The sequence below is a fragment of the Salvelinus fontinalis genome, chromosome 36 (assembly GCF_029448725.1).
Source record: "Salvelinus fontinalis isolate EN_2023a chromosome 36, ASM2944872v1, whole genome shotgun sequence".
Lineage (NCBI taxonomy): Eukaryota > Metazoa > Chordata > Actinopteri > Salmoniformes > Salmonidae > Salvelinus > Salvelinus fontinalis.
This window is the reverse complement of record NC_074700.1, coordinates 8,648,688-8,791,482: the sequence shown is the minus strand read 5'-3', so window position 1 is coordinate 8,791,482 and position 142,795 is coordinate 8,648,688. Positions and strand designations below refer to the sequence as shown.

Sequence of the window (142,795 nt, the reverse complement as noted above, 5' to 3'; positions counted from 1 at the left end):
GCCACCAAATTATTTATACTTGTGAGGAAACATTGCATAACGGCAGGTGGCAGTAAACCGCCAACCTTGGCTTTATACCCGCCCTAACAACACACTCTAGGTGGCAGTGTGCAGTCTTTCAGTTAGTTTGCCAAATAGAAGTAGAAGAAAATGTACTACTTTAAAAATGGAGATGGCCTCAATGGCACTGTCCGTGCTCTCACAGGCGCAATAATGGGACACATCAAATTAATAAAATTATATTTTTATTTAACTAGGCAAGTCAGTTAAGAACAAATTCTTCTTTACAACGACGACCTACCCCGGCCAACAATGATGTGATATCTAAGTCGATGGTTCCAATGAATGAGTTGCAGGGGGCGTTCATTTGAAGGCAGAGCAGCCTAACCACAAGACTAATAGACCTATCATAGCACGCTGGCATGTGAGTCGCCGTGGAAACCATTGTGCTATTGGCTGTTTTAATCCAAATACTTTAACCAAAACCTTGAGTTTTAGCAAATTGTCACGAACTGGATTCCACTTGAATGCAACCACGGAGAATCAGAATGAATGGAATAACTTGTCTCCGTCTGAGGTATGGTAACCACAATTTACTGTAATTGATTGGAGACCATTAATTTAAACAGGTTATACACAATCTTAATATTAATTATCGTTGTGATAAAGCCATTCATAAAATATTTCTTCATCCAGGCGAAAAGGCAGCATAAAACATTTAATATTAATTCTAAAAGTTATGTTCATCAAATTGAAGGAGAATATATATCAGTGAATGTACAGTGAGCCTGGGCTTCTAAGGGTAGGTTGTGTCTCATTCCTATTGCAGTGCTGTTTAATCCTTTACACTCGAGGGAACTGCTCTAAATGGATTGGGCTACATTGAAACGTTTCCTACAGAAGAAAAGTTAAAATATGTTAAGCTTTCACAAGGACATTCGTAGAAACAGATCGTAATTTCTGCGTGTTCCGCTGTGAATTTAATTCAAAATAGACAAACTTCAGAACAACCCAGGGTATGACGCCATGTCATCTTGTAACTATATCAAACGGTGATCATAAATGTTGACACTGTATATGACCGGAGTTTTATGACACGTAAATGTGAAGTGCACATTTGGACTCGCAGGTGTTTTACTTGCTTGTATGACATCAAAGGGTCATTTATAATAATCCTCAACGTCTCAGCTTTCAAAATACATCGAGTCCTCTTAATTTACAAAATCTCCCGCAGACAAAAAAAATGTGCTAGTTGACCAATTAGTGGGAGGGATGGGGGCAACGTCTTGTCGCATGCGGTGCTCAAGTTCAGAACATCTGTCAGTCAAAACCCATACAGCGCCGTTACTGTACAGCCACAGCACTCCATTTTAGGTGTTTATTAGTGCCAGAATTTTCCATCGATATATGGGTACTAGTGTAAAGGGTTAAGACTCAGCTGTAACAGGAAACAGGTCCTGTTCATCTTGAGGGTCAAATGAAAATTACATTGAAAACACATTCTCTTATGCTTTAGGTGGGTTACAGGAGATCAACAGCAACATAGAAAACAAACAAAAAGAAAAGTAATTCTAAAAAAGCATGACTTGGGGGGGAAGTGAAATGTGGCTCCAATACCTCAGTAAGGCCTACCAGTAGTCACTTGACAGCTCAAGACTTTGCTTACAAGTAACCTACTTGTAGCATACAATATTAGTGCTTTTAACGCCTGTGTATTTAGGCATGTGCAGTAAGCCATATGCATGACACTCACGGTGGAGGTGACAGACTTGGCGGTGCCAGACTTGTGGAAGCGCAGCTGGAAGCCGTGCTCCCCCGGGTAGTCGATGGTGGAAGGTACGGTGGCGGCGGGGGGAGGCACGATGTCCAGGGGCGACATCGAGGGCTCCACGGCCAGAGGCTCAGGCAGCTCAAACAGCCCCTCGTCAAAGTCCTCGTGGAAGGTGGCCTCGGGAAGTACGGGAGCGAGCTGTAAGGGATGTATACGCATGCCATTTATGAAGTTAGCAGTTGCTTTTTGGATTTCTGCCTGAATAGTTAAAAAGATTAGTGTCCAGGCTAACCATGTATGGATATCAAATTGTCTGACAAAAGCACAACCAAAAAGATCTAGTCAAAGCCAAACAATCACTGCACTACTAAGGGGGAGAAAGCATCGAGTCCATTCTAAAAGGTGTGGTATCATAAAAATATTTCCTTTACATCAGGATGTAGACAAACTTACCGAGACATCCATGTCAGACCAGTTTCCAGTCCCAAACGGTGGAATATTGGACCCCTGAGTAATCATGCTAAAGAAAGGAGATACAAATCACAGTACAAGTAAGTATTAGCTAAAAGTAGAAGAGGTACTGTAATACATTAATGAAGTCTCTGGGCTTCCACTCACACGCAACCATCTCTGTCCAGTCTTAAGTCTAGAAGTAGCTACATTGGTAGTCCTAAACATAATGATATGTCTGTGGGTTCTAAAGTTTGTTCAAAACTTACTTGGTCTCCCAAAGCTGCTGGAAGGACCCCTGGCTCATGGGGAAGCTCAACTCCTGCTCTTCCATCCTGTATCCGTTCATTCTCTCGACTGCTCACTGGACCGATGGGAGGAGAGGACTGGACACAGGGACTCTATGCAGGAGATGAAGAAAGGCGATCCGATCTAGGAGAGAGAACACCCATGTGATTAAACCAAATAATACTAATTGTTGTAGCTATGTGTCTTCAAAACAATTAGTCAATGGGATGACAAAAGGGGGACCAGTGGGAAAGTGTGGTGAAAGGGGGACCAGTGGCTTTGAAAGGAAAGCAGACATGTGCAGCTGGAATGCAGCCCAGAAGATGTGGAGAAGAAATCAGAACATAGAATGCAGCGGGAGGGTCTGGTTCACATAGACAAGAATTGGGTCAGACTGCTCTGGTAATGACTTTGACAAGGTTGGCAATTATATAAGATACAGTATTTAATTAAGAGTTGTGTAGGCTAGTAGTTAGCTAGGTGAGAAATGGTGTCACGGTATTAGGCTAATCTTTGTTTATCAAGTGCCTAGATAACTATCCTATGTTTCATCAATAAATAATTCCTCTAAAATCTAACTCAAAGTTAATCGACATTTTGGCATATTTAACAAGCTAACCCTACCCTCCTCGACTAGTACTGGCTTTACAAAATGTTGACTAGTTGGGGTTTCAAAAAAAAATGTGACGTTGTATAGTTAACGTTAGCTAGCTAACCTTATATTGCAACATTGCATCACCTAGATAGCAAGTTGGTTGCTGAACGAATAACATTCAATTCTGAATTAAAAGTTGCATAAGTGAATCAACAGCCTGCTACCTAGTCGTCTTAAATATTTTACGAGGGACTAACAAGTTAAATAAATTATTGTACAAGTCAAGTGCCGGTCTAGCATGTTGCCCTAAATTAGCTAACGTTAGTTAGGTAAGTTAAACGTTAGCGTTACAGTAGCCACTCAAAACAGTCGAAAAAGTAAGCGACTCGTGAACATCTAAATCCCATGTCATAACTACCTACAATATGTAGTAGTTACATATTTATACACCAATACAAGATGCAAACTTTAGCCACCAACTTGCTACATTTAACGTTACCTAGCTAGCTCAACAGTGAGCTTGGCTGGCTTCGTCGGAATCCCGGAGGCGATTGACGACGTGCAAACTTTTATTCACTAAAAAATATTATCCTACGCTGTCTTATATAATGTAATTGTATACCTCGCCTCCTGGTGATGAATATTTTCTTACCGCACCTCGGTTCTCTGTCAATGCAAAGATGTCAAAGAAACAGCAACTCTGTAGCAGCTAGAAAGCAATATGTTTTCCAGTGAAAAGCGTGCGTTTCGGGGATTTCCAGAAAACCAGACTGGAGGAAGGGAGGGCCACGCAGAGTTCACAGGCCTCCAATCAGAGGTGCGCCCATCGAGGTGTGTTTTTTTTTGTATGAAATAGCGCGAAATGTTCCAAATAAAATCATAACTGGATATATTTACATCATGACAGCGCAAAGTTTCTAAACCATACTGTACTATCTTTGAGGATCGTGCGGAAATTATACTGACTGAAATGCAGGAAGGAGGGAAACAGTGTCACTAGCCAGGTTTCCATCCAATTGGACAGATTTTCATGCGAATATTCTAAAATCTGCATTAAAACCAATATGCGCATTTTCTCACCAGGATGTTTCCATCAAATTGACTTGTCTCAGATTAAAGGCTGTGTGTGATGACAAAGTGCACATAAAAATACCTTTTGCGGTTATTATTTTTCCCATGTACTGAATAAAAAAGACAAGTTTATTGAGTTTCCATCGCATTTTCTATTCAATCTAAAAAATTAAAAGATTCCTAGAGGATCCTTTAAGGCAGGGGTATTCAACTCTTACACCATGAGGTCCCGGAGCCTGCTGGTTTTCTGTTCTACCGAATAGTTAATTGCACCTACCTGGTGTTCCAGGTCTAAATCAGTCCGTGATTAGAGGGGAACAATGAAAAAATGCAGTGGTACTGGCTTCAAGGTCCAAAGTTGAGTTTGAGGGCTTTAGGGGTTCTTCTAATTGAAACTGTGGGGGGAACACTTATAAATTCTCCAGGGGCGCAACTTTGGTTTTAGAAGTGTGTGTGTGTGGGGGGGGGGGGGGGGGGGGGGGGGGGGGGGGGGGGGGTATATATAATCTATATACAGTACCAGTCAAAAGTAGAATAATAGTGAAGACATCGAACCTATGAAATAACACATATGGAGTCATGTAGTAACCAAAAGAAGTGTTAAAGTAGCCACCCTTTGTATTGATGTATCACGGACGTGTGGAGAGACGGACCAAGGCGCAGGGTGATTAAAGTTCCACATCTTTTAATAAAGCAAAAAAACAAGAAACAAACAACGAACCGTGACATCAGTGGTGCTACACGCACTAACTCAAAACAATATCCCACAAAGCAGGTAGGAAAAGGGAACCCTTAAGTATGATCCCCAGTTAGAGACAATGAACATCAGCTGCCTCTAATTGGGAACCATACCAAGAGCATCAACATAGAAACATATAACCTAGAACACCCCCTAGTCACGCCCTGACCTACTACACCACAGAGAACCAAGGGCTCTCTATGGTCAGGGCGTGACAGCCCCCCCCCCCAAAGATGCGGACTTCAGCCGCAAAACCTGAACCCAAATGGGGAGGGTAGGGGGGGGTGACTAGTGTCGGTGGCGGCTCCGGTGCATGTCTTAACCCCCGCCCAGACCCCGGATCTGGCCATGGCGCCGGGCTGAACGCTGTGCCTGGACTGGAAACCGGCGCTGAAGAAGGCTCCGGCCATGGAGCTGGGTTGGAGCCGTACCTGGACTGGGCACCAGTGCAGAGGAAGGCTCCTGCCCTGGAGCTTGACTGGACGCCGTGCCTGGACTGGGCATCGGCGCAGAGGAAGGCTCCTGCCCTGGAGCTAGACTGGACGCCTTGCCTGGAAGCTCCGGACTGTTGACCCTCGCTGGAGGTTCCAGACCATTGACCATCGCAGGAGGTTCCGGACTGTGGACCGTTGCAGGAGGTTCCGGACTGTGGACCGTCGCAGGAGGTTCCGAACTGTGAACCCTCGCTGGAGGTTCTGGACCTTTGACCGTCGCAGGAGGTTCCGGACTGTAGACCGTCGCAGGAGGTTCCGGACTGTGGACCGTCGCAGGAGGTTCCCAACTGTGAACCGTCGCAGGAGTTTCCGGACTGTGGACCGTCGCAGGAGGTTCCGGACTGTGGACCGTCGCAGGAGGTTCCGGACTGTGGACCGTCGCAGGAGGTTCCGGACTGTGGACCGCCGCCGGAAGCTCTGGACTGGGGACCGTCGCCGGAGCTCCGGACAGGGGACCGTCGCCGGAAGCTCTGGACTGTGAATGCGCACTGGAGGCCTAGTGTGTGGAGCCGGTACAGGGGGCACCGGACTGGTGACTCGCACTTCAGGACGAGTGTGGGGAGCAGGCACAGGACATAACGGACTGGGGAGGCGCACTGGAGGCATGATGCGTGCAACCGGCACAGGTTGCACCGGACTGGTGACACGCTCTTCAGGGCGAGTGCCAGGAACAGGCACAGGACGTACAGGACTGGGGAGGCGCACTGGAGGCCTGATGCGTGGGGCCGGCACAGGTTGCACCGGACTGGTGACACGCTCTTCAGGGCGAGTGCGAGGAACAGGCACAGGACGTACCGGACTGGGAACACGCACTTCAGGCCGAGTGCGAGGAAGAGACACAGGACGTACCGGACTGGGGAGGCGCACTGGAGGCCTGATGCGTCGGGCCGGCACAGGTTGCCCCGGACTGGTGACACGCTCTTCAGGGCGAGTGCGTGGAGGAGACACATACGTACCGTACTGGGGAGGTGCACTGGAGGCCAGATGCGTGGAGCCAGCCCAGATTTCACCGGACTGATGACACGCTCCTCCAAACGCCTGCGTTGCCGCATACTCCTAGCCAACTCCATTCTCCAGTATCCCTCCTCGCACTGTTCCATCGAACCCCAGGTGGGCTCTGGTACTCTCCTTGAGTTGACCGACCACCTCTCTATCTCCGCCCAGGTTGTCTCTGGCTCTTCCCTCTGCTCAGTTGTCAGCTCCATGTCCCCACCCCCCTCCCCCCCAAAAAAATCTTGGGGTTTCTGTGGCCGCGGTCCCTGGAGTCGTCGCCGTCCTTCTTGCGTCCTCTGCGACTCCTGCCAAGGAAGGGTCTCCTGTCCTTCCATGATTTTTTCCCAGGTCCAACTTATTTTTCCCATTGTAGCACACTGCTTGGTCCTTGGTTGGTGGGATATTCTGTCAGACGTGTGGATGAATGACCAAGGCGCAGCGTGATTAAAGTTCCACATCTTTTAATAAAGCGAAACAAGAAACAAGAAACAAACAATGAACCGTGACATCAGTGGTGCTATATGCACTAACTCAAAACAATATCCCACAAAGCAGGTAGGAAAAGTGAACCCTTAAGTATGATCCCCAATTAGAGACAACGAACATCAGCTGCCTCTAATTGGGAACCATGCCAAGAGCACCAACATAGAAACACATGACATGATGACAGCTTTGCACACTCTTGGCATTCTCTCAACCAGCTTCATGAGGTAGTCACCGGAATGCATTTCAATGAACAAGTGTGCCTTGTTAAAAGTTAATTTGTGGAATTTCTTTCCTTCTTAATGCATTTGAGCCAATCAGTTGTGTTGTGACAAGGTAGGGGTGGTATACAAAAGGTAGCCCTATTTGGTAAAAGACCAAGTCCAAGCAGGGTTGGTCCTGGTCAGTCCCTGGATGGGAGACCAGATGCTGCTGGAAGTGGTGTTGGAGGGCCAGTAGGAGGCACTCTTTCCTCTGGTTAAAAAATATCCCAATGCCCCAGGGCAGTGATTGGGGACACTGCCCTGTGTAGGGTGCCGTCTTTCGGATGGGACGTTAAACGGGTGTCCTGACTCTCTGAGGTCATTAAAGATCCCATGGCACTTATCGTAAGAGTAGGGGTGTTAACCCCGGTGTCCTGGCTAAATTCCCAATCTGGCCCTCAAACCATCATGGTCACCTAATAATCCCCAGTTTACAATTGGCTCATTCATCCCCCTCCTCTCCCCTGTAACTATTCCCCAGGTCGTTGCTGCAAATGAGAACGTGTTCTCAGTCAACTTACCTGGTAAAATAACGGTAAAATAAATTTAAAAAAATACCATGGCAAGAACCGCTCAAATAAGCAAAGAGAAAAAACAGTCCATCATTACTTTAAGACATGAAGTTCAGTCAATCCGGTAAATATCAAGAACTTTCAAAGTTTCTTCATGTGCAGTCACAAAAAGCATAAAGCGCTATGATGAAACTGGCTCTCATGAGGACCGCCACAGGAAAGGAAGATTTAGAGTTACCTCTGCTGCAGAGGATAAATTCATTGGAGTTACCATCCTCAGAAATTGCAGCCCAAATAAATGCTTTACAGAGATCAACTAACATACACATCTCAACATCAACTGTTCAGAAGAGACTGCGTGGTGTGGGGGTGCTTTGCTGGTGACACTGTTGGTGATATATTTAGAATTCAAGGGACACTTAACCAGCAAGCCTACCACAGCATTCTGCAGCGAAACACCATCCCATCTGGTTTGCGCTTAATGGGACTATCATTTGTTTTTCAACAGGACAATGACCGAACACACCTCCAGGCTGTGTAGTGCTATTTGACCAAGAAGGAGAGTGATGGAGTGCTGCATCAGATGACCTGGCTTCCACAATCACCCGACCTCAACCCAATTGGGATGGTTTGGGATGAGTTGGACCGCAGAGTGAAGGAAAAGCAGCCAACAAGTGCTCAGCACATGTGGGAACTCCTTCAAGACTGTTGGAAAAGCATTCCAGGTGAAGCTGGTTGAGAGAATGCCAAGAGTGTGCAAAGCTGTCATCAAGGCAAAGGGTAACTACTTTAAAGAATATAAAAAAATATATAAAAAAATATAGTTTAATTTGTTTAACACTTCTTTGGTTACTACATGATTACACATGTTATTTCATAGTGTTGATGTCTTCACTATTATTCTACAATGTAGAAAATAGTACAAATAAAGAAAAAGCCTTGAATGAGTAGGTGTGTCCAAACTTTTGGTACTGGTACTGTATATATATATATTTTTTTTTAAGGGAATAGATTGTGGCTTTCATCAGTGTAATTGTCTGCGTCATTTCTAACCACCCCCCTGATATATTCTTTTGTAAATTTACATATTTTAAAATATATTTTCCTTTATTATTTCCCCCTAATCCTACCATCCCTCCCCTAATTGGAGTAAGCTAATGGACAGCACATAGTAGAAGCTGGAAGTAGAAGCCTATATACATTTTACGGACAGAGTATATGTTAGAATAGTTATCTTTGTTTGTTTTTAGTCCCATCCTTCAGCTCTACTCAACCCCTCCATCTCTGAACACCATCCACTTTTGCCATATACAGTGCCTTCGGAAAGTATTCAGACCCCTTGACTTTTTCCACATTTTTTTACGTTACAGCCTTATTCTACAATGGAGGAAATAAAACATTTTCCTCATCAATCTACACACAATACTCCATAATTACAAAGTGAAAACAGGTTTTTCAAAGGTTTTGCACATTTAATAAAAAACAAAAACAGAAATGTATTTACATAAGTATTCAGACCCGTTGCTATGAGACTCGAAATTCAGCTCAGGTGCATCCTGTTTCCATTGATCATCCTTGAGATGTTTCTACAACTTGATTGGAGGCCACCTGTGGAAAATTCAATTGATTGGACATGATTTGGAAAGGCACACACCTGTCTATATAAGGTCCCACAGTTGACAGTGCATGAAAGATCAAAAACCAAGCCATGAGGTCGAAGGAATAGTCTGTAGCTCTCCGAGACAGGATTGTGTCGAGGCACAGATCTGGGGAAGGGTACCAAAACATTTCTGCAGCATTGAAGGTCCCCAAGAACACAGTGGCCTCCATCATTCTTAAATGGAAGAAGTTTGTCACCAAGACTCTTCCTAGAGTTGGCCGCACGGCCAAACTGAGCAATCTGTGGAAAAGGTCCATGGTCAGGGAGGTGACCAAGAACCCAATGGTCACTCTGAAAAAGTTTGAGAGTTCCTCTGTGGAGATGGGAGAACCTTCCAAAAGGACAACCATCTCTGCAGCACTCCACTAATTGGGCCTTTATGGTAGATTGGCCAGACAGAAGCCACTCCTCAGTAAAAGGCACATGACAGCCTGCTTGGAGTTTGCCAAAAGGCACCTAAAGACTCTCACACCATGAGAAACAAGATTCACTGGTCTGATAAAACCAAGACTGAACTCTTTGGCCTGAATGCCAAGCGTAACGTTTTGAGGAAAACTGGCACCATCCCTACAATGAGCCATGGTGGTGGCAGCATCATACTGTGGGGATGTTTTTCAGCAGCAGGGACTGGGAGACTAGTCAGAATCAATGAAAAGATGAATGGAGCAAAGAAAAGAGTGATCCTTGATGAAAACCTGCTCCAGAGCGCTCAGGACCTCAGACTGGGGTAAAGGGTCACCTTCCAACAGGACAGCGACCCTAAGCACACATCTAAGACAACGCAGGAATGGCTTCGGAACAAGTCTCTGAATGTCCTTGAGTGGACAAGCCTGAGCCCGGACTTGAACCCAATCTAACAACTCTGGAGAGACCTGAAAATAGCTGCGAAGCAGAGGTGGGACCAAGTCATTGTTTTACAAGTACAAGTAAGTCTCAAGTCTTATACTCAAATACTCAAGTCCCAAGTCAATTCCCAAGTCAAGACAGGCAAGTCAGAGTCAAGACTCAAGTCAAGACCGTCAAGTGTCAAGTCCTAAACTTTGAGTTTCGAGTCCTAAACAAGTCATAATGTGCTCCTCACCAAATGTAATAGCATTTTATATTTTTAACAAGAGTAATAGTTAGTATATTACATTTACGCAAATCATGAACACTTTAAAAAATATCTATATTTATTACTTTCCAAATAAACGTTATATTTCCATGGAAATACATGGGTAGCCATGAGAAAGACCCCCCCCCCCCCCTTCTCAATTCAATTAAATTCAAGGGGCTTTATTGGCATGGGAAACATGTGTTAACATTGCCAAAGCAAATGAGGTAGACAATACACAAAAGTGAAACAAACAAAACAAATTAACAGTAAACATTACACATACAGAAGTTTCAAAACAATAAAGACATTATGAGTGTCATATTAAATATATACAGTGTTGTAACAATGTACAAATGGTTAAAGCACACAAGTTAAAATAAGTAAGCATAAATATGGGTTGTATTTACAATGGTGTTTGTTCTTCACTGGTTGCCCTTTTCTTGTGGCAACAGGTCACAAATCTTGCTGCTGTGATGGCACACTGTGGAATTTCACCCAGTAGATATGGGAGTTTATCAAAATTGGATTTGTTTTCGAATTCTTTGTGGATCTGTGTGATCTGAGGGAAATATGTGTCTCTAATATGGTCATACATTGGGCAGGAGGTTAGGAAGTGCAGCTCGGTTTCCACCTCATTTTGTGGGCAATGTGCACATAGCCTGTCTTCTCTTGAGAGCCATGTCTGCCTACGGCGGCCTTTCTCAATAGCAAGGCTATGCTCACTGAGTCTGTACATAGTCAAAGCTTTCCTTAAGTTTGGGTCAGTCACAGTGGTCAGGTATTCTGCCACTGTGTACTCTCTGTTTAGGGCCAAATAGCATTCTAGTTTGCTCTGTTTTTTTGTTAATTCTTTCCAATGTGTCAAGTAATTATCTTTTTGTTTTCTCATGATTTGGTTGGGTCTAATTGTGCTGTTGTCTCTCTCTGTGACAGCGGGAGAGGCGTGTTAGGCTGGGTCGAGTCGTGTGGGGTGGTTGCATAGAAATACATCACCTACAACAGCCTTTGCCGTGTAGAATAGAGAATCGAGTTCAGATCTATATATTGCATTTCTATCTGAAACTGTATCTGAATGAGTTGCCTCAGATGAAATAAGCCGCAGTTCTTCATTCATTATCAATGTAGAAAGCTCAAATCTGCGGAGGACAGCAGAGAGGGGGATGGTGGGATTTGTGTGACGCATAAACACAATCAGAGGTTCAAGCACTCGCCGTAATCAGCAGGTTAGGAAGAGTACACAACCATTCTAGGAGGCACTCTGCCACAAATGTGCTCATTTGATCTTTTCCAGCTCCAAACAGCGTGGTGGCGAGTCAATCTGCAAGTCTAATCTAGGCAAGCAGTGAGGAGCGCACATAACAATACAGGCTCCAGACATCACAAGCCAGCAAAAATAAACTCTCACTCATAAACACACTGTCAGGACCCGGTGTGAGAAACAGTCACTAATAGTCGGCAGAACCCAGAAGATGAGGCAGACACAGCAGTACTAGAGATGGTGGTTTAATAAAAGGAAAACATCTTCAGGCAAAGAATCTAAATCCACAACGACAAAAATAAAGCCAAGAGGAAAAAAGGGATATCCTCCAAAATACAAAGAAAATCCACAAAGTGGTAAGAACAGCAGGGAAAAAAACAAACCTCAAAAGACTAATCAAAAATAAACAAGAACAAAACCAGAGAACCTCTGGAAAATCCAACAAGAGAAATATATGTTCACAACAAGGCTGGGGCTGGGTGCTAACATACAAACACTGAGCAAGGAACTGAGGAACATACAGGGTTTAAATACCAACAAGAAAACGACACACAGGTGCAAACAATAATTAGAGCAAGGAAAAAACAAAAGGTTCAAAAGGTGCAATGGGGACATCTAGTGACCAAAACCTGAACAATCCTGGCCAAATCCTGACACACACAACCTCGTGTGATGGATAGCTGTCGGCTATATTAGCCACGACTTACCGTTCTTTGTGCAGCTTCAAATGTCGAATAAAGTTGGAAATTGTTGCGCCTCCATCTGTAATTTTCTTCCCGCATGTTTTGCAAGTTACAATCCGTTTTTTTGTTGATACAGCGTCGTCTTTATATCCGAAAATAATAATTTGGGGTATCATCTTTCCAAGGGCTCCATCTCAATTCACCCGCCGACAATCCTCTGCACTGTCATGCACATTTTGATTGGCTGCTGTCCGATTCAAACTGTAATCCGTTAAACGAAGAGTTGATGCGCTGCACACTTTTTTTAATAGCATCATTTTTTATATTTGGGCTTGGGGAGGGTATCAAGTCAGGTCGAGTCATAAGGCTCAAGTTCAAGTCAAGTCACTGATGTTAAAGTCAAAGTCGAGTTGCAAGTCATCATATTTGTGACTCGAGTCCAAGTCATGTGACTCGAGTCCACACCTCTGCTGTGAAGCAACGCTCCCCATCCAACCTGACAGAGCTTGAGAGGATCTGCAGAGAAGAATGGGAGAAACTCCCCAAATACAGGCGTGCCAAGCTTGTAGCATCATACCCAAGAAGAATCGAGGCTGTAATCGCTGCCAAAGTCGCTTCAACAAAGTATTCTAGAAAAAGTACTATAGTAAGAGTTTTATATTATTGATCGATTGACTTTTAAAATCCCCAAGCAGTGCTATTTGCAGAGGGGGTGTCACGATCGTCTTTAGGAGAGAATGAGGACCAAGGCGCAGCGCGTGGAAAGTACATCTTCTTTTTTTATTTAAAGAAGGAAAAAACTAAACAACAAACAAAACAGACGACCGTGAAGCTATCAAACATAAGTGCTGACACAAAACACTTCAACATAGACAATTCCCCACAAACAGCTAAAGCCTATGGTTGCCTTAAATATGGCTCCCAATCAGAGACAACAATAACCAGCTGTCTCTAATTGAGACCCAATTCAGGCAACCATAGACTTTCCTAGATACCTACACTCAACCATAGACACAGCTAGACTTCTATACTAAACATAAACCTAACTACTCTAATAAACCCCCTAAACTTTACAACCACCCTAGACACTACAAAAACACATACATTCCCCATGTCACACCCTGACCTAACTAAAATAATTAAGAAAACAAAGAATACTAAGGCCAGGGCGTGACAGGGGGACATAACTTGGCAGGGGGTCTGGGGGCCCTCCAAAGCACATTTCCTGCATTTATAAACAATCTAATATGGCCCTTCTAGCCATATTTATTTAGAACAACAAAAAGTAAGCAAAAATGCCCACAGTCAAGCAAGGTAAGAAATGATTAAATAAGTTTAAGTGATTGATAAAACTGAAATAGGTCCATGATAATTCAATAATCAATATTGTGTTGCACCTTTAACCAATAGCCTAACAAATTAACAACTCTTACAAATAAAGTACAAAGACTTTTGATTGTCTTTAAGACATCCTCTATATCAAATTTCAGCCAGACCGCCCAGCCAACCCGAGCCGCCTACACGCCTGGTCCCCACCAGTCTAGTCTAACTCAACTCCCTCCACAACACAAATTAAGTCCCATCTTTTTTATTTTATGTCTCAAGGGAAACGTTTGAAAAAAAAAAGTTGATTGCAAACACACACCTAAACATTAACACACAGAAAAATTGGGTTTGATCCCAGGCTGTGTCACAGCCGGCCGTGACCAGGAGACCCGAGAAGGGATGCACAATTTGTCCAGGTTAGGGAAGGGTTTGGCCAGCTGGGATTTTCTTGTCCCATTGCGCTCTAGTGACTCCCTCTGGTGGGCCGGGTGCCTGCAAGCTGACCAAGGTCGCCAGCTGGATGGTGTTTCCTCCAACATATTGGTGTGGCTTGTTTCTGGGCTAAGAGAGCAGTGTGTCAAGAAGCAATGCGGCTTGGCAGTGTCGTGTTTCGGAGGACACATGACTCTAGACCTTCGCCTCTCCCGTGTCAGTAGGGGAGTTGCAGCGATGGGACAAGACTAACTACCAATTGGATATCACGAAATTGGGGAGAAAAAGGGGTAAATGTACAACAAAAAGGGACAGTACACCCTCCATATAATTCATATCATGGGCCTAATAGTACTGTAGAGCTCTTTTTACTTGCACCCAATATAGCTCGGTCAACCCGTACTGCCCCTAGGGGTCTACGACACTGTAGCGCCCCAACACAACACACCCCACTCAGATTTAGGATCTTAGTGAAACATTCATTATTGGTTTCAGGCGTGTTAGGCCAAGGCCAGAGTGACAACAGTACAGCAGACCCCCATTTGTAAGCTATGGCGGTCGACATTAAAATGGTTCAGTTTGCGTAAAAAAAAACATTCTCTGTTGCAATTTCTTTATCTTTGCAAAGGCACAGTCATTGTTTGTCTATTTCTATTCCCAGGTACTTATTTGTTGTCACTCTATTGACTGATTCCCCATTGATCTTCGTTGGGTGTAGTGGAGTTTTGTTCCTTCTGAAATAAGTAGCCTACCTCTCCGAGCTGGGCGTGAGAGTTCAAGTGTGCCTAGTATGTGTGGTCTCATTGGATGCGGTCCAAACACTTAAAGGAGACGTTAGGTCAACATACAAGTGTAAGTAAAAATTAATGCAAATAAGTTAGAAATTGTGCTACTAATTCACATGACAGCACAAACACCTCTCATAAATATGTTTTTGTTTGGTTATCTTTTTTGGAAATTGTAGTAATAAAACATTTTCCTTCTTCAGAAGTTCCAGCCAGGCAGGCTAACGTTAGCTAGCTATCATACAGTAGGTGTCACGCCCTGACCTTAGAGATCCTTTTTATGTCTCTATTTTGGTTGGTCAGGGTGTGAGTTTGGGTGGGCATTCTATGTCTGGTGTTCTATGTTGTTCTATGTTTTGTATTTCTATGTGTTTGGCCTGGTATGGTTCCCAATCAGAGGCAGCTGTCTATCGTTGTCTCTGATTGAGAACCATACTTAGGTAGCCTGTTCCCACCTGTGTTTGTGGGTAGTTGTTTTCTGTTTTGTGTGTATACCTTGCAGAACTGTTCGTTTGTCATTTTGTTGGTTTTTGTTCAAGTGTTTCGTATTTATTAAAAGTAATATGGACACTTACCACGCTGCACCTTGGTCATCTTCTCCTTCTCCCGACGACGTTCGTTACAGAACTACCCACCACCAAAGGACCAAGCAGTGTGGAAGGATGGACTCCTGGACATGGGAGGAAATATTGGACGGCAAGGGACCCTGGGCACAGCCGGGAGAGTATCGCCGTCGGAAAGAGGAGCTGGAGGCAGCTAGAGTGGAGCGGCGACACTACGAGGAATACGAGGAATTGGCTTGATGTAACGTGCACGAGAGGCAGCCCCAGACATTTTCTTGGGGGGGGAGGCACACGGGGAGACTGGCGGAGTCAGGTAGAAGACCTGAGCCAACTCCCCGTGCTTACCGTGGCGAGAGAGTGACCGGGCAGGCACCGTGTTATGCGGTGAACAGCGAGGTGTCCCCAGTGCGCAGGCATAGCCCGGTGCGCTACATCGTAGCTCCTCGACTCGGCCGTGCTAGAGTGGGCATCGAGCCAGGAGGGATGATGCCGGCTCAGCGCATCTGGCCTCCAGTGCGTCTCCTCGGCCCGGGTTATACGGCACCAGCCCTACGCACGGTGTCCCCGGTTCGCCAGCACAGCCCAGTGCGGCCTGTTCCAACTCTCCGCACTTGCCGGGCTACAGGGGGTATCCAGCCAGGACAGGTTGTGCAGGCTCGTTGCTCGAGACCTCCAGTGCGCCGCCACGGCCCAGTGCATCCGGTGCCTCGGCCAAGGCCTCCTGCATGTCTCCCCAGCCTGGTGAGTTCTGTGCCTGTGTTAAGCCCTAACCCTCCTGCATGTCTCCCCAGCCTGGTGAGTCCTGTGCCTTCTCCCAGAGCCAGGCCTCCTGTGTGTCTCTCCACTCCAGTGATGATCCAGGGCAAGAAGCCTCCAGTGATGATCCATGGCAGGAAGCCTCCAGTGATGATCCATGGCAGGAAGCCTCCAGTGATGATCCATGGCACGAAGCCTCCAGTGATGATCCATGGCACGAAGCCTCCTGTGATGATCCATGGCACGAAGCCTCCAGTGATGATCCATGGCACAAAGCCTCCAGTGATGATCCATGGCACGAAGCCTCCAGTGATGATCCATGGCAAGAAGCCTCCAGTGATGATCCATGGCAAGAAGCCTCCTGTGATGATCCATGGCACGAAGCCTCCAGTGATGATCCCTGGCAAGAAGCCTCCAGTGGTGAGACATGGCATGAAGCCTCCAGTGAGGAGTTATGGCACGAGGCCTCCAGCGACACCCGTCAGTACGGAGCCTCCAGCAAAGCCCTCTAGTCCGGAGCCTCCAGCGATGCCCTTTAGTCCGGAGCTTCCAGCGACGGGCTTCAGTTCGGAGCTGCCGGAGTCTCCCTCCTGTCCGAAGCTGCCGGAGTCTCCCTCCTGTCCGGGGCCCGCTGTGAGGGTCCCCAGTCCGGGGTCGGCGGCGAGGGTCCCGCCACATAAGTGGGCCAAGCTTAAGATGCCCACCCAGACCCTCCCCTATAGGTTTAGGTTTTGCCGCCGGAGTCCGCACCTTTGGGGGGGGGGGGGGGGGGCATTCTATGTTATGTGTTCTATGTTTTCTATTTCTGTGTGTTTGGCCGGGTGTGGTTCTCAATCAGAGGCAGCTGTCTATCGTTGTCTCTGATTGAGAACCATACCTAGGTAGCCTTTCCCCACCTGTGTTTTGTGGGTAGTTGTTTTCTGTTTTTGTGTCTGCACCAGACAGAACTGTTTCGCTTTCGTTCTCCTGTTTGTTGTTTTTGTTCAATTTGGTTTTTGGATAAAATTATGAACACTTTAAACGCTGCACCTTGGTCCACTCTTCCTTCAGCCCCCGAGAATCGTTACATGTTGTTGAATCTTGTTATGTTCATACAAATATTTACACATGTTAAGTTTGTTGAAAAGAAACACAGTTGACAGTGAGAGGACGTTTCTTTTTTTGCTGAGGTTTCATGATCTTAAAACAATTCCATATTTTAGCTTAGTAGAACATATAATGGAGTTATTATAAAGTGCTACCAAATATTCCATTGCTGTAACTGATTTAGCGATTCAGGTTGGTCTTCACACTAGTATTTTCTCCCCAATTGTCAGCTTTAACCTACCATGTCTCTGCAAAAGGGTCTAGGCCTTTATGGCACAATAGAGGAAAAGGTGTGTTTGCTCAATGCCTTCTCTAACTTCTACAGGTCTGAAGGTAGTTGCATACGCAAGTCTAACTAGCTACAACCAGAGTCGTCTATTTAGACACCATTGCTTTCTAAGTCTTGAGACTTGTTGAATGCATGAGAGGCTATAATGCAACACCTGTTTTCTGTCACTCACATTACTGTACCGTGATTATGAACTAGCACTTTGGCAGCCCCCCTTTGCTAATACACACACACACACACACACACACACACACACACAGTGGGAGAGAGTCATTAAAGGAATGGTATTTGCGTCGCCTGACTCACAGCAGATCACCTGTTTGACTGACGGTGGGTCAGGCACATGGTTTGTGAGCGTCGGTGTGGCAGTGTGACTTAACCTCAGATAACGCTCTCTGATTGGTGGCACTTCCAATTTTGGGACAACACAACTGATATGTGCAGTGGCAACCCAAACATTGTATATGTGTCAGTGCTTAATTTGTTACGGATCCTGCCGTAACAGGATCCGTCACTTCAGTTCTGGACTGTTTCGTTCCGGAACCTATTTGCCAGGATCCGGTACCTCTCGTGACATGAAACATGATTTTCACTGTTTGCAATGTAAAAATTTGAATGAACGTGTTCAGAGTTCATTCGATTTGTCTCTGTAATTCTTCTTCCCCCTAAAGAAATGTGGCCTAATGTGAAAACATAGATTTTCAGCCCGTGCCTGATATTCTAAGAATTGATTCGGCTTGGGCCAGCCCGGGTTTATGATTTGCGCAACATTATAGCCTAGAGACCAACTCGTGTCAGGTGCTGTGGTTTGTGAGAAAAGCGTGCGTATCTCTCTTAGAACCAGAATCCCTTTCTATGATCTCTCTCCCTCTCTGCTCTGCTAGACATGAGCCTGCAACTCTCATCTCTCCAGAGTCATACTTCATCATTTATTTCCGTATAGAATCATAGCCATGGGAAGGATGCTGGGGGTGCTGCAGCACCCCTGATACATTGGAATACATTTGCCAAAGTTCTAGAATTACTGCTGTCTGTTCAGAAAGAAATTAACTCATTCAGAAGACTACACCAGGAATAGCCACTGAGGATCAATATACTTTTTTTATATATATATATTTTTTAATAGCCTTGCTAGGATTGTGTGTAGCCCAATCACAAGGCATTGCCTACAGTTGGGAACGTGTGGCAAATATGTCAGTGAACTGCATGCAGCCAAAACAGGCCTTTTGCAATACTTCAAATACAATCATGGGATAGCACAGTTTGGAAAGCAAATGGCTCCTGCTGAAACAAAAATACTTCTCTCTCTGGAGGCTACTTCCAAATAGGCCTATTGAGTGAACAGCATTGTTTTTGTAAACTAAACCGAGAGAGAGGCTTTTGGCACGAGCACATCGACCATCTCTGATGAGTGAGCTGTGTGCAATTGGGTGAGTCATTGAAACTGGAAAGCTTTTTAGGACTATAAATTCCTCCTCATATTGTACAATATGTATGTTTCCTTCACACACCTAGGCTATTGATGGATTCAAGACAAGGTCGTTTTTTAATGATCTCACATTCTCAGTTTGTCCGTGTCAAAATAGCCTACATTTAAATAATTTGTGCGCTATTAAAATAAGATTCTGCTAAAGTCTCCAGTCATGTATAATTACATAGAATTGCATGAAATGCATTTATAAAAAGGCCCAATTTTTCCGGGCCCTAGGCTACAAAAAAAATTCTGCAAGCGAGTCTACTCTACTGTCATGACTGTCCTGTAAGGATCCAAATAGGTCAGATCAGCTTGGCAATAAATTACTTCAACCAGACCCTCTCCCACCCACAGAGGGGGGAGGAGGGAACTGGCGGGGGGTTGACAGCTCAAACCCTGTTGCAAATCAAGGACATGAACATTCAGCCATCTCCCTATCCAAATTCACACAGGAATGTGCCTTTGTTTCACAGACATTTTCCCGCCCAAACTCTTAACACGTTCTAAAGCAAATACTGGAAAGATATTTCTAACAGACAATGTGGGAAATGGTCAGAGGAGACCCAAAGACCACTAATGTTGTTTGGTTGTTATTTTGTGATGTCATAAAAAGGGTTATAAATGGAAATACTGTTACTTGAAAAGTACACACACTGTATGTGTGAAGTGTCCATCCGATGCGAAATTGTTTCTATAACTTTGTTGTAAAGGTGTTCCTCCTCCTCTTCATCCGAAGAGGAGGAGCATGGATTGAACCAAGGCGCAGCGTTTTGAAATTACATAATTTTAATTAAACAAGACGGGAAAAACACAAAACGAAACCACTTGAAATAATTAACAAAATAACAAAACGAATGTAGACAAACCTGAACATACGAACTTACATAAAACACGAAGAACGCACAACAGGAAAAATGACTACATAAAACGAAGAACGCACGAAACAGTCCCGTATGGTGCAACAAACACTAACACAGGAGACAACCACCCACAACGAACACTGTGAAACAACCTACCTAAATATGACTCTCAATTAGAGGAAACGCCAAACACCTGCCTCTAATTGAGAGCCATACCAGGCAACCCTAAACCAACATAGAAACAGAAAACATAGAATGCCCACCCAAACTCACGTCCTGACCAACTAACACATACAACAAACTAACAGAAATAGGTCAGGAACGTGACATTTGTACAAGTAAGTAGTCACCGCCCCCTTGAGTGAGGTCAGAGAGCGTGTCAGCCTCACGAACCGCTCCTTTTGAACAAACTGTATAAAATGATGGGTTAAGAATTAACATATCAGACCAGAGAGGTGTCGAGCTGCAGCTAACGTCCAAAGTGGTTTGAAGTCCAAAATCTCAACACAAGGTAGAAATGAGTCACATCCCAGACAATCACTGGTATGGCTGATTTATCTAGAAAAAGGGAATTTAAGTGGGACCATTCTACTACTCTTCTCAAATCACCGTAATGCGCTACTCTCATCACCCCACTGAGAACGATCAACACTGCTGGCTAGCCTATCTTCAAAGAATCATCTTCCAGAGCGAGTGGAAGCAGAGTGAGCTCTGTAGTTCTTTTCGGGACTACATAGCGGGTCACCGGATGCCGGGCAACTGCAGAGGAGAGCAACAGTATGAGATGGGTGGGGACCCCTTTTGGACAATCAGAGCCTTAAAAGCGTATCGCGAAAAGGTCCAACACCCTTTCCAAGAAGGACTGGTTCCGACAGAAATACACAAAGAACCAAGACATTAATTCATGATTTCTTACTCCACACGGGTGGCGGTTCATGTGCAAGTATATGATTACTATGAGTGGATTCTAAAGTACCAATATTAAGTGTCTCTGTCTCTCGCCATATCCATGTCTTTTGTAACAAGCCACCATATTGTGTCAGTCCGCTAGGGACCTGTTTCTAATGTATTAATTATTCCTGTGTTACCATTTAGTTAGATAGTAAATAAATAATGAAACCAATGTGCGTGAAACTGAATCAAATGCAAGGCTGGGGTTTTTGCAGATGCAGGAGGTTACGACTGTTCAGAATGATGATATGATACGAGGTTATGATTAATAAGTGTTTATGGATATGATTGGTAAAGACCTTTTAGAGTTTAATTTGGGAGATGATAACTCTTTAAAGAACCACTCGTGGTGCCCCAGATCCTAATGAGTTAATTGTTACATGATTAATTTAATCGGGTAACAATTAAACATAGCTAGTTGATTAGATAAATAACAGTCATGAGATTAATGAAACTAAAGTCACGACACTAGTCTAGACCACTACACAAATGTGATGAAATGCAATGCATGCAATGCTTTATAATGAAGGTGATTTACCAGTACCTCAGAGAGCCCCAGGTCACCCTCCTCTCCTGCACACTTTTTGTTCCGGCACCACCTGATTTACAAATTAAGCACTGATGTGTACATGTGTGTGCATCATCCCCCTATATATTTTTGACACTCACAACTAGAGTTTCTCTTTGTTTGGGCTAGTTCAGTTGGTTTTAACAGGTATTATACATCAGCGTGTCTGTCCATGGATGCCTAATACCCTCATGCTATGTGGTCTAGTGGTTTGGAGTCCTTGGGCCACTGTTCTCCTGGTATAGAGTTTCTTCCTCATTTAGTGTGGGCCATACACATGACTCACTGGCCTGGGGCCCTGGCTTTGGAAGGTGGTGTCAGGTTCAGCCCCTCTTTCTCAATCTGTGCCTTAGATCAGAGTAGATAAAGGGAGAGAGGGAGGGATGAATGGAGGGAGGGGAGGGGTGAGGAGGAAGAGAGAGTGGTGTGAGTTGGGGGTGTGTTCACAGGGGGTGAGGGAGAGCGCAAGTTGGATTGTGTCTAGACCAGACATTTTTCCATTGTGTTTTTGGCAGGTCTTACCTTGCCCCTCACCACCCCTTCTGAGGCACACCTCCTAATCCACACCTGCTTGCTGTCCCCAAGTGGTATGTCCCCAAGTGGTATGTTCCCAATTTAGGGCCCACCTGTTGCCTTGGGAATTCATATTTTGGGGGGGGGGGGGGGGTTGTAGTGGATGGGGTGAGCTCGCTGCAGTGTACTGGTGGGGAGCATGACCCCTTTGGCATGTGTTCTAAAACAGCAAAAGAATTTAGGACTGCAGAAAAGACAGACAATGGGAGCCAGTCCAATGCAGACAAGCCCCAGGCTGTCCGGAAGAAGTGTTGAGTCATAAGTCCAGATTGGTGGTGATGGACATTGGCTTGAGTTCCATATCATCTCCAACAGTCCAGGCGTTCAACCTTTGCAGGTAATTCCCTGCAGCGCAGTGGCCAACAAATCTGGGCAGTCCCTTTTTCATAGATTTACATTTTTTCTGCCAGGTATCAATCTAATCAATAAAATGAAATATCCTCTTCAATTGCATTTCATCCAATTGTAACCACTCTTCTTGGTGGTGCAAAACGTCACATAAGGTTTAATAAGAGTGAGGGAATACTTAAAAATTAGACCAACTAGCCTACTGCACTTTTTATAGTGCTTTTAACAACTGCTTGATTCATCACATGATTGGTCCTTTTTCACATACTTACATATGTCCAATATTTAAAAGGCGACTTATGGAATTTGAAAGGGCCACGGTGCAAACCTAGTAGGAATCACAGTGGCCGTTCTGTGTACAGATAACACTCCTCTTGACTTCAGCCAATGGTGAATAAGGTCAATACAGCTCCTGCTTTCATCTTGCCGCAAAAGACGACCTCTGTGACGGCTGAAACTCCCTCCAGTCACCCCTCCCTCTCTCATTTAGAACATACCAAGAGAGGTGTGCGCCAATGTCATTCTATCCAAGGTAGACCCGGACTCGCCACAAACTTCAAAGCGAGGAGACGCAGAGTTAAAACTTTTGAACTATTGCAACTTTGTCGCTTTTCACTTGTGTTTCAATACTTGTCTTGGATTTGACTTTACCGGTCAACATTTAATACAACTGCCAGGCTTATTATCCATATTCCAAGTGAGGTTTTTCACGTCGTGTCCAGTTGGGAGTGCGCGTGGGGGAGCGGGACAACTGTCACGGACTGTAATTGGTGTCTCGCGCGGTCAAAGCCATGCCTCCTGGGTTTCAGCAACTTGGAGTGGAGGTATTGTCAACATTACTCGTTTTTATATGAAAATATGAAATGTTTTCATGCTCACTAACAACGAGTAGCCTCTGATGCATGAAGTAGAATTTACGCATAGGTTATAGCCTATTGAGACCGATTTTCAGCAGCCTAACCCATGTCTTTGCATGTGTGAATGAAAATGTATATTTTATTTATAAAAAGTCTATTAAAGTATACATATCCATTAAATACATACATTGTTTACATTATTAATCCATATTTTAAAGATCCATTAAGAACTTTTACAATAGGCTAATTCATATCTCCACCCAGCTAAAAGTTGCCTCTTTATCTCTTCATTCTCATCCCCTTTCACTTTCTTATCTCAGGCGAGGGATGACTCTTCCACACCTGACGAAGTGACTGGTTCATATGAACGCCTTTGACAAATTTATGTAATCTGAGAAAATGGTGACTAACTTTAGCCTAATACCACTTTGCAGCTGTGAAATGTTGAGATGTGAAATCAGAATACAGACAACTGTCAGTGAGATATGGAATATTAAAAATCTAAACTAATTTTCGCGAATGAAACGTGCTATTAGAATAATTATAGCAATTGCTATTCATCCATCAGAATCGGCATTGTGAGCATTTACATTTAGAACCCCAATAACGTTACATGGGGAATATTTAAATAATGCTATGTAACTGAATGTCTAAAATTAGACTTTCACATTCTAAAAGTAGGCCAGACCCTCTAAATATATGGCTCTAACAAACGTTCTACTTTCAGGAAGATTGTCAAAATATGTGAGCCCTTATTTGTCCTATAGTGACCTTGACCAGGAGATACCGCTTACAGGTCAGGGCTGAGATGAATATGGGTTGGTAGGTGACCCAGTTCCACCGGTTTGTGTTACATACCACAGCTCATACTAAAAACACTATTAAACTAGTACATATATTCAAGAATATAATCAGAATTGCAGCATCTTTGTATTTTTCTTCCTGCTCATAGTTTGTGGCAAAATAGAAAAGAACATCAAGAAAATGCACTTCAGAGAATTGGAGACAATGAAAACAATGTCTTAACATCAGCCCATTTCTTTCCCAATATGTATTTCCCAATATGTTCTACATATGCAGGCTACAGTTGAAATGTTGTAAAGCCCATTCTATGACGTGAAATGGAACACGACCCTTAGGTTCTTTTTTTTGTACAACGTGGGTCTCTCGGGCACACAAAAAACAGGACGTGTCTGGACAACCTCTACTAAACACTAGATTCGGGGATGTCTGAAGGACCACAGGGACGTCGGGCAACAGAGCCAAAGGCTGTCAGGACAGATTGTTTTGTCACCACAAGGCACTCCATTTCACTTTGGGTATTTATTCAACAGGGTGTGTGGTTTCTAGGAGGAAAGAGAAATGGAAATCTAAATGAAACATGAAAAGTTAGGCTTACATGTATACTCATTACTGTATCACAAGTTAAACTAAATAATGTTCTCAATTGCACACTATAAAGATAAAACATGCATAATATTGCAGTGCCTGAATCACAAACATTATGGTTAAATAGTAAACAGACCCAGGTAGGGTCTGAAGCGAGCATTAGCCAGGTATGCTATAGGACTCAGATCAAGCACTGGGCCTGGAAATAACCAACATGTGGGAAAGGCACCATCATTGTAGCATACAATTATACCAGTTAATTATGCACTATATCTGCACAATAAGAGCCAAAGTGTGAGACAATGGCATCAGACTGAACAGCCCCCATGTAGTCATCACTATGATTCGCAGTGGGCTACAAACATGTAGCAGGCTAGGCAGGTCATGTTACCAAATTATTAGCCTAGCACACAAACAAGTACAAACACCATATCCCCCACTTTATCAGATTAGCCACGCACAGTAGGCGGGCCCCAGCAAGGTAATTAGAGGACACACAGGAGCAGGGATTGGTTCGTTGGCAGGTCAATCATGGTCTATAAGGGCCTTTTTAACACAAACACTAACACACACACACAGTGGCTGAAAAAGTACCCAATTGTCATACTTGAGTAAAAGTAAACTACATAGAAAATGACTCAAGTAGAGTGCAAAGTCACCCAGTAAAATACTACTTGAGTAAAAGTCAAAAATTATTTGGTTTTAAATGTACTTAAGTATCAAAAGCAAATGGAATTGTTAAAATATACTTAAGTATCAAAAGTGAAAGTAAATACTATAAATCAATTCATTATATTAAGCAAACCAGACTGCACAATTTACTTTTTTATTTACGAATAGCCAGAGCCACACTCAGAAATCATTTACAAACTAAGCATTTGTGTTAAGTTAGTCCGCCAGATCAGAGGCAGTAGGGATGACCACATGTTCTCTCTTGATAAGTGTGTAAATTGTACCATTTTCCTGTCCTGCTAAGCATTCAAAATGTAACAAGTACTTTTTGGTGTCAGGGAAACTATATGGGAGTAAAAAGTACATATTTTCTTTAGGAATGTAGTGGAGTAAAAGTACAAGTTGTCAAAAATATAAGAAGTAAAGTACAGATACTCCAAAAAACAACTTAAGTACTTCAAAGTATTTTTACTTTGTTGCTTTACGCCACTGCTTAGACAAACACATGCACACACTTTACCTTTGTTTTGCTTTTATGTTGACAAAACACACCCTGTCTGGGTACTCAACACTGCAAGGTCATCATGTCACAGCAACACAGACAGACACACCTCCTACACAAACTCAACCAGGTGTAGGATTCTAATGTAATATGCACACACATTGGGACATTTATTAATGGACCGTTCTACAATTTTTCAGAATAGAATGATGTCCTCAGAGGGGAAATGCTTTGCAGAGTCTTGTATAGTTTAGATAAAACAAAACAGTGAACACCATGTATATGTTTTCATTAATAACATAACATATCGATAACATTTTTGGAGAAGGAAACTGTTAACCCTATCTAGTTAATATCGGATAAGAACTAAGTAACTGTGCATTACAGCCCATGTTTAACTATTGTGAATTCAGTGGTATGTTGGGATGACTGCTGGAGCCAGTCAGCTTGCTGTGTTGAAGGTAAACAGATGTAAGCACTAGGAAAGCCTGGTCAGTCTCTCCCAGAGCCCCAAGCTGTCAGTCACCATGGCAACAGGTGCCTGTGGGCTTTATATACTGTATATATATTGTCATCTTCAACCTAGACGGGAACTAGGATGGAACTCAGCGTTCAGTCACCCAATCACATGATACACAGTTAAGTCCTGGACACAGCTAGAAGGATCCTTTCTCATTGGTATCACAGTTATAAATAGTGGATATTAGAGAGGCTGTTGCGTGTGTGTCTGGGGGGGTTAGGTTGTTTTTGCAACAAACCATGCCTTTCTAGGTTATCCATCCGCTCTATATCCCTCTCCAATGGGCACAATCCCACAGTCCTCGTTTCCCTTTATGAACAACCAGAAACACATATTTAAATCTAAATATATGGCTCTGCAAGCAACCACACAATTTCACCATAATAACAGAAGTGTTGTCTTCCTCTTGTGTGTGTCCACTACAGACAGTGACTGGAACCCTTGCTCTCTCAGTGTTCACTGCTGTATTGGGCTCCTTTCAGTTTGGATACAATATCGGCGTCATCAATGCACCTCAGAAGGTAAGACCAACTTGCAATTTCATTAAAGGGAAATTCCACCACTTTTTAACCTTATATTTATTATCTCCAGAACCATACTAGTTTTCCCTTTAACCAGTGCCATAGATATACAGATTCTGGCAAAATCAGGCCCACTTTGGCACCAAAAGTTACAGTACATTCAAGACCGTTAAATTCTAATAGAATCCCAATTAGAATGTTGTCAGGGGGCATGTTTGGTATCAAATCAAATGTTATTGGTGACATACACATGCGAAATGCTTGTGTTCCTAGCTCCAACAGTGCAGTAGTATCTAACAATCACAACAATACACAGACATCTAAAAGTTAAAGAATGGAATTAAGAAATATATAAATATTAGATCAAGCAATGTTGGAGTGGCATTGACTAAAATACAGTAGAATACAATACAGTATATACATTTGAGATGAGTAAAGCAGTATGTAAACATTATTTAAACATTATTAAAATGACTAGTGTTCCATTATAAAAGTGGCCAGTGATTCCATGTAATTTATATAGGGCAGCAGCCTCTAAGGTGAAGGGTGCGTAACCGGGAGGAAGCCGACTAGTGATGTCGATTTAACAGTCTGATAGCCTTGAGATAGAAGCTGTTTTTCAGTCTCTCGGTCCCAGCTTTGATGCACATGTACTGACCTCGACTTCTAGATGATAGCGGGGTGAACAGGCCGTGGCCCAGGTGGTTGATGTCCTTGATGATCTTCCTGTGACATCGGGTGCTGTAGGTGTCCTGGAGAGCAGGTAGTTTGCCCCCGGTGATGCGTTGGGCACACCGCACCACCCTCTGGAGAGCCCTGTGGTTGTGGGCGGTGCAGTTGCCGTACCAGGCGGTGATACAGCCCGAAAGGATGCTCTCAATTGTGCAACTGTAAAAGTTTGTTAGGGATTTAGGGGCCAAGGCAAATTTTCTTCAGTCTCCTGAGGTTGAAGAGACGCTGTTGCGCCTTCACCACACTGTCTGTGTGGGTTAGCCATTTCAGATTGTCAGTGATGTTTATGCCGAGGAACTTGAAGCTTTCCACCTTCTCCACTGTGGTCCCGTCGATGTGGATAGTGGCGTGCTCCCTTTGCTGTTTCCTGAAGTCCACGATCAGCTGCTTTGTTTTGTTTACATTGAGTGAGAGGTTATTTTCCTGGCACCACACTCCCAGGGCCCTCACCTCCTCCTTGTAGGCTGTCTCGTCATTGTTGGTAACCAGGCCTACTACTGTTGTGCCGTCTGCAAACTTGATGATTGAGGTGGAGGCATGCGTGGCGAACATGGAGTACAGGAGGGGGCTGAGCACACACCCTTGTGGGGCCCCTGTGTTGAGAATCAGTGAAGTGGAGGTGTTCTTTCCTACCTTCACCACCTGGGGGCGGCCCATCACAGGGTGAGGTTCAGACCCAGGACCCCGAGCTTAATGATGAGTTTGGAGGATACTATGGTGTTGAATGCTAAGCTATAGTCAATGAACAGCATTCTTACATAGGTATTCCTCTTGTCCAGATGGAATAGCGCAGTGTGCAGCCCGATGGCGATCATCGTCTGTGGATCTATTAGGGCGGTAAGCAAATTGAAGTGGGTCTAGGATGTCAGGTAAGGTAGAGGTGATATGATCCTTAACCAGCCTCTCACAGCACTTCATGATGACAGAAGTGAGTGTTACGGTGCAATAGTAATTTAGTTCAGTTACCTTTGCTTTCTTGGGTACAGGAACAATGGTGGACATCTTGAAGCAAGTGGGGACAGCAGATTGGGATAGGGAAATATTGAATATGTCCATAAACACTCCAGCCAGCTGGTCTGCGCATTGTCTGAGGACGCGGCTAGGGATGCCGTCTGGGCTAGCAGCTTTGGGAGGGTTAACAAGCTTTAACGTCTTACTCAAGACGGCTACCGAGAAGGAGAACACACAGTCCTTGGTAGTGGGCCACGTCGGTGGCACTATGTTATCCTCAAAGTGGGCAAAGAAGGTGTTTAGCTTGTCCGGAAGCAAAACGTTGGTATCCGCGATGTAGCTGGTTTTCTCTCTGTAGTCCGTGATTGTCTGTAGACCCTGCCACATACGTCTTGTGTCTGAGCCTTTGAATTGTGACTACACTTTGTCTCTGTACTGACATTTTGTCTGTTTGATTGCCTTATGGAGGGAATAACTACTCTGTTTGTATTCTGCCATATTCCCAGTCACCTTGCCATGGTTAAATGCTGTGGTTCACACTTTCAGTTTTGCGTGAATGTTGCCATCTATCCACGGTTTCTGGTTTGGGTAGGTTTTAATAGTTACAGTGGGTACAACATCTCCTATACACTTCCTGATTAACTCAGTCACCGTGTCTGTGTATTTGTCAATGTTATTCGAGTACTACCATCAATGTGTTGATAGATCTTTGGTAGCATTTTCCTCAAATTAGCTTTGTTAAAATCCCCAGCTACAATAAATGCGTCCTCAGGATATGTGGTTTCCAGTTTGCATAAAGTCCAGTGTAGTTCTTTGAGGGCCGTTGTGGTATCGGCTTGAGGGGGTATATACAAGCTGTGACTATAAGAGAATTATCTTGGGAGGTAAAAATATGGTCGGCATTTGATTGTGAGGTATTCTAGGTCGGGTGAACAAAAGGACTTGAGTTTCTGTATGTTATCACAATCACACCATGAGTAGTTAATTATGAAACATACACCCCCGCCTTTCTTCTTCCCGGAGAGTTCTTTATTCATATCTGTGCGATGTACTGAGAACCCAGCTGGCAGTATGAACTGGGACATTATATACAGAGAGAACAATGTTTCCGTGAAACAGAGTATGTTACAATCCCTGATGTCTCTCTGGAAGGAGATCCTAGCCCTGAGCTCGTCTACTTTATTATCCAGAGACTGAACATTAGCGAGTAATATACTCGGAAGCGGTGGATGGTGTGCCCGCCTACCGAGTCGGACTAGAAGTCTACTCTGAATACCTCTTCTCCGCCGGCTGTGTTTTGGAGCAGCCTCTGGAATAAGTTGAATTGCCCTGGGGGGTACGAACAAATGATCCAATTTGGAAAAGTTGTATTCCTGGTCATAATGCTGGTGAGTTACTGCCGCTCTGATATACCAAAGTTCTTTCCGGCTGTATGTAATAACACAAAAACTATTCTGGGCTAATAATGTAAGAAATAACTAAATACTGCAAAGTTGCTTAGGAACTAGAAGCAGAGCTGCCATATCTGTTAGCTCCATCTTGCCTTTTCATCATGGAAGACAGTTGGCTAAGCTCTTTCTACTGGAGTCTGTAGCTCCTGCATGAACAACCCAGCTAGCACATAATGTTCTGAGAAGCATATATTTCTTAGAACTTTGTGAGAGTGTGGTTGTCCTTTGGTGTTTTTTTAAATTATTATTATTTTTAAATTATTATTATTTTTTTATCCCATTTTCTCCCCAATTTTCGTGGTATCCAATCGCTAGTAATTACTATCTTGTCTCATCGCTACAACTCCCGTACGGGCTCGGGAGAGACGAAGGTCGAAAGCCATGCGTCCTCTGAAGCACAACCCAACCAAGCCGCACTGCCTCCAACCCGGAAGCCAGCCGCACCAATGTGTCGGAGGAAACACTGTGTACCTGGCCCCCTTGGTTAGCGCGCACTGCGCCCAGCCCGCCACAGGAGTCGCTGGAGCGCGATGAGACAAGGATATCCCTACCGGCCAAACCCTCCCTGACCCGGACGACGCTATGCCAATTGTGCGTCACCCCACGGACCTCCCGGTCGCGGCCGGCTGCGACAGAGCCTGGGCGCGAACCCAGAGACTCTGGTGGCGCAGTTAGCACTGCGATGCAGTCCCCTAGACCACTGCGCCACCCGGGAGGCCCGTCCTATGGTGGTTTTGAATAAAACGTTCCCTCAACTTTCTGGGAATGGTGCATGATAGTCGCTTGGCTTTGGAACATTCTCAGCACATTTAAGGAACTAAAAAGTTATCACATACGAGCTGATCTGGGAATTTAAGAGCTGATCTGGGAATTAATACCTTTAGGATGACTAAAACATGCATACTGTTGCCATGGCACCATGAGGTTGAAAATTTGAAATATTGATCATTTATTTGACCGAGACCCGCGCCGATAGAAAGCAGCATCAATCTCAGATAAAGCATCCGAGCGAGCGAAACAGCGCTCCTCTGCCTCAGTATGTGTAGACCATGTAATTGATGCTGTCTGGACAAAAAGGAGTATGGCATATCATACTTTTTTTGGGACAGACATCATCAGATACATGGGCTACGAACAGTGCATTCGGAAAGTATTCAGATCCCTTAACTTTTTCCACATTTTGTTAAATTACGGCCTTATTCTAAAATGGATTAAAAAATAATAATAATCTCATCAATCTACACACAATAACCCATAATGAGGAATCAAAAACAGGTTTTTAGAAATTTGTGCAAATGTATTATAAATAAAAAACAGAAATACCTTATTTACATAAGTCTTCAGATCCTTTGCTATGAGACTCGAAATTGAGCTCAGGCGCATCCTGTTTCCATTGACCATCCTTGACATGTTTCTGCAACTTCATTGGAGGGAAGTGACCAAGAACCCAATGGTCACTCTGACGGAGCTCTAGAGTTCCTCTGTGGAGATGGGAGAGCATCTCTGCAGCACTCCACCAATCACGCCTTTATGGTAGAGTGGCCAGATGGAAGTCACCCCTCAGTAAAAGGCACATGACAGCCCGCTTGGATTTTGCCAAAAGGCAACTAAAGGACTCATACCATGAGAAACAAGATTCTTTGGTCTGATGAAACTAAGATTTCCCTTTTTGACCTGAATGCTAAGCGTCATGTCTGGAGGAAACCTGGCACCATCACTAAGGTGAAGCATGGTGGTGCTGTGGGGATGTTTTTCAGCTGCAGTTACTGGGAGACTAGTCAGGATCGAGGGAAAGATGAATGGAGCAAAGTACGGAGAGATCCTTGATGAAAACCTGGTCCAGAGCCCTCAGGACCTCAGACTAGGGCGAAGGTTCACCTTCCAACAGGACAGTGACCCTAAGCACACAGCCAAGTCAATTTCTAATTTTAAAGAAGTCTCGAGGTATTGCTCGCCTGAGGTAGAGTACCTCATGATAAGCTGTAGACCACACTATCTACCAAGAGAGTTGTCATCTATATTATTCAAAACTGTCTATTTACCACCATAAACCAAAGCTGGCACTAAGACCACACTCAACGAGCTGTATAAGGCCATAAGCAAACAAGAAAATGCACATCTAGTAGTGGCACTCCTAGTGGCCGGGGACTTTAATGCAAGAAAACTTAAATCCATTTTACCAAATTTTGACCAGCATGTCACCATGTGCAACTAAAGGGGGAAAAAAACTCTAGACCACCTTTACTGCACACACAGAGACACATACAAAGCTCTCCCTCGTCATCCATTTGGCAAATCTGACCATAATTCTATCCTCCTGATTACTGCGTACAAGCAAAAACAAAATCAGGAAGTACCAGTGACTCGCTCAATACGGAATGATACGGAATGACGCGCACTACAGGACTGTTTTGCTAGCACAGACTGGAATTTGTTCCGGGATTTATCCAATGGCATTGAGAAGTATACCACCTCAGTTGCCGGCTTTATCAATAAGTGTATCGACGACGTTGTCCTCACAGTGACCATACATACATATCCCAAACAGAAGCCATGGATTACAGTGAACCGCACCGAGCTAAAGGCTAGAGCTGCCTCTTTCAAGGAGCGGAACACTAATCTGGACTCTTATAAGAAACACCATCATCCCGGAAACCCTAGACCCACTCCAATTTGCAAACCGCCCCAACAGATCCACAGATGACGCATTCTCAATCGCATTCAACTCTGCCCTTTCCCACCTGGACAAAAGGAACACCTATGTGAGAATGGTGTTCATTGACTTCAGCTCAGCATTCAACACCATAGTGCCCACAAAGCTCATCACTAAGCTAAGGACCCTGGGACTAAACACATCTCTCTGCAATTGGATCCTGGACTTCCTGACGGGCCTCCCCCAGGTGGTAAGGCTAGGCAACAACACATCTGCCACACTGATCCGCAACACTGGCGCCCCTCAGGGGTGCGTGCTTAGTCCCCTCCTGTACTTCCTGTTCACCCACGACTGCGTGGTCAAACACGACTCCAACATTAAGTTTGCTGACAACACAGTGGTAGGCCTGATCAGCGACAACAATGAGACAGCCTATAGGGAGGAGGTCATAGACCTGGCAGTGTGGTGCCAGGACAACAACCTCTACCTGAATGTGAGCAAGACAAAGGTCTACACCTGTTGTATTCGGAGCATGTGATAAATAACATTTGCGGTTTTTATTTTCAATTAAAAAAATATTTTAAAAAAACTGTTTTAATCAATGAATCAATTTAATCAATTTTAGAATAAGGCTGTAACGTAACAAAATGTGGAAAAAGTCAAGGGGTCTGAATACTTTCCGAATGCACTGTGTGCTCGTCGTCCTCACCAGGGTCTTGACCTGACTGTAGTTCAGCGTTGTAACTGACTTCAGTGGGCAAATACTCACTTTCAATGCCCAGTGGCACGCTGGAAAAGTGAATCCCGGTTTCAACTGTGCCGGGCAGATCAGATGGCAGACAGCGTGTCCGGTGTCTTGTGGGCGAGCGGTTTGCTGCAACAGGAGGTCCCGTGAGAAAAAAACTTGCCGCTTATAGAAATCAAATGCCCATCCAACTGATTAATTAAAGTTATGTTAGGATATATCAGTTATCCTATTAGAGCTTTTGTGCTGAATCCACTGTGTTGTTTAAGGTGCCATGTTTATGGTCATGTCAGTGTGTAGGAAGGAGATTCCAAGATGCGGGAAGTGTGCAGGAAGGCAAGGGACAGAAGATTGTGTAGTTTCAGTGGATAAGGTTGTGTGGGTTAACTGTAGGGGTGACCATGCCGCTGGGGATCGGAAGTGTCCGGTGCGAGAGAGGCAGGTTGAAGTGGCCAGAGTCAGAGTAGTGCAGAAGGTGTCGTTTGCTGAGGCTGTGAAGAAAGTAGAGGGGGATGGGTCAAGGGTGAGGGAAGAGTAAACTGAGTAGAATTGCATGAAATTTTTATTTTTTATTGTTCATCTCATTTGACCACCTCCCTCCAATGGTCACTCAAGCCATGAACTTTCCAACCCTCTCATGATCTACCATCTCATGAATGACGTTGTTGATTTCTAAATTGCTTGTCTTTTTTTGTGTTGCTTTAAAGCGCTTTGATATTCTTTATGTAGTGAATAGCGCTTGAATAAATTTCCCTCCCAAGAGAGGGAAAGAGCAGAAGAGAGAGTGGCCAGGGGAGCATCTGAGTAATGTCAACACGAGCCGCATGAGGAAACACACAGCGTTGCCAAAAAATACCCCCAAACCTCACCCCTCACCCTGCCTCCTCGCCCTCCTCACCCATCCGCAAGCCTGCACAGTTCACACATCTATCTACCCCCATTCCTGCACTTCACCCCCCCACATCTCAGATATCCTTTAACAGTCACGGGTGAAATCGGAGGCAGAGGTGTTTAAGGCAACGATTCTGGTGCCATGGGAAAGAGGGTCTATTTTGGGCTTTTTTTAGGGCGACACTCACAAGGTTTGTTGAGGCTTCACGCTGTGACACAGACAAGGGCGGGCGGTGTCGCGTTCGGAGAGAAACACACCATAGTGCACGTACAGCCTCCCTGAACATTATATAGTTAGATGCTCCCGCTGCAATCTAGACAATCTCTTAGATTCACTGTCGTAAAGCCCCTCCCTCATAAGGGGGCTTTACTTGTGGTTTGGTGGTCATGGGGTTCTGATGTGGCAGTGGCATATATCAGAACATATATCAGCTAATTACTAATACATCAAATATAGCAGATCATATCTTAGCTAACATACACCAAATATATTAGAACATATATCAGCTAACATAGCTAATATATGTTATAATATATTTGATGTAACAGAAATAAAAGATATTAGAATATATCAGCTAACATGCATCAAATATAATGGAACATACATCAGCAATCATAAACTCAGAAGAAAGAAATGTCCCTTTTTCAGGACTGTCTTTCAAAGATAATTCGTAAAAATCCAAATAACTTCACAGATCTTCATTGTAAAGGGTTTAAACACTGTTTCTCATGCATGTTCAACGAACCATAAACAATTAATGAACATGCACCTGTGGAACGGTCGTTAAGACACTAACAGCTTACAGACGGTAGGCAATTATGGTCACAGTTATGAAAACGTAGGACACTAAAGAGGCCTTTCTACTGACTCTGAAAAACACCAAAATAAAGAAGCCCATGGTCTGTGCTCATCTGCGTGAACGTGCCTTAGGCATGCTGCAAGGAGGCATGAGGATTGCAGATGTGGCTAGGGCAATAAATTGCAATGTCCGCACTGTGAGACACCTAAAACAGGGCTACAGGGAGACAGGACGGACAGCTGATCGTCCTCGCAGTGGCAGACCACGTGTAACAACACCTGCACAGGATCGGTACATCCGAACATCACACCTGCGGGACAGGTACAGGATGGCAACAACAACTGCCCGAGTTACACCAGGAACGTACAATCCCTCCATCAGTGCTTAGATTGTCCGAAATAGGCTGAGAGAGGCTGGACTGAGGGCTTGTAGGCCTGTTGTAACTGAGGGCTGGACTGAGGGCTTGTAGGCCTGTCACCAGACATCACCGGCAACAACGTCGCCTACGGGCAAAAACCCACCGTTGATGGACCAGACAGGACTGGCAAAAAGTGTTCTTCACTGACGAGTCGCGGTTTTGTCTCACCAGGGGTGATGGTCGGATTCGCGTTTATCATCAAAGGAATGAACGTTACACCGAGGCCTGTACTCTGGAGCGGGATCGATTTGGAAGTGGATGGTCCGTCATGGTCTGGGGCGATGTGTCACAGAATCATCAGACTGAGCTTGTTATCATTGCAGGCAATCTCAAAGCTGTGCATTACAGGGAAGACATCCTCCTCCCTCATGTGGTACCCTTCCTGCAGGTTCATCCTGACATGACCCTCCAGCATGACAATGCCACCAGCCGTACTGCTCGTTTTGTGCGTGATTTCCTGCAAGACAGGAATGTCAGTGTTCTGCCATGGCCAGCGAAGAGCCCGGCTCTCAATCCCATTGAGCACGCCTGGGACCTGTTGGATCGGAGGGTGAGGGCTATTGCCATTCCCCCCAGAAATGTCTGGGAACTTGCAGGTGCCTTTGTGGAAGAGTGGGGTAACATCTCACAGAAAGAACTGGGAAATCTGGTGCAGTCCATGAGGAGGAGATGCACTGCAGTACTTAATGCAGCTGGTGGCCACACCAGATACTGACTGTTACTTTGATTTTGACCTGTTACTTTGATTTTGACCCCCCCTTTGTTCAGGGACACATTATTCCATTTCTGTTAGTCACATGTCTGTGGAAGTTGTTCAGTTTATGTCTTATGTTCTTACAAATATTTAAACATGTTAAGTTTGCTGAAAATAAACACAGTTGACAGTGAGAGGACTTTTTTTTTCTTTCTGAGTTTACATCAAATACATTGAAACATACCCAGCTAGCACATTTGGTTTCTTGGAAGTTGTGAGAACGTATGTTTTTGGTTTCACATTGGTTGTTTCCTGACCGGTTAAACTGAATTTTTTTTAAACATTCTGAGAACAGAAGTGAAAATGTATACAGTTCTGGGAACATTTAGTTTTAGGTAGCAGGGAGGTTCTAAGAATGTTTTACTCTAGTTCCTTGAAAGTTTTCCTGTAGGTTTTATTAATGCTCTGAGAACAAAATGATAGGTTATTTGGAGTTTTTTTTATAACTTCCTTAAAACTTTTACTGAATGTTTCAACAAGACTTTTAATAACACTGCTAGCTTATTTTGGGTTTTGAAATCCAAGCACAGATAGGACACATGGGAATGTATTTCCTTAGGCATTAATAATGCAAACACATATCTTTTTTATTGTGGCACAGTATAAGTGAGATTCAAACCTGTAATCTAATGTTCTCTAGCCATGGAATGAGTCCACTGAGCCACCAGGATGGTAGTCTGAATACCAGTCTCTGTAGCTAACATTCCACTCCTTGTCATTGTAACGGTTTTCTTCGTCCTCCTCTGACGAGGAGTAAGAAATGTCAGACCAATGCGCAGCGTGGTATGTGTCCATAATATATTTTAATAATACAAACGAACACAGAAACAAAACAATCAGTGAAATACAAACCGAAACAGTTCCGTGTGGGACAAACACTGACACGGAAAATAACCACCCACAAAACCCAGGTAGAAAAAGGCTACCTAAGTATGATTCTCAATCAGAGACAACTAACGACACCTGCCTCTGATTGAGAATCATACCAGGCCAAACGAAAAAACCAACATAGAAAAACGAACATAGATAACCCACCCAACTCACACCCTGACCATACTAAAACAAAGAAATAACAAAAGAACTAAGGTCAGAACGTGACAGTCATTGCCAAAGAGACTGGCCTTTTGGCAGTCTACAACATTCAATATACACTGGATTTACAGCGAACTTGCCTATTGGTTGTTGGAAATAATATTTTCCATTACAACATGTGGTGCCTGGAAAATAGAATTAGAATTTATAATAAAGTCAAAAACAAACATTTAGCTGTTAGGCAGGTTCTATTTTGAGGCATAAAATCAAATCTAAGATGTTTTGTGGTTGGAATTACTGTATTTACTTTGAGAATTTAGACTTGAGCTAGCAACAAATACCAACGTGTTTTGTGGAGAGAAAGTGATAGGATTTGAATATTTGCATAATCGTTGTGATTGGAGGATAGATGTGAGGGTGATCGAATCAGCATCAAATCCTCTGTTCTCCTTGATCTCATTAATGATAGCATGTTCATATTTTAAGATAGCAGAAAGGCCAGTCTCTTTGCCACATGGCATGGAGTACAGTGAATGGATTAGCTGAAGAAACTGGTACCCATGCTACCACGATGGGGCTAGCATGCCATGTATTAAAACAGAGACCATTTCAAATGAAACCATTAAAAAAAAAAAATTATTTAACCTTTATTTAACTAGGCAAGTCAGTTAAGAAAATATTCTTATTTACAATGACGGCCTACCCCGGCCAAACCCAGACGACGCTGGGCCAATTGTGTGCCACCCTATGGGACTCCCAATCACGGCCGGATGTGATACAGCCTGGACAAACACTCATTAATTAAGATCAGGAGTGGCCAATTAATGAGCGTGGACAACACACCAGAAAACACTTAACAAGATAGAGCAGGGGTGTCAAACTCATTCCACGGAGGGCCTAGTGTCTGCAGGTTTTTGGTTTTTCCTTTCAATAAAGCCCTAGACAACCAGGTGTGGGGAGTTCCTAACTAATTAGTGATGTTAATTCATCAATCAAGTACAAGGGAGGAGCGAAAACCCGCAGACACTCGGCCCCCCGTGGAATGAGTTTGACACCTGTGAGATAGAGGATAGAGAGAGTTTTGTTGATGCGAATGGTGATGAGAATGGAATGTACGTTTTTAAATAACCTTCTCAGAGCGTTCTCTGAATATTTGCTAAAGTGTTCTTGTAGTTTTTATAGAAAAATGTCTTAACATTCTCGGAACAATTTGAGAACATGACTTTAAATAGAACCACGAGGAAACCTGTAGGAAACATTATGCTGAAGTACTGAAATTCCCACAGAAGAACGTTGTTTCTTAACATTCTTGAAACAATTTGACAACATTCCCAATGTCAAACCAGTTGGAGAAAGCTCCTAGAACGTTACCAAAATTGAAATGAAATGTAACCATGTTTGAACTTTTAATCAAACGTTCTGTTAAAGTAATGAAATATCAATAAAATAATGTTTTATAAATGTGCTGAGAATGTTCCAAAGGCAAGCAAATATCCTGCACCATTCCTATAAAGTTGTGGGAAGGTTGTTTGCTCAATAACCATAGAACAACCACGCTCTCACCAATCTCTAAGAAACATATGGTTCTGAGAACTTGATGTGCTAGCTTGGGTACTGTGTATCAGCTATTATACATAAAATATATAGGTACATATATCAACAGTTTATTATATCAAATGTAGAATCAGTTTCATGCTGTATATACTGAACAAAAATATAAACGCCACATGCAACAATTTCAAAGATTTTACTGCGTTACGGTTCATATGAGGAAATCTGTCAATTGAAATAAATGAATTAGGCCCTAATCTATGGATTTCACATGACTGGGAATACAGATATACGTCTGTTGGTCAAAGATACCTTAAAAAAAATGGTCCTCAAAATGCGCCTCAGGATCTCGTCACGGTATTTATGTGCATTCAAATTGCCATTGATAAAATGCAATTGTGTTTGTTGTCCATAGCTTACGTCTGCCCATACCATAACCCCACCGCCACCATGGGCAGTCTGTTCACAACGTTGATATCAGCAAACCGCTCGCCCACACAATGCAATACATGTGGTCTGCAGTTGTGAGGCCGGTTGGAAGTACTGACAAATTCTCTAAAACAGCATTGGAGGCAGCTTATGGTAGAGAAATGAACATTAAATTCTCTGGCAACAGCTCTGGTGGACATTCCTGCAGTCAGCATCTATTGCATGCTCCCTCAAAAGTTGAGACATCTGTGGCATTGTGTTGTGTGAAAAAACTGCACATTTTACAGTGGCCTTTTATTGTCCCCAGCACAAGGTGCACCTGTATAATGATCATGCTGTTTAATCAGCTTCTTGATATGCCACACCTCTCAGGTGGATGGATTATCTTGGCAACGGAGGTATGCTCAATAACAGGGATTTAAACAAATTTGTGCACAACATTTGAGAGAAATAAGCTTTTTGTGCGTATAGAACATTTCTGGGATCTTTTATTTCAGCTCATGACACATGGGACAAACACTTTACATGCTGCGTTTATATTTTTGTTCAGTGTATATTGAGGCAGATTCTTAGGAATCTGATAGTATCTGTATTTAGATACAGACAGGGTGTGAGTCAGACAGAGGAACACACGGAGTTAGTCAGGTGACTTGTGTTACAAGAGAGGCCTTACAACCGACGTGGCCCCGCTGGTATGTACTCTCGGGTCATGAGTCCTGGTCCCTTGAACCTCTTTACACATGAGCCAAAACTTTGAACCCTGTGCCATCTATTCACCAGGCGAAACCTTCAGGCCCAAAAGAACCTCTTGACTCAACTGTGCTACTCGTTGAAAGTCAATCCATTGAAAGACAATCTATTTGCGTTAAATTCTAGGTAAGGGATTAATGATTGGGAATTTTTGATTTTGATAGACCATTTTGATAGACCATATTGGCAAGAAGCGCATAGTATTGAGTGGTGGTTATACCCGGCCTTCACAGAACAGTTTGTCATAGTATTCACACAAAGCACATTTCTCTCTGTTCCATTGCCAAAGCATTCATCTCAAGGAAGTAACACTTTTGTATACACTTACCTAGATTCAGTATATGTGGCCCATGCCATGCGGGAATCAAACCAAGAACTCTGGTGTTGGAAGGATGCACAACACTCCAATTAACGGAACCAAATTGAACAAAGCTCATAAAGCAATTTTGTCTTGACATTGTTGTCTTCCTGGCCTGGTCCCAGATCTGTTTGTGCTGTCTTACCAACTCCTATGATCCCTGTCATGCTAGGACAGCACAAACAGATCTGGGACCAGGTTACAGTCTTCTTGCTATAACTAAGGAAAAAATGTTAGCTCTATTGGATGGCTCATCTGTCTCCTCATTGTCTTGTCATGGTCTCATCTCATCTCTCTTCTCCTGCCTTTCCAGATCATTGAGGCGGACTACAATGCTACATGGGTGCACCGGTATGGAGAGCCCATTCCCACCGCTACACTCACCACTCTGTGGTCACTGTCGGTAGCCATCTTCTCTATAGGAGGCATGATCTCTTCCTTCTGTGTGGGCGTCATCTCAGAATGGCTGGGCAGGTAGGGGAGATGATACACTCACATACGAGAGAGCGGACGCCCAGACACGCTGTGTGTATGCATGCACACGCTAGGGTGACCACATTAAAAACCTCAAAGTGCGGGACAACAGGATGATTTTGCAGGATATTAACTGGACAGTGTTGCCTTCATGAATGAAACATTTGACAGCATTTGCATATGCACAGTAGCGGATTTAGGTATGGGCAACATGTGCAGCCGCGCGCGGGGGGGGGGGGGGGCAAGATGGTGAATTTGACATTTGCGCTCGTTTGCGCGTCACGTTAATGATATCATGTCACCATGTGGGACTGTGGGTCAATTAACCTTGTCGGAGTGGGCGCCCTGATTCTAGTTTGTGAGCTACTGCCTGGGAAGGTCTCCCTTCAGAAGTACGAGATGGGGAGGGGGGCGGGGGTAGACTGACCTCAGGTTTCCCCACTGGAAGCCCGAGGTAGGGGGAGTGGGGGAATCTATCAAATAGCACACCTCTAACTTTGTACAGTACTAATGCAATTAGTAAAATCAGTCACACTAGGAAATGCTACCAAATGAACCACAATTCATTCATAATATATAGTTTCACAGACATATTGTCGCATTTTTTTCTGGTTTGTGCGAAATCATTAAGAATAATATAAAACCAGTCTGCACTCCACCAAGGTGAATTGGTTTAGTCTTGACTCTTGGTTGACAGTGTTGGGGGATGGGTAATGTATTGTGAGTGCCAAATCAACACAAATGGACAAGAAAAGGTCTAAGCCATCAGGTGCCCAGTTTAGGAAAAAGAGGAAAGAAGAAGAGGAGAAACGTGCAGCTAAGTCATCTCTTTATGAGTATAATATTATGCATGTAATGAAATAGGCTAGTATAACACTTATGTTTGTTAGCCTATGTTGCTTGCTTTGCTCTCTTTATATTTAATTTATTTAACCTGTCAAGTCAGTTAAGAACAAATGCTTATTTACAATGACAGCCTAGGAACAGTGGGTTAACTGCCTTGTTCAGGGGCAGAACAACAGATTTTTACCTTGTCAGCTTGGGGATTTGATCTAGCAATCTTTCAGTTACTGGCCCAATGCTCTAACCACTAGGCTACACATAGGGAGACAACATTCTGTTTTCTGTCCAACTAGCTTACATAACATTGGATATAATTTCACACAGTTTCATCATGATAATGTGTGTAGCCTGCAGAAAAACGATTACCACCTAACTAGCACATTATTGATTTGGGTAACTTTCATTGAGGTGACATCATAAAGGTTTTCTGTGATTGTATTGACTAGGTCCTGAGCTCAGTCAGGGGAATTTCCAATGCTGTAGGCTAACTTCAAATATGTCTATATTATGCTGATATTTTGTATCTTTGGTGATATATTGAGTCTTTTGGGGTGTCTTGTGCCTAGAATTAGCCAAGGAGGTTGTATGGTTCATTTGGTTCCTATTCTGAAAGTTTGAGCAATTGTGCATAATGACATATATATTTAATTGTGCAACAAATGTATTTTGGGTGTCAGACTCATATACTGTATTTCAATGTAAATTCAGGGGCACTTCTGAAATATTTTGGAGAACCCTCTGGCACTGGCCAAGATGAGGAGCCATCTACCTCCTCAGCCACACAGGCTTCTTCAGAAATTATCTCGGAGCCTCAAGATGAGGAGCCATCCACCTCCTCAGCCACACAGGTGTTTTCACAAATGTTGTCTGAGACTGAGGATGAGGATGAAGACCCATTTGCTTCCACTTCTCCCCAGCAGGATTCTTCAAGTGTGTGTGGGGGTACAGGCACATGTGTTTATGTGTGCATACCTGCATAACATAAACAAAATAAATAATTTCCCTTTTGCAAAGTTTTAAGTTTCCATATTGTAGGTAACAATGATGATTTTATTATTACTGGGTATGTATGTGGGATGTTCCACCACTATAAATGCTGTGAATAACGTGTGTAAACTAATGCCCATTTGCAATGCCTGTAGCAGCATCCCCACCAAATCCTGCTGCTGAGGATGAACCACTGTCTACAGACCCTGCTGACTGGCCTTCAGTTCTGACTGACAGAATTCGGACACAGCTAGTTTGCAGAGGACCAAGTGAGGTACCACCTAACTTTGTTCTCCCAAGGAATGAGAGTGATAGAAGATGTTGCCACCACCAGTATTTCAGGAAGACCTTGGTGAGTGGTGAAAAAATCCCTAGAAGTTGGTTGGTGTATTCTGAAAGAAACAACAGCCTCTTCTGCTTCTGCTGCAAACTCTTTTCTAGGAAGAAAATGTATTTAGCAAACTCAGGACTGACAGACTGGAAACATGCAAGTTCTTTGCTGACTTCACACGGCAGCAGTCCAGAACACCAAAACTGCATGAAAACATGGAAGGAACTGGCAATAAGGATCAAAAAAGGGGAAACAATTGATACGCACGAGATGGCACTTACGGAGGCTGAGAGGATAAGATGGAGAGAGAGGTGTTGACACGTCTGACTGCTATTGTGCAGTCTCTGGCAATTATAAATCTGGCACTAAGGGGACACACAGAAACACTGTACTCTCCATCAAATGGAAATATCCTCAAGAGGTTGAACTGATGGCACAATTTGATCCAGTCATGAAAGAGCACCATAACTGTGTCCAAAAAGGGACCTCAAGTCACACCACCAGCTACCTTGGCCACCAAATACAGAATGAACTCATTGATTTGTTGAGCAGCAAGGTCATTTCAATAATGGTGAGTGACATCAAGCTGGCAAAATTCTTCTCTATCATCTGCACCTCAGATGTCAGCCACACTGAACAGTTTTCAGTTGTGATTAGAATTGTGTCACTGAAGGAGGAGCCCCACATAAAGGAACATTTCATGGGATTTTTGGAGGAAGAGGAGTCCACGGGCCAACATTTGGCACCCCTGATTCTCAAAAGATTAGAGGAGCTAAAAATTCCTTTCGAGGACTGCAGAGGACAGTCTTATGATAATGGGTCCAACATGAGAGGCAAAAACAAAGGTGTCCAAGCCAGACTCCTGGAAATGAATCCAAGAGCTCTATTTGTGCCATGTGGTGCTCACACATTGAACCTGGTTGTGGCTGATGCTGCTAAAAGTTCTGTCGATGCCACAGGTTACTTTGGCATCTTACACAAACAGACACCTTGTTCTCAGCCTCCACACAGCGATGGGCCATCCTGAAAAAACATGTGGACATCACTTTGAAGATGTGGACTGAGACGAGGTGGGAGAGTAAGGTTTAGAGTGTTGAGCCACTGAGGTATCAGGCAGCAGCGGTGAGAGAGGCACTGATTGAGGTGAGGGATCAAACCAAAGACCCTGTGATAAAGATTGAGGCCCAGTCCTTGTCAGAAGAGGTGGGATCATACCACTTCAGCATCTGTACAGTGGTGAGGTATGACATCTTGAGCCAGATCCAACATGTGAGCAAGCTGATGCAGTCTCCCAGTATGCATATGGATGTTGCAGTCAGTCTTCTCAGAAAGACAGAGAGAGTTCTCAGCAACTACAGAGCATCAGGCTTTATGACTGCACAAACTTCAGCCAAGGATATTTGCGATGGTATGAATGTAGAGGAAAAAAAGACTGAAGTCCACAAAGCGTCACGTTTCATACAAATCATTTGATGAGCCTTTGAGTGACACCCTGAAGAAGCTGGATGTGACATTTTTCAATGTTGTTGTTGATGCTGCAACAGCCCTTCAGGAAAGATTTTCCACATTGGAAAATGTGGGAGAGAAGTTTGGAGTGTTGTCAACCTTCCAAAGTCTCTCAAATGAGGAGCTGACAGAACAATGTGAGGCCCTTAGTATCAAATCAAATCAAGTTTATTTTATATCAGCCCTAGGACCATGCCTCAGGACTACCTGGCCTGATGACTTCTTGCTGTCCCCAGTCCACCTGGTCGTGCTGCTGCTCCAGTTTCAACTGTTCTGCCTGTGGCTATGGAACCCTGACCTGTTCACCGGACGTGCTACCTTGTCCCGGACCTGCTGTTTTCGACTCTCTCTCTCTACCGCACCTGCTGTCTCTAACTCTGAATGATCGGCTATGAAAAGCCAACTGACATTACTCCAGAGGTGCTGACCTGTTGCACTCTCTACAACCACTATGATTATTATTATTTGACCCTGCTGGTCATCTATGACCGTTTGAACATCTTGGCCATGTACTGTTATAATCTCCACCCGGCACAGCCAGAAGAGGACTGGCCACCCCTCAGAGCCTGGTTCCTCTCTAGGTTTCTTCCTAGGTTCCTGCCTTTCTAGGGAGTTTTTCCTAGCCACGGTGCTTCTACATCTGCATTGCTTGCTGTTTGGGGTTTTGGCTGGGTTTCTGTATAGCACTTTGTGACATCGGCTGATGTAAAAAGGGCTTTATAAATACATTTGATTGATTGATTGTGTAATAATTTGATTCTGTTTTTTAAATGTATTTATACAATTTGTTTATATTTGTCTTTGTTACTTATTTTTGATACTTACGAGTCTTCTTTTTAAATATTTTTTTTAATATTTATATCGTTTTAAATGTTAGGATTATTTATTTGTGTTGTTCCAAATGTCTGAATACAAATTACAGGTAGTGCAGAATGGCGCTTTTTTTTTGGCGGGGGCGCTGAAGGGAGCCATACATACTAGAACCGCCAATGCATATGCATGTAGATCTTCTTGAATGACTGTTTCGTGAGCAAATTAGAGCAGATGGTCTTAACCTATATAGCCTCTGTATTCTGTTTCAATCAATGCACATGCGGCCTAGCGGCGCGTGCTGTTGAGTTTTTGCCGCATGATATTTTTTTTGTGGGGGTTATTCTGCTAACCATCTTAAAATCTCATAACAAATTAGTGGTGTTTTGGTGTAACAGTAACCTTATACTGTGCTATTATATTTTGTTATGTTATGTAGAATACTAATGAATCATTATTGGAACTTCCAATACCTTAATTCAACTTTTATCTAACTTTACTAAACGAGCACCATTGTGAGAAGTGGCTCCGGTGTTCTCTGGCAGCACTACACCCACAGATACCCATTTTTGCTACACCCCTGCAGTCCGCAGCACCGAACGAGCAATTGAAGCGAAGCCAATTCTTTTCCCTTGCACAAAATTTGGTGATGCAGAACCGATAGACAACATGTGTGGATGTTTTATGAAAATCTGTTTATATTTGGCCACAGAAACATTTGTGGTTGAACTCGTGTAATGCTAAACAGTTAGGATGCGATTGAGTAAAGTATTGCAAATATGTTGAATGAGCAACTAATGGGCATGGAGAGCCTCACACGTTTGACGAAATTACCTTATATCTTTCAGTCTAATATGGCTATTTACTTAATTCTGTAGCTCTTCATCAGAAGCACGCTTTTTGTAAGTAGTCAGGAGTCCTAACTGTCCTCTCCAAATTTAGCCGGAATTTATTCCGAGAGGATTTGAAAAGTATTGGTTGACTATGGGCCTATATGACGTTGGCCCTACGTCTCGTCTTGCACTGCGCAAAATATCAGATCTAAACGATTGGAGAAGTTTAACATCACCATTAAGCTTAGGCTACCACGTCATTATGATATATATATGCATATATTTCATAAGCGCAACGTGACTGAAAGAGACAGGTTTGGAATATCTGATTTAAATAAGGGACAAAGATACTTAAAAAAAAAGTGGGTGGTGTTTGTATTTGTTGATAAAATGCGGGACACGATTGTTTGGTTGCGGGACAAATATATGCGGGACTGTTCCACACAATCCATGTCCCATGCGTACATGCTGGGTTAGTTTGGACACACATAGACCTACACACACTGACATACCCACAAAATGCACGCTTGTCAGCACTGCAACACATGCACATGTTATGTACATTCCCATGTTCACATGATAGATGTATGTTCTCACTTACAGACACTCATTACAAATCCACCTGCATATATTTACAGTTGAAGTCGGAAGTTTACATACAACACCTTAGCCAAATACATTTAAAAACTCCGTTTTTCACAATTCCTGACATTTAATCCAAGTAAAAAATGCCCTATCTTAGGTCAGTCAGGATCACCACTTTATTGTAAGAATGTGAAATGTCAGAATAATAGTAGAGATAATGATTTAATTCAGCTTTTATTTATTTCATCACATTCCCAGTGGGTCAGAAGTTTACATACACTCAATTAGTATTTAGTAACATTGCCTTTAAATTGTTTAACTTGGGTCAAACGTTTCAGGTAGCCTTCCACAAGCTTTCCACAATAATTTGGGTGAATTTTCTCCCATTCCTCCGGACAGAGCTGGTGTAACTGAGTCAGGTTTGTAGGCCTGCTCGCACACGCTTTTTCAGTTCTGCCCACACATTTTCTATAGGATTGAGGTCAGGGCTTTGTGATGGCCTCTCCAATACCTTGACTTTGTTGTTCTTAAGACATTTTGCCACAACTTTGGAAGTATGCTTGGGGTCATTGTCCATTTGGAAGACCCATTTGCGACCAGGCTTTAACTTCCTGACTGATGTCTTGAGATGTTGCTTCAATATATCCACATAATTGTTTTCCTCGTGATGCCATCTATTTTGTGAAGTGCACCAGTCCCTCCTGCAGCAAAGCATCCCCACAACATGATGCTGCCACCCTCATGCTTCATTGTTGGGATGGTGTTCTTCGGCTTGCAAGCCTCCCCCTTTGTCCCCCATACATAACAATGGTCATTATGGCCAAATAGTTATATTTTTGTTCCATCAGACCAGAGGACATACAAAAAGTACGATCTTTGTCCCCATGTGCAGTTGCAAACCGTAGTTTGGCTTTTTTATGGTGGTTTTGGAGCTGTGGCTTCTTCCTTGCTGAGAGGCCTTTCAGGTTATGTCGATATAAGACTCATTTTACTGTGGATATAGATACTTTTGTACCTGCTTCCTCCAGCATCTTCACAAGGTCCTTTGCTGTTGTTCTGGGATTGATTTGCACTTTTCGCACCAAAGTACGTTCATCTCTAGGAGACAGAACACGTTTCCTTCCTGAGCAGTATGACTGCTGCGTGATCCCATGGTGTTATTACTTGCGTACTATTGTTTGTACAGATGAACGTGGTACCTTCAGGCGTTTGGACATTTCTCCCAAGGATGAACCAGACTTGTGGAGGTCTACAATTTTTTTTCTGAGGTCTTGGCTGATTTCTTTTGATTTTCCCATGATGTCACGCAAAGAGGCACTGAGTTTGAAGGTAGGCCTTGAAATACATCCACAGGTACACCTCCAATTGACTCAAATTATGTAAATTAGCCTATCAGAAGCTTCTAAAGCCATGACATCATTTTCTGGAATTTTCCAAGCTGTTTAAAGGCACAGTCAACTTAGTGTATGTAAACTTCTGACCCACTGGAATTGTGATACAGTGAATTATAAGTGAAATAATCTGTTTGTAAACAATTGTTGGAAAAATTACTTGCGTCATGAACAAGGTAGATGTCCTAACCGACTTGCCAAAACTATAGTTTGTTAACAAGAAATTTGTGGAGTGGTTGAAAAACGAATTTGAATGACTCCAACCTAAGTGTATGTAAACTTCCAACTTCAACTGTACATACTCATATTAATATTCAATGTTGGCCCTTTTACCTTTACACTCATATCCTTAAGTCTTTAAAACTTGAAACTGAATTTCCATCTCAGACAATCTCAGACAATGCTAAAAGCATGGGGGGGAATAAAACATCACTCTGAATGGTTGATACCTAACTCACAGACCCAGAGCAATATACTGTATAATCAGGGTATCCCTTTCCTCTTTCTAAAAAATGAACCTAGGCAAGTCAGTTAAGAACAAATTCTTATTTACAATGATGGCCTACGAACAGTGGGTTAACTGCCTTGTTTAGGAGCAGAACAACAGATTTTTACCTTGTCAGCTCAGGGATTCAATTAACCTTTCAGTTACTGGCCCAACGCTCTAACCACTAGGCTACCTGCCGGATCCAACATGGTTACCTATAGATAGTGTCAGTCAGATCCAACATGGTTCCCTATAGATAGTGTCAATCAGTTAGATCCCACATGGTTCCCTATAGATAGTGTCAGTCAGTTGGATCCAACATGGTTCCCTATAGATAGTGTCAATCAGTTAGATCGCACAGGGTTCCCTATAGATAGTGTCAGTTAGTTAGATCCAACATGGTTCCCTATAGATAGTGTCAGTCAGCTAGATCCCACATGGTTCCCTATAGATACTGTCAGGCAGTTAGATCCAACATGGTTCCCTATAGATAGTGTCAGTCAGTTAGATCCAACATGGTTCCCTATAGATAGTGTCAATCAGTTAGATCCCACAGGGTTCCCTATAGATACTGTCAGGCAGTTAGATCCAACATGGTTCCCTATAGATAGTGTCAGTCAGATAGATCCCACATGGTTCCCTATAGATAGTGTCAGTCAGTTAGATCCAACATGGTTCCCTATAGATAGTGTCAGTCAGTTAGATCCAACATGGTTCCCTATAGATAGTGTCAGTCAGTTAGATCCCACATGGTTCCCTATAGATAGTGTCAGTCAGTTGGATCCCACATGGTTCCCTATAGATGGTGTCAGTCAGTTGGATCCAACATGGTTCCCTATAGATAGTGTCAATCAGTTAGATCCCACATGGTTCCCTATAGATAGTGTCAGTCAGATCCAACATGGTTCCCTATAGATAGTGTCAGTTAGTTAGATCCCACATGGTTCCCTATAGATAGTGTCAGTCAGTTGGATCCAACATGGTTCCCTATAGATAGTGTCAATCAGTTAGATCCCACAGGGTTCCCTATAGATAGTGTCAGTTAGTTAGATCCAACATGGTTCCCTATAGATAGTGTCAGTCAGCTAGATCCCACATGGTTCCCTATAGATACTGTCAGGCAGTTAGATCCAACATGGTTCCCTATAGATAGTGTCAGTCAGTTAGATCCAACATGGTTCCCTATAGATAGTGTCAATCAGTTAGACCCAACATGGTTCCCTATAGATAGTGTCAGTCAGATAGATCCCACATGGTTCCCTATAGATAGTGTCAGTCAGTTAGATCCCACATGGTTCCCTATAGATAGTGTCAGTCAGATGGATCCAACATGGTTCCCTATAGATAGTGTCAGTCAGTTGGATCCCACATGGTTCCCTATAGATTGTGTCAATCAGTTAGATCCCACATGGTTCCCTATAGATAGTGTCAGTCAGATCCAACATGGTTCCCTATAGATAGTGTCAGTTAGTTAGATCCCACATGGTTCCCTATAGATAGTGTCAGTCAGTTGGATCCAACATGGTTCCCTATAGATAGTGTCAATCAGTTAGATCCCACAGGGTTCCCTATAGATAGTGTCAGTTAGTTAGATCCAACATGGTTCCCTATAGATAATGTCAGTCAGCTAGATCCCACATGGTTCCCTATAGATACTGTCAGGCAGTTAGATCCAACATGGTTCCCTATAGATAGTGTCAGTCAGATAGATCCCACATGGTTCCCTATAGATAGTGTCAGTCAGTTAGATTAACATTAACATTTAAGTCATTTAGCAGACGCTCTTATCCAGAGCGACTTACAAATTGGTGCATTCACCTTATGATATCCAGTGGAACAACCACTTTACAATAGTGCATCTAACTCTTTTAAGGGGGGGGGTTAGAAGGATTACTTTATCCTATCCTAGGTATTCCTTAAAGAGGTGGGGTTTCAGGTGTCTCCGGAAGGTGGTGATTGACTCCGCTGACCTGGCGTCGTGAGGGAGTTTGTTCCACCATTGGGGTGCCAGAGCAGCGAACAGTTTTGACTGGGCTGAGTGGGAACTGTACTTCCTCAGAGGTAGGGAGGCGAGCAGGCCAGAGGTGGATGAACGCAGTGCCCTTGTTTGGGTGTAGGGCCTGATCAGAGCCTGAAGGTACGGAGGTGCCGTTCCCCTCACAGCTCCGTAGGCAAGCACCATGGTCTTGTAGCGGATGCGAGCTTCAACTGGAAGCCAGTGGAGAGAGCGGAGGAGCGGGGTGACGTGAGAGAACTTGGGAAAGTTGAACACCAGACGGGCTGCGGCGTTCTGGATGAGTTGTAGGGGTTTAATGGCACAGGCAGGGAGCCCAGCCAACAGCGAGTTGCAGTAATCCAGACGGGAGATGACAAGTGCCTGGATTAGGACCTGCGCCGCTTCCTGCGTGAGGCAGGGTCGTACTCTGCGAATGTTGTAGAGCATGAACCTACAGGAACGGGTCACCGCCTTGATGTTAGTTGAGAACGACAGGGTGTTGTCCAGGATCACGCCAAGGTTCTTAGCACTCTGGGAGGAGGACACAATGGAGTTGTCAACCGTGATGGCGAGATCATGGAACGGGCAGTCCTTCCCCGGGAGGAAGAGCAGCTCCGTCTTGCCGAGGTTCAGCTTGAGGTGGTGATCCGTCATCCACACTGATATGTCTGCCAGACATGCAGAGATGCGATTCACCACCTGGTTATCAGAGGGGGGAAAGGAGAAGATTAATTGTGTGTCGTCTGCATAGCAATGATAGGAGAGACCATGTGAGGATATGACAGAGCCAAGTGACTTGGTGTATAGCGAGAATAGGAGAGGGCCTAGAACAGAGCCCTGGGGGACACCAGTGGTGAGAGCACGTGGTGCGGAGACAGATTCTCGCCACGCCACCTGGTAGGAGCGACCTGTCAGGTAGGACGCAATCCAAGCGTGGGCCGCGCCGGAGATGCCCAGCTCGGAGAGGGTGGAGAGGAGGATCTGATGGTTCACAGTATCAAAGGCAGAGCGACCTGTCAGGTAGGACGCAATCCAAGCGTGGGCCGCGCCGGAGATGCCCAGCTCGGAGAGGGTGGAGAGGAGGATCTGATGGTTCACAGTATCAAAGGCAGCCGATAGGTCTAGAAGGATGAGAGCAGAGGAGAGAGAGTTAGCTTTAGCAGTGCGGAGCGCCTCCTAGATCCCACATGGTTCCCTATAGATAGTGTCAGTCAGATGGATCCAACATGGTTCCCTATAGATAGTGTCAGTCAGTTAGATCCCACATGGTTCCTTATAGATAGTGTCAGTCAGTTGGATCCAACATGGTTCACTTTGGAGAATGTCAGTCAGTTAGATCCAACATGGTTCCCTATAGATAGTGTCAGTCAGTTGGATCCAACATGGTTCCCTTTGGAGAATGTCAGTCAGTCAGTCAAACAATCAGCATGGGTACAGTTAGGACAAGGTGTTCCTCAAAAGGCAGAGGTCACAGCTGCTGAGTAAGGAAGACTGAACCAGTGTTGAGGTGTTTCAGACTGTTTCAAATGGTTCCCCTGTCCCCTCTGCTCCACTCGGCTTGGGTTTCTCATGCTGGGTGGCAAGAAACACTCTTGACGTGTAAATATAACCAAGTTGAAATGTTTAAAAAAAACACACTCCTCAGCTTGAAATACCACAACCCGCACCATCAAATTTCTAGCTTTCCTGTGGCGCAGCTGGCTAAAGGTGTTTGATGGGCGGTCACATGTGTATGCGAGACCGAGGTTCCAATATTGAATAGCAGTGTGGGCTCATGAGGAAGGAAGCTTTACTGTTGAGCAGCAGCATGAAATCTGTTACAGAACCTGTCTCTGTTTTAGCAGGTTTAGTACACACACAATACTGGAGGAATGCTCTGTCTTCTATGCATTTCACACACATAAAGTGTGTTGGAGTATTACAAAATTAATGAAATTCGCTATGCCATTCTTAACGTCTGAAGGTTTAAGCAGTTGGGGGTGTTCTACTAAGCTAACATATGGAATTGTTTTTATGATGGTCATACCATGGCTCATTTAGCTATTTGATATGGAATTTTATGACCCCTTTAGGTATCAACAAGAAATAGAATAATATTATTTGATAAAATATTGAATTTGGACTTTACTACTATAGCCCATAGAAACGCATTGAATAACCCATTCACAAATGGCAAAAAAAGACAGTCAAAAAATGTATCATAAGGAATAAGGTTTTGAAGTGTCTGTCTTATATCTAGGAGATCTTATATCTAGGAGATATAAGAACTCCCTCCATACTTCCATTCAGTTGTATGGGTTCCCTTTAGACGAGTCCCGTGACACCTGTGGGGGATGTAAGCGTAAAACAGACAACACCATCGTGTTCGTGCGAGTCTCATATGAGTTTTGTAGGCCAACCCGTTCGTGAGAAGACCGATTTTCGGTTTGTCTCATCGTGGTCTGACAAACACCGCTATAGCTCAGCCACCTTCCACCGCAGACGTGGAAGGTCGACAGGCGGATGCGGTGGGTTGAGACGCAGTACAATGCAAAATCTGTTAGCTCCAGTTTAAATTGACGGATTTCGATGGTGAGTTAATTATTATGTTACTTAGATTGACGCACGGGTGACTCTTAAGGATTAACAATAGTTGTTCCTTGTAGAAACAAAATATTTTCCTTATGACACTTTGTAACAGTGTCTGTTTTGTGGTGTAAGTCTGCCATCTAGAGGATACATTATGGAACTGTCAAAGGTCTATAACCACAAGTATAAAGTGTTTCTGTAAACTATGACTACTAATAATATTGAAACGTATTTATTCCTTTGTACTCTGTCAGGAGGAAAGCCATGCTCATAAACAACTTGTTTGCCTTCATCGGAGGAGGTTTGATGGGCATGGCCAAAATCAGCCGGTCCTTTGAGATGATGATCCTGGGACGCTTTGTCATCGGTGCATACTGTGGTGAGCACTCATCCTGCAGATTTAAATGATACTTTTCAGTGGTGTAGTAGTAGTAGATGGCCTATATTATTTTCTATGAATAGCACTAAAATTCCAATAACCGGTGAAATAGTTCATAGGAATCACTATCGCTGCTCATTTGTTTGGTCTCCAGACCTTGGCATACCAGTTTCTGAACCTTAGCCTAATGATCTTTCCTCCAGGGTTGGCATCAGGGCTAGTGCCCATGTATGTGGGCGAGATAGCGCCTACAAGTCTGCGAGGTGCTTTGGGCACGCTCCACCAGTTGGCGATCGTCACAGGGATTCTCATAGCACAGGTACAGAAGCTGAGCTTGCACAATGTATTTAACAACATGACAGTGAATCTTGTTTGTTCTACACAATATATTTATATCTGAACCTGCATTAATGTTCTCTCTCTCATTCACTCTCTCTCTCCTATCTTCATCACTCTTCTCTTTCCTCTCTCGCTTTCCCTCTCTGTTACCCCCCTCGTCCCTAGGTCCTAGGTCTGGAGTCTTTGCTGGGCAGTGAGGAGTTGTGGCCAGTGCTGGTGGGTGTGACCGTTCTGCCCACTGTCCTGCAGATGGTGCTGCTGCCCTTCTGCCCCGAGAGCCCCCGCTTTCTCTACATCATCCGCTGCCAGGAGCACCACGCCAAGAGCGGTGAGGATCAAGTCACGACCGGCCACGTCCCAACACTTTCTAGTGGCGTCCTTTCCTCCCTTATCTCCTTTCCTTGCCTATTTTTCTTCATGATTGATTGGAGAGGACTGCAAGTAGATCAGGGGCAGGGATTGAATTACAAACACACCCCGAAACCCATCTGAAGTTCTCCGCTCAGCGTGATTCTCATTCCCACTCTTCGCCAGGCTTGAGGAGGCTGACCGGGAGGCAGGACGTGGGGGATATGCTGGCGGAGATGAAGGAGGAGAAGAGGAGGATGGACATGGAGAGGAAGGTGTCCATCGCAGAGCTCTTCCGCTCCCCCATGTACCGGCAGCCCATCATCATCGCCATCCTGCTGCAGCTCTCACAACAGCTCTCTGGGGTCAACGCTGTGAGTACTAGAGAGGGCAGGGGAGTGCAGTAGGTGTGTGTATCACCTGATGATGAGTATTTTCAAATACATTCTCTATCTGGAGTCCTTAGATTTCATCAAACAATGAAAGAATGCCAAAGAAACACAATTACATTGGGATCATATTACAATAAGGGTTGGCATTAGTCACATCTCTGCATTGCTTCAAGCTTGACCCCATTCCATGACCAACCATCCTCTTATCTTCTCTCCAGATCTTCTACTACTCCACCAGTATTTTCCAGAAGGCAGGGGTCCAGAGCCCTGTCTACGCCACTATAGGAGCCGGCGTGGTCAACTGTGCCTTCACTGTGGTCTCGGTACACAAGCAGGCCCTGTTTCCAGGCACCTCCATTACTGTTTAACTCCTACACCTTTATCACTGAACAAACAAGATAGCGTAGTGGGTCGACCCAACCTTAATCTCGTTCCCAGACACTCCCGCCCACATGCGCTGAGTCTGGTGGACCAACGCTTCAAACTTGGCCTTCCTGAGCCAATACAGAACGGGAGAAACTCCCGACTTAATCTACCAATTAATCATCTCCCAGAACACCTTGCCCCTTCTCTGTACGTGTCTTGTGCAACTCTGTTTACGGTGCCACGCCTCGCAGTCTTGTGATTCACTAAAATGAAATTATGATAAATACCTTACTTAGTAAGGTCACTCTAGGAATTCTATAGGTCACTCCCACTAAGGCCAACTTTAAATCGTTGATGTCCCAGGTATATATGCGCTGTGGGATGAGGTTATCTCAACCTAGGGCTCTATTCAATCCGTATTGCGGAAGTTACCGTTACAACGTGATGGAAATTTAAAGGTCAATGTTCCCACGTTAACGGAGTCTGCATTCATGATAAACGCTGCATATGTCGGCTCAATCGGAAATTACCTTTACATTTATATTGTACAATCTGTAACGCTTCAGGTTGAATAGAGCCTTTAGTCTTTCTGCCTTCATCAAAAAAGGTCCGATTTGTTGATTAATGTATTGATTGTATTGGCTGGGTTGAGGGTTGACCTTTGATTTGAAAATGAAAACACGTCTTTAAATCATCAGCTTCACTTTCATGTTTCATTCTGTAGAGAAAGCTCCCACTTACAATAGTCTTTATCCATGACCAAACCAGACTGGAGAATGCCTTAGACCAGTGGTTCGCAAACCTCTCCTCGGGGACCACCAGACTTTTCACAATTTTGAACTAGCTCACCTGATTAACCTATTCAAGGTCTTGATGATTAGTTAACAAGTCGAATTAGGTGCAAGCTCTGGAATAGATCAAAAACATGGAACGGCTAGGGGTCCCAGAGTAGAGGTTTGAGACAAACGCCAGTTGGAAAAGTTCAGTCAGAATCATCTGCTAAGTTTTGTCTCAATTAGAAACGAGTGAAAATGATCCAGGCCTGTTGTTCCCTGTTTGTCATCCTGCTCTCGTCTAATCAACAGCTCTTCCTGGTGGAGAGGACGGGCCGCCGGACACTACACATGCTGGGGCTGTCCGGAATGTGTGGCTGTGCCATTGTCATGACGATAGCGCTCGCCTTATTGGTCAGTCCTTAATGAATAGCAACAAACTCATTAGCCCATTCACGGAATCATGTACACATAGAAATAAAATACTAGAAGGGGCACCCCATTCAAGACAGAAGCCATAATGGGTGGTATGGCTATTTCTATTCATGTACCTCTGGCTGAACCATCACCGCCTTTCCCTTGGCAGGACAGTGTTCCCTGGATGAGCTACATCAGCATGCTGGCCATCTTTGGCTTCGTGGCCTTCTTTGAGGTGGGGCCTGGCCCCATCCCCTGGTTCTTTGTGGCTGAGCTCTTCTCCCAAGGCCCCAGGCCCGCTGCGATGGCCGTGGCCGGATTCTCCAACTGGACGGCCAACTTCATTATTGGCTTTGGCTTCCAGTATCTCGCTGTAAGTGATCACTTTGTGTGTTTGATTATTTTTTTGGGACCAGGAACCTTCATTTAGGACTTTAGTATTGGTTTTAATGATAGGCGAAGCTGGCATACTCTGGATTGGATGGTGTCTGACAGACATGGACTGATGAGTAAATGTCTTCTCAATGATACACTAATGAATATGCCTCCCTTTCTCTCCCCCTCGACCTCTCTCCTTCCTCCCGCTCCACAGGAGCTGTGTGGGCCTTATGTCTTCCTCATCTTCGCAGTGCTCCTTCTCTTCTTCCTCATCTTCACCTTCTTCCGGGTGCCGGAGACACGGGGCAAGACGTTCGACCAGATCTCCGCCTCCTTCAGCCAGCACCTACCCGCCATGATGGACCTGGACATGGAGCTGGGCAAGCGGAGTACAGAGCTGGACTACCTGGGGGGGGAGGGAAGCCTTGACTAATGGGGTCCCATGGGGGAACTGGGGAGGGCAATCTGAGTAGGCCAGACAGACTCTTGGTTAGGCAGGGAAACTCAGAGGGCTACAACTGGGTACTGGGGGTGGGCTGGGGCCTAATTCAAACACATCCTTTGAGTTGTGTTTAGGCATATCAAGCAGGGAGAGTAAGGTTGGCTTGTGGTTCAAGGAGGTGGAATGGATTTGTAACTGGGCCCGTAGTTGAGAAATGGAGCTTGAGGGAGATATGTTGACAGGAACGGGTTGCTCGAGGAAAAGGTTGTGCAACATTACAAAGCATTGCACCAACTGAACATACCCCAGAAAGGGTGGAGGGTGAGTGATTTTTATTACCAGGACAACCCATAATGGGTGATCGAGGGGATGATCAGGAACAAGAATAAGGTTTCTGAACTTTGAGGCATTACCCCCACCCGGGTGTACATATGCTGATGGGGTGGAGATTTGATTCAGAGAATGCGCACAGATGTTCTATGGAGAGAGGCTTGGAGGTATTTCTGCACTTTATATACAAAAATGTCAGCAGTTTTCAGATTGATAGCTGGTTACAATAGCAAAACAGCTAGTGTGAAAACCCATGTACATTTTTAGTGAGCAAAGCTATGGTGTGGCGTTGAGTGATTTATTTCCGAGTTACTGTAAGTTTCTGGTGTCTGAGGGCTAACCAGTCTACCGCTAGCAACCCACTTCTCCTTTGGAAGTATCCCTAAACTTGATTTCACAAGATGGACAGCTTTAACAGGACTCATTGCACAGCCTACAGAGAAGTTAGTATTAAAAATAACAAATTATGTACATAGCGTGCTGGTTTGATTGAAATAATGGTACAAGGGTCTACAAATACTCAAACTTTACCCACTCCAATATGAGTATGTCTATGGTTTCTATGGGGTAGTGCACAATATTAGTTGAATTGGTTGGTTTTGACTGCTACTGCATCAGCAATCTGTCCCTGAACTACTACACGTATGTGCTGTCCATTCTGTACTGGTTGTGATTGTACAATTGTCTTTGAAGATTTGTATTGAACATAGCGAATGTCATTTATATAGTGCGAATATTGATAAAGTATTCTGTATGGTTTGTGACAATTGTTCTCATTTCAAACATGAGCATGTTGATGCCCCAACAATTCAGCAAGTCTTTAGTTACTACCATGCCCAGAAACAGTTCAAATTGAATACAAATATTGCAATTTAATGTTCCAGCTTTTATCAAGTGTGTGTCTGATGGGCCAGTTTCAGATTCTACTGGAGTTGAAATTTAAGAAATTCAATTACTTACTGTTTTTATCCCACTAAAATGAGATTCAAGTCCGACATATTTTACATTTCCTGGTGCGTATTGTGGACATTAAAGACATGACTGCATTGTGGTTTTTGCAAACATTTATCGACATTTATATACTGACATTGCACATAATCCCCTCCAAAAGAAAAGCACATAAAAATAAGTAGAACAAAAATGACTTTAAACCAACCCCTAGCCTTGATTTTCCAAATAGGGTGTGGGCTGCAGCATGTTAGAAACTAGGGGGGTGGCAAGGTTCTCGTCGCAACTCCTGGACCACTACCCTCACACACGCTTCGCTTTCCTCATCATCGAACTTAAATAGCGGCTGGGTCCTCTACTGCTCATGCCCATTCTCAGTCAATTAAAGTAAACTAGCTGGGGGTTTGTGGAATAACTGGGCATCCAAGCAGGCTTTTAAATACTTTCTTTCCTCTAGATCTTTCTAGGTGTATTTTAACATTTATGAATAGACACGCAACTCCCTCCCATCCCTTGCTTCCCCCATATGCAGTGTCTAGCTAGACAAGTGGTGGGGGGGGGGGGGGGGGTCGGTAAGGTGGGTTAGGGGGGATTGGAGAGAAGTGCACAGTGGTGGGTGTGGTGAGATGGGCTCGGTCCCCCAGCTAACCCTCCCTAGGACCTAAAGAGAGCGACAGGGGGAGAGAGACAGATGGGCAGAGAAGATAAGGGGAGAAAGGCAGGTAGGTGAAAAAAAAGACAGGCAGGGGCAAAGACCGACAGAGAAGACAAGGGGGAGAGACAGACATTAACACTTAAACCAATAGAAGACAATTAATGCCAAGACGTAAGACTTCTAACAGGCAGTGGGTCCCACAGGGTTTGAGCCTTCAATTGGCGATTAATTTACAACTGCAATATAGGTGGGCTTTCATTGAACACAAGAACGTCCCCAAAAATATAAAGTCATTAGGAAAAGCATCTTTAACACCCGGTTACCCATTTGGACCGCAGGTGCTGACCATCCTTCAGAAGACTCATGCACTTCCTCTGAAAAACCATATGTTGAAAAACTAACTAAATATCACATACTAGTGACAACAGCAACGAGATAGCCGCGTCGCAGTTTTTGTAGTAGTAATGCAAGAAGTGCAACCCTCCACCCAAACCCTCAAGGGCTGCGCCAGTTTAGAGTGGGGTCCCACCTCTTGTCTGGGGTCACGTTACAGTCCCATCATGGGCGTCATTCTGTGGCTGCGGGAACTGTCGTGGCAGGTGGCTGAAAAAAATACCTTTTAATTTACTTTGTTGAAACATAACTAAGAGTCAATATTAATATATTGACTACATGCAGGAATGCCTACTGTAAAACAGTAGCCAAGTTAAGTACAGTTACAACAGTTAGTAAAAGCAAGAGGGAGTATTGAATGGACTTTGGGGTGCCTCTTACCTCTGGTGATTTGGGGGAGGACTTGGGGGACATTTTGGGGGAGCCTTTAGGGGAGGACTTGGGGGAGGCCTTGACATCGGCTGGCTTGGCTGTCTGAAGGGGAGGGCTAGGTTCCGAGGCTAGCTTATCTGGCTTTTCGGGCTTCTCTGTCCCATCCTAAGATATGAAAAGGGGAAACTTAGCAACGTAATATTGTCCTTGTATTATTTTGTACAGGGGCAAAATTTTGTATCGCAACATTACATAGGAAGCACTGAGCCGCTCACTTTAGAGACAGTGTTAGACTCCGAGTTCCTCTGCCTGCGGCGGCTGAACTGTCGGCGGGGCTTTTGGCTGTCTTCGTTGGCCTGCTCCCTGTTTGTCTGCTGGCCCTCCTGGGCCTCCTTCACCACCTCCTGCCCTTCTGCTGCCTGGCCCTCTGAGGTGGCAGCACCCGCCTGAACCTCCCCGGGAGGTGGGCGAGGACGGAATGGCCTGAGAAGGTTAGATAGCATGGAACAAAGTCAGATTTACAGCCAAATAGGCCAAAACTACTCCATCAAATCTTGGAATACTAGCCTATGGGCTAAAAAGCCATCCACAAACTGCTAAGATCTATTGACATGTGAACATCCCAAATACATTAAAAAATCCTACACACAAAAATGCCATGTCAGTCTCACCTGCGGTACTGGGTCCTAAACCTGCGCGGTGGAGGCCTCTGCTGGTCGCCTTCTGCTCCTCCCTCCTGTTCCCCTGGCTCGCCCTGGGGAGAGAAGACCACACAACACTTCAGGAGGGAAAACAGATTACACAACTGATATGCACAGGTGGGAGATCCAATCCTCCTCAACTACTTCTCCATTTGCAAACATTTAAAAACGGAAAAGTCTAAAAGGGACCCTTGGGACGTCCCAACTGACTTCACCCCATTGAAGTTTAAATTTAAAACAGTTAAGTTAAAAGTAAGGTTTAGGGTGGGGACATCCATTTAGGAACTGGACAGGCGGAAGCAACTTCCTGGAAAAAGTAGCAGTAAATTCCATTCACCATTTTACTTTCAGTTGGTCTGTTTTTCCTCTTCAAATAAGTCAAAATGGAGAACGGACTTTAAACATGTGGGGTTGCAGCTTTTTATCCATCTACTCATCACCTCTTGCCCTTCCTGTCTAGGTCGGCGGGGCCTGCGCCGTCGTGGTGCGGGCCGCTCTCCGTCGTGCTCTCCTCCACCCTCCGAGGTGGGGCCTGCGGTGCCGTCGCCCTTCTCTTCACCGGGCCTGGGGCTGCGAGGGGACAAACGGCGGCGGAAGCGGCGTTTGTTGGGCGCGTACCGACTGCCTTTGACGGGAACGCCACCAGGCCCCGTCACGTTGGCTGCCTCCGAGCCCTGAGAGGGGGAGAGAGAGAGCTTGTAGGAGAGATATTTAAAACAATGATGTGCAATTCAAACAGTTTGAGTGACATTCAAATTAAAGGGATAGTTCACGCCAAAAGCTAATATTTTCCATTCATTTGAAAAGTAACAAACGGATAACGCAGCAGCCACACAACTTATGGCATGAAACTGAAATTGGCATAGGACTATGTCAAAAGCACAAAAAGAGCTAACAAAGTTTGATTTTGGGCTGAACTATCCTCAAGACTTAATAATGGAGGGTGAAAAAAAAAGATCGTCCTTACAGGTTTGCCTACCTTGGCGGCCTCGACCACGTCAAACTCTACCACCTCCCCATCCCCAACACTGCGAAGGAACTTCCTGGGGTTGTTCTTCTTGATGGCAGTCTAAAAACATGGATTGGATGTTGTGATACAGGGTTGTATTCACTATGCACCAAACACGATAAAACAGTGATGACTGCCTGAACATGTCCAATAAGAAACATTAGTTTTCATATTGTAAAACGTTATGCTAAGATACGCACAAATGAATGCAACCCAGTGGTATGAAGCAGCAGGTGCGCTTTGTGACTCGGACTCTATCTTGCTTGGCTTACCTGATGAACAAAGACATCCTCTTTGGTGTCGTTTCTGAGGGGGGAAAATGATCAGTTATGACAAATCCAATATGACCTAACTAAATCCATGTTAACGTGTCATACCAGTACTACAGAGCACATGCATTGTGTCAAGTTAAATGCCCATTAGTTTACTTTCCAATTTCACATTTGACAGCCACATTACACAACCACATTCCACCACATAGCAGGGTACCTGTTGATAAAGCCATATCCATTGCGCACGTTGAACCACTTCACGGTGCCTTGGACTGCGGTGGCTGCAACAACAGTTTGATTAAACAATGTCTCAAACAGCAAAGTCAAAAGAATCAATGACTGTGAAGCTGCATTTGAGGTCTTGAAAGGGAACGCCTAATATAAAACCTAGTACATTTCTCCATTATCGGAACTTTTATCAACCAAAACGGTTCAAGCTAGGCTGCAGGACATGCCGTGATTGTGCCAATCATTAACAATACTTGACTAGAAACCTACTGACTATGTCAAGTGGCACACGTTGTGCTTACTGTGCATAGTTGTATTACCATTTTAACATTGTAGAGAGTTGATGAATAAGTGCCAACTTTAACATACCTAATAACTTTGTTGGTGTAACCAAAATCAATGGCAAATGACACCTCAATTGGAACGTGTAACGAAAGCTTGTCAAATAATTTACACCAATGCCACTGAACATTTAATGAAAGTCCAGTTCACTTGTCAATGCTTGATTGGCACGTTAAACTTTTGACCTAAAGGACTGTCACATGGTGAAATCAGAAGTCAATCGTTGATCAAGATGACGTACACCTGTGAAAAACTCCCTCCCCCTTTAAACACGTGACATTTGATGAGGTGAAATTAGGGTCATATTGTGACACCATTATCCTACATTCAAACACGTCTATACGCGACAACTCAAAATGTCGGTTTGAATAATTAAAATTGATAACGCGTGTGTATCTAAACAGGCCGGCACATTACCAACCACACAAACCCACGAGGGGTCAGTTGCGCAAATGTCCTACTTTTAGTCTCACAATTAAAATATATGCCCTTGTTGAACAATATTTGTATCAACATTAATGTCAGTCTTAAAATTGGAGTAAGCAATTAATACAATTATATTCATCCAAGTCCTTACGTAAAACATGAGGCACGTGGAACTTGAAACGAAACTCCAAAAACTACTTAGGATCAGCACAACTTGACCTGGGTGTACAATGTGCGCTACTCCCATAGATTAACATCCAAGAGTTACAAAACCGACATGAGTCACTGACACATACGCACTTCCCAACTACCCAATCTGTAGTCCTACTGACATATTTTAAGTAATGATTTGAGGCACAGCCATGTTCTGGCTTTAGTGCGTGGCCATGACGCATAGGTAAATCCAAACTTATAACGCTCAAAAATTATTCAAACTTTTGTCAAGGAAGATATTTTTGTCACTAGTAATTCCACTTCACCTACCTATAATTTTTCTCTCCGGCTGTGGCTGTTCTTCCACCGGAGCCGACGGTGGGGCGCTCTGCGCTTCTGCGTCGGTCATACTCTCACGGATGAACGTTTACGATAATGTCCCCTCTCCAAACTTTGCTCTGGCCGCCACCGCAAACTTTTTATCCCGACAACCTCCCGGGATCCACGATGTTAACCGCGCCCTCATTGGTTTCATAGTAGCCAATCCAGGAGCCTCATTAGCTCAGCAAGGAAGCCATTTGGAAGGGCGTAGGCCGCAAAAAAAGACAGGTTTAAAATAAAAGCAGGTAGAGCAGGACAAATGACAGCGCGCAGAGCGGAGCCCCCAGATTGTAAAGAGACTAAACAGGTGATAACCTGAATGAGGTGTTATCAGTGGTGGAAACAGTACTCACAAGTCATACTTGAGTAAAAGTAAACATACTTTAATAGAAAATGACTCAAGTAAAAGTGAAAGTCACCCAGTAAAATACTACTTGAATAAAAGTCTCAAAGTATTTGGTTTTAAATATACTTAAGTATCACTAGTAAATGGAATTGCTAACATGTACTGAAGTATCAAAAGTAAAAGTATTAATAATTTCAAATTCTTTATATTTTGAAAACCTGACAGTACAATTTTCAAGTTTTTTTATTTTTAAATTTACGGAAAGCCAGGGGTACATTACAACACTGACAATAATTTACAAACACAGCATGTGTTTAGTGAATCCGCCAGATCAGAGGCAGTAGGGGTGACCAGGGATGTTCTCTTGATAAGTGTGTGAATTGGGCCATTTTCCTTTCAAAATGTAACAAGTAATTTTGGGTGTCAGGAGTAAAAAGAACATTATTTTTCTTTCAGAATGTAGTGAAGTAAAAGTTGTCAAAAATATAAATAGTAAAGTCAAATACAGATACCCAAAAAAATGACATAAGTAGTACTTTGAAGTATTTTTACTTAAGTACTTTAAACCACTGGGTGTTATGCATGTAGCCTCTCGTGACTGTGTGGACCAGAGTGCATATCCTATATGATTGATAAATTATTCTGAAATAGTCAATAGCATGCCATTGTCAAAAGTGTAATTCATGTGTGCTGGTCTATCATAATGGGTTACTAGGCCTACTAGGTGTTACCCTCTCCTATGAGTAAATGGCTTAGATTTCTTTAAATGCGACAATAATGTACAAAGTCGGCTAGCCTAATGCCTACTTAGGCGTACCTTAATTGGTCAGTCAATAAAGCTAAATAGCCCCCATGTCCTGCTTGTCTCGTCTGTTGCTACAGGCCATACTACAGGCCCACTCCCTTGTGTGCACCTGTCTCTCTGTTGCAGATATTTCAGCTCGTGCAGCCGTCAGTGATAAATTAGACACATGGATGGTCCTGTGCCAAATCAGTCAGCACAAGCACCCCCGTCCCCGTCTTTGCTCCGACCCATGCCCACCAGTCTCTCAACACTCCCCATCCCTCCATTTTATCTCAGCTCCCATCTGGCCCTCGGGCCCTCCACACATAGGTCATCGGATTCATGTTTCACTGGGCTAAATTTAACCCAGCGGCTCCGCGAACTGCCAATCACTGCGCACTGACTTTGACTGCCTGCCGCCATGTCAATACCACCATGGGGGCAATACCACCATGGGTAGCCTATTACAAAGAGCAAAGACTTTTGCCAATAATGAGACACTGTTATTAGGCCTACATCAGAAACATGTATTGAGCATTAAAACCAGAACCACCTAAAAGCACAATCTACTTTAAAAAAAAAAGGTTAAAAACAATCATAATCCTAACATTTCCTTGAAAGTGAAATATGGGGAAGGATAAGGGATTAATTTCTATTGAGGCTTCGGTCATTATCCGAGAGTGCTTACATGGTGCGTAAAAGCGCCCATATCCTTATTCTCAAAATAACGGTCCTTAGAATGAATGAGAGAGGCCCCATGCTTAGTGAATGAGAGGTTCCATTCGATGTTCCCGTGATTGCGCCCCCTCCCTGTTCTAGAATCTGAGAATTGAGGGTGACCACGCCTGCGCACTAAGCACAATATTGCCTAGGTTCATTTCATAGGTATTTGGAAAGGCTGGGTGAGGGAGTGAGCGAAAGGTGGAGAGTGCTAGGCTACGGACAGTGTGGGTTTAAGGTTCCCACTCTTTTTAGGCTGGCGGCTGACCCAAGCGTATGCCCCCCCCCCCCCTCCCCCAACGAGAACGATTTTGACGGAGCCGCAGGACAAAATAGGAGGATAGTGGAAGCGACTGGAATGAGAGAAGAAGAGAGCTGATTTTAGGAGATAAGGTACGACAGACAGAGGCATCGCGGCGGTAGACACCAACCAGACAACGGTAGCTACGGACGAAGAGAGAAAAAGGAAGACATAAAAAGTGGAAAGGTTTGACAGTTTTGTAAAGCGAACAGAGTAAACAAATTGTGGAAACGTTAGTTCACCGGGTAAGTTAAGCCTATTTATCATAACGTGAATATAACGGGCGTGATTTTGCGTGAGACTAACATTGCCTATGCTCGTCTGCTCATAACTGTCACGTTATTTTCATTCTACATAGCTGCTCACTTGTGAGCATTATGAAATGATAGCCTACCAATAAAACAACATTGTATTGTTGTGTTGTAGGCTATCAAGTTTGATAGGCTGTTAAATTGCCCTTGCTCAATGCTCACTGATAAAGTTTCCGTTACCTATCAGCCAATCAAATGTATAATGTCATGCATATCTTCGGTGGGACGATTTTACACATAGAGATTGACCAAAATAACTTGGGACCGAAACTCAAACCTGCCGCTATGCTCGCCGTAGCCTTATCATGCGCATTAGCTTAGTAATTTTACTCAAGTAGCCTATATTCCTATCAGCAACGTGCGACGTAGCCTTTTCAGTGTATCAAGACCAAGATTTCTCCTTGTGTGGTTCATGCAACAATGTTACACTTGCCTCTCGACTGGAGCGGAGCCCCCATATTAGTTAGTGGGCCTCAGCCCCCAAGCAGTGCGCATGCATGCAGCGATGCCGTCACTGACAGCCGGTTCACGTTTTGTGCGCACTAGGCCGCGCTAGACTCCAACACTGCGGAGAAGACACGCGTGTTATAAAAATGTGGCAGCGACAGTTTGTCTGTTGCTAATATATAAATTAACATATCCTTATTATGAATGTGTGTTTACGTGCAGCCGATAGTCTCGAATTGGCCTTGTGTGTGTCAAGCGCCGTGGTTAAGCCTCTACCAGTATAATCAGTGTCGTTTCCCAGTAGGCCAAGGCTATGGCTGCAAACCGAATTAAATCACAGTAAATTAATTAGAATATGCTATATGATGCAATACTTTTGTAGCTCTTTCTGTTGAATGGATATAACTTTCCACCAATACCTTTGCCATTATTCTAACAGCGAGTTGACCGTTATAATATTCTTGACATTATAACCAAGAACAGCAAGTTGACCGTTATAATATTCTTGACGTTATAACCAAGAACAGCAAGTTGACCGTTATAATATTCTTGACATTATAACCAAGGCTGACGCACGCGTGCATTGCTTTTGGCCAGGCATGGGGCCTTTCCTTGAATCGCGTGCATTCCTCCGCCGCGATATATAGTCACTCACATACTCAGCAAATAATATACTTGTTTCCATAGTCCAATATTTGAAAATGTTCCACTGTTTGTGTCAATTGCACAAAAGTAGCATAGAGAAGGCCTATACATTTTTCAGAAAACTGTTATATCCCATTGCTCATAGTGAGTAGGCAATGGCTGACTGGTCCAGTTAACAGGTGCCCTATCTCGTTACTTTATTTAGCTCGATATGATCTTTTTCTTTCTCCTAATGTCAGTGAACCAGCTCTTTATTAATTTTGTATTCAATTAATAATGTTGCATTTCTTAACGTTATTAAGTAAATTATGCAAGTACTCCACTGGAGTGTGGTCATTTGGACACATTTCAAATGATTCTTGAAAATTCACAGTAGGAGACAGTGTATGCCTACTGCACACTTCATTACACAGCAAACAGTGTAACACCATACCAAGTGCAGTAGGCCATACTTTTTCTATTGCTCAATAATGTGTTTATTGCTAGAAATAGGAATACAGGAATACACTCCCTTTTTATTTATTCTTTAGCAAAACCTTTTCAACATCTATTGTAGATGTATCAGCAAATAGCTAGTTTCCCAAGCATAAGCCATAACTAATATGTATTAGAATGGAGTTAGAGGTAAGTAGACCACTTGGAGTAATTGGACCCCCTTCCCCAAATCCCAGGACTCCTCAGTATCTGAGTGGTGTCATTACCAGTGATGTCATTACCAGCGGTGTCATTAACCAGTTCTTAGTCCTCATTAACATTTTATATTTACATTTAGTCATTTAGCAGACGCTCTTAGCCAGAGCGACTTATAGTTAGTGCATTCATCTTAAGATAGCTAGGTTGGACAATCACATATGTCAGTCATAGTAAGTTAATTTTTCCTCAATAAAGTAGCTATCAGCAGAGTCAGTGCTAGTAGGGGGTGGGAAAAGTCAAGTGCGAGTGTTATGTCATGAAAGGCAATCTTTTTTTCCTTTTTTTAAACCTCGTTCCACATTCCCCCTCCCCCCTGTGACATCATTGCCTCGGCAGCAGGTATGGCAGACGCAGACGTTGACTTCCAGACAGGCGATGCCGGGGCATCCGCCACCTTCCCCCAGCAGTGCTCGGCCCTGCGCAAGAACGGCTTCGTGGTGCTGAAGGGGCGACCCTGCAAAATCGTGGAGATGTCCACGTCCAAGACCGGCAAACACGGCCACGCTAAGGTCAGTTGTGCCCGATTTGACTGTAACCATTTTTATAGCCCTGGCTGGTGTGCAGACATGAAAGAGTGGCTGACATCATACTATCTTGCCCTTGTTTCTGAGTCTGTATGTATTGTGTCTACAACTCCCTTGAACAGTTTGTGTTTTCTTTATGGGCAGGTCCACATGGTTGGTATCGACATCTTCAACGGAAAGAAGTATGAGGATATCTGTCCCTCCACCCACAACATGGACGTACCCAACATCAAGAGACTAGACTACCAGGTGAGAGGACATTGGAACGGCCAAAGCAGTGAGGAGGACAGAAAGGACGGAGGGAGAGAAGGAGAAGTAGAGAGAAAGAGGTATTGCTGGTTTGAGTGAGATGGCCAATTAGGTAACACTCACTCTCAAACTAAATGGCCACGTCACTGGTAATAGATGTCCCTTGTGCATTCTGAGTCCCTATTTGTAATTCCCTGACTCAATCCGCTGCCTCTGCCCTTGTTGACTCACACTGGAAGATCTGTGAGGATTGACTAGGTGTCAGCAGTATGGTGGAACAGGGTTCAGGGTTCATCAACTAGAGTCAGCCGCGGGCTCATTTTATCTTGAGCGGATGATCGGGGGGCCGGGACATGAATACCAATTGTTTGTAGTCGGCAAATTGCCTGTGTGGGAATACTTAGGAACAGATTTCCAAAAATGTAATAATTTGGAGCTGATTTACTGGTGTTTTTACAGTTTTTTGTGTCCAACAATGAAAATTCGAGATGTTATGTTTTTGCTCAGAAAACATGGGGGGACAAATAAATCCACCCACAGGCCAAATTCATCCCGCGGGCCGCCAGTTGGGAAACCCTGCTATAGTCTATTAATAGGCTGTGGAGACATTAGTATTTTTCCTTTACCAATCCAGTGCTGTTTAAGCCACGAGGAAAAGTCGATGAGGGTGGAGGAACACACAATGGAGTTTGTAGGTGAATGTAATCACAGTGGTGTGTCTAGTTAAACTCCGGGATGGAATGCCTTTCACCTACACCAGCACAAGTTCCAAACTTTTTCATGGTCCTTAGAGCCGGATAGGGAACTTCAAGTGGGTAGCTGTTTTTTCTCCTGTGTTCATTTTTATCCTCTTTCGGGCGGGAGACTCTGGCACTGTGGGTGGACATGACAGTCAGTTGATTGGAGGGCACACAGGAGCTGGAATTGATTGATTGATTGACAGGGCAATCACAAAAGGGGCAGCAATTAATAGAGAGTATTTTTCACGCATCTCTGTCTTTTCTGTCATCCTCCTTTCCCTCCCTCCTCTCTTCCCCCTGCAGTTGATTGGTATCACGGATGGTTACTTGTCTCTGCTCCAAGACAGCGGTGAAGTAAGAGAGGACCTGAAGATGCCAGAAGGAGACATGGGCAAAGAAATCGAAACCAAGTACGATGCTGGAGAGGAGATTCTGGTCAGTGGTGTTCCTCATCCTACTTCTTCTATGATTCTCCCTCGACAAGAAATTGCCTACGTTGCTATTAAGCGTTACGGTTTTGTAAGACACAGTGTCGCATGGGAGTAGCACTTTTCCTAAAGTCCAGAGATTTTATTGTCCTTATTCAGTCCTTTGTACCTCCTCTACATAAGCAGTTGTGTAGGTAGACATATCTGATTCATGTTTTCCTTTCCTCTTCTGATCCATTTACCCAGTGTGTTTGGTGGAAATTCCATACAACGGGGTAAAGTACTTAAGTAAAAATACTTTAAAGTACTACTTAAGTATTTTTGGGGGCTATCTGTACTTTACTATTCATATTTTTGATCACTTTTACTTTACTACATTCCTTATGAAAATATTGTACTTTTTACTCCATACATTTTCCTTGACACCCAAAAGTACTTGTTACATTTTGAATGCTTAGCAGAACAGGAAAATGGTCCAATTCACACACCAATGAAGAGAACATCCCTGGTCATCTCTACTGCCTCTGATCTGGTGGACTCACCAAACACAAATGCTTTGTTTATAAATGAGTGTTGAAGTGTGCCCCTGGCTATCCGTAAATTTAAAAACACGAAATTTGTGCCACCTGGTTTGTTTATTATAAAGAATTTGAAATATATATATTTTTTTACTTTTGATACTTTTGATACTTAATTATATTTGAGAAATTACATTTACTTTTGATACTTTAGTATATTTAAAACCAAACACTTTAAGACTTTTACTCAAGTAGTATTTTTACTGAGTGACTTTCACTTAAGTCATTTTCCATTAAGGTATCTTTACTTATACTGAAGTATGACAATTGAGTACTTTTTCCACCACTGATTCCATACGTATTATAGCTGCTATAGTCATATTGAACCTGTATACTTACATTACTTCTGGGAATTGAATGTCCCTGTCACGAACAGTTAAAACTAGCAGAGTACACAAATACCCTCACTTATCAATGAAGACTGGCAGGACTAGGGATACATGGAATTTGGTGAGTAAGACTGTACAGTATGTAGCACATACCAATCCCTACTGGGAATCGATACCATGCTCTCAGCAGCACTCTGCAAAGTGTTATGGTTTGGGGCACAGCAGGTTGGTGGCACCTTAATTGGGGAGGACAGGCTCGTGGTAATGATTGGAACGAAATAGGTGGAATGGTATCAAAAACATGCCATTCCATTTGCTCTGTTCCAGCCATTATTAGGAGCCGTCCTCCCCTCAGCAGTCTCCACTGGTTTGGGGGTAACAATTGCTTCAAGTCTCAGGGAAAGGGAGGATGTCACAGCCTAAGATAGACACAGCTAGTTTACTTCTACTACACTAGCAAAGTTGTTCTTATAATTAAAATAAATGTATTTTTGTTTGTTTCCCAGATCACTGTTCTGTCTGCGATGAATGAGGAGGCTGCAGTTGCCATCAAGGCCATGGCTAAATAAGACACTGCAGGTAAATGCAGAGGCTTTCTGTATCCCAACTGAACTACATGTCACCTCATTCACACACTGCCTGTGACAAAAGTGCCTGGACATGTGAGGTGTGTGTGTGTTGTGTGTGTGTGTGTGTGTGTGTGTGTGTGTGTGTGTGTGTGTGTGTGTGTGTGTGTGTGTGTGTGTGTGTGTGTGTGTGTGTGTGTAATGCCACAAGACACTTTTTAACATGCACGTGCATTGCCAGGTTACACGTACATAACACTGTATGTCTATGGACCAAGGGGAAGGCAACTCCAAGACTGCTTTTTGGAGAACATCTCTATTCAAGACCTTGAACTACAGAGATGTTGGCACAACAGGAGTTATGGTTAATGTTGATCAAGGTCTTTTTGAATGTATCTTATTTATTTGTATGTCTTTTTTATCAGCCAAGGTTAGGTACATGTTTTACTTTGCCTAAGGACGTACTGGAACACTTTGGCTGGTCCCCCAGGCTACTTATATATTTGTTTTAAATCACAGGAGGTTGGTGGCATCTTAGTTGGTGGAGGACTGGCTCGTGGGAAAGGCTGGAGTGGAATAGGTGGAATGGTATCAAATACATAATAATGTCTGGAACGGAGCAAATGGAATGGCATCAAACACATGGACCATGTGCCATTATTATGAACCGTCCTCCCCTCAGCAGCCTCCTGTGTTTGAAATGTTACTGTTGGTTTACCTGGTTGTAGTCTTCATTCACACTACAGTATATGTCTGTTTTGAAAAACATGTTGAAACAAGGGAATTGTTTAAGAGTACTATACAATATACTGGGGATGTCTTGTTTTTCCATGTACAGTGCATTTGGAAAGTATTCAGACCGCTTGACTTTTTCCACATTTTGTTACCTTTACAGCCTTATTCTGAAATGGATTAAATGGTTTTTTTCCTCATCAATTTACACAAAACCCCATAATGACAAAGCAAAAACAGGTTTTTAGAAATGTTTGCAAATATAATACAAAATAAAACTGAAATATCACATTTACATAAGTCTTTACTCAGTACTTTGTTGAAGCCCCTTTGGCAGCGATTACAGCCCTGAGTCTTCTTAGGTATGACGCTACAAACTTGGCACATTTGTATTTGGGGAGTTTCTCTAATTCTTCCCTGCAGATCCTCTTAAGCTCTGTCAGGTTGGATGGGGAGCGTTGCTGCACAGCTCTTTTCAGGTCTCCAGAGATCGATTGGTTTCAAGTCCGGGCTCTGGCTGGGCCACTCAAGGACATTCAGAGACTTGTCCGATAGACACTCCTGCGTTGCCTTGGCTATGTACTTAGGGTCGTTGTCCTGTTGGAAGATGAACCTTCTGAGCGCTCTGGAGCAAGTTTTCATCAAGGATCTCTCTGTACTTTGCTCCGTTCATCTTTCCCTCGATCCTGACTAGTCTCCCAGTCCCTGCCGCTGAAAAACATCCCCACAGCATGATGCTGCCACCACCATGCTTCACCGTAGGGATGGTACCAGGTTTCCTCCAGATGTGACGCTTGGCATTCAGTCCAAAGAGTTCAATCTTGGTTTCATCAGACCAGAGAATCTTGTTTCTGTAATATTTCATTTTTCAATTTTTTATAAATTTGCTAACATTTCTATAAAAAAAAACAGTTTTTGCTTTGTCATTATGGGGTATTGTGAGTAGATTGATGAGGGGGGGACTATTTAATACATTTTAGAATAAGGCTGTAACGTAACAAAATGTGGAAAAAGTCAAGGGTCTGAATACTTTCCGAATGCACTGTATATTATACGAAATCTGTGAACGGTACAGTACTGTTACAGCAATGGACTTGCCTACCCCTTATGCACTTATTACTTGCTTACATATGTTGTTATTTATTTACAGTATTTATGTATGAGCACATGTATATATAAAGAGTTGTTTTTATATAGATTCCAATGCTTGATGTATTTGTGTGAATGTAATGGTGTATTTACAGTGAGCTCCAAAAGTATTGGGACAGTGAGCTCCAAAAGTATTGGGACAGTGAGCTCCAAAAGTATTGGGACAGTGACACATTTGTGGTTGTTTTGGCTCTGAAATGATAATGACTATGAGGTTAAAGTGAAGACTGTCCGCTTTAATTTTGAGGGTATTTTCTTTGATATCAGGTGGACCGTTTAGAAATTACACCACTTTTTGTACATAGTCCCCCCTCCATTTTAGGGGACCAAAAGTATTGGGACAAATTCACTTGTGTGTATTAAAGTGGTCAAAAGTTTAGTATTTGGCTCCATATTCTTAGCGCCCAATGATTACATAAAGCTTGTGACTCTACAAACTTGTTGGGTGCATAATGATTAATGATGGAGAAAGCTAGGTGCACAAATATCATACCACCAAGACATTCTAACCTCACACCATTACAATAACAGGGGAGGTTAGCATTTTTATGTCTCTAACTTTCTCAGTCCTCATTATTCACGATTCATTCAGGATTATCCGTAATCATGGTAGCATCCACATTAATGTAAGTGTTTAGAATCATATTCTATTCTTAGTTACAATTAAAGTGACTCCAAAAATGACACAATACATTTTATTTACCATTCATTTCTATTGTGCACAAAATAATCTGAAATACAACCAAAACATACAACAAATGCACCAAACAAGTTTGTAGTCACAACTTGATGTAATTAATCATTGCACGTAGGAATTTGTACCAATACTAAAATGGGGGGAGAGGGGACAAATACAAAAAGCTGTCATTTATAAACGGTTCACCCAATATGGATGAAAATACCCTCAAATCAAAGCTGACAGTCTGCACTTTAACATAGTAATTGTATCATCTCAAATCCAAAGTGCTGAAGTATAGAGCCAAAACAACAAATGTGTCACTGTCCCAATACTTTTGGAACTCACTGTATATGAAATGTGAACCATGTGAGGTCATTGTTAAATGTGTGGTGGGTTACTGTATTTTGATGGTATGTGAAAGGATCTTTGTATTTGTTGAATGTTCGGAGTTCATACTGTATGTACCTCAATGCACTCGTGAACTGTTTTGTATTGATGCACACTAAATTATACTGTCCACTTTTTTTCTTTCTTCCCGTCTCTCCTTCCTATCCCTACGTGTCTCTTCCTCAATCACTTCATCCTCCGTTTTCTTTTCCCCCCTTTTCTACCTATCCTACCCCTGTACTTTCCTTGTCCTCCCCACTCTCTTTCAGGAGTTAACAAGATGCACTGGACCTGGAAAAGGGAGGGAATAAGGCCACGTCAATGCTATTCTCCCACTTTTGTTTTTGTAATCTCTCCCTCTCACTGTACTTTCTCGCCCTTCTCTGGGTTAAATTAGGAACGCAATTCAATAAATAATTGGAAATGGCAAAACAGATTAAACATTCTCTCCACACACACACACACAGGTCAACATCTGTACAGATGAAACGGAGAGAGAAGGTAGAATGGAGAAAGAAGTGTTTTCTCACAAACAAATTGATGAGGGCAGGGCGTAAGTAACTACTGTACCTAGTCAAGGGAGGAGGGGTGAAAATCTCACAATTGTCTGTTTTGTAAATTTTTCCGATTCATCAAGGGCTTCTTCAACTCTATGTATGAGTGATGGATGCTGTTCTGTTTAGGAGCTCATTCAGCGGGAGCACTGCTTGGAATGTTACAATAGAAATATAGCATACATCATTGAAAATGATGCCAGTTCTAGAACATGGAGATTGTCAGGTCTATACGTTACATTTCTATCTGACTTTTCGAGCGATCCGCCCTTCTGAATGAGCCCCTTCTGTCTTGTTCAATATTTTGTGTAACGTATAGCACCTAAACCTGTCTGTTAAAAAAAGTGTAATGATTTACATGCCAGGATCAAGGCCCAGATTCACAAAACCTTCTTAAGAAGAAATGTCTTAACAGCCATTTTTTTCTTAACTATAGACTTATGAAAGTTAAACACAGTTGCTATTCCTCAAAAAGGTTATTGGAAATGTACTTGCGCTATTTCTTATGTTTCTCCTTAAGTAGAAGAAGAAATTTGATTCTTGAAAATAAAGTTTAGGGATTTGTTCCTAATTCCAAGATAGCTAAACCCTTGTCTTGAACTCAGGGCAGTGAGAGAATAAGCTCATGAAAGCAATTGAACATGTTTAATTCACTCAAACTTCATCTGAAAGTTTCAGTATTGATTACTTTAAACCCAAGAACATACTAGAACAGTAATCTCAGTAGAAAATATAATTGCCTTTGCTAGAGACATGTTTGTTGCTAGGCAACCGATTGAAGAAGATTCTAACAAGATATGAGAAGTTTATAGGAAAATCATAAAATCTTATTATTGAGGAATTTTTTTCTTAAGAAGCTTCTTACGTAAGTGTTTTGGGAATCTGGAGCCAGTTCTTTGAGTAGGAGTTGAACAAGTGTGACACAGTAGCATTTGGGAGAAACGAAACTCGCAAACCAATTCCAGTGTTTCAGTTCAGTCTTTCAGATATCTGATCGAGACCGTGCACAAGATTAAGTCCTTTCTTTGCGCAATCGGCCTCTTATCTTCCATTACCCTCAACGCCTGGGCAAAGGCCTTATTGACAGGGGCTGCCAACAGGGCAGGTAGTTAGCTAGTAGACACACTGGGTCACCTATAGAGAGAAGCACCAAGTTTTTGACCCATTATTACTTTGTACAAACTCATGAATGAGAAAAAGTTATGGCATTTGGTTTTTGCATCCACAAAGAAGTCCAAACTGTGCAGAATGTCTCCCTGCCCCCAAACAAATTAAACAAGACACAAATTGTTAGAAATGGTGTGTGCTTTATTTATTTATTTCGCGGACATAATAGTTGAGGTAATACATCCAAACACACAATAAAATTGACAAAGTATAACACTATACAGTTTCACAGTGGAGAAAATGGTTTCCTAGAACACCTAGGCCTCTAAAACTAAAGTAATACAGCACTAATAAAATAAACTATACAAGAAATATTACTACAAAGTCAAGCCTGTAGGTTTGGGCTTTACAATCAACCATCAAAATCCAAGTTTAATGTCCCATCATTCCAATCTTCTAGAAGCCTATGAAATCTCAACGATAAGAACTCCTGGTAAAGGTAGTTTGGGGAGGTAACCATGGTTACTTGCTGTGGTGATAGATTCTCTGTCCACTCTGGGTGAGGGGGAGGAAAGCGTGGCGGGGAGCCGCTTGGGGAGAGCTCTGGAAAGGGGCGCCAATGAAATGTTATCAAGCAACAGTTAAGAACTTTAAGCTAAACCATGCATATTTTAAATGACCAAGTAATAATTTAAATTGAATATTATAGTTGACACATTAAAAAGATGTTTGCATTCACTGTTAAGATTATTTCATACTCAAGATTCACACTGGTTTTCCTCTGGCTTTGGCTATGAGAGCTTGGACAAATTGTGCAAGAAAACAAAAATACAAATCACTTTTCAATCTATGCTTTAATAGAGAGCACGAGTAAAGCAATAACCAACTTTTTCACAATAACCTCTTTCTGAGGTACTCATATTTCTGATGGGGGTGATAGATCAACAGTGGGCAGTAACAGTAAGATGTGGAGTAGGGAGGGGGTAATGAGGTGTACCTTGGGAGTGGGGATCTGGACAGCCATGGAGGGAGTGGGGAGCAGGCCAGCAGCGGACGTATGGAGGGCTTGGGGGTGCATGGGTCTCAGAGCACCCTGGAAGAACACAAGAGGAGTTTAGGGAAGGACAAGAGGTAAGAGTGAGGACTCCGATTTGAATTGACATTTGTGCACTAAGCACTTAAATATTAAAACAGATTCACAACAAAGTGTATTGGTTGAATAGAGAACTCAACCGTATATAATATGCACGTCTTGAAAGTCCATCTTCCCCCCTATCTGTCTGACCAGTGGTCTTACCGCATCAGTGAAGCCAGACTGTTGGTTGGCATGTTCCAACTGCTTCTGAAGGGGTATTCCAGCACCAGGGATGAATCCAGGCTGGGACGTGAAGTGACTGTGAACAGCATAGCCTGGCTGCTGATGAGGGAGGTACTGCATTGCCTGGAATGCAGACACACCTAGGCAGGAGACAGAAACAATCAGAATGGGTAATAAGGTATTAACCCATTCACATCCTTGTACTATATTTAGTACAATATCAACACGTGCCACAGAACAAATTCTGTTTGGTGTAAACTCATGAAATTGTGTCAACATAGTTAGTACAAGTGTCTAGACAGGCCACATTGACATCATCTATCATACCTCCACTGTCAATCAAAGTTGTGCTTAGAATTATTTGTACAAATTTTCTCAATGATCAGCATATGCCATTTTCTTTTATACATTTAAGAATTCAATTGTTTAAAATCACATACAGTGCCTTCAGCAAGTATTCACAACCCTTAACTTTTTCCACATTTTGATGTGTTATAGATTACATTCAGATTGTTTTTGTCATAGGAATTACATTTTTTAGAATTGTTTTTAACAAATTAATAAAAAATGAAAAGGAGAAATAATAGGAATCCACCTCTTTGTTAGGGAAAGCCTAAATAAGTTCAAGAGTAAAATTGTGCTTAACAAGTCACAAAATAAGCTGTATGGACTCACTGTGTGCAATAATAGTGTTTAACATTCTTTTTTTAATGACTACCTCATCTCTGTACCCCACACATACAATTACCTCTAAGGTCCCTCAGTCGAGCGGTGAATTTCAAACACTGATTCAACCACAAAGACCAGGGACGTTTTCCAATGCCTCGCAAAGAAGGGCACCTATTGCTAGCTGGGTAAAAATCTATGTAAAAGTAGACATTGAATATCCCTTTAAAAACTGTAAAGTTATTAATTACACTTTGGATGGTGTATCAATACACCCAGTCACTACAAAGACAGATGCATCCTTCCTAAAGCAGTTGCCGGAGAGGAAGGAAAACCCTCAGGGATTTCATCATGAGGCCAATGGTGACTAAAACAGAGTTTAATGGCTGTGATAGGAAACTGAGGACGGATCAACTACATTGTAGTTACTCCAGAATACTAACCTAATTGACAGCGTGAAAAGAAGGAATCCTGCACAGAATTCAAATATTCCAAAACATGCATCCTGTTTGCAACAAGGCACTAAAGTAGTACCGCAAAAAAAAAAAATGGGGCAAAGTAATACAGTTTTTGTCCTGAAAGTGTTACGTTAGTAATGTGTTATATTGGATTTGTCCCTAAGTACCACTCTCCATAATTTCAAGAATAGTGGTGGCTGCATCATATTATGGCTATGCTTGTAATCATTAAGGACTGCTGAGTTTTCAGGATTAAAAAGAAACAGAATGGAGCTAAGCACAGGCAAAATCCTAGAGGAAAACCTGGTTCAGTCTGCTTTCCACCAGACACTGGACGATGAATTCACCTGGCAGCAGGATAATAAGCTAAAACACAAGGAACAATCTACACTGGAATTGCTTACCAAGAAGAGAGTGAATGTTCCTGAGTGGCCGAGCTAGAGCTTTGAATTAAATCTTCTTGAAAATCTATGGCAAGACTTGAAAATGGTTGTCTAGCAATGATCAACAACCAATTTGACAGAATTTGAAGAATTTTAAAAAGAATAAATGGGCAAATGTTGCACCATCCAGGTGTGGAGAGCTTTTAGAGACTTACCCAGAATGACTCACAGCTGTAATCACTGCCAAACATGCTTCTACAAAGTATTGACAAAGGGTTGTGAATACTTATGTAAATAGCATATTTCTGTATTACATTTTCAATACAATTACCAAAATTTCTAAACATGAATTCAGGCTGTAACACAGCAACATGTGGAATAAGTCAAGGGGTATGAATACTTTCTGAATGCACTGTAATACACTGTATATAAAAGATAGACATGGTTTTAAAAAGGTTGTTGTAATATTTAATTCAGTACAGACATTTGTAGGTGGCTTAACTTTTCCCTGTCCCACGGCTCAATTTACCCCATAAGTTGTGCCAAGAGACCACTTTTTTTGTACAGCTATGTTTTCAAAACTGTAATGTTTACATGAATTCTGATTATTTCCAGGGATACACAACATTCTGAAATATATGTATACAGAACAAAAATATAAAACAACATGTAAAGTGTTGGTCCCATGTTTCATGAGCTGAAATAAAATATCCTAGACATCTACCTGACAGGTGTTGCATATTTGGAAGGTGATTAAACAGCATGATCATTACACAGGTGCACCTTGTGCTGGGGACAATATAAGGCTACTCTAAAATTTGCAGTTGTCACAACATTATACCACATATGTCTCAAGATTTGAGGGAGTGGGCAATTGGCATGCTGACTGCAGGAATGTCCACCAGAGCTGTTGCCAGAGAATTGAATGTTCATTTCTCTACCATAAGCTTCCTCCAACGTCGTTTTAGAGAATTTGGCACTATATCAAACCGGCCTCACAACCGCAGACCATGTGTATGGCGATGTGTGGGCGATCGGTTTTCTGATGTCAACGTTGTGAACATAGTGCCCCATAGTGGAGGTGGGGTTATGGTATGGGCAGGCATAAACTACGGACAACAAACACAATTGCATTTTATCAATGGCAATTTGAATGCACAAAATTACGGTGACAAGATCCTGAGGCCCATTGTGAGGCCACATTTTTTTTAAGGTATCTGTGACCAACAGATGCATATCTGATAATCCCAGTCATGTGAAATCCATAAATTAGGGCCTAATGAATTTATTTCATTTTGACTGATTTCTTCATATGAACTGTAACTCAGAAAAATCTGAGAACATTTTAAATGTTGCATTTATATTTTTTTTCAGTATAGATATCTTCGTTAGAAAGAATACTTTATTTCCCTTGACGGAGTGATGCGGAATGTGAAAAGTGACCGAACCTATCCCACTCTCCTCTATTAAAAAATGTCCGTTATGGACATGAATAGTTTAAGGAAACATTAAACCTGTTAGGATGCTATAAATCCCTCTTACGCATGCGCACACCAAGGTTATTAGAGTAAACTAAAACTAATCATGATAAATCTATTTCGTAAACTGAAATAAAACAATTAACAAACCCATTTGAAAAACTAAAACTATACTGAAATTATTATATTTCACTCCAAAACTAAATCAAATAAAAACCATCATGAATTATGTTCAGTTTCCTTCCACCATATTTTTTGCACCATCTTCAGTGCTATTCCTTTCAAAACCAAGTCACATTGAGATTTCCTTTATATTTCAAACCTAACCTATAACCTGACCCATCACCTGAAGTATTACAACCCCCCACTGGCAATATCTGCACAAACTATTCAACACAAATGGCTCCTAGCCTCCCACAAATATGTTTTTTCCCTTACACTAAAACAAAGACAAAATATTTTATACAACTAAAATTTATTTAAAAACTAGCAAATCAGGTCTGAAAATGAAAATCAACTTAACTGAATTTCAAATGAAAATCCCACACTAAAAAATCCCAGCCACACTCATCCTACCTCTGATCTGGGAGCTGCTGGCGAAGCTGACGGGTACAGAGGGGCCAGGGGCGTAGGTGGAGGGGTGTTGTGTCTGGCCCACGCCGTAGCTCTCGTGGACCGACTGACTACCCCCAAACTGTCCATGTTCAGCCGGGCCCGCACTGAACCCAGCCTGGTTCTGGTAGTGACGGCCCTGTGGAGCGAGGAGAGTGAAACGGTCACTCTAAGCAAATCACACAGAGCACGGGTTATGCGTCTGTTGGCATCATTGACATTTTCTATGGCTCAGTGGGTAGGGGCGTGGTGTTTGGAACTACAGAGTTAAGGATTTGATCCCAGCTTGGGCCGAATAGTGATGTCTGGAATTCCTTTTATTGACCATATTGCTCCTCAGACACAAGTGAAAAGTGTGCTTCATAGAAAGCTCTCAAATGGTTAGAAAGGATATTACACATGCTGAGGGCTTGCCAGTTGCCACTCACCGGGTTGACCGGTGTTGGAAACAACTGCTTACTGCGCTCCGACATCAGACTCCCGGCCCTGTTGTGACTGACTGGACTGCCTGACAAAGGGAAGAGAGAACAAAAAAAGGGATGAGGGAGGAGTATAGTGAAGTGACAGGTGTCTGAAGACATTTGTGGAGAGAAACAATGTGCCACATATATTGAAAATCAAAAGGTCTGGTAGATGACCATATTATTATGAAATTGATAGGATATTGCATTTATGAACAGATGTCAGCTAAACCTTACATTCAATGTTAAGGAGATGCTGTCCTGTGTGCATGGTTAGACTGGGCTGATAGCTGGCTGACGTCAGTGTTGTGATGTCACTGCAGGAGAGGTAGAAACAGATGAGATATCTGACAGGAGAACTCAAACAATCAGCAAATCCTGATATCTATGGCCTTACTACAATCACATTCCTAATCCAAACTGGGAGGATTGCATTTCAATAATCTAAAGTGGATCCTTGACCTTTTCTACACCTACATTAACGTTATAATAATAACAATAGTAATACATGGGATTTAAAGAGCCTTTAAAACAAAAACTAAAAAGGACACTATGTTAAGGACGCTTGACCGGTGAAAGCACATTTCTAGACACATCCAGGCATACAAACTGTTTTCACCTAAGCTGTTTCCATGTCGGTAAATATTAAGGAAAGAAGACAAGGAAAGGAAGCCACTTAAAACTATTGAGATGCACCTGAGGAGTCATAGAGGCTCAATTCCTCTCACCTCTGCTCCTTCCTGCGTCTCTTCTCCTCCTCGTGCAGGACCTTCTTCAGCTGGAGGAAGAGCTGATGCTTCTCCTCCTGTAGTCCCTGCAGCTTCTCCCCCATCTTCATCACCTGTGAGGAGGAAGAGGGAGGGGAAGAGAGGGTTAAGGTGAACAAGTTATTTCTCAAATCAAATTTAATTTGTCACATACACATGGTCAGCAGATGTTAATGCGAGTGTAGCGAAATGCTTGTGCTTCTAGTTCCGACAATGCAGCAATAACCAACGAGTAATCTAACCTAACAATTTCACAACAGTGTAAAGGTATGAAGAATATGTTCATAAAGATATATGAATGAGTGATGGTACAGAACGGCATAGGCAAAATGCAGTAGATGGTATCGAGTACAGTATATACATATGAGATGAGTAATGTAGGGTATGTAAACATTATATTAAGTGGCATTGTTTAAAGTGGCTAGTGATACATGTATTACATAAAGATGGCAAGGTGCAGTAGGTGGTATAGAGTACAGTATATACATATGAGATGCGTAATGTAGGGTATGTAAACATTATATTAAGTGGCATTGTTTAAAGTGGCTAGTGATACATGTATTACATAACGATGGCAAGATGCAGTAGGTGGTATAGAGTACAGTATATATGAGATGCGTAATGTAGGGTATGTAAACATTATATTAAGTGGCATTGTTTAAAGTGACTAGTGATACATTTTTGTTTGTTTGTATGTTGTTCTGACTTTCTCTGACCTGTTCTTTGGTCTCCTCCAAGGACATCCTCTCCTCTATCTCTTTTGTTCTCTTTCGCTCTTCTTCCTCTTTCATTTTCTGCTCCATCATCTTGTCCACCTCTTCCTCCTCTGAGATTAGGAAGAAAATAAATTACCTTGAGAACAATGAGAAATGTGCACCAATTCCAACAAGATACTTGTGGAAGCAAATCAGGCTTCCAGTTACGGTTGGTGAGGAATGCAGTAGTCAAGCCAAGCCTTGTGATATCTCACCTTGCCTTTTACGCTCCCTTTCTCTCATTATGTGTTTGTGGAGGGCTCTGGCCATAGCGTTGGACAGCTTCGGTCTGTCCAGCAGAGCAGGCATGGTGACAGGCAGTGGAGGGGCCAGCTGAATGCAGCAGAATGGAGAAAATATGTTGAATAGTAGCTAGGTACATGCAGCAATAAAAAAGTGACAATTATCAGCTAGGAACTGAAAATGTTGTTTTCTAAAAACATTTACTTTGTTGATAATAGAAATACATAATCATAGCTATAGTTAATTGCATGAATTCACCATCAGGTAGCTAACGTTGCATTTAATCTGGCTATGCTAGTTGGTAACTAGAATTGCTAACTCAATGAAGAGCGGCCAGCAGGCGTTAAATTGTAAACAGACGTCCGTTGCTTTATGAGTCTCCGATTGGAGTTTGGTTGTTTTGCAGAATAATAAAGCGGAAAATTACCGTTTTTCTTTGAAAAACACTGACTTCTAGTATGTATTGTACATTTTTAAAAATTAAATCATGGTTAACCCCAACCAATATACTTCCGGTGTGAAATGGAGCTTCCTGTTTTGACTTCAGGGGAACCGTGGGAGTTGTGGTTTCTAATTAGCACGTGGCCCAGACCTTGAACAGATGATATTATTTGGAATGACTGAAGTTCACGGCCGGCCCGCTCATTATACAGGATTAGGTGGCGGATTGACTAGGGCTGCATGTTCTGAGCTAAACTGACCAAGATGCACCTCCAATAACTACACTTTTTTATTTCACCTTTATTTAACCAGGTAGGCCAGTTGAGAACAAGTTCTCATTTACAACTGCGACCTGGCCAAGATAAAGCAAAGCAGTGCGACAAAAAACAACAACACAGAGTTACACATGGGATAAACAAAAGTACAGTCAATAACACAATAGAAAAATCTATATACAGTGTTTGTAAATGGAGTAAGGAGGTAAGGCAATAAATAGGCCATAGTAACAAAGTAATTACAATTTAGCAAATGAACACTGGAGTGATAGATGTGCAGATGATGATGTAATTATAGATACTGGCGTGCAAAAGAGAAAAAAAGTCAATAAAAACAATATGGGGATGAGGTAGGTAGTTGGATGGGCTATTTACAGATGGGCTGTGTACAGCTGCAGCGATCGGTAAGCTGCTCAGATAACTGATGCTTAAAGTTAGTGAGGGAGATATAAGTCTCCAACTTCAGCGATTATTGCAATTCGTTCCAGTCATTGGCAGCAGAGACCTGGGAGGAAAGGCGGCCAAAGAGGTGTTGGCTTTGGGGATGACCAGTGAGATATACCTGCTGGAGCGCGTGCTACGGTTGGGTGTTGTTATGGTGACCAGTGAGCTGAGATAAGGCGGAGCTTTACCTAGCAAAGACTTCTAGATGACCTGGAGCCAGTGGGTCTGGCGACGAATATGTAGCGAGGGCCAGCCGACGAGAGCATACAGGTCGCAGTGGTGGGTGGTATATGGGGCTTTGGTGACAAAACGGATGGCACTGTGATAGACTACATCCAGTTTGCTGAGTAGAGTGTTGGAGGCTATTTTGTAAATGACATCGCCGAAGTCGAGGATCGGTAGGATAGTCAGTTTTACGAGGGTATGTTTGGCAGCTTGAGTGAAGGAGGCTTTGTTGCGAAATTGTAAGCCGATTCTAGATTTAATTTTGGATTGGAGATGCTTAATATGAGTCTTGAAGGAGAGTTTACAGTCTAACCAGAAACCTAGGCATTTGTAGTTGTCCACATATTCTAAGTCAGAACCGTCCAGAGTAGTGATGCTAGTCGGGCAGGCGGGTGACGGCAGCGATCGGTTGAAGAGCATTTCATGCATTTAGTTTTACTAGCGTTTAAGAGCAGTTGGAGGCCACAGAATGAGTGTTGTATGGCATTGAAGCTCGTTTGGAGGTTTGTTAACACAGTGTCCAAAGAAGGGACAGATGTATACAGAATGGTGTCATCTGCGTAGAGGTAGATCAGAGAATCACCCGCAGCAAGAGAAAAGAGTCGGCCCGAGAATTGAACCCTGTGGTACCCCCATAGAGACTGCCAGAGGTCCGGACAACAGGCCCTCCGATTTGACACACTGAACTCTATTTGAGAAGTATTTGGTGAACCAGGCGAGTCAGTCATTTGAGAAACCCAAATCAAATCAAATGTATTTATATAGCCCTTCTTACATCAGCTGATTTCTCAAAGTGCTATACAGAAACCCAGCCTAAAACCCCAAACAGCAAGCAATGTAGGTGTAGAAGCACAGTGGCTAGGAAAAACTCCCTAGAAAGGCCAAAACCTAGGAAAAAACCTAGAGAGGAACCAGGCGGCCAGTCCTCTTCTGGCTGTGCCGGATGGAGATTATAACAGAACATGGCCAAGATGTTCAAATGTTCATAAATGACCAGCATGGTCAAATAATAATAACCACAGTAGTTGTCGAGGGTGCAACAAGTCAGAACCTCAGGAGTAAATGTCAGTTGGCTTTCATAGCCGATCATTGAGAGTATCTCTACTGCTCCTGCTGTCTCTAGAGAGTTGAAAACAGCAGGTCTGGGACAGGTAGCACGTCCGGTGAACAGGTCAGTGTTCCATAGCCGCAGGCAGAACAGTTGAAACTGGAGCAGCAGCACGGCCAGGTGGACTGGGGACAGCAAGGAGTCATCATGCCATGTAGTCCTGGGCATGGTCCTAGGGCTCAGGTCCTCCGAGAAAGAGAAAGAAATAGAGAATTAGAGAGAGCATACTTAAATTCACACAGGACACCGGATAAGACAGGAGAAGTACTCCAGATATAACAGACTGACCCTGGCTCCCCGACACATAAACTACTGCAGCATAAATACTGGAGGCTGAGACAGGAGGGGTCAGGAGACACTGTGGCCCCATCCGATGATACCCCCAGACAGGGCAACAGGCAGGATATAACCCCACCCACTTTGCCAAAGCACAGCCCCCACACCACTAGAGGGATACCTTCAACCACCAACTTACCATCCTGAGACAAGGCCGAGTATAGCCCACAAAGATCTTCGCCACGGCACAACCCAAGGGGGGCTATTGAGTCACTAAAACCTCACAGAATTCTGTCCGAAAACAATCACAATTTCTCTCAACCACTTGCATATCGGCTTTTTAGGTGAGCGGTGATGCAGCCCTGTGATAAACAGTGCCCACTTTGTCAAAGGCAGGTACAGTAAATACATTGCTAAAAAAAATAAAGGGAACACTAAAATAACACATCCTAGATCTGAATGAATGAAATATTCTTATTAAATACTTTTTTCTTTACATAGTTGAATGTGCTGACAACAAAATCACACAAAATTATCAATGGAAATCAAATTTATCAACCCATGGAGGTCTGGATTTGGAGTCACACTCAAAATTAAAGTGGAAAACCACACTACAGGCTGATCCAACTTTGATGTAATGTCCTTAAAACAAGTCAAAATGAGGCTCAGTAGTGTGTGTGGCCTCCACGTGCCTGTATGACCTCCCTACAACGCCTGGGCATGCTCCTGATGAGGTGGCGGATGGTCTCCTGAGGGATCTCCTCCCAGACCTGGACTAAAGCATCCGCCAACGCCTGGATAGTCTGTGGTGCAACGTGGCTTTGGTGGATGGAGCGAGACATGATGTCCCAGATGTGCTCAATTGGATTCAGGTCTGGGGAACGGGCGGGCCAGTCCATAGCATCAATGCCTTCCTCTTGCAGGAACTGCTGACACACTCCAGCCACATGAGGTCTAGCATTGTCTTGCATTAGGAGGAACCCAGGGCCAACCGCACCAGCATATGGTCTCACAAGGGGTCTGAGGATCTCATCTTGGTACCTAATGGCAGTCAGGCTACCTCTGGCGAGTACATGGAGGGCTGTGCGGCCCCCCAAAGAAATGCCACCCCACACCATGACTGACCCACCGCCAAACCGGTCATGCTGGAGGATGTTGCAGGCAGCAGAACGTTCTCCACGGCGTCTCCAGACTCTGTCACGTCTGTCACATGTGCTCAGTGTGAACCTGCTTTCATCTGTGAAGAGCACAGGACCACACTGGCAGAGTGTGGACGTGGACGTCGGGCCCTCATACCACCCTCAGGGAGTCTGTTTCTGACCGTTTGAGCAGACACATGCACATTTGTGGCCTGCTGGAGGTCATTTTGCAGGGCTCTGCCAGTGCTCCTCCTGCTGTGGACGTCGGGCCCTCATACCACCCTCATGGAGTCTGTTTCTGACCGTTTGAGCAGACACATGCACATTTGTGGCCTGCTGGAGGTCATTTTGCAGGGCTCTGCCAGTGCTCCTCCTGCTCCTCCTTGCACAAAGGCGGAAGTAGCGGTCCTGCTCCTGGGTTGTTGCCCTCCTACGGCCTCCTCCACGTCTCCTGATGTACTGGCCTGTCTCCTGGTAGTGCCTCCATGTTCTGGACACTACGCTGACAGACACAGCAAACCTTTTTGCCACAGCTCGCATTGATGTGCCATCCTGGATGAGCTGCACTACCTGAGCCACTTGTGTGGGTTGTAGACTCCGTCTCATGCTACCACTAGAGTGAAAGCACCGCCAGCATTCAAAAGTGACAAAACATCAGCCAGGAAGCATAGGAACTGAGAAGTGGTCTGTGGTCACCACCTGCAGAACCACTCCTTTATTGGGGGTGTCTTGCTAATTGCCTATAAATTCCACCTGTTGTCTATTCCATTTGCACAACAGCATGTGAAATTTATTGTCAATCAGTGTTGCTTCCTAAGTGGACAGTTTGATTTCACAGAAGTGTGATTGACTTGGAGTTACATTGTGTTGTTTAAGTGTTCCCTTTATTTTTTTGAGCAGTGTATTTTGCTTGTCCATTCCGAGAGGCCTCTCCTGGATGCTGTTGGAGAACCGAGGTAAAGACAGTTTCAAGTTGGATATTCGACTGATGTTTGCGCTTTCAAACCTCAATAGCTTTCAAATCACTTGAGCCACAGACTCCAAATAAGTGTCATGCTTTTGGAAAAATTGCACACAACAATGCACAGTTTTTATTTTCACGATTTGGACATTAATTCTCTTTCCAAAGCTAATAAACATGTGGAAATGTGAGCAGCATTTTGTATTCCTAGTTGAATTAGTTAGGGAGCGTAAACAAAGTACAAACTTTTTTTTACATTCAAATTTTATTAGCTCCTTAGTCATGTGACCTACTTGACTCAAACAAAGTTCAGAATGACCACTGACTACCCTTCTATATTGCACACCCTTTGGTTCGTTCATTTTCATCTCACACGTTTTTACATTAATTTTTAAAACTTTATAATTTCAATAGCTCCTTGGTCATGTGACCTACTGACTTCAAACAAGGTTCATAATATGCACACAGTGGGCCTACACATTAAACACCCTTTAGTTTGTTCTAAGTGGGCCAAGACTGAGGTGGAGCGGGGTCCACGTCCCGCACCCAAGCCGCCGCCGTAAGGAAGGCCCACCCGGACCCTCCCCTTTAGAGTTAGGTTTTGCGGCCGGAGTCCGCACCTTTGGGGGGGGGGGGGGGGGGGGGGGGGGGGGGGGGGGTACTGTCACGCGCTGGCTATAGAGAGGCTTTTTATTCTCTATTTTGGTTAGGCCAGGGTGTGACTAGGGTGGGCAGTCTATGTTCTTTTTTCTATGTTGTTGGTTTTCTATGTGTTTGGCCTGGTGTGGTTCCCAATCAGAGGCAGCTGTCTATCGTTGCCTGTTTTCCCATTTTGAGTTGTGGGTGATTAATTTCTGTTTAGTGTGTGTAGCACCTGATGGAGCTGTTTGGGTTGTCACTTTGTTGTTTTTGCTTTTTAGTGTTCAGTTTCTATTAAACATGACAAACACTTACCACGCTGCGTTTTGGTCTTCACCTTCTTCCGACGACAGCCGTTACACATAAATTGTAGACCTTTAATAATTTCCAACATGTCAACAGACACTTTACATCAAATAAGTACTAAACATTTCACAGTGTTAACTTTCTCTTTATCCCTGGTTGATGTACATTTCAGAGCCCCTTCAGTGTGGATGGGGAATAGCATACATTTTCAACAACAAAGACAGCACTTCCAGGTTGTGTTCTTCACTCTGAACTCTTGTCTTCATTCCTAGGCACAGCACATTGAACCACTGTTGGAATGCAAAACATAAAATGTAAAACAAAACAAAGCGTAACACGTTGTAAATTATATCAATGCAGTATGACGAATTAGCCATCCATTGTGTTATATCATAAATTGTCTTACATGCCGTCACTGTTGTCAAAAGATTATAAACATGTTAAATAAAGTTACTAACCCAGTCAGTCTTTGGGCCACATCCAGGTTCTTTATCAGTGACACACATGAAGCAGTTGTTGGCTTTGTTGAACTCAAATCCTAGGCATGAACTGAACATATGGCTGTCCCTCACAACTACAGTTGAAGTCGGAAATTTACATACACTTAGGTTGGTATCATAAAAACTCATTTTTCAACACCTCCACACATTTCTTGTTAACAAACCATAGTTTTGGCAAGTCGGTTAGGACATCTACTTTGTGCATGACACAAGTAATTTTTCCAACTATTGTTTACAGACAGATTATTTCACTGTTTCACAATTCCAGTGGGTCAGACGTTTATATACACTAAGTTGACTGTGCTTTTAAACAGCTTGGAAAATTCCAGAAAATTATGTCATGGCTTTAGAAGCTTCTGATAGGCTAATTGACAACATTTGAGTCAATTGGATGTGTACATGTGGATGTATTTCAAGGCCTACCTTCAAACTCAGTGCTTTTCTTGACATCATGGGACAATCAAAAGAAATCGTTAAGAATAAAATAAATTGTAGACCACAAGTCTGGTTCATCCTTGGAAGCAATTTCCAAACGCCTGAAGGTACCACGTTCATCTGTACAAACAATAGTACGCAAGTATAAACACCATAGGACCATGCAGCCGTCATACCACTCAGGAAGGAGACCCGTTCTGTCTCGTTGAGATGAACGTACTTTGGTGCAAAATATGAAAACCAATCCCAGAACAACAGTAAAGGACCTTGTGAAGATGTTGGAGGAAACAGGTACAAAAGTATCTATATCCACAGTAAAACGAGTCTTATATCGACATAGCCTGAAAGGCTGCTCAGCAAGGAAGAAGCCAGTGCTCCAAAACCGCCATAAAAAAGCCAGACAACGGTTTGCAACTGCACATGGGGACAAAGATCGTACTTTTTGGAGAAATGTCCTCTGGTCTGATGAAACAAAAATGGAACTGTTTGGCCATAATGACTATCGTTATGTTTGGAGGAAAAAGGGGGAAGCTTGCAAGCCGAAGAACACCATACCAAACGTGAAGTACGTGGGTGACAGCATCATGTTGTGGGGGTGCTTTGCTGCAGGAGGGACTGGTGCACTTCACAAAATAGATGACATGAGGATGGAAAATGATGTGGATATATTGGAGCAACATCTCAAGACATCAGTCAGGAAGTTAAAGCTTGGTCGCAAATGGGTCTTCCAAATGGACAATGACCCCAAGCATACTTCCAAAGTTGTGGCAAAATGGCTTAAGGACAACAAAGTCAAGGTATTGGAGTGGCCATCACAAAGCCCTGACCTCAATCCTATATAACATTTGTGGGCAGAACTGAAAAAGCGTGTGCGAACAAGGAGGCCTAAAAACCTGACTCAGTTACACCAGCTCTGTCAGGAGGAATGGGCCAAAATTCACCCAACTTAATGTGGGAAGCTTGTGGAAGGCTACCTGAAACGTTTGACCCAAGTTAAACAATTTAAAGGCAATGCTACCAAATACTAATTGAGTGTATGTAAACTTCTGACCCACTGAGAATGTGATGAAATAAATAAAAGCTGAAATAAATCATTCTCTTTACTATTATTCTGACATTTCACATCCTTAAAATAAAGTGGTGATCCTAACTGACCTAAGACAGGGAATTCTTTATTAGGATTAAATGTCAGGAATTGTGAAAAACAGAGTTTGAATGTATTTGGTTAAAGTGTATGTAAACTTCCTACTTCAACTGTACATACAAATAAAGAATTTCCATTTACTTTGAATTAAATGTCATTACATACCAGACATTTTTAGTATATCCTCAGCCATTTCTTTTTTGGGGAAGTTCTGTGCAACTTCCTTGGCCATCTACACCCAAAAATAAAATAGAGTTTTTGACCTACTTGTTCATTATTGAAAATATAACTATCAAACCTGCATTACAAAGACCCCGCAGCTGAAGGTGTGAGTTATTTCCCCTCCTTTCCACTTTATGACCACCCAGTGGTCTTTTCCATGGCAGGATCTTCTCATTTTGAAGTATTCTCTTTTTTATGGAAACAATGGAATTCTGATTAGTTATAGGCAAATGAATACACAGGCCAAAAACGGTTTGCTGATTTCCTTATCACTATAATCTAATAGAGGTAACTTCCTTTATGCCCCATTCTACACACAGCCTAAATTATAGGCACTGGACCATTTACAGAAGAATAATAAAAGTAGCAGATAGGATCCAACCCTATCACAGAGTGAATAAATGTAGAGCGTTTGTAGACTAAGAAAAAAATATGAAGTGACAGTTTCATCAGTACGTGCTTAAAGAAAGATCACAGATGACGGTGCCCATCAAGTCTATGACAAAAGAGAAGGAATTGTAAGCACCAAAGTGTGTTAGTCAAAATAACATCTGAATATGTCAGTTGTTAAACATAATACTTATATTTGCAATAGCAATTTATGATATATGCAGTTGAGGAATATTCCATGTATCAACACTACATGTAGGATGGACATAAGACATTCCCACACACAGTAAACACATACATAGAGGCATTTTTCAGCTATGGTTTTACCACTCAGAATCCAGAATGGATATGACAATGGCGCCAGCACAGGACGGAACACACCCTTACAACAATCTACTTTTTGATCTTCTTGACTTCTTATCTGGTAAACTGCTACTGGGTGTCAAGAAAATAGCCCCAATTAGGGGTTAGTGTACTCTGGCAAAATAGGGCTGGTTTAGATTAAAAACTATTGCCCTGTGTCGTCATTCATAGGGGCATGAGAGACTAGTCAGTGGTAGAATTGAGTTGGCACTTTATTGGCCCAAACACCCACAGACCCACAAGGTCGAGGTTACTCCTGGACAGTAACTAGTAAAAAATAAAAATTGCATTGACTCATTGCGTCTTCTAACAGAATAGGATCCAAAGTGTAAGGAAATATTTTATCCCATATATACAAAGGAGGATGTCTCTCCTCATACCTCTGGCACATTAGTAAGACTGCCAGACAGTGTAAAAACTATCTTCGAAAGCCAAGTTAACAAACAGATCACTGACCATTTCAAATCCCACCGTACCTTCTCCACTATGCAATCTGGTTTCCGCGGTGGTCATGGGTGCACCTCAGCCACGCTCAAGGTCCTAAACGATATCATATCCGCCATTGATTAAAGACAGTACTGTGCAGCCGTCTTCATTGCCCTGGCCAAGGCTTTCGACTCTGTCAATCACCGCATTCTTATGCTGACTCAATAGCCTTGGCTTCTCAAACAACTGCCTCGCCTGGTTCACCATCTACCTCTAAGATACAGTTCAGTGTGTCAAATCAGAGGGCCTGTTGTCTGGACCTCTGGCAGTCTCTATGGAGGTGCCACAGGGTTCAATTCTCGGGCCGACTCTTTTCTCTATATATATCAATGATGTTGCTCTTGCTGCCGGTGATTCTTTGATCCACCTCTACGCAGACGACACCATTCTGTACACATCTATCTGGCCCTTCTTTGGACACTGTGCTAACAAAGCTCCAAATGAGCTTCAACGCCATACAACGCTCCTTCCGTGGCCTCCAACTGCTTTTAAATGCTAGTAAAACTAAGTGCATGTGTAACGGATGTGAAATGGCTAGCTAGTTAGCGGGTACGCGCTAGTAGCATATCAATCAGTTACGTCACTTGCTCTGAGACTTTAAGTAGGGTTGCCCCTTGCTCTGCAAGGGCCGTGGCCTTTGTGGAGCGATGGGTAACGATGCTTCGTGGGCGACCGTCGTTGATGTGTGCAGAGGGTCCCTGGTTCGCGCCCGTGTCGGGGCGAGGGGACGGTTTAAAGTTATACTGTTACATTGATGCTGTTGACCCGGATCACTGGTTGCTGCGGAAAAGGAGGAGGTTGAAAGGGGGGTGAGTGTAACGGATGTGAAATGGCTAGCTAGTTAGCGGGTACGCGCTAGTAGCATTTCAATCAGTTACGTCACTTGCTCTGAGACTTTAAGTAGGGTTGCCCCTTGCTCTGCAAGGGCCGCGGCTTTTGTGGAGCGTTGGGTAACGACCGTGCTTCGTGGGTGACTGTTGTCGATGTGTGCAGAGGGTCCCTGGTTCGCGCCCGTGTCGGGGCGAGGGGACGGTACTAAAGTTATACTGTTACACATGCTCTTCAACCGATTACTGCCCGCACCCTCCTGCCCTGACTAGCATCTCTACTCTGGACGGTTCTGACCTAGAATATGTGGACAACTACAAATACCTAGGTGTCTGGTTAGACTGTAAACTCTCCTTCCAGACTCACACTAAGCATCTCCAATCCAAAATTAAATCTAGAGTCGGCATCCTATTTCGCAAAAAAAAAACTCCTTCACTCAAGCTGCCAAACATACCCTCGTAAAACTGACTATCCTACCGATCCTTGACTTCAGCGATGTCATTTACAAAATAGCCCCCAACACTATACTCAGCAAACTGGATGTAGTCTATCACAGTATACCCATATACCACCCACCACTGTGACCTGTATGCTCTCGTTGGCTGGCCCTCACTACATATTTGTCACCAAACCCACTGGCTCCAGGTCATCTATAAGTCCTTGCTAGGTAAAGCCCAGCCTTATCTCAGCTCACTGGTCACCATAGCAATACCCACCCGTAGCACGCGCTCCAGCAGGTATATTTCACTAGTCATCCCCAAAGCCAACACTTCCTTTGGCCGCCTTTCCTTCCAGTTCTCTGCTGCTAATGACTGGAACGAATTGCAAAAATCACTGAAGCTGGAGACTTATCTCCCTCTCTAACTTTAAGCATCAGCTGTCAGAGCAGCTTACCGATCACTGTACCTGTACACCCAACTACCTCATCCCCACATTATTACTTACCCTCTTGCTTTTTTGCACCGCAGCATCTCTACTTACACATCATCAGTTGCACATCTATCACTCCAGTGTTAATGCTAAATTGTAATTATTTTGCGTCTATGGCCTATTTATTGCCTACCTCCCTACTCTTCTACATTTGCACACACTGTACATTGATTTTTTTTCTCTATTGTGTTATTGACTGTATGTTTGTTTGTGTAACTCTGTGTTGTTGTTTTTGTCGCACTGCTTTGCTTTATCTTGGCCAGGTCGCAGTTGTAAATGAGAACTTGTTCTCAACTGGCCTACCTGGTTAAATAAAGGTGAAATCAAATAAAAAAATTATGGGAAGTAACCCTTAATTTAACTACACAAGTCAGTTAACAGAAAATTCTTATTCACAATGAAAGCCTAGGAACAGAGGTTTAACTGCCTTGTTCAGGGGCAGAACAACAGATGTCAGCTCTGGGATTTGCTTTAGCAACCTTTCAGTTACTAGCCCAACACTCCAACCACTAGGCTACCTGCCACATGTCTGAAAGTGAGAGGCAGCAGTCAAGGGAGTTTTCACAGTATGTCATAAAAAAGAATTACACTTCTGAATTTATGTAAAATGCTAATATGTATTAGATCCAGTAAAATGGAATAACTATAGTCCACTGACTATACAAGGGCAGACAGTGGGACATTCTGAACCAAGGAGCTATTGAAATTAGAATGTTTGAAAAATGCATGTAAAATCATGTGAGATGAAAATGGACAAACTAAAGGGCGTGCAATATAGAAGGTTAGTCAGTGGACATTCTGAACCTTGTTTGAAGTCAGGTGGTCACATGACCAAGGAGCTATTGAAATTTTAAAGTTTGAATAATTCATATAAAAGCGTGTGAGAAGAAAAACGACAATCTAAAGGGCGTGCAATGTGTAGGCCCACTGAATGTACATTCTGAACCTTGTTTGAAGTCAGTAGGTCATATGATCAAAGAGCTATTGAAATTCAAAACAATTAAATAAATAATTTAAAATAGTGCTAGATGTAAATCGACAACAAACAAAAAAATATGTGCAATGTGTGTCTATGCCATCGGGTTAGCTACAACCAGTTTTGAAAGTTTTAGGAGTAATGGTTATAGAGCAATTGAAATGTGAAAATTTTGATTTGTCACTATGTTGACGGTCCCTAACTGCTATCGAATATCCTACCTGAAACTGTCTTTACCTCGGTTGTTGGAGAGACTGCGGCGCTCCACCAACGTTCCATAAAAACAAGCATCCAACATTAATCATGTTGCAGATAAAGAATATGATTTAAAGATTGTGACCTTTTCTGTAGCCTACAGGCTGGAGAGAAAATGTATAACAATTGTATGACATGGACACTTTCTACATCATGCAGGTTTCTCCCCGATCAAATGGCCTAACCTTAATGATGCCGAATCAAATAAAAAACGCGCTGTCATGTTAACAAACAACATATCCTAAAAACAGGGCAGGTCAAAGTGAAACTGACCATATGGAATGGATAATCACAGCTGTTGTCCAGGAGTTTCACCCCATTTTCTTGATCAGTGGTTTCAAGTTTGTATCCCGCTGTGTAAACACGTTGTAAATAGGCCTGGCTCGCGATAACTCCTGATAAAGTAGGGTAGCTGATATTCACGATTTAAATAGCCAAATTGATTAGTCATCGGAAACAGGACTAACAAAGCTAATACAACCGCCTACCACATGGATGGGCGTTCATAAAATTCCATTGCGGCCGACGGGGTAGGCTACACCCCAGTAAGCACAAGCCGAATTATTTTGGAAGTCTTTTTTGTGTGTGTTTACAAACGGTTGGCTTACCACTTAGATGGGCATTCCTAAAATGATATTTCAGGCAACACAGGCTACACCTCAGTAAGCATGGACCGACGCTGATACTTTTTAGACGTCTTTCGTGTAGTCTGAACCAATCATAGACTTCTAGGTTTGGTTGAGATTTTGTCCGGTCTGGACCAGCCTTGATTTGACCCAGACATAGACCTCTATAAATGACCTCTTTTCAACTTTCATTCAGAACCAAACATTTGCCTGATTTCAACATCCCCATAAAGACAAAGAGAAAACAGTGAAATATTTGCAAATGTATAAAAAAAATGACATACAAAATGGAAAAACCTTATTTACATAAGTATTCAGCATTACCCTTTGCTATGAGACACGAAATAGAGGTCAAGTGCATCCTGTTTCCATTGATCGTCCTTGAGATGTTTCTACAACTTGACTAAAGTCCACATTTGGTAAATTCAATTGATTGGAAATTATTTAGAAAGGCACACACTTGTCTATATAAGGTCCCACACTTGACAGTGCATGTCAGAGCAAAAACCAAGCCATGAGGTCAAAGGATAGAGCTCCGAGACAGGATTGTGTCGAGGCACATATCTGGGGAAGGGTACCAAAACATTTATGAAGTATTGATCGTCCCCAAGAACACAGTGGCCTTCATCATTCTTAAATGGTAGATGTTTGGAACCACCAAGACTCTTCCTACAGCTGGCCACTCGGCCAAAATGAGCATTCGGTGGAGAAGGGCCTTGATCAGGGAGGTGACCAAGAACCCGATGGTCACTCTGACAGAAGGACAACCATCTCTTCAGCACTCCACCAATCAGGCCTTTGTGGTCGTGGCCAGACGGAAGCTACTCCTCAGTAAAAGGCACAACAGCCTGCTTGGAGTTTGCCAAAAGGCATCTAAAGGACTCTCAGACCATGAGAAACAAGATTCTCTGTTCTGGTGAAACCAAGATTGAACTCTTTGTCCTGAATGCCAAGCATCACATCTGGAGGAAACCTGGCACCATCCCTACAGTGAAGCATGGTGGTGGCAGCATCATGCTGTGGGGATGTTTTTCAGCGGCAGGGACTGGGAGACTAGTCAGGATCGAGGGAAAGATGAACAGAGCAATGTACAGAGAGATCCTTGATGAAAACCTGCCCCATTGTGCTCCGGACCTCCAGACTGGGGCAAAGTATCATCTTCCAAAAGGACAACGACTCTAAGCACACAGCCAAGACAACACAGGAGTGGCTTCAGAACAAGTCTCTGAATGTCCTTGAGTGGCCCATCCAGAGCCTGGATTTGAACCTGATTGAACATCTCTGGAGAACCTGAAAATAGCTGTGCAGCAACGCTCCCCATGCAACCTGACAGAGTGTGAGAGGATCTGCAGAGAAGAATGGAAGAAACTCCCCAAATACAGGGGTGCCAAGCTTGTAACGTCATACCCAAGAAGACTTGAGGCTGTAATCGCTGCCAAAGTTGCTTCAACAAAGTAAAGGGTCTGAATACTTATGTAAATGTGATATTTCCAGGGGGGTTTTATAATAAATTTGCTAAACCTGTTTTTACTTTGTCATTATGGGGTATTGTGTGGAGATTGATGAGGGGGAAAAACAATTGAATACATTTTAGAATAAGTCTGTAACCTAACAAAATTTGGAAAAAGTCAAGGGGTCTGAATACATTCCGAAGGCACTATATACTCCTCAGCAGGGCTTTCACACCTTCCAGTCCCTCCCACTACACAGAAAAAAACTCACACTGTTTCCTATGCAGACACATTACACCACTGACAGTCATGTAGTAGGTCTATAGATCCTCAAAGTTTTACAGCTGCACCTTTGAGAGAATCTTGACTGGCTGCATCACCACTTGGTATGGCAACTGCTTGGCATCAGATCGTAAGGCACTACAGAGGGTAGCGCAAACAGCCCAGTATATCACCGGGGCTGAGCTACCTGCCATCGAGGACCTCTATACCAGGTGGTGTTAGAGGAAGGCCGTAAAAATGGTCAAAGACTCCAGCCACCCAAGTCATTGACTGTTCCCTCTGCTACCACATGGCAAGCAGTACCGGAGGGCCAACTCTGGGACCAAAAGGTTCCTGAACAGCTTCTAACCCCAAGCCATCAGAGTGCTGAACAGTTAATCAAATGGCCACCCTGACTATTTGCATTAACCACCTTTTTATTTGCAATGACTTTCTTGCACACTCACTGGACTCTAGCCACACACACTACATACGCTCACACACCATGCATATTAACATACACACACACTTTCACACCCTGCTGCCTAGTAACTTTTACCCCTACCTACATGTACATATTACCTCAAACCCCAGCACATTGATTTGGTACCGGTACTCCTTATATATAGTCTCATTATTTTCTTGCACATTTTTCCTCTGCATTGTTGGGAAAGGGCTCATAAAGTAAACATTTCACCGTAAAGTCTACACCTGTTGTATTCAGCGCATGTGACAAATACAATTTGATTTATAGATGATTTAGACTTATGGTGAATAACCCTTTAAAGTGCTTTATTTGAATAATGTGTATATGTTGTTCATAGTACCATTTTCTTTGATAATGCATAATTTATTTTCCATCAGGGCTCTCCAGGAGAGGACCAGGCAGTCTGCAGTGGTTATCACAGGGGTGGCATCCTGACACCAAACTTAAACAATCTGATTGTAAAGGTGAAGAAACAACCTCAGAGCTCCATCTTGGCTGAATAGCAATATGGATGCTAATTTCTGGGCGCATTCCTCTGCCCAGGCGTTCCTGACGCCTGCCAGATCTTACAACCCCTTAATAGGTATTTTACGTATCAGCTAACAACATATGTTACAGCAATTGGTAATTTGATGATGTGGTACGCAACCATTGGTTGATGCATGTAACATCTGAGCAGGGTAATGTGACCTGTCTTTTTCCTCCCTACAGCTCACGCTGAGCTATGTGATGGTGGGATTGGTTATCTCCACCATGAGTGCAGTCTGTGATGTGATCAATGTAGCAATCAAAAGGTTTCCATTTTGAAAGCTAATAATAATAATTTGAAAGCGCAGGTGTGAACGGAAGAATAGAAATGTATGTTCTTTATTCAGGCTCTCTCAAGACTATGGTCGCGGAAACCATTTCAATATGTTCACATACAGCAAAAATATGCAGAAAAATTAAGGCAAAAGGCCGATAGTTAAGAACAGACAGGAAACAGAGTTCGCTTTTTGTCACATTTTATCATGTATGACCATGAGTGGAGAGGCGCCAGTAACGCAGCTGTATAACGAGTTCCAACTTTTAAAAAAGGAAACAAAAAAATTGCTTTACAATACCTCAGAAATCTAAAAATAAAGTACAATAATCATAATAATAATCAAAATAATATATTTTTTAACCACAAAGCAGAGGGAGGATGATTGTTCAGTTCGAATTCTATTCTACTCCAGTCAGATGTCAAATACACTACGTCTTCAAAGTATCTTACCAGCACTACTACATCAATAAAACACACTACATTTATTCATTGCCAAATGGAGCAGAATTTAATCACGGTAGATCCAAAAGCTACCTCTTTTCTTACCCCTCATCTTTAGAATAACTGGTAACACTGCCTAATTCTAACAAGTAATTTCAAAATGGCATCTGTTCCCCGTTTCAGCACGATCAAAGCACTATGAAAACTGGCTTACAGGACCATTCAACCGAAATCCCTATCTCGAAGACCTGGAGGCAAATAAAATTCACACTGTAGGAATAGTACTAAAGGGGTAAAAACAGAGGGATAACAGGAGGGGGAGTGGAAGTGCATCTGACATCTTTGCTCTGGGAACTCCAGGCTGCTGAGCTGGATAAAACATTTCAATTGACACAGGGTGTGGTTTGGTGGGGGGGGGGGGGGGGGGAGAGACTTGGTTGAGGAAGGGAGGAGGTTCAGATTTCTGTTTGGTTGTCTCCATAGACACTCTCATCGCTGTAGGCAATGTAGAGGAAAAAGTCCTCTTCATGGTGCTCCTGAAAGAGAGCGAGAGAGATAGAGGTGTAAGTTGACAAAACAGAGGTAGGGGAATTGCATCCCAATCCCCACAGAAACATGCAGCAGAAAAGTGAGAGGAGTGTAAAAAAAATATCATACCTGGTATAGCAGGCCCATGGTGGCGGAAGTGGGTGGAATGACGTTGTTTACAAAGAAGAATAAGGCATCCTCTGCCCGCAGGTGGATTCGTTTTCGGATGAGGAAGTAGAACTGGCCCACTGTAGTAGAGGTAGAAGAATTGAACAATTACAGTTCTGAAAGGAATGGTATGCGTTTGATACATGTGTGGCACTGTTATAACAGTTCACGTTACCTGTGAGGTCGGAGGGCACAAGGTATTTCTTCTTGTCCAAATCTCCTATCCTTGCTTTAGGGGCTTTTTCCACAATTACCTCAAATAAGAAAAAGAGCATTCAATATAGGCCTAAATATTGTGTGGCTATGTATCCAACAATGTGACGTTTGTTGACACGGTCAAAAAAAAGAGCCTTACTTTTTACATGAATAACTTTTACACTCATAATTAACTTGGTCACATACGCTTGCACTATTCAAGCTTCTTTGTTTCACATTTCAAGGAAAAGGGGATCCGAGACCTGTGGTACCTCACGGTGCGAGGTGATTTTCAGAAACCATGGTCCATTGGCTTAGGCTCATTTATTACTTCTCCATTTTGATTCCACTGCTATGTGAAGCTGACATGACAGAATTTTTGAGTGGGGAGTAGAAATGAAACCAAATCTCAGAGAAAGAATACTTCCCTATGCTCTAAGGCCAGTGCATAAAACCTGCACCAAGTCTATTTACAGAGCGTTTACACCATCTTTAATTTGGATAGTTAGGCCTTACAAATTAGGAATAGACATGTCGTTCTGGGAGTATTATCAGAACAAAGTTCTGGACAAGTTTGTTGACAGAACAAATCGTACTCAAGCAATCCTTGAGAATGAAGGAAGGAATCTATTGACATTTCTGCCCTAAACATTCTAACTAAGGACGCACGATATATCCGTGAACATATCGAAATCGGACGATATTAGCTAAAAATGCCAACATTGGTATCGGCCCAATGTCTAGTTTAATGGCGATGTGCAAAACCGATGTCCAAGCTGACGTACATACCTATATAACGTAGGTACACTATGTATTGACGCCACGTAAAATTGTGCGTTACACATGCAACACAGAATTCCTAACCTAGCCCACAATGTCTGCTGTGTGGACCGAGCAGTCAACAAGTCGAGCAGTCATTCGAAAAAGTAATTACATTTCAGCTAGACAACTCAAATGTGAAATCCAATAACGCCAAGATAGTAGAATTCATTGCCCTTGACAATCAACCGTTCTCTGTCGTGGATGATGTTGGCTTTTGGTACACACTACCAAGTGCCCTATTTTTCAGATGTTGCACTACCGTAGTTACATAGTAATAGCGTCACTGCTATTAGCTTACCGACATACATACTATGGAAAGCCGTTTGGGTCTTTGCGTGTCAAAAAAGATACAAGTCAAATAAAACCATTTGACACGTTAAATAAGCTTTTAAAAATTTGACACATCAAATAACACAGTTCTATTTTAGAATGTTGTGAGTTCTGAATTTGCACGTGCAAGCCAAGAGCCACCACTACTATCAGTAGCACTGTCAAAGCGGTATAAAAAAAAACAGCCTGCAAACAAGCAAACACCGGCCACGAACGATGTGTTTACAATACCGCGTTGGTAATAAAGCATTATTTGTTAGGCCGCAACTTCTGGGGTAGCTAGCTAGCTTTAGCTTGGTACCTAGCTAGGAGCAATACAACCAGCCTGAAAACAATGACCAGTAGAAACTGCAGACATTTTCATTATACTTAGCAATGATTTAGGAATCCTTGTGAGTAAGTATTAGCTAGGTAGCCACTTGTTGTTCGCCTATTGAAATTGAACTTCAGTTCATGAAAATAAATAGCTAGCCAGCTACTTACCCCTGTTGGCCAAAGCTAACATTATAAGCAGCCAGCTAGCTTTATCTGGCTAGTGATGCTCAACCCGACCGGGTTGAGTTGTGAAGCTAGCCACAATAGTGGAATTTGCGGTTTGCCTTCAAAATAAAAGTACCTCTTTGAAAGTGATGCAGAAGGTTAAAATTGGTGGAATCATGACATATTTAGACTGCATAATGTTAAACAAGGTTGGAATGTGAAGCAATTAAATTGGGTATCAGTCTACTCGGTGACACCCACAGAACACAACTGTGAAGAGTTTACGCAAATATTAGTGTTGTAGCTCCTATGACTGTGAAATCACCTCCCCAGTCAGCCTATTGTGTGTAATGACATTCATATTGCACTGTACAGCTTTACCTAATGATTGGGGATCAATGAAATTGGGTATAAGTCTACTCACTACCCAATATATTTTTTCCCCAATGTCCTCCTCAGAGTTCTCAGACTGCAAAACATCCACACAGTATTGTTTTTCCTCTGGAATATAGTGTTCAATACACATAGATTGAAAATAAATTTGTCTCAATTCAGTTGTTTCAAAGTCCCGCAATAAGAGCAATGATGCTAATGTTCTCTGGGTGTCACTGAGTAGACTGATACCTCACCATGTCATTGATCCACAATCCATAGGTAAGGCTGTATAGTAAAATAAGTATGCCCCCACTGCAATTCTAAAGTATAATACATAGTGTGACTTCAACAGATTTGTCAAATGAACAAATTATTATCTTTTGTTGATTTTATATAACATTACAACCTAGTTTAGCATGATCTATTCAATTATGGCAAAATTCTACTATTTGTATTAATTTGCATCACTGTCAATGACATACTTTTATTTTGAAGGCTACCTGCAAAGTCCACTATTGTGGGGTTAATCCTTTTTGTGGCTAGCTTCACAGATGGGTTCGACCAACATTAATCAAATAAGAATTGTTTTATAAATTAGGGATATTTTAAATTATACCCAGCTATATAGTTAGCTAGCTAGCTAACTATAGCTACTGAAACAGATGTCATTGTTTTGCTATGTTTTTGGGGAAAAACATTGTTTGCATCCATGAGCTAGCTAGCTTTTTTTAATGACCAGCACTGTATGTGCGCGGGACAACTTCATCAGCATCATAGCATACGAATCGTTGCGACATATGAAATACGAGTGATAGTGTAATCAATGTGTAATAACTACGTAAAAATGTTATGAACGCGTTAAATTATTATGTGACGTGCAGTCATATTCAGGTCCCGATTGGTCAAATAGTGTTATTTGACATGTATCTTTTTTGACACTCAAAGACCCAAACAGCATTTCATAGAAATCCTGGCTGAGAATGAAACGACTGAACAACAAAACAGCACAGCAAGTGAAAGAAATAGGTTTTGATTATGTTTTACTGGCATTGGGGACATAGGTAAATGTGGTGTGTGTGTGTAACCTTTATTTAACTAGGCAAGTCAGTTAAGAACAAATTCTTATTTATGACGGCCTACCCCGGCCGACGCTGGGCCAATTGTGCGCCGCCCTATGGGATTCCCAATCACGGCTGGATGTGATACAGCCTGGATTCAAACCAGGGACTGTAGTTAATCCTCTTGCACTGCCTTAACACCCATAGACACAGCGGTCTAACTATTTAACTGTACTAGAATGATTAAAAGGAAGCTAAAATAATCGAATATCGGATATCTGTATCGGCAAAAAATGACATAGGTGGGTGGGGGGGAGCGTGCGGCGTGGGGGGAGCACACGGCGTGCGGCGTGGGGGGCACACGGCGTGCGGCGTGGGGGGGAGCACACGATGTGCGAGGGGACACGGTGTCAACTGTAAACAATCTACCTACAGAGGGGCCAAATGCGATGGACAGCTTATTGACACCAGCTGTAGGCTATTTAGGGTACTATTCTTTCAACACAAACTACCTTAAACTGTAAACCTAATAACTAATTAAACATTGAATATTAGATGTCATGTTTCATTTTGACATAAGCTTGGTAGTAAATTAGCTCCTATTGTTTTATAAGTATGTTAAACTAGCTACCTGTTTTATGAAATACTGTGTCTGACTCCATGGATTAACAGCAAACATGTTGACAGATTGCTAGCCAGTAAAAAATAAAATCCCATTCAATGTTGAATAGAATTATGCCTAGTCTACTAAACTGCGACGAACAAGGTAGGCCCATAAGAAGCCATTTGTTGTTGCCAATACAAAAGCTAACGCGATAGTTAGCTAGTAAACTAATACAACTGCCCTGCTTTGGCGTTCCTATGAAAATATACCAAAACCAAACATGACATGGCTTGAGCGGTTATCACGTTAACGTTATCTAATTGGGATTACTAACATCAATACTAGTTTTAATAACCAAATGTTTCCCTATTGACTTCTGGGTAGAAAAAACATTTAACGTTAGGCTGTTAGCTTAGCTAACATTAGCTACTTACAGGCACCCTGTCCGGATACTTCTTCCTTATTTTCTCGCCCTCAGACCGTCTCTTTTCAAATGGATGTTCCTCTTTGTATTGGAACTTCATTGTCAAACGAATGACAGGGTGTCGGTCTGAGATATCCGATCTGGGTTCCTCAAGTAACAATCCGATGGCACACGGTTCAAGACTGCTGTTTTGCTCGGATTCTTTCCTAGTACGACTGCAGCGGAAGGATACAATAACATATGACGCCAAAGAGAGGTCTGTGCGTCGAATTAGCTAAATAGTTTAGGCTACGCTCATGGTGCTTTCAAGACAACTGGGAACCCGATGTCAAATCATTGCATCAGTGATATTTAGGTCGGAAAGTCGGAGCTCTAGAAAGAAGCCGGAGTTCCCGACTTGGAATTCCGAGTCGGACCTGTTTTTTTCCCTGAGTTCCCAGTTGTCTTGAATACACTGAAGACAGATATATCCAAGTTCCCAGTTGTTGTGAACCCGGCATTCGTCGCACGGCCTCATTAAAATGAGTTGTGAAAGTTTGAACTCTGATTTAAATATTTAGTAATCTTCAGCAATTAATCGAACTGTAAGGATTCTTCAACCAATTAGCAGTCATTTTGTTTTCATAGCTTTGTTGCAAAATATATATATATTTTTTTAATAAAAAACAGATTTTTAACGGAACTACTTTATTTTGACCAACCGGTTGTGATGAGGCAGTTGTCATATGACCCATCACTGCACTTTCCGTGGCGTGTTATTGAGTTTAGCCAGCAGCAAATTCAACAGAGACTACTAAATCGATGGCTGATTTTAATTGTGTTTATAGTGCAGAGCTGGAAATAGTTGTGGAACTAATAATTCCTCCGTGTCTAATCACACTTCAAGGTGGGTGTCAGGTATCAGTTTGATTAAGCAGTTGCACAAGTGGTCACATGCTTGGGAGTCATAGGTCAGCTGAGGTGGCTGCTGTTATTAACTTTTGTTTTCCCCTTTATTTAAACTAGTCAAGTCAGTTAAGAACAAATTCGTATTTACAATGACGGCCTAGGAACAGTGGCTTACCTGCCTTGTTCAGGGGCAGAACGACAGAGTTTTACCTCGTCAGCTCAGGGATTTGATCTAGCAACCATTCAGTTACTGGCCCCAACGCTCTAACCACTAGGTTACCTGCCGCCCCACAATCGTCACAGTATCCTTACAAGTAGTGTAGTCAAAGCATTTGAAAAGGTAAACTATAAAGGGTATACCGGGTCCATAAAACAATATGATCTGTTTATGACCAGTTTTTAAAGTTACCTTAACACGCCGTACATCACAAATTCCAGGCTCCTAGCAAAGCTAGTTCTTTGATTACCCTATGTCATAGATCAGCCAGCGAGTTAACTCCCTGACTGGTTACTAAGGTTCAAATCAATCTCTGATTAAAATGAAAATATGGGAACCAGTGTGGTGGCCCTTCAGTGGCCAGCCTGGATATGAATACACCTGGTATGTCAACAGGTAGTGGAGACAATGATGCAGTTACTAATCTTACCACTTGAGGGCAGCCAAGTGTAAGATTTGGCAGTGGATCTTCTTGATAAACAGAATATCACTATTATTACTTGTCCCATAACAAAAATGCAATGTCAATTTATGAAATTTCTGTCTCAATTTAAAACGGGTCCTCCTTTCCTGAGCATTCTGTCACATTCCCACAAAATACAAGCAGACGAAACACCACAACTGGGATGCTTTCTGAGAGCACCGTGATTCAGTTTGAAGTTACAAAGGAGAGCCAGGTAAAAGTGGTCAATACTGACAAGTGTTTTATTAGTAACACAGACCTGGGGACTGAGCCAAAAAGAAGCAGTCTTGACAAGACTGAAATTGTTCAAATGGCATTGACAATGGAACGAATACGGTCAGGGGAACAGGAAACAATCAAAAGGGCTGCTCATTCTGCTTCAAATACAAAACAACAAAGTAAAAATCCAGAAATTAAGTGCAAATCTCATATTGAAATTATGTATCAGGCATAAGATTTTCAATAATGGAGATGTCTGTCATACTATACATCATGGTAACTGAAAGATGAGAAATTGAAATATTTTTTTTACCATTATTTTCTTTCATAATTTCTTCAGTCCATCCTTACATCCTACAAGGGGTTTTGGAGGAACACGTTTGAGATAAATGATCATGTCTAACCAACAGTCATTTGATTAAAAAAATAAAAAATAGACTGCTTTATACTTCATCCAGAGAGGTCTGTGTTGTGTAGCAAATCTTCATTGCGTAAGATTACTTGACATAACTCAATCATTGGTACCCCCGACACATGAATTACTCTGGTTGATTGACAGGGCCTATATTCCCCCAATCAAAAGTATTATCCTCCATCTAATTCGGTCGTCCGGTTCCTCTTGGCCATCTTAACAGAAGTAAAGTCCAGTACCAAGTTGAGAAAGAGAGTAAAATAACAGGCGTCGTTAGAGGTGCAGTCCAGACTAATGACATGTAAGAAAAAAAAGATGGAAACTTGTCTAGTTCATTGCCTTGCTGTCCCTATTCTTTTTGTAACGTCAAAAGTTTAGCATGACGAACAAACGTGAGCATTCTCCCAACTCATGTACAAAAAAAACCTCAGCCCCATGCGTACTTACAGTCAGTATTAGGAACTAAGGCAGAGAGACTCCATTTAGTTTTTCAAAAATCATAGAAGAAAAAGAAAAAAGTTGGCTTCCCCCCCAGTCATTTGCTGGCTCTCCAGATCTCGCTCCGTTCATTCCTTGTTGGATGTTCTGCTTTGACCCTTCTCTCCTCGGTCCTTTTCTGAGGGGTGAAAGGTCCACTGCGTGGTAACGGAGGAGCGATGGGAGCAGGTAGGGGGAAGTGGTATAAAAAAAGAGCCAATCAGCGAGACCCTCCCCGCAGAATCAGCCAATCACCAGAGCCGGTGCTGGTGGAGGTTTCGACTAAGGACGGATCGGATGTCAGCAGTGAACCTAGCAGACAATTGTAAGGGTTATGCATTTCTCATGCTACCAGGTAACTGGAAAAACACTGCTACAGTGCAGGATCCTCATCCATCCATCTGAATACCTGAAATACTCACCTAAGTGCATCTAGCATAGGCAGCAGGTTAAGGAGTGCTGTGTCACTAGGGTCGCTGAACCAAGACTTGATAGGTATTGCATTGTCTGGAAGGCAAATACAGAGATTCAAAACCAAAAGAAGGATAGTAGGAGAGTTGTGAAACCTAATTGGTGTGTAAAACCAGGCGAGTAAAAATTATCTGCTGTTGAAAAATCGACAAAACATTACTTGTATTAATAGGGTACAAGTGGTTGCTCCTTGGTAGCTGCCAACTTACCTTGATTCTCACAAGTCTGTCAAGGCTAATCACAGTTTCTATAGAAAATGGCAATGTTTGAATTGGTGTGTGGTTTGTTCGCTTAAAAACGCGCAAGAGCTGCTTGGCAACCTTCCACTCACACCCACCAATCGGACAGCAACTGGTTTGACAACATCCTGACATTTAAAACAATCATTACAAGCTCACCTAGGCGGATATGACCTAGAATGACGTACAGTTGAAGTCGGAAGTTTACATACACTTTTAGGTTGGAGTCATTAAAACTCGTTTTTCAACCACACACCAAATTTCTTGTTAACAAACTATAGTTTTGGCAAGTCAGTTAGGACATATACTTTGTGCATGACAAGTAATTATTCCAACAATTGTTTACAGACAGATTATTTCACTGTATCACAATTCCAGTGGGTCAGAAGTTTACATACACTAAGTTGACTGTTCCTTTAAGCAGAAGCTTCTGATAGGCTAATTGACATCATTTTAGTCAATTGGAGGTGTACCTGTGGATGTATTTCAAGGCCTACATTCAAACTCACTGCCTCTTTGCTTGACATCATGGGAAAATCAAAAGAATTCAGCTAAGACCTCAGAAAAAAATGTGTAGACCTCCAACAAGTCTGGTTCATCCTTGGGAGCAATTTCCAAACACTTGAAGGTACCACGTTCATCTGGACAAACAATGGTACGCAAGTATAAACACCATGGGACCACGCAGCCGTCATACCGCTCAGGAAGGAGACGCATTCATCCTAGAGATGAATGTACTTTGGTGTGAAAAGTGCAAATCAATCCCAGAACAACAGCAAAGGACCTTGTGAAGATGCTGGAGGAAACAGGTACAAAAGTATCTATCCACAGTAAAACGAGTCCTATATCGACATAATCTGAAAGGCCTCTCAGCAAGGAAGAAGCCACTGCTCCAAAACCGCCATAAAAAAGCCAGACTACGGTTTGCAACTGCACATGGGTACAAAGATCGTACTTTTTGAAGAAATGTCCTCTGGTCTGATAAAACAAAAATAGAACTGTTTGGCCATAATGACCATCGTTATGTTTGGAGGAAAAAGGAGGAGGCTTGCAAGCCGAACACCACCATCCCAACCGTGAAGAACGGGGGTGGCAGCATCATGTTGTGTGGGTGCTTTGTGGCAGGAGGGACTGGTGCACTTCACAAAATAGATGGCATCATGAGGAAACAAAATGTGGATATATTGAAGCAACATCAAGACATCAGTCAGGAAGTTAACTTCTTATGGCTGCAGGGGCAGTATTGAGTAGCTTGGATGAAAGATGCACAGAGGTGCCCAGAGGAAACAGCCTGCTCCTCAGTCATAGTTGCTAATATTTGCATATTATTATTATTAGTATTGGACAGAAAACACTCTGAAGTTTATAAAACTGTTTGAATAATGTCTGTGAGTATAACAGAACTCATATGGCAGGCAAAAACCTGTTCCACTTCCTGTTTGGATTTTTTCTGAGGGTGCTAAATTTTCAACCAAGCTCTCATTGAAATTACAGCTAGATATTGATGAGTTTTCACTTCCTACGGTTTCCACTAGACAGTCAACAGTCAATAGAACTTTGTCTGATGACTAATGTGAAGGGGGGCCGAAGGAGACAGGAATTAGTCACCACTGCCACGAGCTGACCATGCTTTGACCACGCGCATTCACGTGATAGGCATCTCTGTTCCATCGCTCAACTGAAGTCAATCTAATTCTCCGGTTGGAACGTTATTCAAGATATATCTTTACAACATTCTAAAGATTGATTCAGTACATCGTTTGACATCTTTCTACTCACTGTTATGGAACTTCTGGACATTGTCACGTTATAGTGGACGCGCTTTGTGACTTTGGAATTGTTTACCAAACGCGCTAACCAAAATAGCTAATTGGACATAAATAACAGACATTATCGAACAAATCAAGCATTTATTGTGGACCTGGGATTCCTAGGACTGTATTCTGATGAAGTTCATCAAAGGTAAGGAAACATTTATCATGTATTTTCTGGTTTCTGTTGACCCCAACATGGCGGCTAATTTGGCTATTGTTCTGAGCTCCGTCTCAGATTATTGCATGATTTGCTTTTTCCGTAAAGTTTTTGAAATCTGACACAGCGGTTGCATTAAGAAGAGGCATATCTATAATTCCATGTGTATAACTTGTATTATCATCTACATTTATGATGAATATTTCTGTTGAAATAATGTGGCTATGCAAAATCACTTGATGTTTTTGCAACTAGTGAATCTAACGCACCAATGTAAACTCAGATTTTTTATATAAATATGAACTTTATCAAACAAAACATGCATGTATTGTGTAACATGAAGTCCTATGAGTGTCATCTGATGAAGATAATCAAAGGTTAGTGATTAATTATCTCTATTTCTGCTTTTTCTGACTGCTATCTTTCGCTGGAAAAATGGCTGTGCTTATTGTGGTTTGGTGGTGACCTAACAATCGTTTGTAGTGCTTTCACTGAAAAGCATATTTGAAAATCGGACACTTTGGTGGGATTAACAACAAGATTACCTTTAAAATTATATAAGACGTATGTTTGAGGAATTTTAATTATGAGATTTCTGTTGTTTGAATTTGGCGCCCTGCACTTTCAATGGCTGTTGTCATATCGATCCCGGTAACGGGATTGCAGCCATAAGAAGTTTTAAAGCTTGGTCGCAAATGGGTCTTCCAAATGGACAATGACCACAAGCATACTTCCAAAGGTGTGGCAAAATGGCTTAAGGACAACAAAGTCAAGGTATTGGAGTGGCCATCACAAAGCCCGGACCTCAAGCCTATAGAAAATTTGTGGGCAGAACTGAAAAAGCGTATGCGAGCAAGGAGGCCTACAAACCTGAATCAGTTACACCAGCTCTGTCAGGGGGAATGGGCCAAAATTCACCCAACTTATTGTGGGAAGTTTGTGGAAGGCTACTGGAAACGTTTGACCCAAGTTAAACAATTTAAAGGCAATGCTACCAAATACTAATTGAGTGCATGTAAACTGCTGACCCACTGGGAATGTGATGAAAGAAATAAAAGCTGAAATAAATCATTCTCTCTACTATTATTCTGACATTTCACATTCTTAAAATAAAGTGGTGATCCTAACTGACCTAAGGCCGGGAATTTTTACGAGTATTAAATGTCAGGAATTGTGAAACTGAGTTTAAATGTATTTGGTTAAGGTGTATGTAAACTTCCGACTTCAACTGTACATAAACATCTCATCACAAAGTATGCATACATTTGTGTTGTGTGAGCGTGTGCATGTCTGTGTGCGTGCACGCATATGTGTATAACCTCACCTGGATGACTCCGGTAAGCTCCAGGCGAGTTGTCCAGGATGACAATACTAGACAGGTCTTTGTGTACGACAGACAGGTCTTTAATATAACTACCTAGATCCAACGTGCAATGCTGCAGACACAGGAAGAAGACATAGAAGATGTAAGCAGATCGTAAATTAATGAGGTCACTAATACTGTACACTATTTTCACAAAGATGTGGATGGACATAAATCAGTTGTGTTCATATGATAGGGGAGAGTGATACCTGTCTGTAGTATCTGCGATTCAGGATGTTCCTGTTGTTGTCCAGCTTGTCTGCCACTGCCGAGCCATAGATCTCCATACTGGCCGTGAATACTACCAGCTCATACCACTGGCTGACCTGGAGAGAGGGGTCACACACACAGCGAAGGATACATGTACAGTCAAAGAACTTGTCAAACAGAGCACAGCATTGTTGACAATGACGTACAAAATAGAACTCACAGTTCACAAAGACAACATTTTTACTTACCACTTCTAAAAAGAAGTCAACGTGTGGCCTTTTATGTACAAAGAATCTGACAGGGTGCTTGTCAATGACTACCTGCGAGAGAGAGAGAGAGGGGGAAACGGATGCAATACGTATCTAGATGCATGGGCTCCAATATGATACAGGAACGATACCAGTGTTTTCGCTGCAGTCATTTAGGTGTGGGTTGCCACAATATGGAACATGGAAAAATATTTCTGCCGAGGAGCACTTTAAAAGATGCTAGAACAGTCCACATACACTTTCTCTGCAAACAAAATTAGTAATTTATAGAAAATTCAGACAACTCCATAGTAGAATAGTTGATGTATTTACCTAGTTGGTTTGTTGTTGTGGGTTCTCTGCAAGATAATATTCCTCTCGAAGCACATTCATGTTACAAGTGTCATAAGGAGTGAGGGAAAAATGCATGCTGACAAGCAGTCAATGCACAACAATTCTCACAATAGCTGGGAAAACAGCGATAGCAGAACTTTTGACTTCATCCCAGTATCAAAATCAAATGGTTTTGACAGTTTAACGAAGTGAGCTTCTCTTTTCATCCTGCTAAAGCCATGCAGTGCGACTCACAAAAGTGATTGCGGTCCTCGTTATTAAACTATCAACTATACTCAGCATATGTAAACAAATATACAGCGCATTCGGGAAGTATTCAGACCCCTTCCGTTTTCCCACAATTTGTTGCATTACAATTCTAAAATTGAGGATTTTTATTTAATCAATCTACACACAATACCACAATGACAAAGCGAAAACAGAAATGTATTTTTTAATTTGATAAATTAAACAGAAATGTCATATTTACATAAGTATTTAGACCCTTTGCTATGAGACTCAATATTGAGCTCAGGAGCATCCTGCTTCCATTGACCATCCTTGAGATGTTCCTACAACTTGAAGTCCACCTGTGATAAATTCAATTGATTGGACATGACTTGGAAAGGCACACACCTGTCTATATGAAGGTCCCACAGTTGACAGCGCATGACAGAGCAGAAACCAAGCCAAGAGGTCGAAGGAATTGTCCGTAGAGCTCCAAGACAGGATTGTGTCGAGGCACAGATCTGGGCAAGGGTACCAAAAATGTGTCTGCAGCATTGAAGGTCCCCAAGAACACAGTGGCCTCCATCATTCTTCAATGGAAGAAGTTTGGAACCACCAAGACTCTTCCTAGAGCTGGCTGCCGGCCAAACTGAGCAATTGGGGGAGAAGGGTCTTGGTCGGGGAGGTGGTTCCTCTGTGGAACCTTCTAGTAGGACTACCATCTCTGAAGCACTCCACTAATAAGGCCTTTATGGTAGAGTGACCAGACGGAAGCCACTCCTCAGTAAAAGGCACATGACAGCCCGCTTGGAGTTTGCCAAAGGCATCAAAAGGACTCTGACCATGAGAAACAACATTCTCTGATCTGATGAAACCAAGACTGAACTCTTTGGCCTGAATGCCAAGCGTCACAAACCTGGCATCATCCCTATGGTAAAGCATGGTGGTGGCAGCATCATGCTGTGGGGATGTTTTATAGCGGCAAGGACTGAGAGACTAGTCAGGATCGAGGAAAAGATGAACAGAGAAAAGTACAGAGATCCTTGATGAAAACCAGCTCCAGACCTGCTCAGGACCTCAGACTGGGGCGAAGGTTCACCTTCCAACAGGACAACGACCCTAAGCACACAGCCAAGACAACGCAGGAGTGTCTATCGGACAAGTCTCTGAATGTCCTTGAGTGGCCCAGCCAGAGCTCATACTTGAACCCGATCGAACATCGCTGGAGAGACCTGAAAATAGCTGTGCAGTGACGCTCCCCATCCAACCTGACAGCGCTTGAGAGGATCTGCAGAGAAGAATGGGAGAAACTCCCCAAATACAGGTGTGCCAAGCTTGTAGTGTCATACCCAAGAAGACTCACGGCTGTAATAACTGCCAAAGGTGCTTCAACAAAGTACTAAGTAAAGGGTCTGAATAATTATGTAAATGTGATAGTCGAGTATTTTAACAAATTGGCAAAAAAATAAAAATAATTCTAAAAGTTTTTGCTTTGGCATTATAGTGTGTAGATTTTATGAATAAAATATACAATTTAATCCATTTTATAATAAATAACAAAACGTGGAAAAGGTCAGGGTCTGAACACTTTCCGAATGTTTACCACAAAACTACCAAAATTAACCTGAACAATCAAAATAAAATCTAATATAGGCTAATAGGCTGACCACATCACTCACGTCGCGTGCTTTGCAAAATAAATTTAGGAATTTATGTTATTCAATTATTGCACCCACACTGCCCGAGTGTCTGCGTTGCCAAGGGCTAAAATAGAAGTCATTCCTATTTCTGACGCAGATCGCACTGCAAGTCCTGCCTCTCCCATCTCCTCCATCGCTTTATAGAAGCAGGTTTTTAATTGAAAGACAATGTTTTGCCGGTTGTCGTGGTAATACTATGAAAGTGTAGATGACAATCACCATATAAGTTCAAATATGAAAAAGCCTGGAAGGAGGAGATGACTAGAAACGATTCGGTTGGCCGTTTTATGTGTGGATTAATTATCGGAGTAGAGGACTTTGTGCATTTCAGGTAAAATAACTCAATGTTTATATCCCAGGACAAATTAGCTAGCAACAGCAAGTTAACTAAATAGGACAAATTAGCTAGCAAGTGCAAGCTAGCTAAATTGCCATACATGTTTAATGCTTTTCGACCTGTCCCCAAATTAATGTCATTGGTTCAGAGTTTGTTTTGATATTTTAACCTGCGTGTCGTGATCGCGTTTGGTGTAGGGGGACAAAATACATTTATGCATGATAGCGCACGCGCGCAGCCGGTTTGGGTTCCGTGTAAGCCCCGATCATCAGGATGCATATAGCCAGATGAGATGTGTCTCCGGTAGCTTACTTTTATTCCACTAAAACACAATTTTCAACAACACATTTGATAACAATAACCTAGCAAATTACATTGTCACTCAATCAAGCCTAATATCAGGAATAGGCCTTACCTCTCTTTGGTCAGTGCACAAAGCCACGCATAGAGCGCAGTTTGACTAGGCTACTGATATTGCCAAGGGGTTTTTCGGGATACAAAATGATTTGTAGATCAATAACTGTCAATGCAGTTACATGTTCATTTCGACACTGAAGGAGAGGACGCATCAGTTGTCACAAAAGATTACGGTAGGTATTTTTGGAAGGCAGAAAAAAGTTATGAGCAAAAGCGGTTAGTGAACCGACGATTCGTAACATTTAAATCGCATTGCACATTGGGTGACTCGTTAAATCCCTAACGCGCAGCATGCTTGTCTCTGGACCAGAGGGTCACAGGTTCAAGTCCTGATATGACTAACCCCCCCAAATTCACTTTGAGTGCGCGTTTACCTTGAGGATGAAGTCTGGTGGTGTGCCGGGTCTCACTGTGGGTCTGAGGACTCCGTCGTGGTGCGAGTGGATCAGCGTCTCATCTAGATCCAGCACCAGAATCTTCCTCTTCACTGCATCTAAAGGACCAAACAAACACATACACCTGCTTATTACATGTTCACCCCCCCCCAACAGTGACCTTGCGGTTAGAGTGCGGGGTTCGCTCCTGGTCGAGTTATAACAAAGACTCAAAATATGAGACCGGAAGCCTCTCTGCTTGGCACTCAGCAATAAGGAGATGGATTGGGGGTAAGGCCCTGCGACAGTCTAGCATCCTGTTCACCAGGTTGTGTACTTGTACATCAAGCTGGCTCACGGTACAGAAACAAGAGATAGGGAACGAGAATATGTGCCGCTCTGGCTCAGACAAGGCTTACTTGTACAAGGCTGACTTAATACACACCTTGCTATATATCTAAACTATAACACCATAAAGAACATGACAGATGGTCAGTAACACTGATGATCTTTCCATCTTACACAAGTGACAAAAAGGTTTCTTTGTGTCAGTGCATTCACATGTTTTGCACTATGCTAGCTGTTTGAAGCGCCCACATGCATAAAATAAAAGGGTTAATATGATGAAAGATAGAGCAGGTCTGTGCTACAAAAAATCCTTTGGAAGAGACTGGGGTTGCGTTCATACTCTTCAGCCTTAGATGAACTGAAATGAAAGCTGCAATATGTAACTTTTCCGGGGACTTGACCAATTCACAGTTATAGATCTGTCCTCATTGAAAGCAAGTCTAAGAAGTGGTAGATATTTTCTATGTCCGCTATTTCTATGCTTCCTGTTCTTAAGTTAACTTTTTGCATCTTTTACTTTCGGTTTTGTACACCAGCTTCAAACATACAATTTTTTGGTTATTGAAAATATATTTCACAGTGTTTTAAATGGTACAATGATAATCTACAATTGCTTGTTTTGTTACAAATTGAAATTAGGCTAAATATTCGAATTTTCGCAACCAGGAGATGGTGAAGCGAATTCTGCTTATTGCTCCTTTAATAATGGATTTACAGAACCGCGGATCCACATTTGTGAAAGTATGGTCCCCCTGTTGTCCTTTGAGACAAGCAATAAAACAGTAGTCAGAACTCCTAGGTCCCAGCGAGCACCTGTGTTTAATGCACATACAGTATGTTGTCTCTGAAGATGTATACAATTATATACCCACCACTTTGCTGTACTAGCTGCTCTGTACAGATTGTATCTGTTGCTGTTTCATTGCATTTAGTTCTCTCAGTGTGTTTTGTGATCATGTTTTTTCCTGTTTGTCTTAATCATAGTTATCATTAAAACAAAAAATAACTTAACAAGTAACACAAAGCTTTCTTTGAAGACATTACTGAACAAGGACTTTACTAATTAAAACAACTGGACTCTGGCAACTGATGTGTAGATACAGTAGACCAGCTGAAACCAGAATGAAAGTTGAGGAAGCTATAGCAAAAGGCAGAGGCATTATGAGGTCATGTCAGTGTGTTTACTCATTCTATTTCTATAGTTTATACATAATGCTCAACTGGGCTGGGTCCGGTTTCCTGGGATCAAGGAATGGCAGAGGGGGTCAGAAAAGATGACAGAGCGACAGCAGTACTCACTAAGTCTATTTCTGGAGATGGGGGACAGTGGTAAAGTGTCATACCGCACCGTCTGGTACTGGATTACCTGAAACAGAAAGAGAGATTAAGCATACTTGTTCAACTCAGCCAAAGACAGAGTCACTCACAGACACTAGTGTTTGTTACATTTGTGAGCATAAATTGCATGAATTTTAAGGCAGAACAGTGGGTAAAGTTTAGTTACTCCTGTCTTGGCCATGGTACAGAAATACAATTTTAATGAAAGAAAAAATAAATAAATCGAAGCTTGGTAAATTTATTACAAACCTATTTATTAAAACCCTCGTTATTCCATTGTCTGCTCCCTACATGGAAAAGCCTAATTGGGGGAAAGTGTGGTTACGGAAAATGTAGGCCTATGTCTACGTATCCTTGGCAACATAATTCCCATGACCAAACAAAAGCGCAGGGTCAGACTAGACCTAGGCCTCCACGACTACTGCTATCCTTGGGTGCATTTCAAATGTTTACAGTGCGTTCCTCTACTTCATTTAGGACTCAGCACTAATCAGTACTGTGCTTACACCTGCCAGGGCACATGACAGACCAATTGGTAAGGATCCCTGAGGAGAGGGAGCCATATCAGATTTAGACACACCGATTTCCCCCACTCCATTCATTAATTGTTCCCTGTTTTCCCCCCTAAACAGAGTAGACAGTTTGCCTCTCTATTCTCCATAAGGGCTAGGAATAGGAAGCCAAGTGAAAAGGGAGACTTGCAGGGTGACTGTCTGCGGCTGCCAGGTTGTTTTGTCCAAAACCCTTAGACGACACCCACTGCCAGATCCCTGTTCCATGCCTTGCGGCGCTTGGCTCGGTCTAGGGATAGCCTGTTCATGAACAGCTGGTGGATGCCATGGGGGAACCCACAGCCCCACATTCTGTACCCCCTAGGGCAGTGGTATTCAAAGTCAGGGTCGCAGGGGAAATGCATTTGAACTTTTTTGGGGGAACCAAAAATGAAGAGTACATGTTATTTTATTTCATGTTATTTTATTAAGAGTACATGTTATTTTATATACAAACATTGAGAATTATATATTGAATATATTTTTTGGGGGGGGATACAATTTTGAGTAAATGTATGTATTGGTTCTCAGAGATGAAAATGTAATAGAAGATTGTTGATGTAAAAATCCAAATATACAGATTTTAACATTGTGTCATTATATTTGGGGTAGCCAGAATGTCTGGGGGGGGGTAAAAAAAAATGGGGTCCCTGCTGAAAAGTTTAAATACCACTGCCCTTGGGTGTTGTCTGGATATAACCCTCCCAGAAACCCTCTCCAGCCCTCCCCTCCTCTCGAAGATGCATTTATGTCATAGTGTTGTCTGTCTTGAAGATTATGATGCAACTGGCTTATATGTCTAGCACACATCTGATTAAGGACTGGTAGCATATGCATGCGTTTATGCTCCATAATCCAAATTGTTGTGATGACAGCTACCGTCCACTAGGTTTTCATTGTAACCCTAATTTAGCATACCAAATTCTAATAATTAGCTTATTTGTTTATTTGGATCCCAATTAGCTTTTGCAGATGCATCAGCTTCTTTTTCTGGGGCCCACAAAGCACTACAAGTAACAAAACAATGATAGATAATGACAGTCAACGAATTCTAAATAAAATGATAAACAATACAACAACAATACTGTGCGTATTAGTGTCTGTGTGAGCATGCGTTTGATAAACTTGTTGACAAGCTGAATCAGGTTAGTAACAACTGGGGTTGGAGCGAAAACCTACAGCAGGGTAGTTCTCCAGGAACATGGTCTGAGAACCCTGGTCTAGGCCTAGCCTATATAGCTACAGCATGCCAGGGTCTCTATTGTATATACGGGCAACCTGGTTTAGCTAGACACCTAGGCATCATCACATTGGTAGCTGGGAGTGGGAAAACCTGTAATATACTCCAGACAATTCCCAAACTGAGAATTCCAAGCCTAGGCAGTCTTTCTCCAGCATATTTTGGGCGCACAACATGACCATGAGCAGTTCAGGAAGAAATAGGTTGCTACATTGTGAAACAAATTATGATTTTATTCATATACAGCATTTCGACTTGAAATGTTCCAAACACTGTCTGCATCCCACTGACTAGGCCCCGAGTGATGATGTATCACTGTTAGGTAATAAAATACAAGCGGTAAACACTGGAGCTTGACTAAACTACAACATACTTAGATGTAATACCAGCACTCCCCTCTCTCTGTTGCTGTGAAACAAAGTCAGAAACAAAATCCTTTGATAATGTGCATCAAGTTTACACAGAGTATATAATAAACAAACCATATGCCCCACCCAACCAGACTGTGTGCATTAATTGGTGGACAGGTGGAGCCTTTGACACCTCAAATGTCAAGTTTATATTTGGGGCATCAGCGAACCAGCAAACGTGACCAGAGTCTTGTGGGTCCTGTCCATATATCAAGGGCATGCAAGACCTCAGTCGAACAAGAGCCTTCCTTTGTCATCCTAACACTCACATCACACTACAGCTACAGTAGAGGGCTACAAAAGTAACCCAGAAACACATAAAGCAGTGGCATTTGATTGTCAGAATGAAATGTCAGAATGAAAAGGATTTGTGTGAGTCCAATACAAAGGGTTTGTCTGTTTATTTCAACGGAATCCTACAGCCCCCCCAGGAAGAAAATTACCTGTCAAGACTTTCCACCAAGTGCCATTCTTATCTATGGCTCTGATAAGGGCCATGTGGCCAAAGGGAAGTGGAAGCATGTTTGTAAACTGTGATGATTGTTTCTGACTGGAGGTTAGTTTTGTTTAAGGTTTGTGACATGGCCATGACAGCAGTAACCAATGCATTTGAATGTCATGTCTGTCCCACACACACACGACTTACCCCAGACAATGTAAACAAATGTGCAAACAAGAGCAGTTGGTTATTCTATTTTTAAAAAGAATATACTCACCGTGCGTAGGTGCTTCCTGAGAATGTACAAGATGAATCCCCACATTCTGGACGTTACACCTAGGAAAGTGCGGATGCCAAGTAGACACTGGCGGGTCTTCAGCATGTCGGCGACCACACAAGGACCCACACAGGAACAGGAGGTCGAAGGAGCTACAAGTTAACCCGCTCTGCTAAATTGACCAATGTGGTTCAGGCTAGGGTCCAAATTGTCGAATCGGAATCCGTCCCTACAACCTTAACAACCTCTCAAAAACGAACCAAACACGTCCAAATTAACAAGAGTAGATCGAGCAAACGTGTGAGTTCCTCTGCACGCTTGCTGCACAACTCTCATAGATTTGAATGCATTGACATTGTGTAGCAGAAAAATGTTACTATAAAAATAAGAGTTACAACAAAAGTAGACTCTTGCACGACGTTTGCTATCCAATAGCAATTTGGTCAGTGACAGTGGGCTACCGACTAGCTAGCTAGAGTCAGAATATACCACGCAGCTCGTCTCGCCGACAAGCTAAGCTAGCAGTTAGCTCGGTAGGGTGACCACCTTGAACCCTGGAGAACATTAACTAAACTTTCGTCCTTCGAAATTTGAAAACAGTAAATAATACTCTTACTTTATGTGTGGTATTTTAAGAAAAATAATGTCTGAAAACTAACAAAAGTCAAAACAGTCACCATGAAAACTGCTTGCAGTTCACAGCAAATCCGGAATCGAACTGCGAGCCGCCATCGCCGTCACTTCCGCGGGGAGAAGTCTTCTCAACCTGATTCGAACCTAACGGTTGCGCGCAGCACGTCCCCGTGGAAAGCAGATAAATTAAAAGTAGATGGACAGAATTTTCAAACCTGTCTATTCTCTTTGGTAGGTGTGTGGGTTTTCCCAATTTCTAAAGCAAATACATTTGTTGTATTACCCTGAACAAACATTGAAGTGATGAAATATGATGCAGAAGTCAAATCAAGCTGTTTAAATTGTAATAATGTATAGTCATTACTGACTATTCCCTGGCAATGATGAAGGTTTTGGGAAATTCAGTTGCTCCTTTCTGGCATAAAATTGGCAAGACTCTACAAGAAACTATTTTAGGTTTATTTACAAGTCCATGTGATTTCATGTGGCTTGTATTAAGGCGAGTTGGGTCTGACTCGAGATGAGTAAAACACTAGTAGTCACTAGACTCAAGCTCACACTCCAGTGGTTAGCGGTAGAAACTACACAAGTGCAAGCATACTGTACAAAAAGGTGTCAGTTTGAGGCATTACAAATGTGCTAGTATACAAAAAAACACATAACAGACAACCTGAAAACAGTACCCTTTATTTGAAGCCGACTTCCTGGAAGAAGACAAAGGCGGAGTTCAATAAACACTTGAGGCAACTTATTCAGACAGCAGCAAGCAAGGACAGTTAGCAAGACAGTTTGGGGGAGAAAAGGCATGGATGGTTGAAACAAATCTCACTTATCTTTCCTGAAGTTGAATGGAAGCGCTAGTTTTTCTTTGGCCTCTATCTCTCTGTATCGGACAGGCGGTTAAAGGTCAGGTTGGCTGTTGGATCTGCCTGGGGAAAGACAAGAGAATCATACAACACAACTGGCTTATTCCTTCTCATTCTCATATAGTACATGTCAGGAATAATACAGGTGTGCTAGCTCAGATGTGTCTGTATTCATCCCTGTGTATCCAGGATGACTGAGTTTGCTCTGTATTGTAACTGTCAGGTCCTCATTGATGCTGAATATCTCTTTCTGGTAACAGACACACAACACTATCTGCATAAAATGGCTAAGACAGTTTAGCTCCCAGTGCTCTGGTCCCTGGAGACCCGGTGATGACTGAAGTAGCCATGTGTCGTATCCTTCCCACAGTGCCTCGCTGATGCAGGTCGGAGTGCAGCAGGCCAACTACTCCTCTCACAGCTCCCCCTAATGACAAGGGAAGAAAGACACTTAACTGAATTCTCACAACTTCACTGACTTCAAATGACTATTTTACAACATGGCATAAAATATATAAATAGTGGCAACCCAGAACCAAAACTTGCGTGAATGCTGGAGACTAGAAAGACACCGATTATAAATACCATGACAAACCTTTGAGAGCCTAAAGTCTCTGGCATATGACTGCAGAGTCATGATGCCTCAAAATCCATGAGAGAGAGTCAATGATGAGTGTCACTGCTTTGGCCTGAGGTGTTTGTTTGAGAAGAGTGTGTCAGGACTTCTAGAAGTAGTGGGTGGAGGAGTCAGTCAGAGAGCAGGGTAGTTTGATACGTGGATATATTTATTCCCAAACAACAGAGTGTCGGTCAACGCCACACACACGGGCGCTAAAAGACACAGTCCAAAACAAACAGGACGAAACGGTTCGGGAAATAAAATCCACACACCAATAACAGAAAAACAAACATAGATAAACGAACATAGATAACCCACCCAACTCACGCCCTCGACCATACTAAAACAAAGAAATAACAAAAAAACTAAGGTCAGAACGTGACAGAGTGCCTATGTCCTCTAGGGTGAACTGATGGACAGTAAATTGTGAGTTTCCAGTCCAGCTAAGAGGATCTGAGTAGGCATTGTGAAAGTACAGCCTATTTTTAAAGTGGAAAAACATGCAGAAGTGGGCTAGTACAGTTGACTAATTTAAGGAGTTTCTGATTTGTTTCTAGTCACCTCTGTTCTGTCCAATCCATCTTTGAGTTCATCTTCACTGGCCTCGAACCCCAATACATGGACTACCTCCTTCCTGAAACACAATGTATTGGTATGATATTAATGCACAACACAAACTATATGAATAACGTTACAAGATAACACAATGAAAATACTCGTGCCATGGAAATGTGATGTACCGTTTAAGTGCTGTATTTATGTAGCTTTTCAGGTGTCGACCAGAGTAATTCACATAATCGGTCAAAAGCAAATGTTACCTAGTTAACTACTGCCAGTGGTTCTGAAAACATTGCTTTTAGTTAGCCAACTGTACAATAAGGTGACCACAGACAAGTATATTTACCTTGTATCAAAATTAATCCTCCAGCTTCTGTTCCTTGCAACACTTCCCACAACATACTGTATTTACAGGCTTAAAGCTTGCTAACGTTATAGCAAGAATGTTGGTTACCACGTGTGATACCTCTTCATCTGTCTTCTTCAAACATTGATGTTCCTCTACAAATCTGACAATTATCATGACTAGCTTTTGTCAGCTGGATATTTATCTCGGTTAACCCAACTAAAGTATTGCGTTTACCAGAGATTACATGGACATTAGATGGAACATGGAAGTTTGCGTTTAGGAGAATAATTAAGTTGTGCGAGTGCATTAAATGTACTTTTCAACACAATGCAATCAGCTCGTGTCGGGAAAAACTCCATGCCCCAGAAAGCATCTGGTTATTAGCCCTAATCACGCTTACGCCTAACGCCATTATTTTTTACCCCATGACATTATCAATGTAGTAAATTTAATTAAATTCTTTATGAAGTGATTGATTGATACAAGTTTGTCTCCCGGTCTGTGTCCTATATAAATACGATTTCATGGATCTGGAGAGCAGTGAGCATTCTGTTATGCAGGTAGAATTACCAGCAATTCAATGAAGAGATGTTGAAGTTCCGTTAACCCCGTTCCTGTTTTGCGGAACTTTTGTACGAACGCAGGTCGACCTGGTTGACTGTTTGGAAAGCTGTGGCTAGTGATCAATCGTTCATAAACAAACTACTCAGTGTTTCGGCACGGCTGTGCTGTGACTGGGTCAGAGATGGTAGGAGATAGTGATGGTACTCCCTGACGAAGGCCATGCAGCCGAAACGCGTCGTTTTTTAAAAAACGTTGTTTCTATTGAACATGCAATACTAATAAAGGCATTTTAATTAATTATATGAAGAGTGCTTTGGTCCTCCTTTCTTTTTGATGACCAATGTACCCCTTTTACCAAAGAGCACCTTCTATCTACCAAAATGTACTATTGTGTACCTTAGTAGCGCTTCCCTTTCTCCTCTTTCTACTAGAGAAGCAAGTATGGAGCATAGTGGTACAAATAAAGGAGGGAGTAGGTGTTTGAAGGGGAGCGAGAGGTCTATGGAGGCAGAAAAGGAAGTTTGAGGAGAGCAACATAGTTTCTAGGCTATCCAGGCTGTATCACATCCGGCCGTGATTGGGACTCCCATAGGGCGGCGCACAATTGGCCCAGCATCTTCCAGGTTTGGCCGGGGAAGGCCGTCGTTGTAAATAAGAATTTGTTCTTAACTGACTTGCCTAGTTAAATAAAAAATAAAATAAAAAATAGAGGCAGTTCGGAGGTAGAAAGTGATGATAAAGTGCAAGACGCGCTGGGAGCATAAAGTGATTCTGAAGTTTAGGGAGGAAAGGGGAGTTGGGGCGATGAGTCTGATAAGTTTGACGGCTGTGATAAAATAGTTGATGGGGGAAGTTGTCAATGCTAAATTGTTAAGAGATGGGAACTTGTAGGTGTTCTGTAAGGACATGGCGCAGAGGGAAAAAGCTCTCAGAGTGAAGGTGGTGTCGAGCAGCTGAACTGATCAAGCAGGGAAGCAGTGGATTAAAGGGGTGTTAACAGGAGTTCCTGTGAGTGTTAGCACTAAAGAGGTAAGGGACAATTTGAGAGGAGGCGTTCTAGTGGATGTTCAAAGATTGTAAGCAAGAAGGGGTGGAGTTAGGGTAGGTAGAATATATGAGTTATTATGTGAGGGCGTATGTACCGAATCCTTTAAGATGTTATAACTGCCAGAGGTTTGGGCATATGGCAACAGCCTGTAAAAAGAAAAAGAGGTGTGCCAGGTGTGGAGGGGAGCTTGAGTATGGTATGTGTGGGGATGGTGTACAACCAAAGTGCTGCAGCTGTCGGGGTACTCATAGTGTGGCATATAGTGGGTGTGAGACTATGAAGCAGGCAGTGGAGGTGCAACAAGTGAGAGTGGAGAGAGGGGTGTCATATGCTGAGGCAGTGAGGGTGGTCCAGGGAGATACAGGTTTAAAGGAGAGATGGGTAGGAGCATCTAGACTGGGGATTACCGGGCAGGTGGGAGACGATATGGTATACTGTACATAGATAAGAGAACGCTGGTGATGTTCATAGCAGGAGTTGTCAATAGCACTGCTAAAGTAGAGTCTAAAACAGTGAGGATTCAGCTAATAGTGAAAGCTGCTGGGAGACATCTGAGTATGACAGGGTTGACGTTGGAAGAAGTTCGAGATGACCTCAGCTGATGACCAATCAGCTGAGTGTGGAGTCATGTATTACTGGATCTTAGTTATGGTGGTAGTACTACAATGGAAGGCTGTTAGTTCATGGGCAGGAGTTCAAGCAGTTCATCGTAGATATGCCAGCCAAGCCTGATGTGATTTGTGTGCAGGAAACATGGCTCAAACAGAATGTGGAGTTTATCATACAGGGATATGTTGTGGTTCGTAGGGACAGAGATGTAGGGGGGGGGGGGGGATGTGCCACCTTCATAAAACAAGGACTTCCCTACAGGATGCTAAGCAGAGGTATTGAACAGGAATATGTGGTGGTGGTGGTGGAGGTGTGGTTGAGAGGAGGGGTGGTAGTGAACTACTGTAAACCGTGTCAGATATTGGACCTGGAAGTGCTGGAGAGGGTGGAGGGCCAGGAAAGAAGTAAGGTAATGGGGTGTGGGGATTTTAATTCCCACAACACGCTCTGGCGGGATGGATGGAAATGGCCAAGTGATGGAAAATATGATAGAAATGAAAGATCTGGTGTGCCTGAATGATGGCAGAGGGACCAGGATTGATGTAGCCACAGGGGAAGAGTCTGCCTTGGACCTCACTCTGGTATCTAGTGCGATGGCAGGAATCTGTGAGTGAGAGGTATGGGAGGAGTCGACAGTAAGGAGTGGTCTTTACCCCATGGTATGCACAGTAGGCCGGATGGAGGATGTGTTGTCAGTGGATGGAGCAGGCAGGTGGGTGTTTGGAAGGGCAAAGTGGGATCAGTTTCAGGAGCTGAGTGAGCAGGTGATGGCTCGGGTGGATATGGGAGGGGATGTGGATAATATGGATAACTGGGTGAGAACAGCGTTAGTGGGGGCAGCTACTGAGGCTATACCTAAGAGTTCAGGGAGGAGGAGGAAAGCAGTCCCATGGTGGACAGAAGAGTTTGGCAATGGTGAGGAGTAGGAACAGGGCATTTAGAGTACTGAAAAGGACACATACCTTCCAACATCTGATTCAGTATAAGCAGGCCCAGACCCTGATGAGGAGAACTATCCGTCAGACAGAGGTCATGTTGAAGTCGGTTCTGTGACATCATTGGAAGGGCGACACCTGTAGGAGAAGTATGGGGGATGATTAAGAGGATGAGTAGGGTCAGAATGGAGTGGGATTATCCAGTGTTGACGAGTGGGAAGGATGTGGCAGTAATAGATGAGAAGGCAGAGATGATAACATTTGTCCAAGTGCGTAGTTCGGCAAATTTGTCAGAGGGGGAGAGAGAGAACGAGAGAGGAGCATCCCGGAGTGCTTCACAGGAGGGAGGATGTTCAGTTGAAGTCAGAAATTTACATACACTAATGTTGGAGTCATTAAAACTCGTTTTTCAACCACTCCACACATTTCTTGTTATCAAACTATAGTTTTGGCAAGTCGGTTAGGACATCTACTTTGTGCATGACACAAGTAATTTTTCCAACAATTGTTTACAGACAGATTATTTCACTTATAATTCACTGTATCACAATTCCAGTGGGTCAGAAGTTTACATACAGTAAGTTCTAAGTTGACTGTTCCTTTAAGCAGAAGCTTCTGATAGGCTTGGCCTGTGGATGTATTTCAAGGCCTACCGTCAAACTCAGTGCCTCTTTGCTTGACATCGTGGGAAAATCAAAAGAAATCAGCCAAGACCTCAGAAAAAAATTGATGACCTCCACAAGTCTGGTTTATCCTTGGAAGCAATTTCCAAACACCTGCAGGTACCACGTTCATCTGTACAAACAATAGTACGCAAGTATAAACACCATGGGACCACGCAGCCGTCATACCGCTCAGGAAGGAGATTTGTCCTGTCTCCTAGAGATGAATGTACTTTGGTGTGAAAAGTGCAAATCAATTCCAGAACAACAGCAAAAGACCTTGTGAAGATGCTGGAGGAAACGGGTACAAAAGTATCTATATCCACAGTAAAACAAGTCCTATATCGACATAATCTGAAAGGCCGCTCAGCAAGGAAAAAGCAACTGCTCCAAAACCGCCATAAAAAAGCCAGACTACGGTTTGCAACTGCACATGGGAACAAAGATCGTACTTTTTGGAGAAATGTCCTCTGGTCTGATGAAACAAAAATAGAACTGTTTGGCCATAATGACCATCGTTATGTTTGGAGGAAAAAGGGGGAGGCTTGCAAGACGAACACCACCATCCCAACCGTGAAGCACGGAGGTGGCAGCATCATGTTGTGTGGGTGCTTTGCTGCAGGAGGGACTGGTGCACTTCACAAAATAGATGGCATCGTGAGGGAGGAAAAGTATGTGGATATATTGAAGCAACATCTCAAGACATCAGTCAGGAAGTTAAAGCTTGGTCGCACATGGGTCTTCCAAATGGACAATGACCCCAAGCATACTTCCAAAGTTGTGGAAAAATGGCTTAAGAGCAACAAAGTCAAGGTATTGGAGTTGCCATCACAAAGCCCTGACCTCAATCCTATAGAAAATTTGTGGGCAGAACTGAAAAAGCGTGTGCGAGCAAGGAGGACTACAAACCTGACTCAGTTACACCAGCTCTGTCAGGAGGAATGGGTCAAAATTCACCCAACTTAATGTGGGAAGCTTGTGGAAGGCTACCTGAAACGTTTGACCCAAGTTAAACAATTTAAAGGCAATGTTACCAAATACTAATTGAGTTTATGTACATTTCTGACCCACTGAGAATGTGATGAAAGTAATTAAAGCTTAAATAAATCATTATCTCTACTATTATTCTGACATTTCACATTCTTAAAATAAAGTGGTGATCCTAACTGACCTAAGACAGGGACTTTTTACTAGGATTAAATGTCAGGAATTGTGAAAAACTGAGTTTAAATGTATTTGGCTAAGGTGTTGTTTGTAAACTTCCGACTTCAACTGTAAATAATGCGTCGAATGCACCATTTACCATGGCAGAGCTGGAAAGGGCAATAGGTAAGGCTGGGTTAACATCACCTGGGAAAGATGAGGTGTGCTATGTTATGCTGTCCCATCTTAGTGATGAGGCACTGGATAAGGTTTTGCTGTTGTACAACACAGTGTGGGAAACTACCAGGCAATTGGAAGGAGGCAGTAGTGCGAACAATCCGGAAGCCAGGGAAGGACCCAACGAGGCCAACAAGCAATCGGCCAATAGCTTTAACATCACGTGTGTAAGATTTTGGAACATATGATTAAGGAGAGGCTAATTTACCTACTGGAGAGCACCGGGATAGTATCGCCACATCAGAGTGGGTTCAGGAAGGCAAGAGGAACTATGGACCCAGTGCTCTGCTTAGAAGCCAGGAAAGCTCAGGTAAACAAGGAGACTGTTGTAGCTGTCTTTTTTAATGTGGCGAAGGCGTATGATATGATGTGGAAAAGGGATTGTTAATGAAGTTTCATATTATGGGGGTAGGAGGAAGAACAAACAACTGGATAAAGGATTTCCTGTTTGGAAGGTCGATCCAGGTGATGGTGGGAAAGTCACTATCGGGCAGCTACCTGGTAGATAACGGTACACCACGGGGGAGCGTGATTAGTTGTTCTCAATCATGATCAATGATGTTTACTCTCAGTTACAGCCGGAGGTCATTATTTGCAGATGATAGGGCCTTCTGGAAAAGGGGAAGAAATGTGCCATACATAGTCAGGAAGGTACAGGAAGCAAGTGAGGAGGTAGAGCGGTGGGCATTAATGTGAGGATTCGGGTTCTCTGTAGAGAACTCAGACAGTGTTCTTTACCAGGAGGAAGGTGGGAGAGGAGGTATGATTGAGGTTATATGGGAGAAACTTGGAGAGGGTGGGGGCCTTCAGGTTCATTGGGGTATACTTTGACACGAGGCTGACCTGGGCAGAACACATTGAGAGAGTGGTGGGAAAGTGTAAGAAGGTGCTAAATGTGATGCGTTGTCTGACGGGGAAGGAGTGGGGGGCTGGGCGTTCCTCATTGAGGACCATGTATGTTGCATTGATCTGATCTGTAATAGACTATGACAGTATAGCGTATGGTTCGGCAGCCCAGACCTCATTGGAAGGCTTGATGTCATACAGGAGCAAGGACTCAGAATATGTAGTGGGGCGTTTCGGACGTCCCCAGTGTCTGCACTACAGGTTGGAGATGGGGGATATGCCATTGCAGATTAGGAGACAGCAGCTGGGAATGAATTATTACAGGAGACATGGGGTGTCTCATCCTGCAAAAGGGATTTTACAGGCATGCTGGGAACATGAGTGAAGACAGAACACGAGCTTTGGGTTGGGTGGGTAATATCCAGGCGAAGGAGATGGGACTGTATGGAAGGGAGTTTAGTCCAACGGTAGCTATTCCTGTAAATCCACCATGGCTACTCCCGGAGTCGCCTCTTTGACAAGTAAATTAGAGTGTCTAGTTTGAGAAACAGACGGCTCACAAGTCCTCAACTGGAAGCTTCATTAAATAGTACCCGCAAAACACCAGTCTCAACGTCAACAGAGAAGAGGACATTTCTAAGTGACTCCAAACTTTTGAACGGTAGTGCACATTTACATTAAGTGGTTTGTAAATGAATACTGCACAAAAAGTGTTTTTTTGCCCCAGGTTATTTGAGTAAGAATTAATCTTGCAGGATTCAATGGTTGGAATTGTAAGAGTTGTTGCCTTGTCCCTTTCTCTGCGATTGTCATTCTGGAATCCAGAAAGAAACAAACCCTGTCCACAAACATTTACATCAAAAGGTGCAAAGTTATGGGCAACTACCTTTTTTGCCAAAGCAGAGATGCTGAAAAAATGTGTTTGCCTAAGCTACAGATGTCTATATAGGTTCACTAATACTAGTAAATGCCCAGTGCACTACTTTTGTGAGGAGAAAGAAATTAGCCAAACATACACTGCTCAAAACAATAAAGGGAACACTTAAACAACACAATGTAACTCCAAGTCAATCACACTTCTGTGAAATCAAACTGTCCACTTAGGAAGCAACACTGATTGACAATAAATTTCACATGCTGTTGTGCAAATGGAATAGACAACAGGTGGAAATTATAGGCAATTAGCAAGACACCCCCAATAAAGGAGTGGTTCTGCAGGTGGTGACCACAGACCACTTCTCAGTTCCTATGCTTCCTGGCTGATGTTTTGGTCACTTTTGAATGCTGGCGGTGCTTTCACTCTAGTGGTAGCATGAGACGGAGTCTAGAACCCACACAAGTGGCTCAGGTAGTGCAGCTCATCCAGGATGGCACATCAATGCGAGCTGTGGCAAGAAGGTTTGCTGTGTCTGTCAGCGTAGTGTCCAGAGCATGGAGGCGCTACCAGGAGACAGGCCAGTACATCAGGAGACGTGGAGGAGGCTGTAGGAGGGCAACAACCCAGCAGCAGGACCGCTACCTCCTCCTTTGTGCAAGAAGGAGCAGGAGGAGCACTGCCAGAGCCCTGCAAAATGACCTCCAGCAGGCCACAAATGTGCATGTGTCTGCTCAAACGGTCAGAAACAGACTCCATGAGGGTGGTATGAGGGCCCGATGTCCACAGGTGGGGGTTGTGCTTACAGCCCAACACTGTGCAGGACGTTTGGCATTTGCCAGAGAACACCAAGATTGGCAAATTCGCCACTGGCGCCCTGTGCTCTTCACAGATGAAAGCAGGTTCACACTGAGCACATGTGACAGACGTGACAGTCTGGAGACGCCGTGGAGAACGTTCTGCTGCCTGCAACATCCTCCAGCATGACCGGTTTGGCGGTGGGTCAGTCATGGTGTGGGTTGGCATTTCTTTGGGGGGCAGCACAGCGCTCCATGGGCTCGCCAGAGGTAGCCTGACTGCCATTAGGTACCGAGATGAGATCCTCAGACCCCTTGTGAGACCATATGCTGGTGCGGTTGGCCCTGGGTTCCTCCTAATGCAAGACAATGCTAAACCTCATGTGGCTGGAGTGTGTCAGCAGTTCCTGCAAGAGAAAGGCATTGATGCTATGGACTGGCCCGCCCGTTCCCCAGACCTGAATCCAATTGAGCACATCTGGGACATCATGTCTCGCTCCATCCACCAACGCCACGTTGCACCACAGACTATCCAGGAGTTGGCGGATGCTTTAGTCCAGGTCTGGGAGGAGATCCCTCAGGAGACCATTCGCCACCTCATCAGGAGCATGCCCAGGCGTTGTAGGGAGGTCATACAGGCATGTGGAGGCCACACACACTACTGAGCCTCATTTTGACTTGTTTTAAGGACATTACATCAAAGTTGGATCAGCCTGTAGTGTGGTTTTCCACTTTAATTTTGAGTGTGACTCCAAATCCAGACCTCCATGGGTTGATACATTTGATTTCCATTGATAATTTTTGTGTGATTTTGTTGTCAGCACATTCAACTATGTAAATAAAAAAGTATTTAATAAGAATAGTTCATTCATTCAGATCTAGGATGTGTTATTTTAGTGTTCCCTTTATTTTTTGCAAAAAATAAAGGGAACACTTAAACAACACAATGTAACTCCAAGTCAATCACACTTCTGTGAAATCAAACTTTCTCTCCAGAGGAGGCCCTCTTCCTTGAGACTAGAGGATACATTCCACAGTAGTGGAGATCTGGGCTCGATTCAGAACGCCGATCTGTTCGCATAGCAAGACTCAACCCATTGTCCTATGTGTATCTCCATAAAGGCACAAGCAGGCCCAATCGGGGTCGTCGCCCTGCTGTATGTGTTTCTACCAATTCCCTTGCTCCCTGAGGTCTTGAGGAAGATCAGTCTTGAGAGTGCGCCAGTTCTACTTGTTGCTCCACATTGACCACAGCATCACTGGTTTTAAGACCTTGTACAGCTGACAACCTCTCAACCATAGGAAATCCCTATTCGATTGGACCTCCTCTCACAAGCAAACAGCAAGCTTTGGCACCCCAAACCCAGCATACTGAAGTTGTGAGTGTGGCCTCTGAACGTGACCGCCTTATAGCTTCAGGGTTGCCGTCCTTGCGAACGCTGTAGTCCTACTGTCTTCACTTGAGCTACCGTATGTGAGCTCTCAGTCAATACCTAATTTCTATTGGTTATTGTTTAAGCCAAGTGTGTTGAAGAAGTACATGCGCTTTCTACCCGTCCTTCATGCCTCTAGCAGAAAATGGATCTAAGGCAGTGCTTCGGCCAAATCCAGCATTCCTACCTAAGGTGGTTCATCATCACATGCTAACCAGCCCTTAATATTTCATTTCACCTGCCTCCTCACAGGAGAGTTGTGAGTTGCATACACTTTGCCCGGTTAGGGCATTGAGTGCCTATCTCCCTGCAACAAGAACTGTTCGTCAGAACAGCATTTTGTGTGTTATGGGGAGAACAGAGTGTAAACATTAAAGGTATCCAGACCACGTGGTAGCACACTCCACCAGGTGTATGGCCACTTCATGGCCCCTGTTCAGAGGGGCCTCCCTGGACTCTCTGTGTTGCTGCAAGTTGGGCAACACCCATAACTTTCATGAGGTACTACAGACTCAATGTTATGTCCACTCCATCAGTGGGGTCTGTGGTTCTGGACATGGCATGCTCTCTCAACCCAGATAAGTGAGCATACTGTGAACCTTGTACATACTTTCTTATCAACCATCAGTGAGATGGATGTTCTATACAGAGGCCTTTCACTCCTGGTGCTGTTGCACCCAATTGAAGCTTCATTTTGTATGTTCTAGCTTTCAGCTTGCTTGTGTATACGGTTGTATACCACAGTTGAAAATCTGTGTTACCATGTTGGGTAATTATATTCTGTTTCATCCTGTGGTGGATACAAGGACGTCCCAGGCACTGATCTGGACTAAGTTAAATGGTGAGTTATCCCACTTTGTTGTCCGAACAACATCTTTGGTACATACTTTCCCACCCGTTACAAAAACAAAAGAGAACGTTGGGTTACGGATGTAACTTTGGTTCTCTGAGTAGAGTAACGGGTCGCCAAGCATTCATGTCATTCCATCCCCTCTGTTGGGTTCAAGTGAAGTAATAGATATTGTCAAAACACACCACCTTTTTATAGTGACACGTCACGTGGGTACAGTAAGTGTGTGGCATGATTTTAAACATCTTTGATGTGAAGCATCTCAATCACATTGCGTGAATGGGAAGGAGTTCCCATAGGTCGTTTGGTAACCCGTTACTCTACTCAGAGAACCAAGGTTACATCTGTAACCCAAAATTTTTTGGACAAGGAGGTTAATTTGGGAGATCCTTTTTACTATCGAGGACTGTGAAGAGAGCAATGGTAAAGGTGGATTCAATCAAGGTCCCTAGAAGCGGCCTTGTTTTTATTTTTTTTATTTAACCTTTATTTAACTAGGCAAGTCAGTTAAGAACAAATTCTTATTTACAATAACGGCCTACCCCGGCCAATGCTGGGCCAATTGTGAGCCGTCCTATGGGACTCCCAAGCTCGGCCGGATGTGATACAGCCTGGATTCGAACCAGTGACGCCTCTTGCACTGAGATGCATTGCCTTAGACCACTGCGGGAGCCCAATTGGTTAATTGTGTAAATGAAAAACAGAAGAAGCGTGCACTGGATCTGGCTAAATTCCCTACGTCGGAACTGACCTTCATTGATCTTCAGAGCAGGGCACCTGCTAAAGGAGTTATATCTGGAGTCTCTTATTCAGAAAATCCCAGGAGCGGTCAGTGCACATCGCCTGACCCGTTTTGTAAAAGGAGAAAAGCCAATCGATATTATTGTTGTTTGAGGAGACTCTTCACATGTGAAGCTTGGATATGTGAGGTTTGCGGAGAGAGCAATTGTGCCCAAACCACTCAGTGGCCACGTGTCAAATGTTTGCAGACGGGAGAAGTATGCTATTGAAGAATCTATGAAGGGAAAATGTTGCAACTGTGGTGGGGATCGTACTATGAACTTCCTTGAGTGCCCTGTTAGGGTGAAAGAAGTCACGGTGTTGTTGTGGAAAATTCTTACACAAGGACACTCGAAGTCAATCTTAAAAGATTCATTGTTTATTGTCAGCACGCTGGAGAGGTTCCAACCAACTCAATGCACCATAGTGCACATGTCAATTAAGAGCTCTGCCTGGGCAGACCCAGCAGTTGTCCTATATACGGCAATACACAGACAAGTTATATTTGCATGATTTAGCATAATTAATTAATCATTACCATTTTGTTCTATTCATGTGACCGACCAATACTGTTTCATAACATGTGACAGACCAACATCTCACGAGGCTTCTCCTCTCTAAGCTGAGACCTTGAAACCAAGATATTGTTTGTTCGTTCTCAAAACAATGTCTGTGTGTATAGCCAAATTGCAGCTACTGATAGTTGATTTGTACAGTCAGCCACTTGCATGAACACAGACATTGGTTTATAGATCAGCACATGAATAAAACACAGAAATGTGTTATAAGAAAAGCACAAACATTAAAATTCCCATTACAGTGTCAAGGATCTGCGTTGTACAGCAGATCTCCTATAAGGTGGCGGTGAAGAGAGTCGAAGGGGCAAGAGGCCATAGTGCTGAAAAAGATATGGTGGTGGATGCACCACAACCAATTGCAAATGTTTTTACGTCAATCAAGAGATCTGGATACACTCATTGTGAAAGGTGAATTTTGTAGCATTTATAGCCAGAGTTATTATTTGTACTTCACATCATTGTATCTGCAGCCAAAAAGTTTTTGGGCTCCAAGACTTCACGGCAGAAACACTGGAAGGACTACTGTTGCCAGAAAATGTCCCACCCTCACAGGATCTTTCTGACCCTGAATCCAATTTTAAAGCATGTTGATTTAGTTTAGTTAAACTTTTTTGGGGCGGTTTGTAGGAATATTTTTACCTCTTTTTGGAGTCTTTGTTATCCACCTGCACAGTAGGTGGCGTAATGCACATCCAATTGTTGCAAACGCCATTATGCCAGAGAAGAAGATGCCTTGCTGGAGTGAGGCGCGCAAGGGACGATACATATTCTAGTCGATTTTGTTCGTGTTATGGAAAAACGTAAACTTCATCTAAGAAATGTGTTACCTGAATGCTTTTGTCTTTTACGATGGATTCACCTGCTGCAGTTTTTTTCCGGTGACTTAGCGAGATAGTTTTAAAAAACTAGTTGATTTCCAGTAATATTTATGCAATATAACTGCTGTGACGAAGAAATTAGCTAGTAACGTTAGCTAGCTAACCTTGCTTCTTGTTAGCTAGGTAACGGGCAGATAAGGAATTATTTCTGCAATTGTTGTTGGCTAGTCTGTACCTAGCCGGTTAAACAATCTAGAACCGGGGACCACAATCCAAAAAGTCAAGGAAAGTCGCTTGTCGTAGAGTTGTTGAGTCCTCCGTTCTCGGCAGGGTGTCCCACACACACACAGTCAGCAGTCAAGCCGGGAGAAAAACACCCCAGCTGCTAGCTACCTGGTAGCTACCACCACAACGGGCCTTGTTGCTGAGGCGACAATGCTTGAAATAATGTCTGAACACCAAGGTACGTTAAGTGTCAGTTCATATAGTAAATTGATATAGAGTTGTTTTCAAGCTAGCGGACATTGTTGGTTTTGTTCAAGCCTCCCAGTAAAGCAACTGTTGGTTGTTAAATCGCAATGTTAGTTGGTTAACGTTAGCTAATACGTCGCTATAGTTAACTAACATTAACTGTCAGTTAGCTAGATTGACTTAATCTGTATCAAACAGTCAACGTATATTAGCTTGCAGAGTTTGATGATAAACTGTGCGTTTTTATGCAGTAACGATAGATAGCGTAGCTAGTTAACGTTTGCTTAACCATGGCATTGATGTGGCTAATGTAAAATAACCGCTGGCAAGCTAACGATAACTAGCTAGCAAGCACAGCGTTCTAACAAAATGGGGCATAATGACTTTTGCTTTGCCAGTCCACGAACATGTCTTCAACAACTATCTTTTTGTTTGTTAGATTGCTACAGTAACTAGTAAGCTAGTTAGTTAGCTAGATGTTGCTAGCCAAGTTCAAAATTCGGGGTTGAGCCGGCTCCTCATGCCAGCTGCTAAAGCTGGCTCACAATGCATGGATGGCATGGTTCAAGTTTGTTCGCGAACGTTATCCAACCTACTGTAGCCAGCTAGTTACGACTCAACATGTTCCACCCCAAGCACAATGTAACAGTCTTGAATTTGTCTTTGCATCTCTATTTAAGTTATTGACCCATTGTAAAAAAAAATATATAAAGACAACATTGTTGGCGGTAACGTTAGCTAGCTGGCTAACATCATTACTGGCGAGCAGCGACGGTATTCACTCGTTTAAGACAACTAGCTAACATCATTGTTAGCTAGCAAACTAAACAGGCTGTCTGGTTCAGTTTTTCATTGCATTAGCAAGCTAACTAGTTGTTCCTATATTCTCTCGATACATCTCTAGGCCGAACACAAATAGACACAGTGGAGAGTGAGGTTATTATAACCTGAAAATTGAATTGTACTTTGAAGTAATGGATACTTTAAAAAAAATCCGAATGACTGTATAAAATGTAAACAGTTTATAACTAGTATAGTAATTGTTTTTTCTTATACAGATTCGTTATTGAAGTGCAAAACGGAGACTCTGGTAAGTAGACTTCCGGTGTGATCAATTTCACCTCCCCCTTAACATGACCATTCAATTTGGTGATGCATGTACGAGTTATTAGCTTGATTCATGTATGTGTGGAGCTCATTCATGTTTTGTTTTATCTCTTTAGCCTCCAGAGAGGAGAAAGAGGACCGTCGAAGACTTTAACAAGTTCTGCAACTTTGTCTTGGCATATGCAGGCTATATCCCCAATCCTAAAGAGGTAGGTTAACTAGGCACATTTCAACTGGCACTTAAAATTAGAGCCAAATTGAAGATGGCTCGAGAGAAACCCGGGCCAGCACAGCCCAGTTTTACAACTGGTGCCAGTTCGATTAGAATTGGGGCTGGTGACGCCATTACTATGCAACCACCAGCTGATCACTAGTGGATGATTACATCACGTTTAGCTAGCTCGTCTGAGATTGTTGCTGTGTGCTAGCACATGGACAAGCGGTACTGCGATAGTCATACATGACACGAATTACCACCATAGCTGGATCCTTCATTCATTTTTGCACTACACAAGACACTTGTGACAAGTCAGTCTTCGAATGCTATCTGCTAGCTACATAACGCTGTCTAGCAAATAAGAGTTGAAACACGCTAGCTAGCAAGCTAACGTGAGCTAGCAGGAATTTTAGCTGGCTAGGTCGTATTGAAAGCAAGCTATCAAACCCGTGGTCTGGTTTCTTTGGTTAGCTACATAATAATCCAATGTCATAGCAAACAAAGTAGGAATGTAGCTAGCTAGCTAATCTGTTATGCTAGCGACGACGCTAACCCTTTAGCTAACTAGCGTTAGAAAACTAAATACATGTCTGTCTGGCACTGGCAGGAGTATATGGTAACTTACGTTACAGCATGGTGAGGGCGAATTAAATTATTCAACATCTTGCTAGCTAGCAACATTAGCGAAGACAGCTAGCAATATGACATTTCTAATTTCTGGAGGAAGTGAAAACTCAAATCGAGCTAGCCTACCTAGGCAAGCTCAACCCGGGTTGACTTGTGTAGGCTGGACACATGCCATTTTAAACAATGCTTTTTTCTGATAACTAGTTTATTGCATCCGCCGTGGAGCCCAGTTTCATAATATTACCATATGTCCCAGCTGCTTGCCGTAGTTCTGAAATAATCGTGAAAAAACAGGCCGTATTTTATTGCATTTTCACCCCGCCATATCCTATTGAGCACCAACTCGCCTTATGTACGTTCTATTACCAGTTTGTTTTACGTCACAATGCCTGCTTCGCTATTGTTGACTGAGACCTGCCCACGTTGTTTGTAGTTAAAATGTAAACAAAAAACGGCTCATGGAACTTTGAGGGTCGTCCCATTGTTTACTATAGGGAAATACGGGTATGTCTGTCTATTTTGTCAAATATCTCGCTGTGTGTGTGTGTGTATATATATATATATATATATATATATATATATATATATATATATATATAATTTTCGAATTGGATACCATTTTAATCAGGATCAATCCCTTTCTAATTACATAAGGTTGGGCAGCGTACTCTGCTATCATCGATCTCTAGACCAGGAATAGTCAAAAGTTGATTCCCCCCTACTTCTCGTTATGCAGACATAAGCACACTTGGCACCATCCAAGGTGCGAATGTTTACATTCTACATGAGTTGTTTTTCAGTTTCGTCCTAAGAACAGATTGTAGTGGTAAAATAAAAAGGGATACATTTGTTGGTGCCATTTAGGCGAAATTGAATTCTAAGCGTCAACACAGCCTCTGCGAACGTTCGATTCCATTCATTAGCTATGGGCTCGCGCTAGTGTTCCAGTTTAGGCAACGTTCTTTTGCCGATTTTTCAGCCTTGGGTGAATTTTGACTCTTTCTATTGTCCAGCCTATTAAGTGCCAATGGAAACTATAGATTAGCAAAGGGCAAACCTGTTTTGGTGATTTTACGGCATATCATCAAAATAAACATCACAGCACATTTTTGTACTCATTCAGCAGTTTTTACCTGATTTAAGTACAATACCATTATAAATTAATGTTTAAAGTTCCATTTATATTCCTAAAACGTACATTGAAAATTATGCTGTCTCTGCTTCCTGTTGAAAATGCATATTGATAAATAGCCCGATGTCAAACAGTTTGTGTCCAAATCAATAACCAATATGCAGTAACAGTTTGATTTAATGAAAACATAAAATGTACTATCTACACATGTTCAACAATAGTAATCATATGATTTCTTTATATTTAAAGAGCACCTTATAAACTGCATACGCACCCAAAACCCTTGACAAATGGCAATAAATCACTCATCGATTGGAGGGGGGGGTGTGTATGCATTGTTGAAACTACCACTACTCAAAAACCATATGCAAACTGGAAATATTTTTGACCTAACTGACCACCCTCAGGACCATCAACTACATTTTTGAATGTTGTATTTTGATGCCAGGATCACCCAAACTGAAAGAGAAATGCATCACTGTTTTGTCAATCACTCATCGATTATTACGTTGAAATCAATTGCCAGGGGGGCTAGGGAAGGTTGCAGATCCTGTTAACTAAAACGTCTCAAAAACTAAATGCAATCACTGGTTAGAGGACAATTTGTAGAAGACTGCTCGCTACATTTTAAAGTGTTGCATTTTTATTAAAGTTGGTCACCAACACGGTAAGTGTAACGCAACACTTTATGTTAATCACTTCCATCGATATCAAGCTGAAATCAGTAGAAAGGGGCAAATGTTTGGTGTGCATCGCTGTTTAAACTAACACTATTCAAAGGCCACACGGGAACTTGGATTTACCTAATACATGATTGGTTAGATTAGAACTTGAAGGCATATACAGTTTAAGTCAGAAGTTTACATGCACCTTAGCCAAATACATTTAAACTCATTTTTTCACAATTCCTGATATTTAATCCTAGTAAAAAAAAAAATCCCTGTTTTAAAACAGTTAAGATCACCACTTTAGTGCCTTGTGAACACGATGCATGGTTTTATTCTGTACAGGCTTCCTTTTTACTGTCAATTATGTTAGTATTGTGGAGTAACTACAATGTTGATTGTAGTGACTGGGTGTATTGATACACCATCCAAAATGTAATAACTTCACTACATTTTTTATTTACTGTTCGATTGAGGGACCTTACAAATAACTGTGGGGTACAGAGATGAGGTAGTCATTAAAAAATCACCACTTGACTTTTTAAACTGATTTAGGCTTGCCAAAACAAAGGGATTAAAATACTTATTGATTCAAGGTGTTTCAGTTTTCCATTTGTAATTTATTTGTATAAAAACAAATACGTTTTTTATATAAGGTGGTATTGTGTGTAGGCCACAGAATTTTTTTTATCCGTTTAAAATTCAGGCTTTAATACAACAAAGTGTGGGAAAAGTCAAGGGGTGTGAATACTTTCTGAAAGCACATGTTTTATTCTTTAGTCTAAGATGTTGGAGGTGACATAGGCTGACATATGGAATTGTTTTAAGATAATTATACTATGGATAATTTAGCTATTTGATGTTGAATTTTAGGACCCCTTTACGTCTAAAAATGTACTTATTTGATAAAATATCTATTTTTGCCTTTACTATTAAAGCCCATAAACTCCCCCCAAAAATGACCCCCTTTTTCTCCCCTATTTCGTGGTATCCAATTGGTAGTTAGTCTTGTCTCATCGCTGCACCTCCCGTACGGACTCAGGAGAGGTGACGGTCGAGAGCCGTGCATCCTCCGAAACACAACCCAGCCAAGCCTCACTTCGTGACACAACGCCCACTTATCCCGGTAGCCAGCTGCTCCAATGTGTCAGAGGAAACAACACCGTACACCTGGCGACTGTGTCAGCGTGCATTGCACCCGGACCACCACAGGAGTCGCTAGAGCGTGATGGGGTAAGAACATCCCTGCCGGCCAAACCCTCCCCTAACCTGGGCGACGCTGGGCCAATTGTGCGCTGTCTTATGGGTCTCCCGGTCGCGGCCTGCTGCGACAGTCTGGACCGAACCAGGATCTCTAGTGGCACAGCTAGCACTGCGATGCGGTGCCTTAGACCACTGTGCCACTTGGGAGGTCCAGCCCACAGAAACTCATTGAAGAACACAATCTTAAATGGCAAAAAGGACAGTCAAAAAAGGAAACAAGGTTTCGATGTGTCTGTCCTAAATCTAGGAGATATTTAAAAAAAACGGAGAGAAATAAGTCTTGACATTCGTAGAGCAAAATGGAGAATCTCCCCTTTCTACAGTGGGGTTCCATTTAGTTTGTAGCCCAAACGGTTCGGACGCTACTAAACAGAAGTTGGCACATCGATGGTGGACTTCAGACGAGTCTCCTGATGCTTGTGAGGGTCGTAGAGCAAAACGGAGAACACCTTCGTGTTCATGAGTCTCCCTTATCCATAGCTGTCGTAATAGTTTGAACACTACAGGCGTTTACACAAGCAGACGCTTACATTTTTTTTTTATATATATATGTGTGTGTGTGAGATGTATATAATTGTATTTATTTTTTGGTGGATGTCTCATGGTCTGACAAACACCGCTCTGCAGCCTTTAACCGCAGATGCGGAAGTGCGACACTGGCTGAAGAGGTGGATTGAGACTCATCCAATGCAATAAACAATATCTCTAGCTTATACTGACTGATTTTGATGGAAAATTGTATGTAGCACAGATTGACACACCAGTACGCCAATCAACTCTAGGGGGTTAAGTAACATTTATAACCCTATGCATCAAGTATTGTTTGTCCTATATTGTTTTTTTTCCTCATTGGTCTTTCTCTACATCTGTGGCTGTGTAGGAAGGTCCGTGGTCGCCAGCGTCCTCCAGCTCCCCACACAGCTCAGGGGCATCAGGGGAAAGTGGAAGCGGCGGCAGCTCTGGGGGTGCCAGCTGGGGAGACGGAGGCAATGACCTGCACACCATCCACACGTTTGTCCACAAGGCTCGTGCCAACAAGGGCAAGAGCATGCGCCACATGCACTCGGACAGCTCCCTGCTGGACAAGATGCGGCTGAAAGACTCTTTGTACGACAGCCAGGCTGCCAGCAAGGCAGAGCGCAAGAAGGACAAAAAGCTCAAAAAGTTGTCATTGGGTTCCGCCATTGGTGGTGCAGCTGACAGCGGGAGCAGTGGCGGTGAGAAGAGGGCTCGCATCAAGCGCAGCAAAAATCCCAAGCAGCCCAAAGCCCTCAAGAAGCTTAAGAGCTCGGCCACCCAAAGCGAGACAGACTCTGAGACCGGCCACGCCCACCCCGGGGAGCGCTCGGTCCAAGAGCACAGTGTCTCCTCCCCAGGAATGCAGGGGCTGGCCAAGATGCAGGCAGGGATGCAGGGGCTGGCCAAGATGCAGGCGGAGGATTCCAACCGGGACGCAGAGATAAGTTCGAGCGAAGGTGAGACATGGATAGCCGACGAGGACATCATGGTGGAGTCAGGTAAGCGATTTCATACTGACCACGCTATGGACAAGAAAGCACAAATATTTTTGTTGCTGTAAAAGTGTGTCCTGTCATTTCCACCAAAAAAGCCTCATCACTTCAGTGTATGGCTACTGTTTCCTGGCAATATGCTTTGCTGCTTGGCTTACAATGGATCGATATTAGTGCACTGACCTGTTCCCTGAGGTCTAAACAAGAGGCGCAGACCAGGTTTGCATTTATTGGACATAAATAAGGGAAAATTAGGTATTTAATTTGAATCTGCTTGGTAACAATAGGTACTTTATTGCATTTATGAGTCACTGAGGAATAATTCATGGGTAATAATTATGTAATTCTGCTGTTTCTACGTAGTTCCTTAGTAAACACCAAGTAATTAGGGGGACATAATTTATAACCTCTGTAAACAAACAGTTGAAGAGCTTTTTCTTTTTGAAACCCTTTGCCCCTGTAAGGTGCCCACTGAACCCATCCCTGCTTGTCCCACTGAGATGCCCCTCTTACCTCTCTTCTCCCTCCTTCCCCGCCCAGGTGATGACTCTTGGGACTTGATCACCTGTTACTGCGGCAAGCCATTTGCGGGGCGACCGATGATCGAGTGCAACCAGTGCGGAGTGTGGGTCCATCTGTCATGCGCCAAGATCAAGAAGTCCAACGTCCCTGACATCTTTTACTGCCACAAGTGCAGGGACACGCGACGTTCGGGGCCAAAGAAAGACCCCTAAAGATGGAGGGGTGAGAGGGACTATCCCTCTTATATCCCTTTTCAATGTACCCTTTTTTTCTGTGTACTATTACAACCAAGTTCTTTTCTGCGATGCCAACAGCTGATTGTAAACCCTCATCTGGACGGCAACTGTATTGTTAGTATTTTCTAGGTGTTTTTTTGACAATCACCATCCTCACTTATTCATGTAGGTTCTTTGTCACGTTCTGCCTCTGTGAAAACTGTACTAAAACAGGAAGACATTGGAAGGAGATCGCTTTATTATCTGTAACATACAAATAGATACCCTTTTGTTCAGTAGTCTTACTAAATTGGGACTGGCTTACTTTTTTTCCATTGAAATGCTAAGGCAACCATACAGAGATCCATTTCCTGCCTTTCATATTAAGGTCATAGCATAAGGTGCATGACAAGGTATAGATAATTATTTATTTAGGACATTTGATGGGCTGCTTTTCTGTCCGTCAACGCTCAAAGAAAAAAGCTAGTATTTTATAATGGTACATCCACTTTTGTCAGACCCTAACCAGTGTTCAATGCGACTGCCACACCAGAAAAGAAACATGTTTATTTTTGTCCATAAGTTTCTCTTTTTAGGTCTAGAAAGGGTGTCTTTCTTGTTGAGATTTTTTTTATTGCTACTTTTTTCTCATGTACGCTTTCAATTTGGCATTTGTTTATTAGTTTCTGT

The 142,795-nt window shown here is 43.0% G+C and overlaps 8 protein-coding genes and 1 pseudogene across 20 annotated transcripts in view; 3 read left to right on the top strand and 6 right to left on the bottom strand.

Moving 5' to 3' along the window:
• LOC129835175 (cellular tumor antigen p53-like) overlaps positions 1-3,927 on the bottom strand; it is a 13,980-nt gene extending 10,053 nt beyond the window's left edge. The window contains exons 1-4 of the mRNA XM_055900612.1: positions 3,727-3,927; positions 2,491-2,653; positions 2,225-2,291; positions 1,754-1,969 (exon numbers count right to left, since the gene is read on the bottom strand). Coding sequence (XP_055756587.1) covers positions 1,754-1,969; positions 2,225-2,291; positions 2,491-2,570 — 363 coding nt within the window. The 5' untranslated portion in view covers positions 2,571-2,653; positions 3,727-3,927. The remainder of the gene's footprint in view (positions 1-1,753; positions 1,970-2,224; positions 2,292-2,490; positions 2,654-3,726) is intronic.
• An 18,956-nt stretch (positions 3,928-22,883) lies between these two features.
• Positions 22,884-58,074, top strand: LOC129835173 (solute carrier family 2, facilitated glucose transporter member 4-like). 2 transcript variants are annotated; one of them, XM_055900605.1, is made up of 11 exons: positions 22,884-23,191; positions 26,733-26,828; positions 40,657-40,817; positions 53,409-53,533; positions 53,737-53,852; positions 54,038-54,200; positions 54,407-54,594; positions 54,831-54,935; positions 56,064-56,165; positions 56,338-56,541; positions 56,761-58,074. In XM_055900605.1, exons 1-11 carry the CDS (start codon positions 23,159-23,161, stop codon positions 56,977-56,979), a joined length of 1,512 nt encoding a protein of 503 aa, XP_055756580.1. In that variant the 5' UTR covers positions 22,884-23,158; the 3' UTR covers positions 56,980-58,074. The 2 variants fall into 2 exon arrangements, with proteins under 2 accessions (XP_055756580.1, XP_055756581.1); XM_055900606.1 differs by lacking the exons at positions 22,884-23,191; positions 26,733-26,828; positions 40,657-40,817 and adding an exon at positions 52,859-53,157.
• A 290-nt stretch (positions 58,075-58,364) lies between these two features.
• On the bottom strand, positions 58,365-63,312 carry LOC129835174 (Y-box-binding protein 2-A-like). Of its 5 annotated transcripts, XM_055900608.1 has the most exons (10): positions 63,148-63,312; positions 61,886-61,949; positions 61,669-61,702; positions 61,355-61,456; positions 60,828-61,082; positions 60,358-60,440; positions 59,962-60,169; positions 59,696-59,851; positions 59,451-59,524; positions 58,365-58,927 (listed from the first exon to the last, which is right to left on the bottom strand). In XM_055900608.1, the coding sequence occupies exons 1-9, from the start codon at positions 63,224-63,226 to the stop codon at positions 59,489-59,491; spliced, it is 1,017 nt and encodes a 338-aa protein (XP_055756583.1). In that variant the 5' UTR covers positions 63,227-63,312; the 3' UTR covers positions 58,365-58,927; positions 59,451-59,488. The 5 variants fall into 5 exon arrangements, with proteins under 5 accessions (XP_055756583.1, XP_055756582.1, XP_055756585.1 ...); XM_055900607.1 differs by having other exon boundaries at positions 58,365-59,524; XM_055900610.1 differs by having other exon boundaries at positions 58,365-59,524; positions 60,828-61,061.
• Positions 63,313-65,201: 1,889 nt separating this feature from the next.
• On the top strand, positions 65,202-75,657 carry LOC129835172 (eukaryotic translation initiation factor 5A-1). Of its 4 annotated transcripts, none has more exons than XM_055900604.1 (6): positions 65,202-65,594; positions 67,782-67,954; positions 68,114-68,218; positions 69,262-69,393; positions 70,800-70,872; positions 71,101-74,069. In XM_055900604.1, the coding sequence occupies exons 2-5, from the start codon at positions 67,787-67,789 to the stop codon at positions 70,860-70,862; spliced, it is 468 nt and encodes a 155-aa protein (XP_055756579.1). In that variant the 5' UTR covers positions 65,202-65,594; positions 67,782-67,786; the 3' UTR covers positions 70,863-70,872; positions 71,101-74,069. The 4 variants fall into 4 exon arrangements, with proteins under 4 accessions (XP_055756579.1, XP_055756577.1, XP_055756576.1 ...); XM_055900602.1 differs by lacking the exon at positions 71,101-74,069 and adding an exon at positions 74,076-75,657 and having other exon boundaries at positions 65,203-65,441; positions 67,785-67,954; XM_055900601.1 differs by lacking the exon at positions 71,101-74,069 and adding an exon at positions 74,076-75,657 and having other exon boundaries at positions 65,203-65,594; positions 67,785-67,954.
• Positions 75,648-83,145, bottom strand: LOC129835170 (G protein pathway suppressor 2-like). 5 transcript variants are annotated; one of them, XM_055900598.1, is made up of 11 exons: positions 83,036-83,145; positions 82,581-82,698; positions 82,327-82,436; positions 81,572-81,684; positions 81,081-81,160; positions 80,811-80,890; positions 80,347-80,551; positions 76,765-76,925; positions 76,465-76,560; positions 76,226-76,267; positions 75,979-76,070 (listed from the first exon to the last, which is right to left on the bottom strand). In XM_055900598.1, exons 2-10 carry the CDS (start codon positions 82,672-82,674, stop codon positions 76,259-76,261), a joined length of 948 nt encoding a protein of 315 aa, XP_055756573.1. In that variant the 5' UTR covers positions 82,675-82,698; positions 83,036-83,145; the 3' UTR covers positions 75,979-76,070; positions 76,226-76,258. The 5 variants fall into 5 exon arrangements, 4 of the variants coding, with proteins under 4 accessions (XP_055756572.1, XP_055756571.1, XP_055756574.1 ...); XM_055900597.1 differs by having other exon boundaries at positions 75,648-76,267; XM_055900596.1 differs by lacking the exon at positions 76,226-76,267 and having other exon boundaries at positions 75,648-76,070.
• Positions 83,146-98,763: 15,618 nt separating this feature from the next.
• Positions 98,764-104,408, bottom strand: LOC129835169 (gamma-aminobutyric acid receptor-associated protein-like). The gene is made up of 4 exons (XM_055900595.1): positions 104,017-104,408; positions 99,894-99,972; positions 99,680-99,798; positions 98,764-99,558 (listed from the first exon to the last, which is right to left on the bottom strand). Exons 1-4 carry the CDS (start codon positions 104,104-104,106, stop codon positions 99,478-99,480), a joined length of 369 nt encoding a protein of 122 aa, XP_055756570.1. The 5' UTR covers positions 104,107-104,408; the 3' UTR covers positions 98,764-99,477.
• Positions 104,409-105,798: 1,390 nt separating this feature from the next.
• Positions 105,799-119,946, bottom strand: LOC129835168 (CTD nuclear envelope phosphatase 1A-like). The gene is made up of 8 exons (XM_055900594.1): positions 119,177-119,946; positions 116,221-116,287; positions 114,574-114,692; positions 111,185-111,256; positions 110,936-111,052; positions 110,688-110,799; positions 107,105-107,189; positions 105,799-106,994 (listed from the first exon to the last, which is right to left on the bottom strand). Exons 1-8 carry the CDS (start codon positions 119,279-119,281, stop codon positions 106,934-106,936), a joined length of 738 nt encoding a protein of 245 aa, XP_055756569.1. The 5' UTR covers positions 119,282-119,946; the 3' UTR covers positions 105,799-106,933.
• Positions 119,947-120,391: 445 nt separating this feature from the next.
• On the bottom strand, positions 120,392-121,385 carry LOC129835409 (elongator complex protein 5-like; annotated as a pseudogene).
• Positions 121,386-134,269: 12,884 nt separating this feature from the next.
• LOC129835166 (PHD finger protein 23B-like) overlaps positions 134,270-142,795 on the top strand; it is a 9,604-nt gene continuing 1,078 nt past the window's right edge. The window contains exons 1-5 of the mRNA XM_055900593.1: positions 134,270-134,838; positions 135,905-135,936; positions 136,070-136,162; positions 140,738-141,374; positions 141,909-142,795. The exon at positions 141,909-142,795 is cut by the window's right edge and continues 1,078 nt beyond it. Coding sequence (XP_055756568.1) covers positions 134,811-134,838; positions 135,905-135,936; positions 136,070-136,162; positions 140,738-141,374; positions 141,909-142,102 — 984 coding nt within the window. The 5' untranslated portion in view covers positions 134,270-134,810 and the 3' untranslated portion in view covers positions 142,103-142,795. The remainder of the gene's footprint in view (positions 134,839-135,904; positions 135,937-136,069; positions 136,163-140,737; positions 141,375-141,908) is intronic.

Coding starts and splice junctions, on each gene's coding strand:
- LOC129835173 (XM_055900605.1), top strand. CDS start 23,159: ATGCCTCCTGGGTTTCAGCAACTTGGAGTGGAG. Junction 23,192..26,732: donor TTCAGCAACTTGGAGTGGAG/GTATTGTCAACA, acceptor TGTCCACTACAG/ACAGTGACTGGAACCCTTGC. Junction 54,936..56,063: donor GTGCCTTCACTGTGGTCTCG/GTACACAAGCAG, acceptor TCTAATCAACAG/CTCTTCCTGGTGGAGAGGAC.
- LOC129835174 (XM_055900607.1), bottom strand. CDS start 63,226: ATGACCGACGCAGAAGCGCAGAGCGCCCCACCGTCGGCTCCGGTGGAA. Junction 61,950..63,147: donor GCCGGAGAGAAAAATTATAG/GTAGGTGAAGTG, acceptor CTGTTGTTGCAG/CCACCGCAGTCCAAGGCACC. Junction 61,083..61,354: donor CCGCCAAGGTAGGCAAACCT/GTAAGGACGATC, acceptor CTCTCCTACAAG/CTCTCTCTCTCCCCCTCTCA.
- LOC129835172 (XM_055900602.1), top strand. CDS start 67,787: ATGGCAGACGCAGACGTTGACTTCCAGACAGGCGATGCCGGGGCATCC. Junction 68,219..69,261: donor TCAAGAGACTAGACTACCAG/GTGAGAGGACAT, acceptor TTCCCCCTGCAG/TTGATTGGTATCACGGATGG. Junction 69,394..70,799: donor ATGCTGGAGAGGAGATTCTG/GTCAGTGGTGTT, acceptor TTTGTTTCCCAG/ATCACTGTTCTGTCTGCGAT.
- LOC129835170 (XM_055900596.1), bottom strand. CDS start 82,674: ATGCCTGCTCTGCTGGACAGACCGAAGCTGTCCAACGCTATGGCCAGA. Junction 80,891..81,080: donor GCATCTCCTTAACATTGAAT/GTAAGGTTTAGC, acceptor TCCCTTTGTCAG/GCAGTCCAGTCAGTCACAAC. Junction 76,071..76,464: donor TCCAGATCCCCACTCCCAAG/GTACACCTCATT, acceptor GCCCCTTTCCAG/AGCTCTCCCCAAGCGGCTCC.
- LOC129835169 (XM_055900595.1), bottom strand. CDS start 104,106: ATGAAGTTCCAATACAAAGAGGAACATCCATTTGAAAAGAGACGGTCT. Junction 99,973..104,016: donor AGTATCCGGACAGGGTGCCT/GTAAGTAGCTAA, acceptor TTCTTATTTGAG/GTAATTGTGGAAAAAGCCCC. Junction 99,559..99,679: donor CCATGGGCCTGCTATACCAG/GTATGATATTTT, acceptor GCTCTCTTTCAG/GAGCACCATGAAGAGGACTT.
- LOC129835168 (XM_055900594.1), bottom strand. CDS start 119,281: ATGCTGAAGACCCGCCAGTGTCTACTTGGCATCCGCACTTTCCTAGGT. Junction 116,288..119,176: donor TCAGGAAGCACCTACGCACG/GTGAGTATATTC, acceptor TTTCTGTTTCAG/GTAATCCAGTACCAGACGGT. Junction 106,995..107,104: donor CCTATGCTAGATGCACTTAG/GTGAGTATTTCA, acceptor ATTGTCTGCTAG/GTTCACTGCTGACATCCGAT.